Genomic DNA, 119,007 nt, shown 5'->3' on the forward strand with positions numbered 1-119,007 from the left:
CAGAAGACGGGCACAAGCTGTTGACAGCAGACACCAGGAACGAAGAGGAGTCAGTTCTGCAAAGCTGCATGGTGCTGCAGGCAGCCAGGCTACATGGAGGTGGTCTGTGAACATGCTGGCTCCTGGGGATCACTGGTTTAGGCTGCAGCACTGCTGCAAGTGCTGTCAAGGTTGGAGCTGGTACTACTGGCTTTGGCTTTACTTCAGCATCATTCATTGTCTAGCGTGCTCCTAGCAGGGAAGCAGCAACAGCAGGAAAGGGCTGCAGCGTGTCCCTGGCAGCAGAGCGGGATCTGGCAGGCTGGATGTGTGCTTCCTGTCCCAGCCCATGGTGTCCCATGGGCCTGACTCTGCTGGCGAAGGCTGGCTGGGGCAGGATGCTGCACGGTGCATGGGTGACAGCCCTGCAGAGTGGGGCAGTCCATGCACACTGTGTGGGCAGGTTACTGCCCTCCTCCATCAGTCCCCAACACACGAGCTGTGTGCTCAGTGGGTCTGCTTGCAGCCTGCCATGAGCAGGGGCTGGTGGAGACACCACACAGAGGAAGCAGCCACAGTTACACAGAGAAGGTAGCCAGCCTTATGGGAAGGCAGCTCAGCAGCACGCAGCAGAGGAGGCTTGAACCTGTCGTGCCAAGGATGAGGATGGTGTGTGTCCCACCTGGACTGAACTGACAAGTGCAGTCCTGCCTGGCTGGGGTCGCTCGCAGCAGACTTTGGCTGCTGCCCTGGTGCCATTACCCCGCAGGACTGCACGAGCCCCCCACACCACAGATGTGCCAGCAGCAGAGGAGGGCCAGGACCAGGGTGCTGTCTGCCCCCCGAGCCAGGCTGCGCTGTGTGGGCACCATGGGAGGACCTGGACCCTGAGCCAAATCTGATGTGAATAGTGCCCTGCTCAGAGTCTCCACCTGATGAGGTGTGGCACGAGGACCACCGAGCCAATGAAGCTTGTGTGAGCAGAGCTCTCTGCTAGGCAGCAGACACATGGGATGCAGAGTAAATAATACATCACCTGCCCTTACAGGCCAGCATGTTCGTTAGTGCATTGGCCTCACTGCCTCCCTCCCCTGCCAGCATCTACAGTGCAACTCTAGGCTCAGATCTCCCAGGGAGGGGAAGCCCCACATCCTTCGGATCAACCAGGGCACATGCTCTGTCCTGGCTCTGTCTCCTGAAACAGGAGACCTTTTCCATGGTGGCTTCTGTGTGCCCCTGCAGGTCTTTGTCCTGCCGCACACCCCACCAGGACCCCAGCCAGCACAAAGCACCACGTGTGCCACTGGTTCTGCTGAGCTGCAGAAGTGGCTGGTGGCTGTTCCCCACAGCTGTCAGAGGGATCAGGGCTGCTGCCAGCACCTCTGAAAGGAGAATGTCTCTTGACAGCCTGCCCCATGCTGCCCCCAGCCTGCCTTCAGCCCAGCACCGGCTGCAGCTTTAATGCTGCTGCCACTGTAATCTGCAGAGCATCTGTGCACTCAGTGACAGCCCATTGGGTTCCCTGTCCAGGCCCAGGAGCCTCCTGCACGCTGCCGCTCCCTGAGACGCGGCTGCCACATCACTTAAGGGCTCTTGTGTGCCAGCCCCTGCACAGAGCCAGCAAGAGCCCTCAGCACCGTGAGACACACACAGGCCCGTGGTGCTCACATGCTGCACGGGTGCTCCAGGGATGCTCCAGCTCGCAGGGAGCAGTCAGGGCAGTCCAAGGGCAGCTCTGGCCCTGCTGCCCACACAGCCACCAGCCACGGGGAGCGGAGAGCCCTGTCCAGACACAGCACAGTCCAGGCACAGCACAGTCCAGGCACAGCACAGTCCAGGCTTTGCTGTCCCCAGCCACCGCCTGGAGGAGCCAGGGCTTGTCCCGCTGTGCTCCCCCTCCCCGGAGGCCTTTCCGAGATGTACAGAAATCCTGCTGCTGCCATGAGCTGTCACCTCTGATTCTGCTGAATATTTAAAAACTGCCTGAATCTGAAGTGACAAATCCATCATTGACCATCTGCCACTGCACGGTCACCCTGCAGCAGTCCCTGACATTTCCAGCTCTGCCCTGACATAAGCCAGTAACTCAGAGATGAAAGGCATCAGCCTCAGCAAGCTGACAGGAGCTGCCCCTGTCAGCCCCGGACCCCTCCGCAGTCTGCGGCAGGCACAGCAGAGGGGCCCCTCCTGCCCTCCCTGGCACAGACCAGCACCGAGCACGCAGCTCCATGGGTGCCAGCTCCACTGCCAGCACCATCTGTGGGATGGAGCCTACAGACACCCCACCGAGGGCACAGCCAGCTGGAGCAGCACCCTGCCATGCCCCACTGTGGGCCAGAGCCACTGGGCTCTACTCAAAGACCAGGGGATGCCTGCTTGGCATGACAGACAACCGGCTTTGGCCCCTGCAGTGCCTGTCCTGGTCACCCCCAGCAGATCTGCACCGGCACCCTGTAGGCCCATAGCTCCCTGGGACAGTGGTAGGGGACAGGCTACTCTGAGCAGGGTCATTCCCAGGAAGAGCCAACATTAATTGCCATTGTCCCATTGCCAGCAGAACACTCACACTCTGCTTGGCTACTGCAAGGGAAGCCCACATGCAGCCGTGTGCCCCTCTGCCACCACAGGGACCGGCAGAAGGGTCCCCCCCGCTGTGAGCTGCTCCCCACACTGAGTGCCGGAGTGTTGCAACCACCAGCTTCCCAGCAGGGCTGCCACAGCTTTGGGGCTTCATGACAGAGGCAGCCTGTGGCACTGCTCATCCCCACCCAGCAGCAGTCCTGGTGCCATGGGTCAGCCCCGGAGCAGGGGCTGTGCAGGGGCTCTGCCGGGAAGTCAGCGTGGCTCTGGTGCCCAGAAGGGTCTGGCAATGCCCATGGCAGCTGTGCTGGGTGCCCATAGGGTGGCTTCTGGCAGCCCTCCCACACAGGAACTGCAACACAGTGAGCCCACGGGGCTCCTCACCACCTCTCGTGTGTCCACAGTGGCCCAGTGAGGGGGGAATTGGGGCCGGGTGCCAGGACAACCCATGACAACACCTCACAGGGGATGCTGGGGCTGTGCCCCTACACCTCCAGCTTGGCTCAGCCCCAGGCAGAGACAGCGGGAGAGCTCCCACCCTCCACTCACTCCACACTTGTAGTTGGCACAGAGCTGCAATTTACAATCAACCTGCTGTTTGAGTTAATTGTGCTGTAATTGCTGAGCTGCTTCCTCCTGCTTCCCAGAGAGTGCAGTTCTCACACTGCTCTAGGCAAGCTGGCGCATCCACCCCACGCTCAGCCCACCCACTCTAGCCCCAGCCGTGCCACGGGCAGGGGCAGTTTTCCTGTCACTCCCCCTGCCAGCAAACACCATCTCCCACACCTGGGAGCTGCTGGGGCCTCTGCAAGCCCTGCTGGAAGCAGCTGCGAAAGAGCACAGGGCACTTCTCCAAGAGATGCCTCTGCCTCCCTGGGAGACACCTGGCTAGGGTTTCATGTTCATAGAATTATCAAATCAACCAAGTTGATCTCGAAGGTCTTTTCTATGTCCAACCTTTAAAAAGCACTGCCAAGGCCATCACTAAACCATGTCACTAGGGCCCTCACCTACACAGTTTGTGAACACTTCCAGGGATGGCGACTCCACCACCGCCCTGGGATTATGACTGATAAGACAAACTTGTGCAAAGGGGGAAGCAGAGCAGAGCAGAGTGCGCCTGTGCCCAGGGGAGCGGTAGGATGGGGCCTGGGGTGCCCACTGCAGGGTGGTGAGCTGGTGAGCACCAAGGGAGGGGGTGGCAGGTTATCAGCAGTAATTAAAGGATACAGTCACTGGAGGGGCTGGTTCCCAGCAGCTCCCTGTCCCTGCCCCGTGCTGACCCCACAAACCTTGCGCTGCCTCCCTCGGCGCCGTCTCAAAATCTCTTTTAACAACTCGAAGACATCAAGGACCCGCAGGAGGGGGGGGACACACCAGGCACGGAGGGGCAGCTCAGTGCCCGGGGCTCGGTGCCCCCTCCGGGGCCGGCAGCTCCGCAGGCAGCGCGCAATCAGCGCTAATCAGCAGCTCGCTAACTGCGGGGCCTCCTGCCGGGCCGTGATGGGCTGAGTGCCCGCAGCGGGCGGGGCGCTGGCGCTGCCCATCTCCCGTCCGTTGCCGACAGCGTTGGCCCCGCGGAGCCGCTGCGCTCGCAGAGAAAAGGGGTTAAAAGCTGCTGTTTGTGATAAAACTCGTCCCTCTCCCGTGACCCAAGTGTTTCTGCACGGGCCGCGGTCCCCAGCGTCGCGGTTCCGGGCGGCAGCCGGAGTGCGGCCACATCCCGCAGCCGGGTGTCCCCCCGGAGCATCCGTGCTGCCAGGAGCATCCGCAGCCCGTCCTCCCCAGGCCTGGCTTCCCCTCACGTCTGCCTCCTCCTGACAAGCTGGCCCTATGTAAATTCCCACCATAATCACACTGAGAGCTATCAAACTATCTAATTTAATTTCTTTGTGAAAATAAATAGCTAAAGTGGCCCTAGGTACATGCATAAATACTTCAGCTTTATGTTGGGCCTGTTATTACTTCTCCCAGCTCGTGTAGTTGTAATGCACACTTAATAAGTACATATTTATTGCACGTCTTGTCCTGGTGGAATAGTGAGCAGTTTTTGCTGAGTAAGCAGAAAAATAGCTTAGTCTGTAATAAACCAGGGAGGGACTTAAAAGAAAATATGTTGGTAATTAATGATTGGGTTTTCAACAACCATAATTCTTTTATTAAGCAAGTATGCAAATATGGTGTAAGTGGCTGTGTTAGTACTCGGGTTCTCTTAAACCTTGGTGACTGATCTCTGGGAAGATGATCTCTTTTTCTTTATGCCTGTGTGCACAGAGACATGATCGTGAGCAAACGTGAGCACTGCCACGTGTCTGTGCAGGTGTGTGGGAGCATGGACAAAGGGAGCGTGCATTGCTCGCATGCAGCCCTGGCCGGCAAGTGCACGTGGTTTCGCACTGCTTCCAGGTCTGCCTTATCTTCCTCCTCACCGGCTGTCATCCACTGTCTCTGTCTTTCTGCTGCTTGCTTTGCCTCGCCTATACATTTCTTGCACGCTTCATTAATCCTGATAAATATGTGGATTAGTGCTACACGGGGCTGGGGAGACTGGGCTGGGAGAAGAAGCTCCAGGGATGCTGGAGCCTCCAGTGCCCTGCTCCTGCTGGCACCCATGGGGCTTCCCGGCCACCACCTGTGCCCCATGGCACTGCCAGTCCCTGCGGCAGCCCTGGTACAAGGCAAAGCTGGCAGCTCTGGACAGGCAGGGACAGGAATGAAGGGCCCTTGGGGTTGCTCCCAGAACTCCATCCGTCCTAGGAGCTTCAAAGCAGAGATTTCCCGTGCAGAGCTGCTCCATCCCTGACACCAGCACCACAGCCACGCAAGCTGGAATAGGCACGCAGGTGACAAAGTTACTGAGCCGTGGCAAAATGAGCCAGAACTACCACTCCTCTGCTCAGGAAAGACCACTGCACCCAGACAGCCTCTGGCACACAGTGGGGCAGTAGGAGGGGCTGACATGGGCCGCAGGAGCGTTCAGCCTGCCCCTTCTCTGTGAGGAGGGTCCCAGGGATGCAGCTGTGCTGGGGCTTCAGGAGGGGACATGCCAGCATCACAGGCATCCAGCCACCGGAACTGTTCAGGGCTCTAGGGGCTGTTGATGCTGCGGAAAGAGCCCTGCAGACCACAGGATCTGCCCACAAACAGCATAAGGAGGCTTAAAGCCCTGTGAGTTCTGCTGCTCCATGGTTGGAGCAGATGGTTCAGGGAGGCAGGTTCTGACACATCAATCTGGAGCTTATTCCCTGAGGAGCAGACCCAAAGTCCACAAGAGCAGCAAGGCAGGGAATGGCAGCAGCTAGTGAGGACAAGCAGGTTGCGAGACAGTGCCATAGCAAGCACATAGCGATGCTGGTGAGCAGCACACACAGATCTCCCCATTAGCCCTCATTAGCACGTGGCTGAAAGACAACACGAGTTTAAATTAAGAAGACATCACAATGGTCCCAACTGTGTTACCACTGTGCCAGACAGCTGCTATTTAATGTACTTCATGATCTGTCAGAGCATACGCTGGCTACACAGCGCTGTGTCTGTGCCTCAGTGCACACATGCTTCTGCATGGCTGCACACCTACCTTTGCATGCAGGCTGCATGCAGCACCTGCCGCTGCACGTGCCCACCAATGTGCAGCATGTGGGGATACGGGAGGTAGGACAGACCTGCTTCCTGGTGCTGTCTGGTGCTGCCAGCCTGGCCCAGCACACAGTGGCACAGGTCTGTGCTGGGGCAGAGGCTGTTCTTCCACCACCAGAACACCTCACACCTAGAGTGAGGCCAGTCCCTGCTCACCTCATTGCTAGGAGCTCTGCAGACCACCAGCCCCAGGGAGCATCCCACATGGCCTGGCGAATACAGCACAGAAATGAGTGTGGAGACAAAGCACCAGGCACTCCTTCATTTCAAAGATGCTAAATAGGAGAAGGAAAGGTCATCTTCCCAGGCCCCCTTACTGGAGGAGCAGAAAGCTGCAGCTCAGAGCTCAGTGCAGACCTGCTGCCTCAATTATTTATAGGTACCATGGGTAGAACATGTTTTAATGACATTTGTGCTGGAGCTCAGCAGTGCGGATCTGCACTGAGCCAAAAGGAATATGTCAGAGACTTTACAGATGGTAAAAGCAGCATGTCAGTCACAGTGGCATGCTCACCTCAGTTCCTATATCATGCTCCTTCTGCCCTGCAGAGATCCTGGCTGCAGCCCCTGTGTTGGATTGATGGGCAAACCCACAGACACACAGTCATAAGTCACCAGGCTTTTTTAAGGGTAAATCACAAGAAATAAGCTTTCCCACTAGAATTAACATGACATCCTGGAAAATTATGCTCTGGTTTTACAGCAGATGATGGAAAAGCAATGAACTTCTTAGAAGGGTGTTGGGGCTGGGTAGGCCCTCAGTACCCCACGGTGGGCAGCCTAGGGGAGTTCTGCCCTGCTGGGAACATCTGCCCATCCCACCAGCCCTCCTTAGCCTTGGGGATGCAGACCAGGAGCAGTTTTGTGGGCACGTGCTAGGGGGGTGGGAAAGGATGGGGAAACCTGGTAAATGCAAACCTGAGCAGGAGATGAAGGGGATGGGACAGATGTGGGGATCTGACTGCACCTGGGCAACATCGGCTCTGCATGGCTCAGAGGCTCATCCTGGACCACAGTGACCCCAGGGCGATGGGAAAGTGGTGCTGTGCAGAGGCAGTCCTGGGCAGGAGAGCCGGGCAGGAGAGCAGTCCTGCCTCCGGGTCCCAGTAATGCCTCTTGCTGTGGTGCTGGAAAGGGATGTATCTGCTTAACTTTGTAATCCTGCAGCCACCTTCTCTCCACAGCTGGTGGGTTGGATGCCCATAGGCCAGGGCTCTGGCAGCCAGACCTGGAAGCAGCAGGGACTTCCAGCCAAGCTGGATGGACATAACCTGCTCCAACACATCCGGCAGCTTCTTGGAGAGGAACCCGGGACACTGAGCTGTGATGCTGCAGCATTCGCAGCATACAACAGCAAGCCTTGTTCTGGGATTTAAAGTTAATTGGTCCTAGTGTCTTTTTGCATTTCTGCTTGCAAAGTGTCATTTTCTTCAGAAAATGCTCTTTTGCAATTACTGTGAATTACACATGAAAAGCAAGTGAGCACATATTGATTGGAGCCCAGGAAAAGCACGAGAGCCATTTAGAGTAGATTAACTTTTTTCTGGAAAATGGTTTCACAGTTATTTAAAGAGATTAATCAGTTCATTTCAGGTCATTTACCATTGTTTCTGTGGCTGAGCCTCCCCACAGTGCATGGACTGGAATATCCCCCTCTCCCCTAGAGAGCAGAGAGCACAGCATACTGCTCTCCTGGTCCCTGCAGGTGCTGCGCCAGGGCTGCGGGGCACACACAGGGGATGCTGACACAGGTGCAGTGTGCTTTGCACCAGAGGCAGCAAAGGAATGAGGGAGCAGCATCCCTGGGAAGCGGCCTCCATGGCAGGCCAGGGCTGGGCAGAAGCTCTGGGTGCTAGAACCTCCAAAGTCAGCCATGCCCTGATGGGGCGTGCGGGCTGAGGCCTCGCATTGCTGCCCAGCAGCCGCCGTGGAGCAGTGCCATGGGCACCAGCATCCTTCCTGCTCATGGTCGTTGCTGTGCCCTCCCTCCTCCTGCCCACCACGGGGCGTAGAGGCTGCCCAGCACCCGGCAGGTAGAGCACACTCCCTCCACCCAGTATTTCAAAGCATTTTTTTCTTTGGGAAGAAAATATTGAAGTCAAATGGCTCCTGTGGTGGAATACTTCCCAAATGTCAACACAATCTGTGCTACATTATGGCTAAATGTGATAATCTTAACGCCTGGCTTCTTAATGTCAGTGGCACTGAAGTCTGATGGATTGACAGCCAGCCAGAATGACATGCAGTCATAGCTGATAAGGGCTCTCTCCAGGGAAATCACAGCTTTTTAAAGATGCTGGCAGCTACTAGCAAGTACCTTTTTATTTAAAAGGATTACAAGCATTGATTGCACTTCCTGTTTTCTTTTTATCACATTTCTGCACCAAGTGAAGCTTGTGCTGCGAGCTGAGCCTTTTAGACAATTATTCTGGAATAATGAAGGCGTGTCATGTCGGCTGTAATGAGTGTTTTAATGCCTAATTTGCGTGCAATGTGAAGGGATTTCAACAGCTGCCTGGTTCCTGGCTAAAGGTGAGTGACTTGTGACCGCGGAGGAAGCTGCTGCGATCCGGCTCAGCCAGGCTGAGCTGGGGTGCCTGCTCTCTGTTAGCAGTGCGTGCTTCCCCTGGCAGAAGAGAGATTAAAACTTCTTCAGTTACCACGGTTAAAACACTAGCTAAGGGGATGCATTCTGCTTAGAAATGGCCGGTGTCTGCTCCCCCCGAGAGCAGCTGCACTAACTCATGCTCACCTGAGCAGCTCCTCTACAGCAGCGATGGAGACAGATGAAAAATGTATGTCCATAAAACTGCAGTGTAGCTGGACAGGGCAGTTAACACTCCCCGAGCCACAAACACTCGCTGTGGCTGGCAGCAGATGAGGGATGCCTGAACAGCCGCTGGCAACCCACTCACCGGATGCAAGTACACCAGAAGTGGTGCTGGGCAGTGTGCACCAGAGAGGCAAATGCTCCTGCTCCCATCTCCACCCTTCCTTGCTGCCCAGCATCATGACATTAAACACCCGATGCTGATTCCCCACACCTGTCTTCCAGCCTTGGGGCAGTGGCAAAGTCAGTGGGACTGAGGCCCTTTGTAAAGCTGGGGCTGTGCGAGTACTGCACAGGGGCCCTGGCTTTGCTTGGCTGCATTGGTGCAATGGCCACATATCCTGACTGCTTCCCAGTCTGCCCACCCTGCCCATGTGCTGCATCTGGCTTTGCAAAGGCCAAATCTTTCCCTAAGAATTTGAAGAGCAGTCATTAAATCCACATTCATGAGGCTGGGAACAAGCCCAGGGCTGTCTGAGCTGCTGGGAGCCCCAGCACCAGGTCCTGAGCACGGAGCAGCACTGTCAGCAGCAGTGCCCATCCCCACCACGTACCCTGGTGTGTGCACAGGGCAAGGGGCAGGTTCCAGCCCCACAGACTGACCAGCCAGGAGCAAGACTCTGAGGCCAAGCAAAATTCAATGATCTTTCTCTCTAGCTTCTCTGACTGTGGCAACACGTCGCTGTGACAGCTGCCTGGAAACTTGGTCCTGTCCCTGCCAGTGAGTGGAAGGAACACCTGCCATTGCAGACCACAGGCCTAGGTCACTTCTGGGATGCTGGAAACCCTCCTGAGATGGGCTGGGAGATAGTGAAGCCACAGCAAGGAGAGAGCACAAAGTGAAGCACGTGGCACAGCAAGAAACCCTTAACAAGTAATGGCTACTGTCTCTGCACTGAGCACAGCGACCAGAAAAGCAAATTTCAGATATGCTGCACAGTGAGAGTCTGATACCAACTCTAAAGGAAGCTCAAGGGCTTGGTAAATGAAAGGATGCAGGAAGCTGTGACATTAGCTGTGGCAGAGGTGGTTAAAGGAGTCAGATTTCTAGTGACAGATCAGCTTCCTCAGAGGATATGGGGAGAAGTGATCACCTTCCCGAGCACTATATTACTGACAGGCACAGGAGGTGGAGGCTTACACAGTCTTACTTGCACTCAGTTACCAGAGATGTATTTTTCTCCTGTGGGTGCAGATATCACTGCCCTTTTTTCATTTCCCCTTAATGATCCCAGTGGATCACATTCATCTTTTGTAAATAACTCTCTGGAGGTGGCTCGGACACTTTACCTTCTGGAGCTTGCCATGGAGCGGAGTGACAGCGTTAGAGGTGACTGCTGCAGCATCTCTGTGCTGGGTCCAGGAGTGGAGCTGCAGCATCCAGCTGCCGCCCATAGCAGAGGGGCACTCACCTTGCAGGACTCGTTCAGAGGGTGATGGTGGCAAATGCCACCATCCTCTGCCAGCAGACGGCAACAGGCTGCATCATGTGTGGCAAGGGTCCTGCCTTGGGGTGGGTGCTGAGCGGGTGACTCGTGTGGAAGGAGCCCTACGGAAGGTTGTGGAGCATTGCAGGAGCCAGGGCACCCGGGGAGCAGCTGCTTTTTGGCAACAACACTGACAGTGCAGCACTATGGGGACTGCCATGCTCTGCTCTGGCAAAGCAGCCACCTGCAGCAGACTTCCTTCAGGCAGAGGAACACCCAGAGCTGTGGGTGTCAGCACACAGGGCACAGCACAGACAGGGCACAGCATGGCCACGTTCAGCTGCTGCCATCACCTTCTGAGGATGCAGCAGTCACATCCACGCACACCTACTTTGCTCCTACCTGAGTCTGCTCTGCCTAGTGACTGCCTGTTCTGTGCATGCCCTGCCCCACTGCATGCAGACAAATTGGGGTCATTAACAAGCTGGGAGCCCTTGGCCCATGGGGCTGCACCCCTGTGCTGTCTTTGGTGTGAGAAAACTGACCTGGAAGAAGAATCTTCACGTTCACAAGCAGAGCAGCCCCTGGGTTTCCCAGCCAGCTCACATCCAGGACAGGCCTGCACTGGACACCAGTCCACAGAGCAGGACTGGCTTCCTCTCCTGCAGAAGCGAGGAGATGATCAACCTGCCCAGCAAGGAGCCAGAGGCTGCTGTGCCTCTGCTGAAGAGAGAGAAAGTGCTATAGAAAAATGTTCTCAAAAGGGGCTGTGTTGAGGGGCATGGAGCTCTTAAAGCATCTTCACAGATGCTTCTGCAATCAGAGCTCTCAATAATCCTCCTCTTTTGTAGTTAAGGGTCTGGTTCTGGCTGGCAATTTGTTGCTTTGAGCTCTCTCCATTCCCCCACTGTATCAAGCATCAAGTCTTTCTGCGTGGCCCAGGCTCATCACCTTAATGCTAGGCACTTGTTACCTCCTTTGTTAGGAGCACACTAACTGCAGGCACTTCCTCTGTCAGTGGGGAATTCCTAGGACAATCCGTTCCACCTGATCCCCCGAGTCCCAAGATAACTAAGGCTGCTTGTTTGGGTGCTTGATGATGGACAGCAGGATTCAACGAGAGCACACCTCTGTGCTGGCTGCAGTTAGAGCATTAGAGTTCTTGTTGCCAAGAACCTGAAAACCCGGGGTGCAAACCCATAGCAACCATCACCATCTCCCTGCAAACAGCAGCCCCTGAAGCATACAGCAGTGAGTGTGCTGCGGACACACTTGCTCTGTGGGGAAGTTAACAATGATGCTCTCAAAAAGGCCTCCTCCTCGCTGGCAGCTATAGAGGCGCTTGCTGCAGCTGTGCAAAGACAGTCTGTGTGCACTGGGGTCTGGCAGCTCACCTTGCCTGTCTGGAAACCCTCCAGCCTCAAGACTTCTCTCTTGTGTTGCGGCATCCCTCTAACTGCTGCTGTCGAAAGTTACCAGATGCTTCTTCCATAACATTTAGTGAATAATCATGGGAGCAGGATGGGAGTGAAGGCACAGGGATGGTGAAGGATATGGAAATGCTCAAAGACCTCAGGGATCAATAAGTCTGTTTTGTAGCAAGGACTGCAAGATGCTGCTTCAATGACTGTTGCTTTATGGAGAGGTTTAAATTCTGCCTGTGCTATCTGCTGACCTACACTGATGCCCTGCTCAGTTTACTGCAGGTCCCTCTCTGTGCTGTATGTGCCCTCCACAGCATGCTGTCCCCACTGACAGTGCCAGAGCATGGGCAGCTGCAGGCCTGGACCAGGGAGGTTGATGTACATTAGTGTGTGGATCATTCCCCAGTCCCTTGCCTTCAAGAAAACTACCAGCAATTGATTTATCTGTGGTCAGGCCAGAGTGTCATTTATTTGCATCATTTCACTATTAAAACTGAATATGAAGGAGGTTGTTTTGCTGCAGCCAGTAAGTGAACATTGCCATCATTCACACCATTACCAACAGGAGAACAGGCCATGGTAACCAAACCTGCTGACAGTGCTCAGCTGAACTGAAGCTGGGAAGAAGACGACCAGAATGAGTGCTTGTGAGCAGTCAGCTGGTGAGCTATGAGGATGTCCATGACTTCAAGACAACACCAAAGATGCACTTTTTAAAGAACATTAAGGAACTCTGTTGGCTGGGAAAGGAAGATCATGAGGATACATCATCAGACCTTGTCATTTGGTGTGCAGTTTGCCTCTTGTTCTACCTGCTGCTGTTCTGCAGGATGAAGGATGCTAACCCCCTCCCAGCTTCTGGAACTTGCTGCAGCAGACCCTGGTGCTGGGAGTAACCAGGGCAGCAGCCACCATGGCCAGCCTGCAGCACATAAGCAGCACCTTGTGCCACTCAAAGCACAACTTAACTTTATCCTTCTGAAGAGATGGAGAAAGCCAAGGGCAGTTTTTTTTCATCATTTACTTCAAATTCAGACAGGAAATCTGACCCTTCTCTTGAAGGTGCTTTTTCTGATGAGCATTTCAGTGAAAAATGGGAAGAAGCCAGAGAAACAGCATTCTGCCAGTGGGAAGGTGCTGTGGGAGCAGCCAGCCCTGTCCCTCTGGAATGGCCCTGTGGGACCACGTTGGCAGTGCAACATGAGAAAACAAAAACAAGACAAAACGAGGCAATAAGACTCAGGCTAGATGACAAGGAATAATTTATTTCCAGGTCCCACAAAGACCTTGAAAAAAATAACAAGGGTGAGGAAATCAACCTTCTAATTTGATCTGGGTAGAGAAAGAAACCTGAAGTGATTCCATCAGCTGCCCTGACAGGCACCAGCCTCTCCTGCTGCGTGCAGGGCGCAGAGAGTGCAGGGCACCGCACTCCTCCAATTCACATGTGGGAACAGAAATGAAATTGCAGGTGCACGTGCGTGGACTGCCTGGTTGGGATGGGGAGGAACCTGCTGGGAGGGTTGCTAAAACATGTACCCTGTTAGACCCCATCTCCTACGGACAGAGCCTTGCTATTGCACAACAGTTTTGCTAGAGGAAGGGCCAGCCCTGGAGGGGCTTGGGTACAGCTCTTCAGCCTGGAGGGAAAACACAAACACATTCCTGAGGAAAGAGAGGGCTTTCTCCATTCTCCTGTTCTGGGGCTGAGCAGCCAGAGCCAGTGTGAAGCAGCCTGTCGGCCCCGCTGCCTCCTCAGCATCATCACAGTGAACCAGCAACACCCAGGGCATGGGTGCCAGCAGCAGGCGCCTGCTGCCTCCTTTGAGGGCGAGCAGAGAGATCCTGAGAAGCAGCAGCTCCTGGTCCCAGCATGAAAGCCAAGCTGCAGCTCCTGTGTGGGCAGACATGGGGGCAGTGGGCAGGAGCCATGGCAAAGATGTGTCCTGCCCCTCTCTGCTGCCAGGTCTTGCGCTGCAGCCAAGGGAACAACACCAGCAGCCAGGAAACAAAACACAGTAAAAAATGAACATGCTGTACATTTACAGTTAAACCTTCTCCAAGGAGAGGAAAACACTCTCTGTGGCTAAACTAAAAGGACAAACCCAATGACAAGCCCAGGATGTGTCAGGCCTGGGAGACCTTATCAGTTACCTATCAATGATGTAATTGATTTTTTTCCCCAGTGCGAACAGATGAGGAGCTGCACTCTCCAGCACAGCCAGAGCTGCCCGAGGGGGCTGCTCAATGCACTGCTCGATTTGCCGCAGCGGGAGCCTGCAGGCTGGACCGGCGCAGGGCAGGGAGTGCTCTCCTCCAGCATCATCTGGAGGCAGAGGAGCAATGCCACATCCCACCAGCCTGCTCCTGCAATAAACTGCTTGAGGAGGCAGCCCCCGCATGGGAGCTTGTACCAGTTTCTGCAGGGCATGTGGCAGGCTGGGGACACATCAGGCACCCTATGGTGTCACAGGCCCACTGCCCAGCCTGCAGCAACCAGCTCGGCCATGCAGCAGCACCAGCAGGATCTGGCCTTGTGCACATGTCCTGGGGATGGCTTTTCTGCCACCAGTGGTGATGCTTTGCTGTCAGCTGGGTGCAAACAGGAATTACCGCTCCAAACCAGCAGCTGGGGTTCTCTTGCACCCTACAGCATGGTCTTCAAGCCCGGACACAGCTCCCCTACCACTGGGGGCCAGGGTGTCCCTACATCCTGCCTCTGCCCTGTGCAGCCTATGGCATTTGGTAGGAAGCTGGGGCCTGGCTGAGACCCCTGCAGAACCAGGCCCAGCCTACTGAGGGGCTGCAGAGCCCATGGGGAAAGTGCTGCTCTGCAACCCCTATGCCGTGGTGGTGATGGGGACGTCTCTGTTCCAGTGCCATGGAGCACAGGACCTTGCAGACAATGCCTGCTGTGCAGGGAGGGAGGGAGAGAGCCACTTCAAGTCATGAGCATCTTTGATAACCACAAGAAAGGTCTAAGAACGGAGAGGTGATGCAATCGCATTTAGAGGTGAAGTGTGTTTCGAAGTGAACTCTACTGCAGAACGTAATCTTGGAGCCCAGATTCAGGACATGCACCCCCAGCACATGCTCCCTCTGCCCTGCACCAGCAGCTGGGTGCTGCCGAGGAGCCCATGCACAGAGAGGAGGACTCCAAACAGTGAGAGAACCTGTAGGGAAAAGCTGAAGCTAAAAGCTTGTTTTCCTCTGTAAGGAAAGCTCTTAGAGAGAAGAAAGCACTTCAAATGCTGTGACTCAAGTGACAAAAACAATTTAGACAACAAAAGGCTCCCAGTTTGGTCTTCCTCTCCTGGAAAGGGCTCACTGAACAGATCAATTTAAATGATAATTTGTGGGGCAGAAACCCTCTGCAAACTCTCCTGAATTAGATTTTCTGAAATGAATGCGTAGTGCTTTAACAGAGACCAGTATTAAGGAGAAGCTGTTGCCTCAGTGGCTCCTTTGGGAACATCAGCCTCTTGTGTGGAGGTGCCATGAACAGGAGGCAGGTGCTGAGGATCCCGTCAACCATCACTGCATCCCCTCGGCAGGGTCGGTCCGGAGCACACAGAGCCCTCCTGGCACGGAGCCTGGTCCAGGAGCCGCCGGCACCTCGGGGGGGGGGGTGGGATGGCTACGAGGCATCAGCCTCCTCCTCGGCCCTGCGCCCTGCATACAGCGCTGCCAGCTGCCGGAAACGCGGCCCCCAGCCCCCCAGGTAGGAGAAGTCCTGCTCAGAGCTGCTGGACCAAGTGTTGATGGAGCTCAGCGAGGGCACGGGGGAGTCCGAGCCCTCGAAGGCATAGGTCTGGAACGAGTCGTAGGGCGGCACAGATTGGTCCTCATCCGCCTGCTCCACCTTCCTGCAGATATAGTCTCTGAACACTGAGAAGTCCAGGTCCGGGCTCTGCACCCACTGTGGGAGGGAATGGAGCTCAGAGGCTGGGTTTCCGCTCAGGCCTCCCTCTGCTGCTATCCCCCCTCCATCACCGCCTTTGATCTCACTGAAGTCGTAGAGGCTGCGCAGGGCTGACATGTCATAGGCCTCTGTGTCCTGCTCACCACCCCCTTCATCGTTGTATTTGATGACATTGTCCCGCATGTCCTCATCATCCTCAGATGTCAGGTGGCTTTTGTGGTGTCGCTTCAGTGTGAGGATCAGAAGGATCAGCACTGGGAAAGGAAAAGATGGTCAGATGGGCACAGGGGCATGTACACAGAGCTGGCAGGCACAGAGCACCGGCTCCTGCCAGCCAGGCTCATCAAGTAGCATGTGCTGTATCAATAGCTTGGAGAGGCTTGCCCTGGCTCCAGTGTGGACCAAGAGCTTCCCTTCCCATGCAGCATGATCACTGAGACAGGAGGGAGAGATGGAGGGACACACGGCTGGACAGACAAATGAATGGATTCTGCAGAAGATGAGTAGGAAAAGGGGGTGCATGAATCACAGCAGCAGCCAAATGCTGGGAGGGTGAATGTGGAGCAGATGGCACAGAGCCTGAGCAGCGAGCCGCAGCTGTGTCCTGGATCATCATCTATTCATCCCATCACCTTTAAAGCACCGATGTGCACTTTATTCGTTTGGGCAATTAGGCAGAAATTTGTTTGCACTGCGTCAGAAAATGAAACCAGTGTAAAGTGCACCCTGTGGGAAAGGGCTTTCTAAATGGAGACACAGCAGGAGGTGGGGAGCAGAGATATGCTAAAGAGAGGAGACTTCACTGAACAATGAGATGGCTTCCACAAGCCAGTGGCTGTCTGGGCAGCCCAGGAGTCAGCTGAGAGCAGCACTGGTGCCAGAGGGCTTTCAGCAGCAGTGTCCATCAGGTGCCTTATGCTAAACCTGAGGACAGCGCAACACCCCTCTCAGAGCCCCTTCCCACGTGTACACAAGCCCACACTTCCTCTGCACCCTTATGCCATCCTGTGGTGGCCCAGCACAAGCTTGTGCCATCATGTCAGTGGCAGCCAGCAGCTTTCACAGGGTGCAGGGCCCTACGTGGGCAATGCTCTGGTTTGCATGCACCTCCTGCCCTACACTCATGCACACTCTAACACTGACCCAGCCATCCAAGGCAAGAGCACAACCACGCGTCCCACATGGGCTGCCCTTGGCCACCACCCTGGGACACACACGTAGCCCATGTGCTGCGGGACGCCTGCTGTGGCACAGCAGGGCAGCCAGCCAGCAGCCCCCGGTGCCCATGGGGCAGCAGCATGCAGCTCTGCACAGTGCATGCCGGAGCTTCCCGACGGTCACCTGCTGGCAGGGCCAGGCTTCCTGTCCCCACACTGCAGCTACCAGCAAGGAGACAGCAAGCAGAGGAGCCTGCACCATGCCTGTGGCCTGCGCTCCTTCTGTGATGCTGGATGGAAAGGGGATGGACAGAACAGGAGGAGGCTGGGGGACAGGCAGGCACTCACCAACCAGGATGAGGATGCACACCAGCAGTGCAATGAGAGCTCCAGGGCTCAGTGTAGCTGACACAACATAGGCTGTGCTGTTGCAGGACTGGATGGCCCCGCTGCTGTCACAGCCACAGATGCGGATGGTCAGAGTCCCCGTGCTGCTGAGGGCGGGGGGGCCGCTGTCCACCACCAAAATAGGCAGCAAGTACACATCCTGCTCCTGGCGATTGAAGCTCACTCTCTGCGTGTGTACCGCAGCCGTGTTGTCTGCAGGGAACAAGTAAACCCACAGCCAAGTCACTCCCATAGCACAGCCAGCAAGACTCGCCAGGAGCTCCCCCATGCTCAAGACAACCAGTGGCTGTTTGTACCAACACCAGCAACCACCCCAAGAGGGAATGGGGCCTCTGTACTCTCCATCACAGGGGAGCAGGGAGCCAGCCTGAGGCTCCCCTGCACTGCAGCAACCCAAGCAGCCAGGGGCAGCCAGCTCTGCTCCAGCATATGTTCCTTGGCCAGGTCCCCAGGGCAGCCCAGCATCTCCCCAGCACATGGCGTGCCCAGCACAGGAGCAGCAGCATGTGGGTGTTTGAGCCGTGCTGACAGACAGCGCAGTAGGAGTAGAGAGAGGGAAAAACCTTCCAGAAGACCCTCAAAGAGTGGCACAGGGCAGGAGTAAGGATAAAAATCAGTTGCTGACATGGAGACCAGAGTAGACAATTCACTGCTTCCAAACCTGAGAGATGTGGGTGAAGCGTCCTGCCTCAGCCGGAGGACACTAGGATCCTCTGTCGCTTATTGAGGAGCAGGCAGAGCTCCTTCCAAGCCTCCCAGCCAAGCCAGCATCCTCCTCCCCATCTGCTCAAACCCTGCAGTTTCAGGGGCTCAGCCGGCACAGCATAACCCATTATGATCCCATTAACATGGCCACTTCATGGGACCCTCCAGGGCCCCAGTGCCAGAGATGAACCCAAGCAGCAGCTGTGCCCAGACAACCTGGAGCAGGGAGGGTAGGAACAGGGACTGAAAATCAGCTCAGCTCCCTGCTCATGTGTGCTACTTACTGCCAGCCTGAATGGGCAGGAAGGGATTGAATAGTAGTTGAACAATTGCAGCCAGAAGTAGCTGCTGACTGTCTGCAGTCTTTATCTAATAAAAGGTAGATTGGTGCACTCACAGTGAGATGCTGCTGTCTACAGACTTTCTCCTCGTTGCACCTGATTTATGCTGGACGGGCCCCTTTCTGTATCAGTCAGCTTTTCGATTGGAAAAGGCATCTATTCTAATTCTGGCTCACGGGCTGCCTGCCACCACGGAAACTGCTGTATGGATTGTGTGCTGCATGGGAGCATGCGGGCACGGCAGGGACAGGAGCAAGGCAAGAGCAGAGCAGGGAGACAGGCGCCCACCTGCAAGAGGGGCAGGTCCTCGGCGCTGGAGCTGCAGCAGAGCCCATCTGCCCCTGGCTGGGGGAAGCCTGGGCTTTGCTTCAGGGCAGCCTGGAAGAGGAGGAGCTGAGGCAATCTGTGCTCCCCCAGCGTGTGCTGCAGCCCAGCATGGGTAAGTGCAGCAAGGAGGAAGATGGGCTGTCTGTGCCCAGAGGGGAGGAAGCCGTGCACAGGCTGGTGCCTAGAACAGCACTGAGCTGTCATGGTGCTAAATACCAGTTGCTGCTTCCTATTGTCAGGTTTCTGGACTCAGCCCACCGAGTTTTGTGTTGCCAGAATATGGCTGTGTTGCAGGTGAGAGTGGAGCCTTTCAGCTGTGGGGAGCTGATTCCACCATAAGGGAGACATGGAGAAAGCCATCTCTTCCAGTTCACCTCAGAGCCCAGGTCTGCCTTGAAGAGCTCATCGTGGGAAAGGCAAGGACACTGGAGAGAAGACCACACCAGCCAACATCAGGAGGCTGCACTGAATGCCACAAGGGCGATGCTCAAAACCAGATCTTACTCATGCACACAGAACTGTGCTGCAGGTCACTAGACAAAACTCCTCATTTGGATGTAGCATCTTTTATCCACTAAAGGAATTTTCTGGGTAACCTCACTTGTCCCTGCTCACAGCAGAAGACCTCAGGCAGGCAACATCCTTAGGAGCACAGAGCACAAGACAGCATAAGGGAAATGCTTGCACGAGTCGATCTGGGGACAATTTGCCTCAGAGGGAGACACTTCACGCAACGTCAGCTTGCTGCCTGCAAGGCTGCACACTAACCCATGCTTCCAGTCAGATGTGATCTGAGTGCTGCAGTGTCCCCAGCACATGGAGGGCATCACCCCGAGTGGAGAGCACAATCTTTCTGCACCACACACATTGTCTGGCTTCTCTGTACAGGAGGCAGGGACCACTAACTCTACCTGGGCAGCCACCGTGTCCTGCAGGACATGGCCACCTTGTCTGAGATGTGGCACCAGCACAGAGGCAACTGGCATAGCTGCTGGGGAGCACCAGCAGCAGAGTCTGCTGAGAAGCTGCCTATTACCTACCAAGGATGAGAGAGGAAAATAATTATTGTTATGCTAATCCTTCGCACAAAGGTAACCAGATCTCACTGAGTGCTGCTTGATCAGGTTGCTGCAGCATAGGAGGCAGATATAAATAACATTAATGGCACCATGTTAGAAAGAGGCCCAGGACTAACTCCGAGCTTGCCCAGCTAAACATAAGCCTTGGGCATCTGGAACCAGGAGAGATAAAGCCACAGGACAAATGGCACAGAGCACCTCACCGTGTGTGAGCAACACTCTGGCCCTCAGCCCAGGGAGTTCGCCTTTGCTGGCACCACCACCGCAGCCAAGTAGCTAAGCCTGAGCTGGGGGTCAGAGGACCTCCAACACACAGCCCAGTACCTCCACGTGCTGCTCAGCCTGCGTCTGGACTGGGTGTGATAAACCACTGTGCTTGGGAGCTCCCGCAGCCGCCCAGGGAGCATCCCTCCAGCGCTGTGTAAATGCTGGTGCAGCTCCAGCTCTTCAGCTCCCTGGAAATGCAGCAGAAGGCTGGTGACTCCCCTTCTGTTCACAGCCAGCTCCAGCTCCTGTGAGGGACCTGCCACGAGGCACACCATATTTTCAGAAACAATCTCTAGGAATCAAGGGGAAATACATGTGCAAGTTGCAGAGAGGCAGCCACTAACCTCAGCTCAGCTGAGACTGCTCAGGCAGCACAGGGCACCGCTGAGCCCTCTCACCGCTGAGTAGGGGAAGAAGAAATAGTTTCACTGCTGAACGCTCAAAGTGAAAATAAAGCAGCTGGTACTTAAATATATCAGCAGCACAACAGACAGCTCTGCTCTGAGAAACCTCAGCTCAGGAGGGGCTGAGTCTTGCCCTGTAACCCCAGACTTGGTGCTAGGGAGAGAGAGAAACATTGCAACTACAAAACACTATTTCAAATACCATTTTCTCCTGAACAAGGTGAACTTCCTACAGGAGGGAGAGCCACAGGAATTTCACACCTTCACCTATGATGTTGCTTTGGCAAGGCTGGCCAGCCAGACCCCATTCCAGCTGAGACCAGTCCACTTCAGGTGCTGGGATGGCTCTAGCTACCTCCCTGCTGGCCACTGCTGTGCCCAGGCTTCCTAAGCACCTGGATAACTCTTCTCTGTCCCACAGTTACTCCCCTGTTATTCCCAAACTTCTTCTGCATTTCCTTCTGAGATAATCCAGCAAAAGCACTGCTGCTGCCATGCAGAGTACTCTATTTGACCATAGATGTAAAGAAAATTTTGCCCAGATCTGGGAAAATGCATCCAAACCTCCTATGAAACAGTGTAATTTCTCTTGGTACAGTTGCTTTTCTACATGCTGCTGACCAAAGGCGGTTGCTTCAGAATGTGTCTTGGTGCAGATTTGTTTGTATCAGCACAGCCTGAGTCGGTGTGGAAAGTCAGGCAAGCCTGGCCCTGTGGCCTCTCGCATCTCTTCCTCTGTAGCAACTTTCTCTTCAGTCCAGTTCTGGGGTCATGAGGTTGAGGAACAGCATTTGCCAGGCGGTGGTACTGACATTCGAGCAGATGTTAATCCACAGCTTTCCTGCACAGACGCATTTGAATCACCACATTTATGCTTTTCTGGCCTGTCTTTCCAAGGTTTCACTTTGTGCTACGGTCACACCACTCTAAAGGTCATGCCATGTGTTCTCTGAAGCCTCAAGCCAAATCTTTTCCTATCATTGCCATCTTGCTGCACAAACTGACATTTCCTCTGCAGGTTTCCTATGACACCCTCTTCCTGACCACCCAGTGATGTTATCTCATGTCACATCATATCACCTTGTGCGACGGACAGGAGATAACACCTCTGCCTGCTTTGAGGAGCAGACAAGCCAGAAACCAAGATGAGTCAAGAATGCAGGGACCTGTCAATACTGCTGCAAGAGGAAAGCTCAAGAATGCAACATACTCTGGTGGCACTCTAGGAGTAACACAGTAATTCTGTCTCTCAGACTCCCTCTCCAAAGAGGCTCCTGGCAGCTTCAAAGATAGAAATAATAAATCCTTCTCATAACTCAGTCTTGAACAGTGTTAGGAGACCAGAAGGGAGCAAGCTACCTCGAGTTTGGATTTTGACATCCCTGCCCTCTCCCATGCTCTGGGGCCCCAGCAGCATGTGCCGTTCCCTGCTCCAGCATCTTCTACAGCTCTGGCCCCCGGCAGGAGCAGCTGCAGGAGAAGAATCTGATTCTCTTTTGCCTCTTCCTTCTCCCAGGTTCTCTGGACCAGACCACACCACTCCTGCTCTTTGCCTTTGCTCAGCCCCACAGAGATTCGATGCTCTTTTTCAGCTCACTGTCAGACCAGTGTCTGAGCTGCTCACGCTAAGAACATCCCTGCAGGGCTGGAGAAGGCTTCCTCTATCCTGAGGCAGTCCTGGAATCCTAGCATTTTGCTTTTGATTGTTAGGATTTTCTGATCTTCTATCACCCGTTACATACTCTTAATGAGACCTGCAGAGAGTTCAGACATCTGCTTGCCTAGCCCTTGAGCTCTGGAGTCAGTAGCTCCATGTGTCACTCCATATTATCTACCACCCCCTCCAGGTTGCTGGGCTTGGATGCTTTCTACCATCCCCTCCAACACAATTAGCATTTCTTGGAGAATATGATTTCAGGCTTTAATCGCCTTTGATCCTGCTGTAATCAATTTTCTCAGGCCAGAAAGATGCAGCAAAAGGCAAGTTGGGAGGCAGAGGATAGTGAATGCCTTTGGAATTGCACCAACTGGAGCTGAGTGAGGTCAGCTTTTCCAGTTTTATCTCTTCCTTAAGGCCCTTAATTTTCTGGGCATCTTCCTTTTGGATCGTGGCTGTTGTTACCACACATGACACATTTATTCCTTGCCTGATGAATTAGGAAGTGCTTGAGCACTTCCTTGGACAGAGCAAGATCAAGGAACAAGAGATACCCACAGAAAATGGTAGTGTTGCTAAAAGCCTGACTCATGCAAAGTGGGTCTAATCCAGCTAGTGCAGTCTCCTGCAGGGTCACCTTTTGCTCCTGTACTGGATCATCAGCGGCAGCTCTGGGTGCTGCTGGGAGGTGACAAACGGCTGCAGATGTTCACTGCAGGCACCTTGCAAGGGCCACCCCTGCACTGAACTGTTCTGGCTGCAGTGGGACCTGACCCAGTAGGGTCTGGGCAAGCAGCAGCACCGTGACCATATCACAGAATCATAGAATAGTTAGGATAGGAAAGGACCTTAAGATCATTTAGTTTCAACCCCCCCCACCATGGGCAGGGACACCTGCCAGAACACATGGGGTATCAGGCTGCAGCAGACCTGCCCTGTGACCACCACATATGCCCACTTACCAGCAGGTACTCCATCCTCAAGTTCATCATCTGATGGACAGGCTGCCCCATCCATGACACTGAGCTTTCCCCAGAACTCTTGCAGGCTTCCTCCACACTTGATGAGCTCTCTAAGAGCCCAGCAGTGCTACAGCCACTGGTGCTCCCAACTGCCAGCCGTGCCACAGCCTGGGGCTCTTGCCCTGCCTGAAGAACAGTAACAGGAGTGTTCCCAAGTGGATGCTGATCTCTACCACACTGAGGACAAGTCACCCTCCTGAGATGGCTTTCTGCTGCCTTGCAAGGGCCGAGGGAAGTAGGTGCAAAGCAAAAGAGAAGACTTAAGCAAAGCTTAGAGAATCCATCTGTGCTGACATCCATCAGTGTCACTCCTTGGCTGCAAAAGCAATATTTATAAATCACGTTTCAAAACTGGCTACAAATTTGTATGAAGAAACAGATGGGCTGGTGGTAGCAGTTTGTCACCACTGATATTTATATGGAGGAGTAGAGCCAAGTGCAAGAGGGGAGAATGCACAAGAGGGAGGCAAGAGGGGGAACAAGAGAGGATGCAGCAAAGGAACTCAGGAGGGCAGGGAGCGAAGGTGAGCACACTTAGGTGCTCAATGGACTCGGGGGAAGGTATCAAAAGAAGGGAGATGGCACTAAAACACATGCATGTTAGAACTGAGGGGTGCCTCCATCTGCACAGGCAGCTGCCTCCTCTTGCTGTGGAAGACAGCGCTGCTTGGCAATTGGGAGGGTCTCCAAGCACCCTGGGAATAACCCTGCAGCAACAGCATTTGTTTTCCCAAGAGCAGAAGGCAGGAGGTGATGCCAGCTTTCACTCATTTATGCAGTGTTGCACCACATGTAGAGCTTGTGGGATCGTTTAGCACAAAGGTGCAACGAGAGCCTCATCCCACTCAAGAGAGCAGCAGCTCTGGAGGAGATGGCAGCGCACGAGCCCGTGTCCTGCGCCCTCCTGCAGTGCCTGCTCCCGGGTGGCTGCTGGGTGCCAGTGCAGCACTGGGAGCCAGGAGCCCCCACTGAGTCCAGACGGGGAGGTTGGAGCAGCAGCCACGGCTCTGGGGTCAGAACCACGGCTCAGAGCAGCGAGTGCAGCCCTGTGCTCCTCAGAGAGCTCTGGTGCGGATGGGCGGCAGGGTGGGACATGGCACGCTTAGACACGTCTGCACAAGGTCCTTTGGAGCAAGTTAATCACTGGGTGTGGGGCAAAAGCTTGCAAAGGATTTAAGCTTGCTTAGATGACAAGAAGCAAAGGTCTTGTGAGAACAGCTGTCTGCGAGTGCCAGGGAGGGACTTGGGTCAGGGACAGTGGCACTTTTTAGGGCACAAAGCATTATTGGTCCTTCTATGATTGTGTCTAAAGCTTTCTGGTGCAAATTCCATTTGACTATCCCTAATAATGCTGAAGCAAACTGAGCAAGCACACTCTTATGCCAGCAGAAGGTTCCTCTGATAAGCTCAGAACAAACTAAATCGGACTTTTGATAGATGAAACTGCAAAAACATACAAAAAAAGAGTTTAGAAAACAAAGAAGTATCTTAATGTGACTTGCTGGTTTCCATCTGGGCTGGCTCCTTCGGCAAGAAAGCACACATCTGGCTGGAGAAAATCCCAGTATCTGCAAGGGTCCCTGCTGTACTTACTGCTGCAATCAGCACCTAAATTCATCCAAAATCCCAGTCAAAAATAGGAAGCAGCCTGATAGCAACCTTTCTGGGTTGTTATCGTCCACACGCACGTAGCCTGACCCTGCAGTCCACAAGTGAGGGCTCAGCCAGATAAAACCTGTATCACAGCCTGTTGGTTACATCGGCAATTTGGGATGATGGGGAGCCCCCCAGCCCAGAGATGCAAAGAACTGGGAGCTTCCCAGAGGAACAGTACTCCTGAGCCACTACCTAACGAGGGATCCAGCTCTGCTGGCCACATCCCAGTAACACCTAACAGGGCATCTGGCTCTTCTGGTCACATCCCAGATAACCCCAACGGCTGCTGCAGGCTCCTGAGCCTGTGTCGAGGCACAGGGGCTGCCCACCCACACGGCAGACCTGGGATGCAAGGTTGGCAAGGAGCATTCTGGAGTAGCCAGAGAATACTCAGCTCCATCCGGCATAGGTGGACCATATGCCCACAGCTCTGCCTCCCTCCCCATGGCCAGCAGTGTCACCCAGCCCACAGGCAGCAGGAATGGGAAGGGTGCAGCAGGGCTTACCCTTGATATCCAGCAGAGAAAAGTGGTGATTGTTGGTGGCTTCAGGTGCCAGTGTGAAATAGAAGCGATGGCCGCTCTGAGGCTCGTCACGGTCCACAACACTTATTGTCTGGATCAGCTGTGGGGAGAAAGCAGAGGTGAGTGTCAGTGCTGCCTCCGCAGCCCCACACACGGGCCCTACTCACCAGGTCCAGCCCAGCAGAGCATCACTGCCTGCTGCCACAGCAAGGGACAAGCCTTTGCCCCACAGATGGGCTTAGCTGTAGAACACCAGAAAAGCTGTGATGGTGGTTGCATGAGAAGATGTTCAGGCAGAAGGGGAAGAATGGGCAGGCTGGCATGGTCCAGAGCACTGCAGGCACTGATGGAAACCTGAGAGAAGGGCTGGGGAATACCCACTACCTGGCCTGGCTTGGCATCCTCACACACAGCAGCTTCATATGGGGTGGCAAGCTCAGGCGGATTGTCATTCACATCCAGGATTCGAATACGGAGGGATGCTCTCGACACCTGTGAGTGATTATCTGAAACACAGAAAGAAGCAGAGCTTCAGCAGGAATTGCCATCTGCTGCTAGCAGGCAGCAAACCCTCCTCACCCCTGCCCATCCAGAGGCCATCGCAGCCACACAGCTACTGCCAGTACAGAGGGTCCCACTGTGCCCATGGCACAGACCATTCCTGTGGGCATCCGCACTCTCACCGCTCTGCTTTGCAGCAAAGAGCGAGCTGTGCTGAGTAACAAGGACTCCCAAAATACTGCTGTTGGCCTGATCTACCCCTGGAAAGGCTGAGCAAACCCAGGTGTGAGGACATCTCACCCTGACCAGATCCTGACCCTGACAGCCCAGGGGTCAGCATCAGCAGCTGAGAAGCAAGTGAGCAGAGCTGGGGTGGGAAATACCTGGGATCAACCAAGAGCACAGGGCAGTGATCAGACCTGGCATTAGCTCCTCCAGCACAGGGAAGTGACCTGGGGGTGAACGCTGCCTGTCAGGGCAGGAGGCTCCTGCCCTGGGACCTCGCACACTGACACCCGTTCTTGCATTGCCATCAGCATCTTGAACTGAGCCAGGCACCGTTTGCCAGCTGGTGCAGGGGGGGGTCATGCAGCAAGACCAAGGGCACCCCACATTCACCAGCCCAGGGGTCTGCAGCCTGACCTCCCCTCTCCTGGGGCACGGAGCTGCTGGGCCAGGGCTGTGCCCACTGGTGCTGCTCCGGGCACACAGGACAGGGATTGCACCTACAGCTCCATTCACTGCAGTGCTGCTCCACCGCAGGCACGTGCTGCAAATGTATATTGAGCCCTTGGCTGTAAGGTTATAAATCACTCTGGAGAGCTTAATGTTTTCTGAAGCACCTCATGCGCTTCCAGAAATGAGAACTCCCTCATACTCCAGCTCCTTTGTTTTACCCAGAGGTTGCAACTGTGACAGACCCGATGCCTCTCCCCTCGCTCAGGCAGGAGCTTTGCTGCCTGTTTGCCTCTGAAATTAATGCTGCCCCCCCAGATCAGATGGGGGAGAACCCAGGGGAGAGGAGATTTAGTGCTGCTCCATAATTAGCCAGGAACCTAAGCCCCCACCCCTGAGCTGCCTTCACCCTGTTCTCAAGTTATCACTCCCTCTCACCCAGACCAGCTGCTCTAGTGATTAGATTTGGGGGAGGGAGGCAGAAGTCGTGACTAAAAGCCTGGAACTATGTGTTATTTTAAAAGACATGTTGGTGCAGTGAAGTAAACTGCAATTGCTTTCAGGGAGAGAGCAAGGGGGAGGCAGTGGGGTGGGAAGGGATCTGGGGGAGGTGGAGGAGATGTGCCTGATGGCCACAGGGCCACAGAGGAGGAAGAAAAAGGGCTCAGTTGCTGCAAGGAGGACAACAGCATCTCATCACCTCCTCCCCAGCCTGCAGGTGGACAGACAGCCATCCCTGCTGCTCAGCTCTGAGCAGGCTGGCGCTGCCCTGGAGGCACTGCTGAGAGAACCGTTAGGAAAGGCAGAAAGAGCAGGGAGGACCCCATCTCTTTCCCTTCCGAAGCACAACCGGGAGGAGCAGTTCCTCCCACGATGCCCCAGAGGGCCCGAGCTGGGAGCGGGAGCCGATCCCAGTGCTGGCGAGTCTCCCCAGGACCTCTCGGCATAGCACAGCCACGGGGACTCTGTGGGGTCAAGCTGGGCTCTGAGAGAGCCTGAGCACAGCTGCTTCCCTTCAAGACCTCTCACAGCCCCATCAGGAGGGCCACTACTTCTGGAGCTGGACGTACCCATAGGCCTGGCACCATCCCCATCATCAGTGAGCAGCTGCCAGGAATGGTTTATGGCACGCACACGAGTGGGGTCATCTACGTGCCATGGCCTAGAGCCAAGAGCCCACGCACCAACCCCCTCTGCCAGAGCCATAACTAACATCCCGCTCCCCTGAGCACGGTTGTCCTGTCATAAAACCCCTCTCCCTTTGCCCTTCTGAAGCTGCTGGACCCTGAGGCTCACACTTACTCGCGGCTCAGTGACAGAGTTAAAATTTGTCATCTCCAGGAACATCAAGGTTAAAAATGCAATCTCTGCAGGGTTTTCTACTCTTTCAGTGAAGCACACGCTGGCTTCTTATTTTGGCTGGACTGTAATCTATTTGAAGGTTCCTCAAATACTTTACTTATCAACTTCCCCCTTTCCTTTGAGCCAGTACCTGGATTTATGGGTGGAAAATATAAACCATGGTTAGATGTATTTGAGAAAAGTTAACTCCAAAACATCCGAGAGGTGCTTTCTGTAACTATGTGGCATAACCTGATTTTATGATGGTCAGAAGTGCAATTCAGACTGCTGGAGTACGCCTGTGACGAAAGGCATGATGTGCAAGGCCAAAAGCTTCCTCTATGCATACACCAAGTGTGTGCACACACCTCCTCAGATGCTGCACCACACAGAAACTAATGTCCTGGGTGGACAGGGGCCAGGGATGGCACAGAAACACAGCCTGGAAGGGCTCTGCAAGCAGCACGAGGCCAGTGCGCAGTGGAGGCTGCACGGGCCGGGACAAGTGCGACGGGAGAGGAAAACCAGTCACCTTCCCTTGCAGCGCCACTGCTCCGTATCCCAGCTCAGCTGACTGACATGCAAATTAGTTTAATTATTTCTTCTTCTAAAATAAATTATATTTTGCAGTGGCTGCAATATGTTGTGTCAGGCAAAATTACATTCAATATTTTTAAACTAATTGATGTCAGCCTTGAGGAAACCTGATTGACAGCAGCGAGGAAACCAGGCTGCTACCTAAACGCTTTCCTAAATTAAAATTAAACACGCCATTTTTGTGCATTTCCTTCAGGAGCTGGAATGCTATTAATCTGAAAGAGACATGGAAAATACACAGAAAGGGAAGAAGAAAGGGGAAATGCTGGAAGCACAGCAGTGCACTATGGGAGCTTCAGGCTCAGGACTGGCAGCTGCCTTTGCCAACACAAGCTGAGTTATTTCGGAGCCACTGGAGCCTGCCGGGGCAGGGGATGGAGCTCTGCCACCCGCTGCTCCCATGCTCAGCAGTGGCACTTGCCTCAGTGCTACAGGCAGACTCAAACAGACCAACTGAACCTTCAGCCACAACCCAAAGTGGTTTTTCTTAAGTTAACTGATCCTGAGAGTAACCTGAACAGGACAATATTGTTGTCTAAAACATTCACATGCAGAGCATCAGCAGGACCAACACTGACCCGCCCCTGGAAGCTACCCTCAAATGCTGCAAGCTTTGCAGCAGAGCTCACAGTGATGGGAAGGGGTTGCCGAGATCCTTGGCCACCCCTGCCATGACAGGAAAAGAGGAGGCCTGTGGTTACTGCTGCACTGGCATCTGGTCCTTACCCCACCAGACCCTTACACAAACTCACACTAAACCACTGCATTTTTACACCCAGACCTCTGCCGTGAAGCCCCAGACTCAGCCGTTGCTGAGGCACTCATGCAGGTGCCCTCCTGCCTGCACACATGGCCATGAGTGACATCACACACAGAAAGGCACTCTGCAGCTTTCCTGGCTCTGAGGCACAGGCTGAGTAAAGCCCAGAGCACTGTGGGCTGCAGTCTGGGGCTGTAGCACCTGCGGAAACAGCTCATGGACGCTGCTGTGCGCAGCGTGAGACCTGCTCTCTTCTGTGTCGAGACCACACTGGTACAGCACTGAACTGAAGATGTTCACATTAGCAGGGAAGAAGAGGCAGGGGTGGAATTTATTTCTTGCTATCTTGACAAACTGGGAGAACAAACTGCGGAACAGAAGACTGGGATGGGCCGTTCTGCTCCCCAGCACTCACACCATGTCTGTGAAGCACAGGGTGGTTTTGGAGATGTCGGTGCAGTTGCCTGCAAAGCCCAGCTCTGATGGCAAGGACAAAGCAGGGGCATGCTAGGAGTACCACTCATCGGACATGGCAGCTACATCAGAGCTGGAGCTGAAAACGCGACTCCCAGCTGAGGGGAAGCAAAGTGGAAGCAGCAGTTAAGCCAAGTGACATATAAATGGCTCTCACCTCTCCAGAGTCCTGCCCAAACTCAGCAGCATGAGAGTCATTAAATCGCATCCAAACACAATGCTCTGATTAAAGCCAGACTCCAGCAGGAAGATTTATCATCTCAATTACCAGCAGTGGACACAGCAGTCAAAGCCTCATCATTTTACATGAGCAAAGACGAAAACAGGAAGAGAATCACTAATATTAGCCCAAGGAAGGTAAACAGCTTGCAAGGGAGATGAAGATTTATCTCTGGGAATGCTTGGCCTGGTCCCAGCCAGATTGGCTGAACAGCCCCATGCTTCCTGCTGGCTGCCACATCTTGAGGCCAAGTATGATGCTGGTCACAAGCCATTGAGGAAGCCCACGCTGGGGAGTGCCTGTTCCATGGGGGAGCTGTTCCTCATCCTGCCTGCAGCCCCCAGCCCAGCGACCTCACAGCTACAGCCAGACACCTTCTGTAGCTTCTTAGTACTGCTCCTTAGATGCACATGTGCTCTCTGGTTTTGTGTTGGTGGGGCATGCACCCGGGACACGGCCTCTGCAGCAGCAGCACCAGGTCCCAGGCAGGGCTCTCCAAGGCTGCTCAAACCTAACAGACAGGCTGCCTGCAGGCAAGCTTTCCATCAGCTGCCATTTGCTAAACGCTTCTCTAGACAGTCCTGCCAGTTGACAGGCGAGCAGCTCGAGAAGGTTGCAGGGAGCCAAAACGTTGGTGCAACACACTCCATGCCATGTGTGCCACGGGAAGTGAGCGGGCACAGCCCCACAGGTACTGAGCAGGCAGGAATGGAGTGAACCTCCCAGCTTCACTTCATTCCTTCTGCAAAGCTCACATCTCACCGAGGAAAGAGGAAGGATATTACACCACCTGCCTCTGTCGGAGCTGGTAACGCCCTGCCTGGTCTTGCAGCAGAGCCTGTGGCAGCCAGCTGCAACCCGCACGCCCATAGCAAGCATGGGCAGGGCCATGCCAGGCCCCCAGCCCCAGATACCATGTCCTAGGCACTGCCACGCTGGACACACCAAAGGACACGCCAATGCCAGTGGTTCCACCCGCCCTGTGTCCACTCCACACTGAGCCCCACTCCAAAACCCGCTCCATCACTTGGGTGGCTGTACCTTTACAACTGCCCTTTCCGCCAGACGTTTCAGACATAAATTGTACTTTAAATTCAATATCAGTCATTAATAATTCATGATTACAAAACGTTACAGATAATGTCAGTGGGAGGAACGTCTGGGCAGTTAAAATGGATGAGTCAGAGCTCACCACAGAAGTCAGAGCACTGAAGAGTCTCACTGGCTTTTGAAGCAATTCAGCATGACAGCCTTCCCTGCCTGAGGGGAGCTGCAGCATTTACTGACTTGTTCTGAAATCCCAGCCACTGTGTGCAAATATTGTCCTTCTGATTCTTGTCACCTCGTGTTTCCTCTGGATGCTGAGTTGTGCTGCAATGCTGTGGTCCCCTCCTTGCCTGCCCATTGCTGCCTAATGCCAGGCAGGGCTCATGACAGCACTAGAGCCCAACAGCGCAGGGGTCACCATGGCCAGAGGCACAAAGCATCAGCACAGAGAGCGGCTTGGGACATGCAGTCCCCTTCCTCTCCTAGGGCAGCGAGGTCTGGGCCCTTGCCCAGCCAGGGCAGATGATTACCATGGCAGGGCAGCAGGAACCAATCTGTGCTCCGAGCCAAGCCCTGACTCAGCTCCTTGGATGTGAACAGCATTTACCGGCTCAAGAACAAGCACAGAAAGAACCACCAGAACCCCTAAGGGGTCTCTTGGAGCAAAGCCTGGGGAAGGCTCCTGCCTGCAGACAGACAGGTCTTGGCACACTTTTGCAGATGTCAGAAATTGCTTTGCAGCTGTGGGGTGGCAAAGCACTGCAGGTGCCAGTGCCCTGGCCACTACTGTGTCCAAAATGGGGAGAACTTAAAAGAATACAGCAATGCCTTTCTGCTTCCCAGCACAGTGCCTCGAATGAAGCTCTTTCTCCATCTGCAGTCTTAAGGAGTAAGATGGAGCACCTCTGTGGGGTGCAAAGGGCCAGATGCACCATCACACATGGGACCTAAAGAATCCATGAGCCAAGGCACTGTGCAAACACAGTGGAGGGCAGCAGGATGCTCAGAGCAGCTTCCTACCTCCAGCAAGACCCCTGGGGGGAAGCAAAGCCTGCTCTTTGCTGCTATTATTTTATTTTCATTCCTCAAAAGGAGTCTATTCAGAGCTCCTTTGAGCAGCAGGACCCGGGTTTGTTCTTTTCTTTCTGAACTGGAGAAGAGAAGACAAACAACTTCTGCTGGAAGCATCCATGCTGGGCTCCACCACCCCATCACAGAGGGAAGATAAACTGACAAAACCTGCAGAGCCACTAAGCTGCTCCCTCCCGGCTTTCCCAGCTGGGTGGGAGTAGGTTTGGCAGTTACTGTAAACACAGGCTAAAGGATTGCACAGCCACAGGGAAGGAAGAGCCCATCACCAGGGCTCTCATGGGAGGGTCAGAGAGAAGCTAATTGCAGAAAGGACAGAAAGCTTCACCTCATCCTCTGCCTGAAGCTCTTCCTGGTGGGCTGCAGGGTGAGGCCAAGCACTGCAGCCAGAGCCACAGCAGCCTGGCAGTACCAACTCTGGCAGCATCACTGCCCCCATCCCCAGCACAGGGTGTCAGGACATTGCTCCTGCAGCCCCTTCCCACTGCTTCAGTGCCGGGACCTCCCATCCACTCCTCACTGTGCCTTCCCAAGCATGCAGCCACACAGCAGGCAGGGAGGCACCCAGGGCCACAAGCATGATGTGCAGATAGAGGCTGCAAATCCCATGTGCTGTGAGCCCCCAGCAGAAGCCATCTGTGCCACAGGGCTCCAGTTGACGGGCACCACCCCAGCACGTGGCGGACGCAGGTGACTTGAACACAGCCCCCTGGGAGCTACTTGGAGGTGAAGGCAGGGAGCAAGCTGCACGGGATGACTGGCAGAGCTGGCGCACACATAACACAGATTTGATTAGAGTTCATCAAATATACTATTCGACCACGCTCCCTTATTAGCGCTCGAGTCAGGAAGAGTATTTTTAGGTTGTCTAGGGAGATGTCAGGCTCGGTGCTGCTGCATTTATTTATTACCTCAGCATTAACTAACACTTGCATCTTGGTCACCTACACAGTGCACACACCTGCATATTCCCCTCTGCCCCACTCTGGCCCAGCACAGACTGTCCACTTCACACAGCACTCCCATCTCACCTGCTTCCATTGCCAGGACAGTGATGTTGTGCCACCCTGCTGTCTCCCGGTCCAGGACCTTTCCTGTCACAATGGCACCTGTGTTGGCATCGATGTCGAAGATCCTCTCTGCATCTGTGCTGCGGTCGATGGCATACCTGAGACCAGGCAAAAGGGGAAACTGTGAACAGTTGGAAGTGCCAAGCCCAACCTTGCCATCAGCCCCAGGAGAACAGGGATCTAACCCAAGCAGCTCTATCACCACTGTCACTTTTCCTCTGCTGCAGCATGGTGCACAAGACCCATGGTTTTACCAGGCTGCAAGCCCAGAGCCCTCAAGCAAAATTAAAGTGTGGCTTTCGGTGCATGAACTGGAACTAAGCACAGACTGTGGACAAGTGGAAAAACCTGCTCTGATGGGAACATTTTCCTCAGGATAGACAGAGCGATATAAAAATCATGGGCTGTAACTCCACTCATTACTCAGCAAAGCTTCTGAGCTACAGGTTGAGGAAAAACATCAACCCAAAACAGAGGAGGCCACCCTGGCTTGAGGAGCCCACCACACCTCCCACCCTCTCTCCTGATCCTGCCACAGCACCCACCCAAGTGAGAGACCTGGAGGACAGCACAGCAGCACACAGGTAGCCTGAGGTTGTCCTTGAGGGCCTCAGCTGGATCGGACTTCTCTTCCCATCCCCTCCCCTATGAGCACACACCTGACTGTGCACAAAAAACCACCACCACCACTGCAATCAGAATTGGAAACCCAGAAGGTCCACAAACTGCAAACGATACAGCATAATGTTATTGTGTATAGCATCTTTCACACACATTGCATCCCGGAGTGCTTTACAGAATTAGATAATACAAGACAGCAAAGAGTACAAAGGATAAATTATCAAAAGGAGGACTGTGAATAAATTAAAGCCTTCAGTCACTTGTCTAACAATAGAGGGAAGACAAAGCAAGCTGAACGCCAATGAGACAGGACAGTACTGAGAGGCCACATCAGACAAGGGGAGCAGAGCAGGCCAGTTCTAGGCTCAAAGCACATCCAGGACGGTGGAGGCATGCTGCAGGCAGCTTCCTAATGCTTGCACCTCACCTGGCACAGTCCAGCTGTGGCCTGTGTTTCCATCATCCATATGGCTTGCAGCTGAGGAACACCAACCAGCTCACCTGCATGCAAGTACCACTGCTCTACAGAGGCACTGATGACCTCAGTGCCTTTCTGTGCTCTGGGGGGAAACTAGCTGCAGATGAGACTGCCTCCCAGAGGGCACCTATCCCCACAGCCAGCCAGCTCCATCTCTGCTGGAGGCACATGCAAAGGCATTTCTACACTATTTAAAGTGTTATACAGACACAGATTACAGCACTCTCCCTTTCAGACAGGGAGGAGAAAATACAACACAGCACTTGCTTGTAGTTAAGGAATAATGTTCAAAAATCACTACGGAAATTGCATCTGGGCACATGCACAATTTCATGTGTTCTACACCTATGTGTCTGGCTTCTTCCCCCCTTCTTGCATCTCGAGGCAATAGGGATCTGCCACCCAAAAGCCGGGTACAAGCCTAAGCATCTCTGAACCAAATGCCAGGGACTTCCTAGTCATGGTGCATTTTCTGCTCCAACTCCCAGCTGGAAACTGCCTCTGCAGGCAGGCAGGCAGCTCCAGAAGGGACAGTACCTGTCTCGGCAGGTACTGCAGCCTCTCATCCACTTTTCTCACTCACTACAGAGGGAAAGGAGAGGTCTAGCCACTCTGACTTGTACATGTCAGTCCAACGTGCTGCTGGAAGGAGGAACAGAAATGGGGATGACAATACCTAATATCTTTCCAATAGCATAACTGATGCATTTGCATAACTGCTTCCATTGTTCTCCCATATCACCTGATCCATTCCGCACTGTCTTTCATTCCACTTTTTAATACTGTTAGAGTTCAGGATAGCACTTCACTCTCCGTATGCCTTCCTTGCTTCTCGGGTAAGCACATGTCTGTTTTGCTCACACTCATGTCATTGCTGCATAAACAGAAATGTCTGGAAAAAATAGCTACACACAAAAACCCAGTGATGGGAGACATCACTGAGCCTGGAAACATCTGAGAGTGGCTGCCTGCATGGCCGGGGGCAGGAGGCTGGTAGGGGAGCACTCTTGTGTCATGTCACAGGTAACCTTTTCTTATGCTTCTAATTGTTTTGCTGCTGAGATTGTCTTCTGTCACTTCCTAATTGCCTGCTGAGGACTGACTGCCCATGGTCCTGGCAGGGCACAAACCAAACCGCAGATCTGGTCCCTTTGTCACCACCAATACAGAGAGCTGTCACCTTCGCAACCCTGCGCCAGCATTGTCTGCATCTGCCATGAGAGCAGGGCTGAGCCTGCTTCTACATGCTGTGATTCTGGAGGTGGTTAGTCCAGGAGCTCCCCATTTGCACAAAGTGCTGTGGAGGCTCTGGAGCTCGAGGAGCTGGGGACTGAGGTGCGCAGGGATGTCCACCCTCCCCCCAAAGCCACAGCCATAGGCTCAGACCTGCAGAACAACTAATCCACACTGCTCTACACAGGACAGACTCCAGGGAGCTTGGGTGCTAGAGAAGACAGAGTGAGAAGCTGATGCTGCGCTCGTTTACATCACTGTGCAGTATGATCTTTACCAACTCAAGTCTGTGCTGACCATCACAAGCCTCTCCACCTCTGGTAGTCCAGCTTCATATTCACCGATCCCACTGAACTCAAACAGTGCTTCTCACCTAGGAAGAGGTAATGATTAACCCCCGGGTCCTCCAGGTACTCAGAAATAGGACATACACTTGTTCCTCCTAAAGCTGGCTGGTGCTTCGTATCTGGAGCTGCATTGCCCAGTTCTGATTGGGATGCAGACCTTGTAATCCATTTTCCTCTCTTCCTGCTGGCACTGCCTGTTGGTTTGGATGTTACAAGTGACTATTTAATTTAGACAGCTTTCTCGGTGCTCATCTTTCCTGTGAATGCATTTCTCAAGCAGTTTGTTTCACTTCTCCCCCCTGAATACAACAAGAAGCACATTTTATGCCATGTGTTTTGTTAACAGGGAGCTTTTCAAACACAGTGTGAAAAGCTTTTTGTTGTGTTTGGTTTCTTCCTCCTCTCTCTTTTGTGTTGAAGCAGGTTGTAGTTCTTGCTCTGCTGTTGGAGTCTACAAAATGCCCATGTCCAACACATGTGTCCGGATTTGGTGAATGCCAAACAAGAATATCTCCAAGAGCCTTAAATCCTAAGCATCATCTTCCAGCGCTGATAAAGCCTGGACTGCACACAATAAAAGCACAGGCTCCCACTGCAGAGAGAAAAACAAAAGGCTCCCATACAAACAGCCTCACATACACAGTCTATCATTGTATTACCTCATGCAATGGCTTAGCTGAGAAAAAATGCAGTGCACCCAGGAAATGTACAGCTAAAGACAAAAAGCCAACTGGAAGCTAAATTCCTTCTGAAAGAGACTGGTTCCAGCTTTTGTTAGGCAACAAACAAGGATGGAATAAAATAAAAAGCACTAGCCCTTTAGAAAGGCATTTCCTGCCTGTACCATGGAGGGTTTCTGTGTTCTCACAAGATGCAGCGCCTGTGCATCACTCCCTACTTCACAGCCCTGGCGCTGCAGGGAGCGAGTCCCCCTCTGAGCAGCCACAAGCTGGGGACGAACATGCCCAGAGCAATAGGGTGCTCCCTGGACACCCTGAGCCTCAGCTTTCCTCCCACCTGGGCAAGCAGCTGCCGAGCAGCTTCTCAGGGACAAGCCTGGCTTGTCTGGAAGGGGTTTGCTCTCACACAAAGCATCCTCATCCTTGTGGGACAAGCAGATCACCAGGAAGGGAGCCCCAGGCTGAAATGTGCATCCAGCAGCTCCTTCAGGCCAGGTGGTACAGCAGTAGCCCTGCTGTGGTGGCCTAGGGATGGAAACAAAGAGCCAAGGGCATCTCTTTTCCCATTTGGCTAAAAATACTTCCCAAACCTCATTATTGGCAGCCTGGTGTCAGCAGGACCTGGGAACACTGACAGAGCTGATTTCTGCTCTGTTGTCTTTGGCAATCCTCGTTCTTTCCTGACTCAAGGGGAGATTGTGTCTTGCAATGACAGAAGGTTGTGGCTCTCCCCTGTTTACAGGGCAGAGCCAACACATGCATCAGAGTCCAAGGGAGAGCAGCCACTGTGGGAACACAGCCACGTCTTTGCTCCCACCTGTGGCAGATGAGGATCAGGATGTTAAACGGATCCACTGAACTGCAGCAACTTGAAAGGGTTCATTCTAACTTCAAGAAGCCAAGGATCAAATACTGGTCATGCTGTCAGGACCGGTTGCTCTAATGTATCAGGGGTGAAGTACAAGTGCTGACTTCTTATGACTGTACTTTGGAGTAGATCACTTGAAATGTGAGGTGACTTAACTGCAGTCTCCTGCTGACGGGTTAGTGTCACATCCTGGCAGGGTGCTGCAGGATGCCTGCATCAATGTTCCTGCATCATTCTGAAGCTGTGAACAGCTGCCTACATGGCAAAATATGTTATTAAATTGCCAGGCTAGCCAGAGGGCAGGAACGCAGGAGAGATCCAACAGCATCTTCCTTCTGCACTGGTGCCATGTCAGTGTGACCGATATAAACCTGCATCTCCACTTAGTCCATGTTGAAATGGCAGAGAAGGGTCACCCACCTGCACCCAGCAAGCACAGGGGAGCACCACAAGGCACAGAGCTGCCGCTGCTCATGACAGCAGGCGGGGAGAGAGGAGATGCACGGCAAGAACAGAGTGGAGTGAAGAGGTGGACGGATAGAGACCAAGTGCCACAGGGGAGCATGTGGGATGCAGGATGAGCTACCTGCCTGGGGACAGCTGGAGGGAGGACACATGTTTAAATGTATCAGGCCTGACATGGGAAAACACATTGCAATTCCCACGCTGCAGCAGATGCCTGGGGGTCCTGCTGGCTGGGCCCTTATGCCTGAACATGAGGCATTGCCTTGTCTGTCACTAAGCACACTATAAGAGACACAATCACATAGCAAAGCTTGGGCTCTACCCCTCTTGTTCCTAAGGAGCACTTAAGTCTGCTTCTCTCTGCTCCGAGTCCCCACCACCTTCTGCACAGCAGTAGAAAGTCTCCCTCCACCGCTTTCTTTTGTTCTGTCTGCAAACAATGCAACAAGCTCCACAGGGAAGCAGCACAAAGAACAAGAGAAAACGAGAATACGAATACTTCTGTCCCCAAGGCCCCTTTCCTACAATTACAGATCAGAAAATAAAATCTATGTTCTGTAGCACTGCTAGAAATAGTCAAGTGAAAAAGCACATGCACACATATACACACAATGTGCAGAAAGACTGCACGCATCTGAAGAGCACAAGCCAACAGCCATGTGCTCTGGGAGGGCAACAAAGAAAGGAGACATGTAGCCTGAATGAAGAGGGCAGCCGCATGAGAAGGTGAGCAGAAGTACTTTGAGAACGCATCCAACAGACAGCACTGACCACTGCAAGTGCTGCAACACGCGCACGCAGTTCCTGGCATGCCAAGGCTAATTTCATTCACTTTCAACCTGAAGACAACTTGCAGCACCCAGCTTTGACACACAATACTCTCTGCAAGCTGCCAAGCATCTGTAGATGGCAGTTTGCCATGTCTAAATTCTTTTTTGAGCCTTATAAAGCATTTCAATCTTAATTTACATGAAGATCAAGAGATACCCCATACCCTACCTTGAACAAGAGCGTTATACATGGCTACACAGCACTGGAGCCTCAGCACCCCAAGCAGCTATGTGAGGACACCACTGAAGGGGATCAGTACTGTAACTGTGCCCTGCTTGGCCATGTCCTCCTCTATCCCAGTCTGCCACTGCCTGGGATGTGCTCCCTGCAGAGCTCTCAGAGGCGAAGACACTGCTGCCCTTTGAAGCGAGCCCACAGCTGTGCTGCTGGCACGAGACCACACGCTCTGGTGATGCTTTCCACACATTGAGGGCACCAGTTTTCCAGCCCAACTGCTCGTGACTCAGGCCAGTTGGCAGAGCCAGAAGCTGCTTTGTGCCTCAGGTAATAGCAGTTTAACAAGGTAACAATCTCTTTAGTCACAAATTAAATGGAAATGGGAAATGTCCTTTGCTGATAAGCTGCTACCTGGAGTATATCCCCTGCCTAAATATAAACTCCTCTGATCTTTGATCCCTGCACACACATGCACACACAAGCACACACAGCAGAGCTGTGGCTCTTCATCTCCCAAGCCTCACCTCATTTGTCACCCTCCATCACTGCCTCCTGCCACTGCTGGTTCCTCCCCTGGCTGTGTCAGGCATCCACAGCAGACATCTCACTGTCAGCAGTAAGAGCGTGCTGTCTCCCCCCTGCCACCCTCACCAACACTCCCTTGCCACTCACACACCCGTCACTGGCAGTGGTGTACCCGTCACCTGCGAGAAGGATGCTCTCGCCACGCACAGTCTGCCACTCACCTGCCAATGCCTGTCCCACAGGACACTCGCAAGCTCGGCCACGTGTGCAGCCCTTGTCACTTGTCACCCACACTGCCCCCTCCCAACATCACCTCCCTCGGCCCCCAGGCTATGTGTATCCCTGGCAGGCCACTCCATGCCCACCGGGCTTTAGGCGGCTGCTTTACCGGACAGGACGATTTGCGGTGTCTGGGTCTAGGGCAGTGACCACCCCCACGACAGAGCCAATGTGTGCATCCTCCTGGACCTCCATCAGGTCAGAGAGGGGTCGGAACTCAGGGGGCTCGTCAACGTCCAGCACTGAGACCCGCACGATGGTCTGGTCCCGAAAGGTGCCCAGGTCCAAGAAGCGTGGGTCCACGAACTTGTTGAGGGCCTCCAGCACAACGGTGTGCACCTTTTTCGACTCGTAGTCAAGAGGCTGGGACAATAGGAGGGGGTTAGCCAAACCCAGGCTGTGGGGATTCCCTTCCACCACCAGAGACACCATCAAAGCCACCCACTCCCCCAGCCCAAGCTCCTGCTGTGCCCACACCGAGGGGGCAGGAGGAAGCCTCCAGCCTGCTCCCCCCAGCACAGTGTCCAGGCTGCGGGCAGCCAGGATTCACTGGGAAGACAGCACAGTATGTGCTGCCAGGGGGTTTTGGTCATTAATCACCCTGCTATTATTTCCCCAGGGGATCCGAGCTGAAAGCAGTGGCCTTGGTGAACAATCATTCTTCCATGCCTGCATCAAGTATTTGCTTGACTGCTTTTTTGCCACCAAAACCAGAGGTAGTCAAAGTGCTGTTGGTCAGAATAGGAATTGGGTGGGCACATTTCTCCCCTCACAGATGCTATCAGTGACAACTGTCAGCACTCCTCTCTATAACCCCACAGAGAGCTTCACCTATTGCAGGGCTCCCTCTGCTACCACCCAGGGAGCCCTGGGCAGGCTCCAGCAGGCACTGCCCTGCTGCTTCTGTTCAGCCTCTCCTCCCACACACAGGTCTGCGCTTTGCAATCCAGGCAGAACAGAGGCAGGTCTCTCCCTGCATCTGCAAGCACAAAAATTCAACTGCTACTGCAGTTGAGGAGCAGAGGAGCGTTCGTTTCAACTCAAACATAGCAGCAAGAGCTCCCAAAGGAAAGGGTCCTCCTAGAGATCTGTGCCCTCCATACCCAGCCAAGCTTTCCTCAGCTCTCACCTTCTGCACTGTGATGACAGCCTCTTGGGTATTGCTGTCTGTGGTGACTTTGAACATCTCCACTGCTTCCTCATCCTTCACCTGGTAAGTCATATCCGTGTTCTCCCCGATGTCTGAGTCCTCTGCCTTCACCCTCCCAATAGCTGTGCCAACAGGGGCAGTTTCAACAACACTGAACTGATACATCTCTGGAGCAGAAAGAGATACCAGGGTCACTGATTCTGCCTTTGACTCCCCCTTGCCTCCAGACCTCTCTGGGGGCAACGTTGGACTACGAGGGCTGCCCAAACTCTACCAGTGCCTATAGTCCAGAACGCCCTACCAGGAGAAACACATACCCCAGCCAAAACCAAGGGCTGAGGGAAGACAACTGGGAGCACTGATATTTCAAGGTGCTTGGTGAAATAAGGGCTGATTTCTCCAAAAGGACAGTGCTCTGCAATTGGTGTTCTCTGATTCTTTGCAAGCTTTACTATTGCAAGATTTACCATTGGAGCTGCCCCTCCACCTCACTGCCAGGCAGGGACATATTCAGACCCAGGCAAGGAGTGTGTGCTGTGGTACCTTGGCATTGCCTGCAAGCAGCATGAGTGGCCAGGCTGGTGACCCTGCAGATATGTGCCAGGCTGTGCTGGGAGCTGAGCGCCTGCCCCACCACCCCCAGCAGGCAGGACCAGGACCAGTGCTCACCCCCACTGCTGTCAGGACTTACTCTGCGGGAAGCGTGGTGGGTTGTCATTAACATCGGTGACTACGATGGTGACTGTGGTGGAACCGGACAGGCCACCGAGCTGTCCCGCCATGTCCGTTGCACGGATCACCACCTCGTACCGGTCCTGTGTCTCACGGTCCAGGTCAGCCACGGCTGTGCGGATCACACCTAGAAACCAGCAGGACAGTGTAAGCATGGGCAGGTGGCAGAACATCTGCAGACACAGATGGGGTGAGGCTAGAAGGGGCCACTGGAGATTACCCTGTCCAAGCCCCAGCCCTGAACAGGATCAGCTGGATTTCCCAGCCTCTGCATATGCCAGATGTTCCAATACTTCACCAGTCTTTGTGGCCCTTCCCTGGACTCACTCTGGGCTGCCCATGATTCTTACATCTGGCAGCCCAGAACCAGGCACAGCACTTGGATCATCTCACCAGGGCTGAGCAGAAGGGACGAGTGACCTCTCTCCACTGCTGGTGATGCTCTTCCTAACACAGCCCTAGGTGCTGTTGCTGTCTTTGCCATAGGAGCACATTGCTGGCAGCAACAAAGAACATCTGCTGGACGCCGGTGCAAAAGGGAGCAAACCCTTTGCAGCCTTCACAGAGATCACGTAAGCAAAAGCTGACTGAAGGAAGAGAAGGGCTCTGGAGAGAAGAACAAGCCCAGGGGCTTGTCAGCCATGCAGAAACATCCTGAAAATCCCCCAGAGCCCAGGCATGGCCTCGGGTCCAACCTGACTCCAGCAGGTCTTTGCAATGGGTTCTCAGGTATGTTGCATGAAAGGTTCTGACTGCTGCTTCCATTGCAGTAGCTCTGACTGGGTTAAACTACAGCTCAGAGGAGGTTTGTTTCTCCAGGGAGGCTGGTGAAGGATTGGTGGGGTCAGGAGCATGAGAACTCACCCTAATATGGGGCTGCACTGGGGCCAGCCTCAAGGCTTGCACAAAAAGGCTGCGTAAAAGCCCAGGCTGAGTCACAAACCCCTTTGGCACAAATCTGCTGCAGCAGGAGCCAGGCTTGCTGCAGAATAGAACCTGCCCAAGCTCCATCGCATGGGCTTCTGTGGCCCAGGCACCTCGTCTGACCAGGGACACCGTGTTTCCAAAAGTCTGTCTGCGCAAAACCCCTCATTTTCACACGTCCCCTTCCGTTAAGGGGACCAGAGATGATGTTCATGCAGTGCCAGAGAATGCACTAGAGCCTGTAAAGCTGAACAAAAAATGTCTGGTATCTTTGTACTCGTTATGAAATTCAGTCTCTTAAAAAAGTGCTTGTAGGTCTCAAGTATTCATATGGGCTGGGGGGAAACCACCAGGACTGAAACGTAAAGGAATGTAAAACAAGAAACAAAGGGTAGTAAGCCCCAGAAAATGCCGTGAATGGCAAAAGTTACTACTGCCCAGGAGTGGTTCATTTACATTGAAACAAAGCAGAGAAGAAATATTTTGAGAATGAAAGAAACGGCTCTGCCCTCAGGTGGCACCAGGGGCACACATGAGTGCAGGCATGGTTATTAGCGGCACATTCCCACTCTCCTATATCAGCATCACCCCAGAACAGTAGGAATCAGCCTAAAATCCCCTCCAGCTCAGTTTCTTAACAAAGACTTATACATTGGTTTGTGTTTCTGTAATTGCTCTCTCTTCCAGGCTTTTCTGTTTAACTACCAGCTTTACCTCCTCCTGCTGCGAACCGCAGAAGCCGTCTTTGCTTTCTGTCACCAGTAATCCTGCCTGGTGCCAGGGAGGCCGCGGGAGGGGATTGGGGTGGCCTGGCTGTGCCATGTGGGTCTCCAGTGAGGGGCCTGGACGGAGGGAACACTTTGCTCCTCCCTTGCCAGGGGATCAAGGCCCCTGCTCTCAGCAACTTGTATTTGCTGAGGTGCCCCAGAGCAAGCGATGGTGGAGAAGTGCAGCTGCCCAAACCGCCTGGCTCAAGGCAGACACTGGGAGAAGCCTCCAGCACAGCCTGAGCTCAGCGGAGGGCAGAGCTGGGTGCCAGCAGGCTGCAAGGAGGCAAGAGGTGGCTGGATGCCAGCCGGCTGCCACTGCTTCCCATTCATGCGTGATGCTGTGCCCTGCTGCCCGCGGCTGCGGGTGGACGGCTCATGCCCAGGAGCCACCGGTGCTGTGTCCCAACAGCAGCCAGAAATACCACTGAGCCGGGAGGATGGAATTTCCTCCCCTTTGCATGACATTGCAGGTGCAGCAGGGTCTGGCAATATTGTTTTGGAGATATTTATCTCTCCTTGCTTCCTGAAACTAGCAATTATCCCAATGATTATCATTGTTAGGAATTATTATAGAGACATAACCACTGTTTCAGATCCTTGCAGTTCCCCCACCCAATTTCACCCAGCTTCCCTTGTCCCTCCATCATTTTAGTCTGTAATTACCTGGACTCCCACTGCCTTCCATCACATGCATGGAGGGGCTCCATCTCACCACCCACCTCTTGAGCACTTCCAGGACCTGCCTGTTCACGCATTCTCAGCCCATCTCTTGCTCAGCCTCTGGCACACAGCACAGAGCAATGCAGAAGTGCTGCAGGGAGCATCCCAACCCCTCCATAGGATGACAGCAGGTGTTCATCCGGTGATGGAGCCTAGGGTTTGCACTGGCTCCTTTATCCCAGTTCTGTTCAAGGGAAGGTGTTTGACCACAGTCCCACTCCATGTCATCCAAAGGACCAAGGAAGCACACCAAGGGAGAGATGAACATGTTTGCAGGCACAAGTCCCAGCAAGAATCTCAACCTCCCCGTCTGAGCTCAGGCAGGACTGGCCTCGCCCAAGCACCCCAGGCTGCACAAGACTGGCCTCAGCTGGTCATGCATACAGGCTTCTACTGTCACTCCACTATGAATGCAAACACATTATTTCTGGGTAAGCACTATCTCATTGAAATTTAAGCAATTCTGTTAATTAACAGGGTCTGAAGCATTTTATAATGAAAATGATTCATGTCAGCACAATACTGATGAATTGGGATGAGAGAGAAAAAGCTCATGCATTCACCAAGGCTGTAATGACTTAACTGAGCTGCTCGTAATGATATAGCTCATAATACACCATGCAAGAAGATGGGAGGAAAGCACTCAGGTGCTTCCCAGAACACCTCCAAGGTCACCTGGCCAAGCAGGAGGCAAATCCATGCCATTTGGCTTGCGCAGAGCAGGACAAACAGCTCCAGTTCTTCTACTGGCACAAGGCAGACAAAATCCTTGCCTTTGGCTGGGGTGCAGGCTGTGAGCAGAAACCACATTCTGCCAAGATGCTGATTGCCCAGTCCATCCTGGAAAAGCAGAATCTGACACGGAGGAACTGCCCCATGTCCCAGGCCTCCAAGAACCCCAGTGGCTTTGTCACCAAGAAAGCTGTTCCCCCTAAAGCTGCATGGGCCACACCAGGTACTACCCTGAGTGTTGGCTCATTTTGTCTTTTAGGCTGAGGTACCACTTATCCTTTCCTGGCGGCCCTGACAAATGAGGGTCTCCAAACGCACTCCACACCAGTTCCTTGATTATGGCACTGTGAGTGCTGCCATAAACACCCACCAGCAGCAAACTCACCTGGTTCCACCTCCTAGAGCAGCATAGCCTCTGCTCCCAAAACCTGACCCGCAAGGACTCTGCAAAGCAGCAGCAAGTGATGGTGACGGACCTGTCCTCAGGGGACAGAGACACAAGAGACAGGGACCTCCACTGCTGTACGAAGGGAAAAGCCCTTCTTATCCTCTCCCAAGATTCACCTTCTTTCTGGCCAGTACAACTGCCAAGCTTTGTCCTTCCCAGACGCTGCTGACAAAGCAAGAAAAACCTCCAGCTCAGACTCATCTCCCTAGCTCTTGTCAGCATCTGTTATAGTTGAATAATAGAGACACATGGTGGCATACCCTTTGGTACAAGGTACATGTGACTTTCTAGCATGATCCAGATTAATCAGTATAATTACTAGGCAAGCGGACACTTACAGCACTACATAAATACCATCAAATCTGCTCAAACTGCAGATACTCTTTGGGTGATAAAACCAAAGCAGGACAAAGCATTCAACAGGCAACTGACTTCCAGGAACCCCATCATTATGGGCTTTGCTCTGCTCCCAGATAATTCCAGCTCAGATGTCACCACATCTTCAGAGAACCTCTGGACAAGGCTGCTTCCCACTGAGGGCAGTCAGGAGAAACATGTTCCTGCTACAAAGCATAAACCAATAAAGTCATGGAGAGGATGTATCCTCAGGAGTCCACTGGTCCAACTACAGCTCAAAGCAGATGGTCTTCAAAGCAGATGAGATTACTCAGGACCACATCCAGTCAGGTTTTGAGTATCTCCAAGGATGGAGATGCCACCTTCATGATGACAAGCTGTATCTTCCTGCCTTTTGTGTCTTTTTACTGTGCACGCCTAAGAGTCTGGATCTGGCTTCTCCATCCCCTCCTGTTCAGCTGGATAAAACAGATTCACTCCTCCCAGCAGCCCAGTCAGTTAAAGCAAACAGATCTCTGCCTAAGCACAGGGGTGGGAAGGCACCTGCCAAACAGAGTGAAGACCCCTCACCTGTGCCCAAGCCTGCAGGGATGTAGGAATACCAATGTACCTGCATAGACACGAGCACTGCTTAAGGCAGACATCCTGGAGGAGGGCAGCTCACTGCAGGTGGGATCTTAGCCCCAGAAACCAGCACTTCATCTGCCCTGGCTGGTGGAAGGTTCAGGACTCTTCAGCAAATAAGGTACAGGGCTGAGGTCCAGAAAAGGAACATGGTTGCATCAGCATCATCAAACTAAACAGCAAAGTTAATTGGAGGGGTGTGGAACTGCACAACTGTTGTGGCTGAGGAATGCTGCAGCCTGCGGGTTTCTTAATGCAGGACCATTCATAGCAGGTGGCCAGTCCTTTTCAAACCACTGTTCCTTAGGTCCTAGGGAGTTACTGCCACTGCCCTGAGAGAAGGCATTTGTTCCTGGCTGGAATTAGCCTTGCCCATGGCAGCAGAGGCAGCACCCAGGAGAGGCCCCTGCAGAGCTCTGAGGGATGGGCCAGCACACTCACCCTTCCTTTGTCCCTTCTTTTGAGCTAAATCCTTTGCTATTTACTATTAATTCCCACTGCACATTGGTAGATACCACTTAATTTCCTCAAGATGACCAAACATACAGTTTGGCCCCAAACAAACTGAAGCTCCTTCACCAGTCTCCAAGCAGGACTGTTAACATTCAGTCTTGCTAATAAGAGCAATCCCTTTTAATAAGTGTGGTTTCTCTGCAGCCTCTCATTGCCTATCCCGTGTCCCTTTGCACTGCCCTGCTGAATGAGCTTCTGGGATGGGCACAGACCTGCATAAACCCATGAGTGCACACAAATATGCACATATAATATCTGTTTCCAGGCACCAAGGAGCATTTTTAAGAAACTGGCAGAGAAACATGTTCCGCCTCCACAAATACGACAGTTGCTCAGCCCAGTTCAGCATGCAGCATGCTCCCAGCAACAGCTCCTCTCCCAGTCTACCCCCACCACCCTGGGACAAGGGCTGTGATAAGTCTCGGAAGAGGGCAAGGCTGACAGGCAAAGATGAAGCAACTAACGACTGCAAACAAATAACCATCAGCTTCATGCCAGCAGGCCAGTACTTCTTGTCCTGCTCTGCCTGGCATAGGTGTCTCTAAGTCCTCAGCCACTGTCTCCAAATCAGGAGACAGGCTTTAGAATGCAGGCACTGTGTTAAGTACTCCTAAATGCCAAACTGCATTTCAATTAGCCTTCAGAGTCCTTCTGCCTTTTCCCTGCCTACAGGAGGATGACAGATCTTAAGAACCATTTCCTTTCAGCAAAAAAGCAAGATTCCCCTGCACTCTCCCACACTGACAAACTGGGTTTTAAGGGAAGCACCAAATATCATGAGGCCTAGGACGTTACCTGCTGCGATTGTTCTGTAACAGTCAATATCCTTGCAAAGGGATGAACAAGGTCTTCTGGGTGTGGAGTATTTCCAGGTTTGCTCCTGAGGCTGTGGGCAGGGACTACAGGCAGCAGCCAGTCTCCATGCTGGCCAGAGATGAGAAAGGGCATTACAAAGAACATGGGAACAGATATGAGCAGCACACGCAGCTACCCACCAAAGAAGAGGTCTGCACCCATAATGGTGAATAATCAGCAGAGGTACAGAGTGTGCAGGGTGATATAAAACAATATGAAAAATTGGCCTGCAAATTTAAGTTCACACTTTCTCATGTATAACTGCACAGGGAGTCACATTCTCTCTGTGCCTGTCTCAGCATCTGAAGAGTGCAACTTAGAAGGATCTTGGTGATGATGGGCTTCCTGGAGCTAGAATAGGAACGAGAACTAAACCTCCTGCCCCACATCCTGTGGGGCAGAGCTGGGGCTCCTGGCCACCCCGTGCCTGCCACAGCAGTGAGCTGCAGGGGAGACATGGCTCTGTGCAGTCACACCGCAGTGCCCACACCAGAACCAGCATCCACCACCACCAGAACTGGCTGTTTCCCAACAGAAGCAGCATAGCACACGTATATGCTGGCTGCTGTAAAAGCACATCCTCCTCCAGCAGCAACAGGACAGCCACAGGCAGTGCAATGCAGCTTTCCTGCTACAAAGAGCAAGCAAAGTTCAGCTGCCCACTACTGGCAAACTGAGAATCAGTGAGGAAGACAGCACAAAACCAAAATATGACAAATACCTGCAGGCTCTTGCAAGAAACCTAGGGGATATTCTCATAGCTGGCACAGAAAATCATGCCTCCAAAGTCTGTGCATGCAAAGCTCCCCACTCATACACCAAAAAAGCCAGTCAAGACCTTCAATCTGTGCAGGGTAAGTTCTGGGACCTGATTTGTGACACACAACATAAGCCCACAGGCTGTTTCACTGTCTCACTGTTTCACTGAAACAGTTCTCAAAGCATGAGAGAGAGTGGTTGGAGTATATGAAAAATAAAAGCTCATATGCCACAGCTGGGCTTTTTTTTTTCACCATCATTCAACACTGCAGAAACTGGAATCATCCTCCACAGCTTTGTGGACACCAGCAAATGCCATGCTACAGATCACACTATTCTAATGGTGCCGTTTAGTTGCTCATCTCCCTCCAAAAAGATGTCAGACACTATGGGAATTCAGAGCTTATTGAGTGGTAAGACCTGCCATAGCAGGGCATCCAGATGGTTTGGGTATGCCTTTGAAAGTCCCATCAAATCCAAAATTGCAGCTGAATACTACAGCTAGTAACATCCAAGAACAGGAGACAAACTAAGCAACCTACACACAAACCATATCCTGTACCACACCTGTACATGCAGCATCCATGCTATGAAGGACAGCTCAGAAAGAACTGACTGTAAAAGCACAGAAGGATGAGACAACCTGTGCTGGAAGGACTTAGGGGCTTAGGCAGTGTGCAAGGGGCACATGCATGTATGGACCTGCAAGAAAAGGCAGAAAAAGAGATCAAAACCAAAAAGGGAGAACAAATTGTTCTTCATTACCATAAATTATAAGAAATATAACATGCCAGGTTTTTATGGTTCTTTTTTATGGCTATAAGTAACAACGGTGGCTCTGAGAGCACCCATGCTGCTGCTACAGATAATTAAATCTTACACTAAGGGCAGAAGCTGGGCCACCCAGGTCAGTCCAAGCAGGATTCCCATGTGGAGCACTAAAAACCTATTCAAGAGTGGGAGCAGGATGGGATTTGCTTGGTGGATGTGCTAGCTCTGGCCAGCACCAGAGACATACAATGAAAAGTCCTCCCTGGCAGCACCAGCCCTGTCCCTGCTGTCCCCTGTGGGACACAGAGCTCACGGCAGGCACGAGGCCATGGACAGACCAGCGTGCTGCATCTGTGCAGCACAGGCGAGCAGTCTCCAAAGGTGGTATTAGCTCAGACATCACCAAAGAGTCAGCCCTGATACCTGCTTTAACAGGCAGATACTCTGGGAACAGATGTGCTCCAGAGGAGCTGAGGACTCTTCTGCAGACTTGTCAGCAGTTTTGCCTTTATGAATCACAAGCAAGTAGCACAGTAAATCAACCCCCCAGTGTATGCAACAGACAGCTTGAGAATTAAGACACAAAAAGTCAAGGAACCAAGAAGCTTGGATTCCCAGGGTGACATTAATTCTCACCACAGTCCCACAGGGCACATTTTAGTTTATGCCTTAATACAGAGCATTAATGTTGATGCAGAAAACTGAGCCTCTGCACGTCCCAGCTTGTGCATTTTGCTCCCAGTGGTCCCTTGTCATTCTAGCAGCCAGGCTTCCATTCACACAAAGCTGTCTCAGATTAACAGGATCTCACATGCACCTGAATTTTCAGTGTTTAGCAAATTGCTCATCCATCCTCCCAGCCCAAAACCAAAGCAAATCTGTGAGCAAAGAAAGCCAAGGGGCAGCAGCTTCTGGGCCAGCACTGGGTACAGCCCCAGGCTGCTTCCTGTGGGCTCTCCCCACTGCACCAGCCTGTCCACACAATGAATCTTCCCCTGTGTGCCCCAGCTTTGCTGTCAGGCATGCTTAGGAGCACCCAAATTTGAGCCTTTCACCCACTGTAGGTAGGGCTGATGGCACTGACAGGGCTGAGACTGGCTTGCCCATGCCACCTGACCAGTTTGCAGGGGGTGCGTGGCTCTACACTGATGCAGAGGCTCAGGCACACGTACCCTCCTCACACTGTCCTTACACATAAGCCTCCCAACAAGTTTCACTGTGACTTACATAAAAACATCTATTAGGCATCTATCACACAGGACAGCCTGACAGACATTTACTTAAGTCCAGGTGTTGATCTCAGTCTATGCCAATAGGGTGGGAGACACTTTGCTGTCCAGCCTTCCAACAAGACCTGCAGCTACCCAGCAGTGCTTGTCCTTTGACAATTTTTCATTAAATTGTGGGTACTTTACTACATGCTTTGTGCCTTAAATACCTCTTATTAGCATTTGAGTGCCTTCCCTCAGAAAGCTTGCAAGGCTCCCATTAAGGGTAATGAGAGTCACACTCCTGGGAGGCAAGGAGAATATATACCCCAGCATCTCCTGGTTATGGCCTACTCTAACCAGTATGTCAGAGCATCATCTGCCACAGATTTATTACAGAGGCATTTTACAACAGGCTCTATTATAAGTTATTAAGGAATGGAGCAGCTTCTACTGTTCTTTCATTAAATATTAATAGAACATTTATAAACTGATCCTTAATTGAAAGTGTTACCTTTAATCAAGGCCCTGGGGATAGTGATGCGGCCTTTGGTAAGGCCCCTCTGGTAGTATTAAAACCTTTCACATGGAGATTTGATGTGCTTGTGGGTGCAGTCCTGCTCTGGGCACAGCAGCTCTGGCCAGTGCAGGCACAGTCAGAGCAGGGGGCTGGCAGCCTCAGGTCTTGCTGCACAGTGCTGCCTGCTGCAGGCTCTGCACCCAGCAAGGCAACAGCCTGTGGGGTGATGTAGCTTGCTCTTAGCACCCAGTAATGCCTGTGCCATGAGTACCCCAGCACCAGCGGTTCTCACATTGCCATGCACATCACATGCAAGGCACGTGGCTGCAGTCTGGTGCTCTGAGCTGGGTGCTGCTGCTCACCTGTTTTACTGTCCACAGTAAAGTGCTGCTCACCCTCCAACACACTGTAGACTACCCGGGCACTGCTCCCGTATGTGGGGTCATCAGCATCAGATGCCATCACCTGCATCACGGAGGTGCCTGCAGCAGGGACAAGGAGGAAAACAGTGTCAGGGAGGAGGGGAGAAATGTAACACGAACCTCCAGGCCAGGGGCTGGCAGAATGGCTGAGCAGGAGCCAGCACTGATCACTCACACATGCTGATGGAAATGACCAGCTGAGTGCAAACGCAGCATTGCTTCCCTGCAATTGCCCCAGAGCCAGGCCTCCAGACACTGCTGCAAATGCCCCTTTTGTCCTGCAGAATGGCAGGAGGGAGCAGGGGCTGCTGTATAAGCAGGACTTGCTCTCAAGGAGATCACTGGTCTGAACAGCCAGCAGCTTTTCTCGTAGCAGACTTCTGCTGGACCATCTAGGAAGGAGCTGGGGATGAGATGTTACCACCACAGCTGCCCCTTTCCTGCCAACACTGAGTGACACTGTCACCTCCAGCCCATAGGGCCTGATCCACACCGAAGCACCACATATCTGCAGCAGATGCATCACAAAGGGACAACATCCATGGGAAAGGAAAGACTTTCACTTGCCCAGAGCCAGACACAGCACCACGTCCTCATGCTCTACACGTAGCAGGGCAGGAGGACTACAAATTGGATAAAAGTCCATTGAATGTCTGCAATTAAGTTATTGATTTTCAATGCTGCCTCATTAAACTGGGTGCTTCACTCCAACTGTCCCTGTGATGGCTTTAATTTGACATCATGCTCAATCTGGCAAACGCAGGACCCAGGACATGGGAACAGGGCCAAGAGCAAAGGGGCTAAGATCTACAGAGACAGCAGAAGCAAGGAAGGAGGGGAAGCCTTATCCTACCTACACACACCTCTGAGAAAAGAGATTGTGTGACCAAAGACCTGTGACAGGCTACCCAGTTCAGCCTCTAGCACCAGCCTCAGAGCATCCCCACCCTACAGGTCAAGTGCTGGCACTGGTTACCTCCCTGCTGGGATGACGTACAGGATGGGAAGAGCCCGGAGCTGCTCCTAGGAAAGATGAAACCAACTGGGAATCTCCCTGCTGCAAGATACTGCCAGGACCAGGAGCTGACAAGGCCAGCAAGGAAGCTGGTAATTTGTAATGGACAAGATCTGACAGCAGTGATTATAGTCACAAGGAAGGTTTTGCTTCAGAGATGCCTCCAGGACACAAGACCAGCCCAGACTGAAGGGGCCAGGAGAGAGCACTTCACAGCTCACACTGCTTCATCCAGCAGCTCTGCCTCACACACCTCCTAAGGCTGATGTGCAACCAGCTGAGGATCGGAGGTACCACACTGTGGACCAGAAAACCACCTGTTCTTCAGTGCATCCATCCATATGCTGCAACGACAATCTCACAGGCTGATCTTGGCTAGACCTGTGACATGAATAACCCAGAGCAAGGCATACTACTAGTTGTCAGGGTCTGCGTCTAGACCCATTACATCCCCAAACACCAGAGGTACACACAAAGTCAGGAGTGGTCACGTCTCTGTGGGCAAAAATGGAGCTGGAACCATGCAAATGGAGGATGAGGAGCCCTATTCCTGACCCTTTGTCTTCCCCTGTCAGGAGCCCACAAGTTCAGGGCTTGCAGGCAGCCTGGGTGCTTCTGCAGCAGCCCAGCCTGCTACTCAGGCAGAAGACAAGCCAGTGGAGATAGCGGTGCAGATGCAAGCAGCTGGGATGTACATGCTGCCCCCAGCCCATTTGCTTCTGATCTCCTGGAAAGGATGCTCACTGAAGGAAACAAGCAGTTACCATGGTTGCTTTACACTCTTCCTGGCCTCTCTCTCATCTTCTCAGAGCTGCAGCTCTGCTGATAACATGAGAATCCCCCTCATCGGTCTTCAGCAACAAGCTAGTTTGAATCAACTTATTTATGCTTTGCTGTCTCCAGTGAAGTTACAGTGCATCCCTGCCAGGCACATCCAGATTACACCACAGCTACACTAGCTCCCTGTCTTGCCAACAACTGTTAAAGAAATTCTTTTGCTGCATTTCCTCAAAAGGGTCTGTCCTGCCTCCTCCTCTCCTGCCTGCCATCATATAACTCCTTCAGCAAGCATGAGCCAAGGCAAATCATCCCACACCAGCAACTCCACTGCACAGCCCCTCATGGTATGTTTCTTCGGAAAGCTTTTGATCAGGAAGTGGAGAAGGAAGTGATCAGCAGGGTCTTGGAGCAACCCTCTCCCTGCTGTAGCGAAGCCCTGCTGGGGACAATGGGGGTGCCAAAGTCTGAGAATCACAAAAAGCACCATCTGCCCCTGGCAACAGGGAGGGCTCCTGCTGTGCCCAGCCTGGCAGCAACCAGCTGGAGTCCCTGCCCAGTGCCCACAGCAGCTCCTGCACCCATTGTCACCACAGGCAGAACCTTGCACAAACACCCCATGCCCCAAGGACCACTTCTTCTTGCCTGGGCACCTCAGAGGCAAGAGTCAGGAGATCCAGACTCACCCACAAGTACATGAGCCCATCAGAGTTCTTCACCTGTACACAGAATAACCTGCATCAGGACTTGTGCATGCAGACAAGAGCAGGTGCTCCAAGGACTATGCCACAGACATCTTTTCCAGCCATCTCAGTGCTGTCACCCCACAGGTACCAGCCCAATGATCATTAAGGAGGGGATCATTAAAAGTTTACAGCAGGCTCTGCATCTCATGCTGCTTCTCCCCAGATGAATTCACTCAATTGCATAATTCCCCTACCAAACAGCTCAAACAGCTGTCCTCCTTGTGTTCCAGTAACTCCCTGAACACTGCAAACTACAGCAGTGCAGAATCTAATGGGAGACAGGATCCCTGCCCACCCAGAAGTGAGGTTTAGTTGTTTTAAGCCATGCCCTTGACAAACCAGGTAGGTCCTGATCTCAGTTTTCCACAGAAGGCTGGGGACCAATGGGGTTACCTGGGGCTGCTGGGTACTCCCAAGCACTGGAGCAACAGGGCTGCGGGGCAGCAGATTCAGGCTCCAGGTATGAGCTGCAGGTCAGAGGCCAGTGCTTTCCACTCTAGTGCAAGGGGAAACCATGCAGCATGAAGAGCATGCAGCAAGGCATCCTCAACTGGAGGCAGCAGGATCACAGCAAAATGCCATTTGGCTGAAGCCAGCAGCCCTGAAGGTGATGAAAGGTCTGCCCATCCCCACCTCCTCTCACAGCATCTCATTAGCAGATGAGTGACAACAGCAGGTAGTTACCATTAACCCCACCTTGTGCCTTAACTTCTAGTCTGTGAAGATGCAATGCAGCCTGCTGAATGACACCTATAATGCGTCAGGAATCTAGGAGTCCAACTTTCCAGCATCCTCTCTTAACCCACATTTATACCTTTGCCACCCCTTCCTCCCTCCCCTTCCCTTTCAATGTGAAGAACAAAGGTCTTGAATTCCAGTTTATTCTGATCACCTCCTTCCTGTGGAGACAAGCCCAGGAATACTGGCTCCTACCCTGCTCTAAGCATAGCACTGCCCACAGCAAGTACAGCATGTACAACTTTTATTTAGTTCTCTGGTGTGTATCTTAGCCATAAAAGATATGACAAATAAAACCTAAACATCCATCGTGTACTGCATAACCCACCTCCCATAACCAGAAATCCTGAACTCATATCCAGAGAGATATTAGACATGTAAAATGAGACAGACCTCAGCTCATCCCACAGAACCAGGGGAAACCATACATTTTGCATAAAGATTAACAAGTCAGAGACCATCTCTCACTCTGCTGCTGCAAAAGGTGAGATCTGACACAACAGATCAAACTGGTTTCTCCCAGAGGAAAAGGGGGGCAAGACCCTCACTTCCAGAGCAAGCCTCCCTCTCAGCCCTGGGGCTGCAGAGTGGTGGGTGCCTGCCAGGCTGGGTGCTGGAGGTGACACCGGCCCTGGCCACCGGCAGCGCAGCAGGGAGCTGGTGGCAGGGCAGAGGCGCTCAGCAGCCAGCTCCAGAGGTGCCCGGCACTGCCCCGGGAGATGCCAGGATCGAGGAGCCTTTTGCCACAGCACAGTCCCAGGTCAGCCCTGCAGGCAGTGGCTCAGCACCAAGTGCCTTGGCTTGGATGTACGGGCGCAGAGCCCCTTTGAAACACTAATGTGTGCAGGACCCAGAGCCTTTGCAGCAGTTTCAGCCATTCACCTGCACACAGGAGGCTGATGGCTCCAAACCACTTACTGTGTCACTTGCTCCAAGCACATTTAGCTAAATGCTGATAGATGGCATATCCTATAAAGAGGCCCTGCACTGAATCCACAAGCAAGCGTACAGAATCTGTCTCTTCCCCAGGGACAGAAGCACTCCAAGACTACAAAGAAACAAGCAGGTAGCAGGAAAAACCAACACTTGCTAAATTCGACCACCCCTCCTCAGCAAAGAGGAGTGAAGGGTGAAAAAAGGGTGAAGCCCCTTCCCTGGCGCAGGCAGGATCCTCCAGTTGCTCCGCAGAAAGCTGCAGGGCTACAGCCTGCACCTCCAGCTCAGACACAGCCCAAAGGACAACTCTACCCATGCTTAGAGAACCCCTTTCCACGCAGATCCAGCTAGCTCCAGGACAGCACATGGTCATTTCAGCCCTGCAAAATAAAAAGCACCCTGAGAGGAGTGCTTTGTCATACAAAGCCACACATGCTGGACTGATGCCCGAGTGCAGCAATCGGGTCTCAGGAAACCTGGTTGCTGTAGGGGCTGGAGGCAGCTGAGATTTTATAAACAATGCACCGTACGGCTTCTGTCTTGCCCCAGGACAGGCAGTGGCTGACGCACCCCAGAAACGAGCCAACAGGATATCAGGGAACAAAACAAACCAGGGCAGCTTAGAAATTACTGGAGCAGAAGTGAGTTTCTTGCAGTCTCAGGAACATCCTGACTTGGTAAAAAGCCAAATCAGACCCAGAGGAGATTCTGCAGAGCCCTCAAGCCCCACAGGAGAAGCTTGAGGGAGCTAACCTGGCTGTGGTGGAATTGCTAAAACATAGAACTATGGAAATACCCTTTGGGGTGTCTGGCCAGAGAAACCCATTGCTCAATGGACCCCCTGGCACCAAGCAGGTAAACGCGGCATCTTGGGGAGCAAACCCATGACCAAGTGCACTGCAGGAGAGGACACGGAGGACCCAAAGGCAGAGCAAGCCCCAGCTCCAGCTTCCTCCTGCTCCAGCAGCTCCCAGATGCACACAAGAGTTCCAAGCACTATCAAGAAAAGAAAAAAGCTCAGGTGCCTGCAAGCATCCTGGCTGCGGTGTGGAGATTAAACAATTTCTCTTCACAATAATCACTTCTGCATTCAGCCAGCTTTGTGCCAGAGCCAGGGCTTGACCCCAAGTTTCTGCCTGTACAGCCAAATTGTCTCTAATCTGGACTTGGTGCTACACAAAGAAATAAGGAGAGCAAAATGGCCCAAGGGAGGAATGATGTTCTGGTGAAAGGATGCACATTTCCTAGCACGTGCCTCACTCTGGGTTCTCCACGCACCCAAAACAGCCCAGAAGTGAGCTCTGGGCTACAACAGCACTCTGTGCAACCACCAGTGACATCTTGCAGGAGGCACTGTGTGCTGGATTTGGGCTCATTCCTGTGTGGCTCCAGTGCTTTGTGTGGGAGGCTGAGCACAGAGAGCCTGCTGCCCTGCTGCAGCTCCAGCTGCCTCGCTGCAGCCGCAGGTCAAACCTGCCTCCTATGCACCCTAAGAGCAGCATCCGATGCCTTTTCCTTGCTCTTTGCAGAGGTTTACAGTGAGTCTGGATGGGCTCATGGAAGACAAACACTGAAGCCAGCTAAACCCATGGAAACCACCCACAGCTGAAGAAATACCATAGCTGAAACTGATTGCTGGCTGGAAGAGTATTAAGAGGAGCATCACAGATGCTGTGTGTTGTTCGTCCTCCTCTGTAAGCATCCATTTTGGCCACTGTCAAGACAAGATCTTGGTACAAAGAGGCCTTTAGTCTGCCCTGACTTACTTTAATAGTCTCAAGCAGCACGTATGCTGTCCCTGCCAGACATGCTGCCCTGGCCCCAGGGCAGAGCAAGGGGCAGGTGTGTTGCAAAGCACTCCCAGCTTGTATCTGTACTGTATGGTTCTCTCACCCTATTATTCCCTCTTAGACACCAGGAAATCAGTTGACTTTCCCTCCCAATTAGTACTCCTTCATTATGCAAATAATGTCCTTTGATCTGCTCCTGCTGTCACAGAGCGGATCTGACCGTGTTTGTTTTATTTCTCTTTATGCCCCAGGAAGGCACTAGCTCTGGGAGCTGGCACTATGCTTTTGGCAGGGAATGGAGAGCTGTGGCTGATAGCTGCCATGGGTTAGAAGGAAAACCACCCACTTGGGCAACCCAAAGCACAAATCCCGTGCGGTATGGGATGGCAGGAGCACAGGAGGAAGAAGGAAGAGGCCACTCGTCACTTTTCAGACCTGGCCACCAAGCAAAGGCTGTCAGAGCAGCAGATATAGGGAACAAACAGCTCCCTGCAAACAAATTCCAAGCTAGAGAGTAGCCCCAGCCACTGGGGCGGGCCTGTCCTGGCCACTTCCCCAGCAAAGATCAGGAAAACATCTGTACTCAAATGGAGCAGAGAATAGGCATATTCACCAGCATGTCCACAGGCTTTGACCTTGATGTTAATGCATTAATAACCAATCCAAGCTCTGCCCGAGCTGCCCAGCCTTTCTTGGCCAGAGAAGATCACCTCCATCCACAGTCAGCAAGCCGTGCTCCCTGTTCACTCTTCCCAAGCTTCCTTATTTATGCTTTTGCAGGATGCCTCCATTCTGTCATTTGTGCTACCTGTTCCTGGGCAAATCACTGCTAAGCCAAGGGAGAACTGAGAGGAAGCTGGGGACTTGCAGCAGCAGCATGTGGGTACCCTCCAGGCTCTGTATTCATACTGCAGGGGACCACACAGCAGCATCATGCAATGATGCATGAAGCTCTCCCTGTGCTGTTGGATGGGCCATCTCCAGGGCTGAGCTGCTAGAGGAGCCCTTATGCTCCCTGGGGTGGCCAAGCTTGCCACAGGCAAACAGACATCAGCCTGGAAAGCAGAACAGGCTCATGGCTCCAGCTCCCCTGTCTGCGCATGCCGCTTGGTAGCACAGCCCACGCTGCTCACAGCACTTCTCTTTACTTTTAACTTCCAAGTATTTTAATTTGCAGGAATCACCTCCTTTCATGTTGTGAAACCGTGTTTCTCTTTCCCTCTGATCTCCAATTTTGCATAGAAACTGTCTCCTTTGATACGTCTTGTTCACATCAGTCTGATCAGGCAGCTCCATAATTGTTCGTGATTTTCAAAGAACCGGAATCCTTGTCTAATACTTAGAGTTGAGAATTCCTTCCTTTTTAAATGTTGTTCAAGCAAAATAGATTAATTTAATTTCTTTCTTCCCTCTGGGAACAGGATGCCTCCTGCTTTGCTGCCCACAAGCTGTCTTTCATTTCTCCAGGAGCACATGGCTGTAGTTCAAGAGGTCACTCTGACTTGGGAAAGGATTATGCAGGTAAACGGAACAGGAAGGAATGCTTGGGATACCTCAGGAGAGATTGTTCTCCATCTGTCCACTGAAAGCCAGGCAGTGGAAGCTCATCTGCTGTGGGCAATTTCTGCACGTCTGTAACCTGCTGGAGGCCATGCACCAGTCTTACAATATGCTGCATATCAACCATGGAGAGGCAGAGCTCCATCTTGAAGCAGCATAGACTGAGCATCCCCTGCTCTCTGCTCTCAGGATGCCTCCTCAGCTAGACCTGCCTGCCCAAGCACAGCAGGACTTAGCAGATTCACCTGACATCAGAGCCCCTCATGCAGCTCAGGCAGGCTGCCCCAGCCCCACCAGGGTGCTCCCCCGCCCCAGCTCCCAGGCACTGCCACGGTCCCCTCGCTGACTCATCCCTCGCTGACAGTGCTGGGGACCTGCCTTATCTTTGATGTCAGTCAGCCTTTCGCAAGCTGTCTCCTACCTCCATGCAGCCTTTGGAGAACAGTGATTTATAGTTCCCTGCCTGCAGCAAATGCTGACACATGCTCCAGCCAGTCAATGGGGGATAACTGATTGTCTGATGTGGATGGGAAATGGTGTGACATTCTTGGCAGCTCAGCAAGCCGGCCAGTCTCCGTCCACTTGAGCTGTGCTCAGCAGCACAGGAACCCAGCACCAGGCCAGCACAGAGAGCAAGGGCAGCAATGCTGCAGGTCATACATCACCCTGTACCCTTCCTGACACTGAGGTGAGTGCAGAGCTCACTGCCCTGCTCTGCCATGCATGGGGAAATGGACTTGTACAGCCGCATGGCACATGTCCCAGCCCAGCCCCTAAGCGGTTCAGCAAGGCTAATCACCAGTGGACTTAAAGATGCTGGTGGCAAGAGGATAGAGAAACACCACTCCAGCTGATCTGCACCACAGGCATGCAAGGGCTCAGCTGGTCTCTGTCCCCTCCCCTCCCGTGTCTGGAAGCGAGGGGGCTGTGCAAAACCAGGGTAAATGCCCAGTGGGCAGCTGGCTCTGCCATGGCCCATCCCCAGGGCACAGCTTAGGGCTGAGACTGAGCGCTCAGCCTCAGGCTGGCAATCAGCTCAGAGGATTTATTCACTTGTTTTCCCTAAGCCACCTTATTTATTTTTCCCTCTTGGTTTCCTAGCTCTGGTCTCATCTGGAATCCCTGGGATTTGGAGGCGGTTTTGCAGGGTGCAGCAGGCTTCAGGTTTGACAGGAGCGGCACACAGGTTCTCCAGCCCCCCTCCTCCCAGCCAGGAGACCTACCGATGGGGGAGAGCTCAGCCACGCTGCCGATGTAGGGCCCCTCCAGGAAGCGCGGCTCGCTGTCGTTGATGTCCTGCACCTTGATGATGAACTCTGACTCAGGCTCCAGTAACTGGTCCGTCTGCCGGTCGCGGGCCTGAGCCCGCAGCGTGTAGAAGGTTTTCTGCTCCCGGTCCAGGCGCTCAGTGGCATGGATGTCGCCTGTGATCTCATCGATGAGGAAGATAGTCCCTGCGCCCTCCCCGGAGATAGTGTACTTGATGGAGCCGTCCCCCTCATCCGAGTCTGAGTGGATCTGTCAGGGAAAGAGGGAGAGGGTAGGAGCAAGCTGGGGCCATGCTTGTACCCCTGTGGCCAAGACTGCATGATGTGGAGCCCATGGTGCCTGTGTGATGTCTGTCACCAGGGAGAGGCACAGAGCACCACCAACTCATGCCTGGGCATGGAAAAAGGCTCAATAAATTGGAACTTCAGTCCTACCTATGCCACCCATACACCTGGCAGATCACAAATCCTGCCAGTACCCACCCATACCACAAACCAAGGGACTAACCCACCACTGTGAGGTTCAGAGATAATGGAAGAGGTAAAGACAACTCAACAGCACCCCCAAAAAGGAAGCTTCCCTGTGGGCAAGGACTCCAGACCCCAGTGTGGGATCATCTCTCCCAGGCTGCACAAAGCAGATCAAGGTATAGAGGCAGCTCTCCACCAGCATCTGTTCTTACCTTCCAGCTCTGCCCCACCACAGCAGCTCTCTGCCTTGGGAGCAGTTGGTGGTGACAAGTCTCCCTGCTTGAGAGCTCAGGTACTCGCTGAACATCTGTATTGGGTTTATGTGGTAAGGCAACAGGGGAGTCAACCCATGATAACATCACACCCACAGCCCCCAACCCAAGCAAAGACTGCAGGAGAATGTGGCAAATCAGGCCCATGTTCAGGATGAAAAACAGGCCCTGTGGAAGATGCTTTTGTAGCCAATCTCCACTTCATTTTCTAATTAAAACAGTGTTTGAAATCAGGGAAAGAAAGGGTAAACAGCTCCTCACAGACCAGAAGCTGAGTGAAATCCAGGCCAGACATCCAGAGATAATTTTATTGGTGGCATTAAACTGAGTTATGAGGTTGTTACAATCCAGCCACTTATGAGAAATCTATTAACAGTAACTGGACAGGCAGAATGCATCATGACAAGAGAGCAGCATAGGCATTAATTGGGACAATCCGTAACAGGACAGGATCCTGGAAAGACTTCATCAATTGCTTTCATTTGCTTCCTAAAATTTCTGCTTAAAATGAGCAGTCGTGTGTGTGTGTGTGTGTGTCCCAAAAAAACCTGTCCATTAATCGGCTAATGAAATATGAAAATGTTTATGGGCCCTTCAATCTTCAAAACTGCAGTTCTATAATCCACCTTTCAGACATACAGCTCTACCAGCAAGAATTTATACCAGAGCTGCCTCTTTTTTACGATGCCTTCATTATATTTGTCTTGTTAGATACAGTTTATACATTTATTTCATGAGGGGCCCACACGTTAGACAATTCACTGCATTTTGCAGAACATTCACGTATTACTGCCCATGTTGAAACATCTGCCTGGAAAGGAGATCTTCACTTGGGTAGCTCACGGGGCTGAGCTCAGCACTCCTCCCTGGCTGCTGGAGTGCCTGCTGCCCCTCCACTTTATCATCCTCTCCTTAGTGTTCATTACTGTGCCAGGGATCAGTACGAAACCATGCGCCTGGTCTGCACAGCACAGGTAACAGAAACCTGCATTTTCCTACTGAACACCAGGCTCATGATTAATAATTAGGCCAGACATAAACCACCCAGCACCTCTTCCTAGAACCACACTGAGCTCTCAGCACATCCTCTTTACATGTTTGCTCATCACTAACTGCTTGGAGCAGACACCGGATCCCTGCAAACTGGAATGCTAGGAAGAAAAATGGATCCCAGGCTCAAGGGGCTGTAGAGATTGATTTACAAGGGAAGATTAAAAGAGCTAAATCTGTGCTGCTTGGCTGAACAACAACTAATGGGGGAGGGCTGGGTAACAGACTGCAGGCATCTGAGGGGAGATGCCACAGGCACAGACCACCACATCCAGGGCTGCTCTTGCCGCTACATCAGGCGGGTAAGGGAGCAGCATGCTCCCATGTAGGCCTGGAGACCCCATTTGCACCAGGCAGACCGTCTGCACCTTCCCCTAGCTGTACCCTGGTGTGCTGCGCCCAAGAATGAAGGGAATTCCCTGTCTGCAGCTCAGCTCCTCCGGACAAGAACAAGCATCCGCAGCAGCCAGGCTTGTCCAGAAGGTGGACAAAATGCTGATCTGTTCAGTTTGCTAAACAGGAAAAGAGCTTCCTTGTCCTAGAAGGCTTCAAGGGGGAATTTTACAAAGCCATTAATTACATACTAATAATTAAATCAAAATTAAACGTGAGCAGAGGTGCACATTCCTTATTAAAAACAATTAAACAGAAAGCACAGATACACAAATTAAAAATTACTCTGAGGCTGGAAGAGAAAGAAAATCAAATAAAAACTAGCCTGTAATAAAGGCACACTCTGTTTGCTCCAACTCCTAAAGCCTGAGTTCATCAATTTTCTTTAAATATTAGCAACTTAATTAAATCTGCTTTTTTCCCTTTAATCCTCTCCTCTATCTAAAATAGATCTGTCCACATGCAGAAGTTTGTAACTAGTGCTGACCCCATAATTCTATTTAAAAAACCCAAAGAAATCCACATTAAACTGACAGCAGCCTCGGGGGAAATTACGGTTCAGAGGATTAGCTGGAACCCAGATTTTACAGAAATGGTATCGGCCCTTCAAAAAGCACATGGAAGTGTGCAGGAGGTGTTGAGGGAGGGCGAGCCCCAGCTACACCACAGGGAGACCGGGGTCCCCGGTGCAGGAAGGCTCCGGAGCCCAGTGGCTGTGCCATGAGGGCTGGCAGCACCAGGCAGCTGCCCCACCTTCTCCAGAGAAAAGCCTGACCCAGGAGCTGCCCCTGGGAGCAACTCACAGGGTGTGGATTCTGGCAAAGGCTGGCCATTGATCCCAAGCAGGGTGGGTGATGCAGTGAACCATGTGGAAGGGGGCTGTAAAATGGGTTAGTTGTAGGTGCCTGGGTTCATTTTGGAGCCGAGGTGGTTGCTAGGCTACCTCTGGAGTTTGACAGGGCCTGATGCTTCCAGTCGCTTCCCAGGGGAGCTGTGAATTAGCTGTAACTGCATCAAGTGTGATGGCAGAGGAGCGCAGCTCTCAAGCGTCTGCTGAAATGGACACAAATCACCACTGAAATCCCAGCTGGCCCCTAGCCAAAAAGCCCATTTTCAAGCCTCCTCCAGACTGATGACCAGACAGCAAAGGCTGTCAGACATCCCTACTGCATGAGCTCTTGAGCATTTCCTTTGGGGCAAGCCCATGTGCATCCCGAAGCAGCTCTAGCTGGCTTGCAGCGTGCTCCTCTGGTCCCAACAGCCAGCACTACCTTCACTGGTGTACAAATAACATCATCCCAACATGTGGGAGCCACAGAACAGCTTTTCCACAGCTCTGAGAAAGGGCCAAAGCTCTGGAACCCTGAAGCAAAATGCTCCTTCAGGCTCAGGACATTGGGAGCAGAGGCCCATGGCCAGCCTCCCCTTGGCCCCGGTCACACATCAGGGAAGCAGTGAGTTCAGACCCAGTCCTGCCCAGAAGGCACTGCTACCTGCCAGCAGCCCCAGGTTTGCAAGCATCTTCTCTGCAGGACACACAAGCAACAGCAAGAGCCAGGACAGCACCAACAGCAACCCACTTGCAGAGAAGGGAGACAACCAGGGGGAGATTGGGACTGCTCCAGCACAGGGAAGACCAGGGTGCTCCAGCAACTGCATCACACCTTCTCACAGCAGAGCAGGATGCACTGGTTACCACAAGCCCAAAACCTCCCACTGCTTCTCCCTGGATGTTTGTGGATGCAAATGCCTGTGCAAAGCCCAGCAAGGACGTGGTCCTGGGAGCAGCAGAGTAACGCAGTGCAGCTCCTGGCCAGCACCCACAGTCCAGGACTGATGGGCAGAGCTACTGCAAAACCTAAGAAAGTTCTATCAAGTGCTGACCCTCAGGATTCCTCCAAGCCCTGCACCCCCACACCAAGCACCTTCTACACCACACTGTGCAGGCCAGCCAGAGATACATAAATCCTATAACAATCTTGCTCTAGCCACAGATAAGACCAGGATTTCCATGCCTTAAAGAGAGAGGACATCTCCTTTACCAGCCCCAGCTTGCAGAGAGAACTAGCAAGGAAACAGCCGCTGTATCTTGCATGTCCAATACAGCACAGTCCTTCCAAGACCAGGAGGGAGCCACACGGCGGGGCCACCCAACAAAACCCAGCAGCACATTATCCATATGTTGAAAGGACTAGGGCAAGGGATGGATCATCTTCAGGAAGTCAGGGCTGCACTTAAGCCAGCAACTACTGTACCAGGAAAGCTCTTGGTGCTACAACTGTACTGGCTCCCAAGACATGGCAGGGACTAGTGTGCCAGCCTGGTCTGAACATCTGCTCCAGCCCAACAGATCTTCCCAGAGATGTGGCTGAGCCTTCCACACTGCACCCCCACAACACCAGAGCTGCACCCCTTTCTTGCACCCACCCCAAACACCATGGGACAGCACATGACCACAAGAACATAGATGTGAATTTTGGTGTGCTCCTGCCCTAAAGTCTCTGGGGGCATAACAGCCTCACCCCAGAATGGACCAGGCTCCTGCCATCCCAGTCCAGAAAGTACTTCTCTAACTGCACCCCCACAAGCAACCTTCTGCAGACCCTGTCTCGACCCCACTTGACCGTGCTGTTGGCACACTGTGCTGCTGCTGGCTTGGTCAGCCCCATGGAGACACGGGGTTATCTTACCTTCCCTACATAGAGCGGCTCCGTGCCCGTGTACTCCTCCACCACAAAGAACTGATTCCAGACCCAGCCACGCTTCACTCTCCCACTGGCCAGCAGTGCGGGGTCTTCCTGCTGCCCGAGGCCAGGGCCCTCAACAGAAGTGTGCTTGGCCCAGGCTCCCAGCTCCTGGATGGCACAGAACAGCAGCAGCATGGTCCACAAGAAGCCCTGCAGACCGCTCGCCATTGCACTTTAGGAGGCTGTGTGACCAGTAGCTTTTGCACAGGCAACTGGCATCCTTTAGGGAAGAGGAGGAAAGTCCACACTAGCAGCAGAAGGCTCACTGGTCAATGCAGAATATTCCCATCCTTGTTGCATGCCATGTTCTGCAGCTGGAACACTTCTGTCCCAGCAGGCTGGAGTCACTTCTGTGACAATACACGTCCCAGACCGCCTGCTGCTAGCACAGGAGCAGTCAGTGCTGGTGCCTCGCCAGCTGCTCCTGGGCCTCCAGAGATGAGCCTGGCAGCTGGCATTTGTCCCCAGGGACAGAGTAGTGTGGCTCCGTACCTGGCTGGGGAACAGGGTCACGCGCTGCTGGCTGCCCACCCTGCCAGCAAGCAGTGAGGTCTGCAGCAGTGAGCAGGATACAGGTACCCGCAGCAGGCATCCACAGGAAGGGACAGGAAGAGAAGCTTCTCCATGCACGATTTCACAGAGGAGTTACCAGGATGAGCTGCTGTGGCCAGCGTCTGCCTGGTCTTTGGTGGCTCTGGGCTGCTGTGCAAGGGTTCTGGCAGCAGAGGTGCCTATGTCACACATGCAGTTCACAAGCCCATTTGTAACTCCCATCTTTTGAGAGATGATATTCCAGCACCTTGCGAAGGGTCTTTTGCCCAGCTGATGCCGGTCACTTCCATCATCTGCTGGCTCACACAGGGAGGTGCAGGGTAGCCGGCAGCATCCCTAGGAGCCTGGAAAAGACCAAGGTGTCAGTGGTGGTGTGAGAGTGGGTCCCCATGCCCCACCGTGCTGCTGCCTGCAGCCCTGGTCACTATGTCCCACCCTGCCCTGCCCCAGGTGCCCCACCACAGAGCCCAGCCCCCATTAGAGCAGATACCCCAAAAGAGAGGGCAGAACTGCATAGAACTGCAGCAGGTTCTGAAGCACTATGGATGTCTGCTTGCTCCAGCAAGAGCTCCAAGACCAAGGAGCCCTTGTCACAGGTACCTCCTTACCATGCTGCCCTGGTTGAGGATGGGAGCGGAGTCTGCTGCCAGAGAAGGTCACTATTGCTCGCACTGGTGGGAGATGTGTGGGCAGGACCCTGGCATGGCAGAGCTGCTGCTGCCTGCGCAGGATCTGACCACACCAGTCCCTCATGCTGGGGATGGCAGCACCTGACAGCGGGAAATGCTGGCTCACCAGCTGGCTGACTTTAGCAGTGTAAGAAAGGGCTGTGAAGTAAGCTACCCACAAGGCACTAAGGATAAGGACATAAGACCTGTGGCCAAGGGTAGGTTGCATTCAGTGAGCACCTGGGGAGAAGAGGCCCAACCAAGACATGGGGATGGGTATGCAGCATCCATCCCTCCCTGAACCAACACCTTGAGCTTCCACCAGAGCTCAGCGACAGTCACAGCCAGAACTACTCAAGAAACATCTTCAGTGGTTTGCAGAGCTGATCTCCTCAACTTTTGTTACTCTAAATAGGGTGGGGAAGAGGATGAGTGGAAAGGCAGATGTTCCTGGAGTGGATATCTATCTGCTCCGCATAGAAGGGGAACTGGATTCTATTGCGCACAGCCTTCTGCATAATTCTGAACAACCTTAGCAGTTTAGAGGAGGGACAGCTTGCAAGTATTTCCCCAGCTCTTCCTTGCACTTGCCATTCCCCTGGTGTGACTGCAGGACAATTTCCCAAAGCATCCAGTGAGCTACACTGACATCCCTGCATCTGCCTGTCTGAATAAACGCTGAGAAACATGAGGCATTAATGCCAGGCATCATTCCACACTGCCTTTTCGTAAGGAGTGTGTCACGCAGTGTGTACAAATCATGCACAAGGCTCACACTCATGTTCTACTCCATGCACAACTAATAGCACTCACACACATTGGCACTCTTACATTTTGTGCCTTACGTAGGTGTACATATGTCCTCCAGGTACACATGCTAATTCCACACACATGCGTGCATCAGCTGCAGCATGTGCAATCCCTGTGCACTTCATGCTCCAATGAGCACAGGGTCTCCAAGTATATTTTTATCTTGGTACCCACAGTACGGAAGCACCAACATTCCTCCCCACCTCTCTTCCCTCCCAGACTGTTTACTATTAAGACATCTCTACACCAGCCATAGGAGGTTGTTGGCAACGGCATGACTCCCTCTTGCAGTAAGGCCTCCCCATGCAGAAGCCATTCCTGCCACTGCTCCTGAAGGGTCAGTCTTGCCAACCTGGTGAGAATGCCCATCATCAGGCATTTCCCATTGGAGACTATACCTAAGGGAGCAAGGTGGCCTGTTGATGAGTGATGGACCGAGTCTTTCCATCCTGCTGTTAGAAGTCTCACAGGGTAAAGCAGCTGCAGCCTTCATCAATCAAACATAGATATGAAGGTCCCTGCCCTAGAGCAATGGAGCCGAGGCTGCTCACCCACAGCTGGCTTCAGAGCAAGAGATACTAACAACAAGAGGACATATACAAACCTATTTATGAGGATTACATGGATATATAGAAATACATATAACAAGATTCAGTTGATACACTGGAGGGAAGGAATGCCATCCAGAGGGACCTTGACACGCTTGTGAGGTGGGCTGATGCCAACCTCATGAAGTTTAACTATGGCAAGTGCAAGGTCCTACACTTGGGTCAGAGCAATCCCAGGCACAGCTACAGGTTGGGCAGAGAAGAGATTCAGAGCAGCCCTGAGAAGAAGGACTTGGAGGTGTTGGTCAATGAGAAAATGAACATGAGCTGGCTTCAGTGTGCACTTGCAGCCCAGAAAGCAACCGTGTTCTGGGCTGCATCAAAAGGAGCGTGACCAGCAGGTCAAAGGAGGTGATCCTGCCCCTGTGCTCTGCTCTTGTGAGACCTCACTTGGAGTATTGTGTGCAGTGCTGGTGTCCTCAGCATAAAAAGGACATGGAACTGTTGGAACAAGTCCAGAGGAGGCCACGAGGATGATCAGGGACTGGAGCACCTCCTGTATGGAGACAGGCTGAGAAAGTTGGGGCTGTTAAGCCTGGAGAAGAGCAGGCTGCGTGGAGACCTCAGAGCAGCCTTCCAGTATCTGAAGGGGAGCTATAGGGATGCTGGGGTGGGACTCTTTGTTAGGGACTGTAGCGATAAGACAAGGGGTAATGGGGCTAAAACATAAACAGGGGAAGTTTAGATTGGATATAACGTAGCAGTTTTTTACTGTGAGGGTTGTGAGGCACTGGAATGGGTTGCCCAAGGAAGCTGTGGATGCTCCATCCCTGGCAGTGTTCAAGACCAGGTTGGACAGGGCCTGGGATGATATGGTTTAGTGGGAGGTGTCCTTTCCCATGGCAGGGGGGTTGGAACTAGATGATCTTAAGGTCCTTTCCAACCCTAAACTATGATTCTAAGATACAGCATACCATTGCCGCAAACAGCATCTCTCCCATTTCCCACATCTAGGAAATTTGTAGCTATTTTGGAGAAAGTCCCCCAGACAGTGAGAGATGTCAATAAGCCAAACAGCACAAGTCAAGCTAGAGCAAAACCTTCAGACCAGCACCCAGGGCAAAGACTAATTGTGGCAAGAACACCATATCCAGCATCTCTGCCTTTGCTACTCAGCAGCACTTTCTCAGACAATGTCCACAGATGTGCCTGAAGTCAGAGTACAACTGAGTTGTACTTGGTAAATGCAGCCACCAGAAAGAGAACTTAAATAGTCCATTTGCACATGTTCTCAATGACTACTGTGTAGGCAGAGCCTTGGGGAGAGGCAGTCACCAGTTGCGGAGTCCTGTCACTCTGACATCCTCTCCTTGCCATCCAGGCTACTCCAGGCTGGTTCATAAAGCCCTCCCAGAAGCCTGACAAGGCAGCAGGGTTACTGCCAGAGAGCAGTTCTGCAGCCACTGAACACCTCCTGAATACACAGGGAGACCAAAAGCAAGTCAGCCCAATGGTGCAAATCCAGGCACCACACCAACAGCATCAGCATCCAAGAGCCCTGACTGGGCTGGCAAGAACACAGCACTTTGCCCTGCCAGTCTCAGTGCAGTGCTCAGGGCACAGAGCCTGCAGACAGCACCAGTACCGGCTCATGAGTGCAGTCAGAGCCACCCTCATTGCACCATTCCACACCTGAGTGGCAGCTGCAAGCCACTGATGCCCGCCATTACTCGACTACCCCAGCCACACACTGGATTGGCACCCTAGTCATTCACTCTGCCTTTTCCTGCAGCCTTGCTGGAGTTAACTTACTACTTGCATATAAAAGCAAGTAGCTAAGTCCTAAACAGTATCAATAAAGCAAAAGTAACAATTCACATACACACACTAACGCCAGGAGGAGAACAGGAAGCCAGAGCAAAAGATGAGGCAGTGGGAGAGCACAGTGGCAGCAGAGCTGCTCCTGGCTGGGCACAGCCTGGCCCACAGTTCCCAAGGCAACTTGCTCAGCCCTGCTGCATCCGAGCACTCCACGGAGCAGCCACTGCCATGGGAGGAGGGTCCTGCTGAGCACACACGGGCTGGGCTGCGTTGCTGTGGGAACCACAACCTTGTTGTTTATTACATTTAGCACATTTCTCATCTTGCTCCTGCGTCTGAACTAACATGGTTTGCTGGTGGCTGTCTCGTGAGTCCAAAGCTACTCTCAAGCTCTTTTCATGCTCTTCCTACGGGCAGCAATGTGGGTGGCATACCCAGTTTGCTTCTGAGACAGTCAGGTACCAGACTGCACAGCCCATTGCACAACCTACTGCAAGCTCCAGCATACTCAGAGTGCACTCTCTTTGTGCCTAGAGCTACCTAGAAACAATGACCCAGGGACACATCTGTGGCAAGGCTCCGACACAAACCAAATTCTTCTCCACCCATAAATTCTCAGCCTGCTTGTCTTCTGTCACAGCTTCGGGCCAGAGCAAGGGTCAGTGTCATGTCTCTTCTCAGGGTGCACATCTTTCTTTCTGGCTGTCACATGACAGAACTCTTCCAGGCACAGAAGACCCAAGAGCCTCAAGTCCTGCTTGTGTCTTTGCAGCAACAGGATTCAAAGTAGCCCAGGGCTGCACAGAGCCACAGAAATCCCACGCACAGGAGTCAAGACTCACACAACATTTATTTCCCTGTGTTATTGAAGACCTTTCACCAGCAGCTGGAAATGCCGATTCTACCTGCTACATGTGAGCAGCGGAGCCATAAATAACTATTGGGAGCTGCAGCTGCATTCAGAGCCACAGCACAACATCTGAAGCAGGCAGCAGCATGCATCTGCAGGCACACAGGCACACCATGGCAGCAAGCCCAGCACTCACAGTGCCAGGCAATGGAGCACCAGCCCCACACCACCCATGTTCAGCCCAACACTGCTTCTCCGCTGTCATCCCACTTCCCAATTATCAGCACAACTCCCCCCTTTCCTCCCCACAAGAGCTTGTGCAGTTTGTCGGTGTGTATTTGGCACAGCCACACTGTACATCATGTTGACAGTGGAAATTACATCCTGAGCTTATGTTTTACACTGTGCTCTGTCAGAACTCACTGCAGCCCAGTGATCAGGACAAATTGAATAGCATCCCATCCGTGTCAATATTTATTTCGTTTTACAAATGCAAGCTGATGCAGGGAGAAGCAGGCAAGAGGGAAGAGGAAGACACAGGCAGCAACAGCACACAAAACACTGCCCAATACATCACAGTCCCACGCCTCCAAACCACACTATTGCCCAAGAGAGCTATAGTTCCAGAGCCAGGGCAGCAGCAGCCCTAGTGCCCAAGGAAGGTTGATCCCAGCAGGAGGCAGTGCTCCCTGTGCCTCAAGCTCTACCAGAGAGAATGCCACAGCAGTACTGTTCCTGTGAGATAAGCAATAGAACAAACAGAGCTCCCCATCAGCTACAAAAAATACAAGAGTAAGAGAGCCCTCCCTCCTCTACCCCAGCTTGCTACCTGGGCTAGCACAGGCCTGGACGAACAGCCTTGGCCCCTCACAACCTCCAGAGTTGCATGAACTGCTTGCAGCAGCCTTGGGACTGCTCCATGTGGTCAGAATGGCCACAAGGATGCTACAATAGCTGCTGAGGAGGAAAACACTGCTTGTGCCATCCTTGGGAAGGCAAAGCTACAGCATAAACACCAAATACAGCTACTACACATAGAAGGTGGAGAGATGAGTACAGGAAGATGCAAGAGGCAGGTTGGAGATGTATATAAGAGCACAGACACAGCCTTGTCAGTGGCTTGCAGTGCTGTTTCAAACAGGCAGGACTACAGCATCTTTGGAGACAACCCAAGACAGGAGTTTGAGGGACAACAGCTCCGCTAGATCCCCCCAGCCAGCAGCCAAACCTCATTGATGGAGTGGCAGGAGTAGCACAGCTTCCTACCAGCTCCTTCCCCAGACAGGTAAGTCCATCTGGAGACTCTTCAAACAGCAAGGCAGACCTCCAGCACCAACCAGGCCCTCCATTCTCTGCCCAGCACCTCCTGACCCCAATGTGCTTTCACCCAAGAACCAGAGGGTGAGCACCAGGCCCAGCACTGTCCGCATGTGCCAGCTTGTGTCAGCCGCACAGGATCAGACAAAGCCACAACAAGCACAACAGCAGCTCTGGGGCCACACAACACCAGCTCAGTCTGCATCACAATGAGCCACCTCCCTTGCAGCCGACAGCCCAGCCTTAGGCAGACCTGGCTGGGAGGCAGGGCAACAAAAAGCCTGCAATTACTTCAACAGCAATTCTCTCATGCTGCTGACAGTGCAGCATGTGGTGTGTAACCACATCTCCTCCTGTTAAACAGAATTAAAATCCACTTAATGCTTCTCTTCCTGGGAAAAGGAACAGGCTGTCTAAAGCATACTTCTAGTATATGTTGTATGGAGGTAATACAAGCATGGCAAGGCTGCTGCAAAGCTTTAAGACGGTTCATAATCTCCAGTCCTAAGGCTAAGACATGAACTCAGGCTCTCTGGAGCTCACTTTCTCTACTGGATATTGTAAGGCAAGATGAGACAAAGATACTTTTTTCTTTTATGAACTTTTTCCCAAAATCCAAAGATGAGGGAGGAGACAATCTTGCCAGACATAAGATGCTATCAACTCCAGACACCCGGCAAGTATATTGCATGCAAGCATCCAACAAGCCCACATGCTTGTCAACACACCTCAGTACCACATGAACCCTGGACCATTGCACCATGACCAAGCACCCACCTATACCCCCCTGGCTTTCCACAGTTCCTTCGTAGCATCCAAGAGGCATTTTACAATTACCCCTTTGGGCTGGACAATGCAGTAGTCAGGGCATTCAGCCTTCAGCCCTGCAGGGAGGGATGTGCAGATTTAAATCACTAGGGGCCAACACCACAACCTGGCTGCTGCTCCAATTGCCTCTGCACCACTGCAGTACCCACATCCACAAGTGTCTTTGGTGGGAATACATTAACATGCATTGCTGGTTCTATAAAGGACATCAGCACTGGTGAGAGCAAAGGTGTGGGATGTGACACCCACCCACATCAAGAGAGATTATAGTCATAGCCACTGCACTACAAGTTCCCATTCCCATTAGCAGATCCCATTGGTGATGTAGCATTTAAGGTCCAACATTCAGATAAAACAAAGCTGGACAATGTGTCAGAACACTGTGGTGCCACAGAAAGCAGCTGCAAGCTAGACATGGTTTCACCAGTGCACACTCCGGAATTGCCAGAGCATCAATCTGCTGAAATACACTCTCTAGAAGAACACTCTAGTTCAGTGTCCCTTCCACAATCTCAGCATATTTCCACAACCTCTCACAATCACATGAGAGATGGCTACAGATCTGGATAGCGCACAGAACCTTAGAATGGTTACTGTTGGAAAGGACCTTAAGACCATCCAGTTCTGACACAGCACCAGAATGTATAAACGTTGGAGATAAGTGGCCAAGGGATTCAGAACTTAAAGGCTTTTGACAGAGGATATTTAAATTACTTTTATTTTTACTTATGCAGTGAAAGGTTTGTGTTACTGGATGAACATACCCCAAGTGGAGGTCCAGGTTGTGCAAAAAAAATCTGATAGCAGTCTGCCTTTCAGCAAGTCTTCAGCCCTGATACAGAGCAGACAGGCAGATAATGATAAAGTCAAGTTTTCTCACTAATGTCACCCTAGCCTCAGTATTGACAACAGGGCAGAAAACCCATTATACTTAGTAAAAGTTCAGTCATGCTTTTTCTTGAAGTAAATCTCTGGGTTTCCTCTTTCTGTTTCATTGGAATTCTCCTAGCAGGGGCCTTCTTCCTTCGCTTTTTTTTCCCCCAGATCACTTGCACATCATCCAAGTAAGTCAGTTTTTTCAGAGGAATTTCTACTTACAAAATGCTCAAGACTGAATGACTAAACATCCATTTTCTCCCTTCTTTTTAAGTTATTTTAAATTTAATGTCATCAGCTCTTGAGACCCCACCCCACAGTCCCGCATCCAGCTCTGGGGCCCCAACATAAAGCTGTTGGAAAGAGTCCAGACGAGGCCATGGAGCTGCTGCGAGGGCTGGAGCAGCTCTGCTCTGGAGCCAGGCTGAGAGAGCTGGGCTGGGGCAGCCTGGACAAGAGAAGGGGAGACCTGAGAGCAGCTCCAGTGCCTTTGGGCAGGGCTTTGGCCAAGGCCCTGTAGGGACAGGTCAAGGGGAATGGCTTGAACCTGCCCGAGGGGAGACTGAGCTGAGCTCTGAGGCAGAAGTTGTTCCCTGGGAGGGTGCTGAGGCGCTGGCACAGGGTGCCCAGAGAAGCTGTGGCTGCCCCATCCCTGGCAGTGCTCAAGGCCAGGTTGGACACAGGGGCTTGGAGCAAGCTGCTCTAGGGGAAGCCTGAGCTGGATGAGCTTTCAGGTCCCTTCCAACCCCAACCAGGCTGGGATTCTAATTATTGTCCTCTTTGATGCTGCCATGAGAAATTCTAAGAGAGTGCAGCAACTGTTAGAGGAGGAGCTATTTGTAACCTTTTGATTTCTCATGTTCAGTCACTTGCTGCTATCAGACACACTGGGAGGAACAGTATTTGTTAAAGCTCTCACACAAACATTGTTTGCAAAAGAGTATTTTAAAAGTTCAGGAGATTTTTTTCCTTCAAATCATATTTGGCCCAAGTTTCAAAGAAATTTTAATTGCAAAGAAAATCTCAGAGTCTGCCTTAGGGAAGAAGGTTTTACAGCCATAACGGTCTCGCTCTGCAGCAATTCTTTTCCAAATATGGAATTTTCATGCCTTGTCTACGTGAATACAATACTTTTAATTTGCCTTTAGAAACAATCTCGGGGAGGGGGTGGAAGCAAAGGATCTTCCTGTGGCCCTGAATACACACATGATTCCCTCTACGCAGGCCTGGGAGAAACCACCTCCAAGGCAAGAAGAACAGAAAGCACAAAGCTGCTCTGCACTCATGTGCAAGCTGGAGCGCAGCTTCCCCCATGGGGCAGGGAAGTTGCACCAGCAAAGCCAGCACATCTGCACCAATGTCCACACAAGGAGCTGGTTGTCCACAGCTCCCGGGAGGTTCTGAGTAATCAGGCAGCCTCCAGGACAAGCTCCTGCCCCAGTTCAGCATGTGAAAGCTGCATGCCAAGGAAGCAAGTCAGACTGATGGGAGAAGCCACAGCCCCAGAGAGGATTGTTGCCCAGAACCAGAGCCTAGGAACTACCTGACGGACCCCAGAAAACAGCAGCCACTGCCCTGCTGTGCTCTTTGTGCTTTTACCTTTCCAAAAGCCACCCTCCAGGTCCCTGAGCACACCAGGTCTCTTCCTGCTACTCAGCACAGGGACTGCAAGCGCCTGCATGGCCCATCCCTTACACACCAGTTCTGGTAGTCCCACGCCAGTCACTCCTACACTTTGGACATTCCCGTTGCTCCCCTCCGGATCCTGTTTGCTGCAGTTATGCATGCAACACCCAGCACAGTTTCAGAGGAGCAGTAGCAGAAGGTGCTTCCCTCCTGCTCCGCAGACGGGAAGTCTCCCTAGCCTTATGGATCCCCAGTCAGCTCCAGAGGTAGAACCCTGACACCTGAGCAACAGCACATCACCAGCAGGCACCAGCCTCCTCACCCTCTGTGCTGACCCCTGCAGTGCTAAAGCCTGGGAATCTGGCAGTGCAGGGAACAGCCGCCAGCACAGCTGGATACAGACAGTGGCACGCAGAGAACACCCTAGCACAAACTCCTGCTGCCACCTCACCGAGCCCCGCACATCAGGAGTGCTGGCTCTGACCCAACGGGAAAGGGAAAGCTGATCCCAAGGGATGATTCAAGGGATTGCAGGTGAGTCACTCTTCCCTGGGAACCTGGCAAACCGCCTTAAGTGCCAGCAAAAAAAGGAAAACAAAGCACTTGAGCACTCAGATTTGATGTGGCCTGGCTAGGCTCTCCTTTGCATAGCACAGCTGTATGGTGCTAAGCACTGTACCTGCTGGGTCCCACCAATTACTTCAGCAGAGAAAGGAAACACAAAAGATCTGCCTGGCTCCTCAAAGGCTTGTGAACAGAACTGTTAACAGAGCCAGAAGATTCACAGCTCTCAACAGCTGAAGGGAGACAAAAGTCAAGAGGGGAGACAAAAAAGCCACCCCAAACAAATAATAAAGAGAAGCCCAATTGTCACAAGTCCAAATCTGATACAAAAACTGGAAGGTGTAAAACCAAGCAATTAGTTCAGTCATGCCCTGGCAGAAAATGACAAGGGACCCCATGTAGGAAGCAAATCCAGAAATGACAGATTATCACCTTAGTCAAGGCTATTGCAAGAAACTTCTGAAGATCAGGACTGAGCCAGAGGACTGGCCAAACAGAACTGGCAGTCGGTGCCCAATTGGCATTAACACCCAGGTGAAAAAGAGAAAGCTCATGAGGGTCATCTTATCTCTAGCTGGGCAGGGTGACAAGGTGACATTGCTGCTCCTCCGGTGCCTGCCTGCTGCAATGGACAGGGACTTAGCTCTTCCTGCATAACCTTGCCCTTGGTGCCCATACCCTTGGTGGCTTGGCACCACTGGCAGAGAGCATCAGAGATCCTTTGCCCCCAAGGGTGAGTGGTGATGGTTATGTGGGAGACACCTGCAGCCATCAAGCATCTCTTTCACAACTGCCCGGCTGGACAGAGCTCCTTCCTGCTGTGGAGAGAAAGCTCCAGAGCTCAGAGCAAGTCTTTAATTTTAGGATCTGGATAGATGCTGCATGTGAAAGTCATCCCCTTACAAACACTCTGTACAGAGTCAGGAATTGCATTCCCAACAATCTCACATCTTTTATGTCCCACTACTCATGAGGGGTCATAAGTGGCCCTATAACAGCAGGACAGAGTCTAGTGGAAAGTGTCCTGGCCTATGGCAGGGGGTTGGAACTGGGTGAGCTTTAAGGTCTCTTCTGACATAAACCAGTCCGGGATTCTGTGATTTCACCTCTACCTCTCCAGGCACACAGCTGAGGGCAGAGGTGCCCTGGTATCAGCTGTGTAAGCAAAACCCAAGAAACAGAGAAGAGGGCAGAAACTCCTTTGCCCAGGGGGACTGGTCCCTTGGGAAAGGTGCTGAGTCAGGATGGGAAGACTCAGAGACAGGAAGGCTGTCACCCCTGGGGCCATGCATGGCTGAACAGCTGCAATACAGACAAAACTTCACTTAAATGCAAAACCAGGAGCTTTTAGCATCCTGTCTGGTCAAATCAGATTTTTATATCCTTCCATACCCAGTAAATTCTCTTCACAAAGAGCAAGAAAAAAGTAAAAGCCCTAATAAATGCTAGAAGAGCAGGGAGCTCGCACCAACTCCCAGCCCAGCGTAGCTCCTGGATAATCTAGGCAATAGTTTATTTTTGTCTCCAGTATCATTTTCCCAGCTTGATCTCTACTGTCACAGTATGATGGTTTCACCCCATTAGCCTTGCTTAAAAAAGTGATCCCAGGACTGTGAGTGTTATTGCCCACATAAATCAGGAGGCTTTGAATACGGAGCACCCTTAAATAAACAGCTGATGGAAGTGAAGTTCCGGGATCATTATTAATAGCTTTTCATTTCTGTGTCCGCTGTGCTGTGACATTCCCAGCAGAAAGCCTCCGCTTCCTATCCCCAGTACATCTGATCCCATGAGTCTTCCAGTCAGAGTGAATGACTGTACCTTTGTGTTAATTGCACAGCCTGTTCCACAAACGGAATACTAATACTGACCAGCAAGAGAAGAGCCTGCAGACCAGGAGCAACAGGACAGGTTAAAGGGAGCACACCAGCCCCACCATCTTCTTCCCTGCACACAGAGGTGGGGAGAGCTGGTCCTCTCGCCTCCCTTTAAGGAGGGGCAGAACTTGGCTCTTCCAACACACACCAGTAAATGCTACAACAGGTAACAAGGCCCTGCTCCATTGCTGTTCTGTCTTCCTAGACACACATAGGCTTTTCCTACTCTGCCAACCCCATCACACTTCTCACATACCCCCACAAGCAGAACGATGCCTTTCAGTCTCTGCTTTGCAAACAACTGGCTGAGCCCAAAGGGACACAGAGCGCTGGAGAGGCAGCCACCACAGAGCAGTCCTAGCAGAACTTATAGGTGCTGTTCAAAGACTTCACCTGGCCAGATCCAGTTTATTTTTCACTAGCATGCCTTGTCCAGGTGGAATTCTTCTCTACCTTCAGGTATTAGGGTCTCTCCCAGAGCTGCAGGCAGGGGCACAGCAGCCATGGGCACCTGGGGTACCATGGACAGATCTAAGGGCAGCAACAGCTAACACTGGGAGAGACAAACCACCCATTCGCATCTCCCAGGGTGATGAGCCTGGGATGGGACTCATCAAAAGAGAGCTTGGGCACCTGCTCTGGAAGTTCCTCCTCTCTTGTCTGCTGTGAGCACGGACATACAGGTGCTCCCAGTCTGGACTCCCAAAATCCTCATGCCTAGAACACAAGCAGAGTTGCCAGTGCTGCTGTGTCAGCAACTCCACCATCCCCCAGGTCTGCGGCTCAGAAGAAAGACCAAGCTTCTCCTTGGAAAGGGTGTTCAGGCTCTCTGAGCCACTTTGCCTGAAGAAAGGAGGAGATGGTTCTGCTGGCGGTCAGTCCCACTACAGCTACAACATAAGGGCAAGCAAAAAGGCTCTACACAGGCCAGCAGTGCCCAGGAAGAGGCTGGCATGGGCTTTATGGCCTCCCTGCACTTTCTGCCCTTTACTGCAGGGAGACAAGAACTGAGGGTCCTGCTGCTACAACCCACCTCCAGTCCCTTTTTACTGTTCTTGAATAATGACACCACAATCAGGTCATGCTGCTCAGAGACAATACACAGAATAAGTAAATATGCCAAAATGGCCTGTTGCTTTGGTGACCTTTGCTGTGTATAAATCCAAAGGGCTGCAGACAGCAGGAAATGCCAGGAACAGGTCATGGCTTCTGGTGTTACTGCCTGCTGCTTGCTCTTTCCCAAAGCCAGTTCTCAGCAAGGAGATTCAGGACACAAGCACCAACACAGGCATGACAAAAGGCATGTCTCACCTATAGGAGAGACAAAGTGGAAGCAAGCATCAGAAAACTGTTGCGTGTGGTTGAAACAAAGCTGAAAGAGACCACCACAAACAGGATGCACGTTTTTTGGAGGACTTTAAGAGAAAAAAAAATTAAATTGTTACATCTGTATCCTGATTTCAGAGTCTTTCCCTAGCTCGAGTCTGAGTCACTGATACCACGACAGACTGGTGCAGCAGTGCCACAGCCTTACAACAAAGCAACACTTGTGGGTCTGGTGGGGTTTTTTTTGTTTGTTTTTATTTGGGTTTTTTGTTGGTTTTTTTTAACCAGAAGCTAAAACTTGGTTTTTGGAAAATTTGAAATAAACTGATTTCTCCTCCACACCCTCCAATGTTGTATCTGCAGACTATGGGCCTGCTTCTAGCAGCCACATAGGACCTTTAAGCAAAGGAAATGTAGCTGGCACCACACATACAAAACAAAACAGCCTCAGCGTGTCACCAGAAACACTGCTTTCCAACCAGACTTCAGCATCCCATTGAAGCATCAGCTCTCAGCAGAGGCCAAATGTGCAAATTGCAGTTGAAAAGGAGAACATTTCCGAAAGCCTGAAGCACGTGAACACAGCAGACTAGAACAGAATCCTCAAGTAGCTTCATTTTAATGTCACTACCAAACCAACTGCACAATGAGGAAGGGACAGACTGGGAGCTCTGGGAACAAGCACTCTGCTCAGCACAGGTGACAAAGAGAGATTAATTGGCCAATTCCTCAATAAGGCATAAAGGTCCAGGGCTTTGGTGTAAAATTTCATTAAACAAGATGGACATCTTCACTTCTGAAATTCCAGGATGGACTCAGTGCAGGGTTTTGTAGAGGTCTTATTTTACAATTAAGCCCTTTGCCTCCACCAGGACTAGCAATAGTGAGACTGTGAGAACCTTTTCTCTCCAGCATGCAGGCTTTGAAGGGTCTTCCTGATATATCTGCACAAAGCAGGGACCTTCGGGCCTTGTATGTAGGTTCTAATGTTATTATTATCAAAAAGAATAAAGAGGAACATTCTGAAGTAAGAGGCGGCAAAGCAGCCCGGGGAACAAAGGGAGAAGGAGAGAGAGATTACAGTAGCAACAGGGAGGACAGAAAAGCAAATGGACAAAGTGCATGTGAAAGAATAGAGCCAAGGAGAGGTATGCATACACGTGAGCAAGCAGGATCGTGCTGGAACACGTGAGAGTGTGTGCACACAAGAGAGGGCCTGGAAACCCACCCAAGCAGGCTCAGGCACTTGCAGCTTCAAGCCCTTCAGATCTACTGCACGTTTGCAGCCTTTCGGGGATTCAGCAAGGGGCTGAATCCAGCACTCGTGCAGGACTCCTGTGACCCACTTCCTCCAGCTCACAGCCCAACAGCCACATGGTACATGGTGGTGACACTGAAAACCTTTCACCAAAACCATGGCTATGGGTGCCTTCACCAGGAGCACCCACCCTTTCCTCAGAGCAGTTCCGTGCCTGAGAGCGGGAGAACTGGCAGCACACATATACACAGACAAGACTCCCACTTTTCCACAAGCAAACATGGCTTTCTCTGGCTTTGTTATGCTTACACACCTTGTCCATCCACATCCTGCTCTTATCAATACACTGCAGACCTTTGCTCTGTCTCCCCTTATTCCCTGGACTGTTTCATTTCCTTCTCCTTCTCCACACTCCTAGTTTGTTTGATGACAATCAGATTAGAACTCATACATGTAGCCCCAAAGTCCCTAGTGTGTGCCCAAGCAGGCTCATCCAGAGCCCACAACCAACAACCCAAGCAGGCAAATGCAAAAGTGTTTGGGCATCCAAAGCCAAGTGGTGTCCAGCCAAAAAGCCATTCTTGCCTATGCTGGACTCAGCTGTACACATCTCTTGCCACTCACCTCTGCCATCAGACTTCACGGTGAATTGACACCAAACATCACACCTGAACATGTAGTCACAGCAATTCAAAATCAGAATAAAAAGACACAGCTGCCTTGAGCAGGGCTGATGACAGACTTCTGAGAAGTCATGAGCCAGACAAAAGCACTGCATCTGTGCAGTCCTCAGCCCTCCATGGTGGGGTGCACCAAAGGCATTAGCTCATGAGACAGCTTTCCTCATCTTGGCGCACAGAGGCATAGATAGACCTCACACACAAGACCATATAAAACATACAAACTTATCAAACACTTCATGCACTGGCTACAAAAGAAGAAAAACTGTCATTGCTATTTCTAAATATACTTGGGAAGCACCAGGTAGTGATGGACTAGATATAAAAAAGACAGAGATGAGTCTCAATGCCAGCCTTTGATTGCTCACAAGGGAAGCACACATGCTGCCTTGTAGAAGCCAGGACCAGACATTGCGTCCTACCTCTGCCTAAGCCCAGTTCAGTGATGGTTTAAAAAAAAGGCTTTCCAGCACAGTGCTTCATGGTCACTCTGTCTCATCTCTATTCCACAGCAGCTTTTCACAACCAGGACAGTGCTTGGAACAAGTAACACAGCTGCAGGATTTTCTGGTTCTCGGACAGCCTTAAGGAAGGATTAGAGGACATCTCCCCAGAAGCACCAAACCTGACTGGAGCCCACACCCAGCAACTTAAGGGAGATACTCAGCAATGGCTACAGCTGCAGAGTGTCACAGGTCAGATTCTGTCCTGCCATCTCCATTACTATGACAAACTGAGGCTAATTTACAGCAGGTACTGAGCTCACTGCACACATGCAGTCCTGTTCCATGAGGCTTGCTTTCTGACACTGAGCTGTCTCCTTAGCTTCTCATAACAAAAACACATATCTAGCAGCATCATTGGCAATGCCATTCCTCTGCCCAGGACAGCTGGAGTGTGCCTTTGCCATCAGATCCACAGGACAGACCCCATCTATCCTTGCACTGCCCAAGTCTAGCAGAGGCGCTTTTGCAAAGGGCACGAAACACCTCCCTGCAGAGCAGAGGCTGCAACGGGGCACTCAGCAGGAGGTGTTTAAGAGTCCCTGTACCGGGTCTGGCTGAGATGGTATTAACTGGCTTCATAGCAGCTTGCATGGTGCTGTGTTTTAGACTACAACCAAAACACCGCTGACAACACACTGATGTTTTAGCTACTGCTGAACATCTTTGCATAGTATCAAGGCCTTCTCTGTTTCTCAATATACCCTCTCAGTAAATAGACAGGTGCACACATGAGGCTGGGAGGAGACACAACCAGGCAGATGACCCAAAATAATCAGAGATAGCACGTCCTATAACATCATGCTCAGTAAGAAAATGGGGGAGGAGGGAGCTCAGGGGAGTTAGCCACCTTTTGTTCAGGAACAGGCTGGGCATCAACCAGGCATGTGTTTGCCTTTGTATCCCTTGTTTTGTTTTCTTTCTCCCTTCTTCCGCTTCTCCTCCACTTAGCAAACCATTTTTATCTCAACCCATAAATTTTCCTTCTTTTACTCTTACTTTCCTCTTCCCCTGCTCCACTTGGGAGTGGGCAAGCAGCTGTGTGGTGCTTAGCTGCTGATGGGGTTAACCCACAGCACTCCCAAAACACATGGCGGCACCACCCCCAGAGCAGGAGCAGGCACCTGACCCCTGCAGTAGCAGCCCTGGCACAGTGAGGAGGCTGCTGTTCTCCTTGTGGAACACTGAGCCTTTCACTCTGGTGGTGTGAGCTCACATCTCCCATCTTGTAACAGCCCAGCAGCACCAGTTCACCTGCCACCACCACCTAGTGAAGCATCCCCACACCCGATCTCCAATTCACCAATGCATGTCAGCACTCTAGGTACAAAACTGATTCAAGCCTCAACTGATGGTTTCAGCGTTGTTCCCAGCCAGACATGAGTCTCCCACCACACAAAAATGTAAACAGCTTTTTCAGATAAAATCCAGACATGCTCATCTATGGTTGCTACTCCAGCTGGAGAAGGTTCAATGCTTGGACTTCACTTCATGCCTCAGCTGCTTTTGTGGTACTGAGGAAGGCAGCAGCAGCATATGTGAGCACAACAGTGAGTTCTCTAGGCAGGACTAATGAGGATCCCATCTCCAGCTCAGAATCCGACTGCCTCTGCTAATCAATTGCCAAGTCCAAAGCAAAGCAAGCCCCATCTACATGTGCAGGGTCATCCACAGACCCTGGTCACTAAATTCCACGGTCCATGGAGGCTCACACTGCAGCCCTGGTCCGTTGCACGGCTGTGACTTGCCCACTGCCCACACCCCCAGCTGACCAAGGCGCTGGCATCAGCCTCCGCCATGCTTGCCACAGAGGCTGCTCGTGTCTGGCACGGCCACCAGAAGCTGGGCCAGGTCGAGCCCACTCAAGGGTTTGCCGGGGAGAGAAAGGTGGGCGGCAAAGCAGAGGAGGCATTTGTCGGTGCGCGGCCCCAGCGCCAGCGGCTCAGCCACCGCCCAGGGCAGGCGCCCGGCTCTCATCTCCCCTTGCACATCAGCGGCTGTTTCCCATCGCAGGCCGGGCTGCGCACATGAACCGAGGACGCGGCTCCCTCTGCCGGCACGGGCCCGAGGAGCCCCCTGCTTCCCAAAGCGTGGGACAAGCCAGGCCCTGCGCCAAGCACCCCGCGTTCCCCGTCCCGGCTGCGGGAGCTCGGGGGCACCGGGGGAACAGCCCCGAGCGCTGCTGCAGAGGCAGGCTCCCAGCCAGCTTCCCAAAAACCTTCAAGGGATGTAATTCCTTAAGGACTCTGCTGATGCTCAGCTATGCCTACCTGCCATCAAAATGCTCCACTGCATTTCATAAGCGGGAAGGCAGACAAGCTCAGGAAAGTCCAGGAACCTGTACATCCTCAGCCTTCTAGACACCAGTGACTGGGGAAACAATTCCCTGTCCCACACATGCACAAGACTGTCACCAACAGCCATATGTCTTGTCAGGGTCACTAACAACCGGGGAGAAAAATGTGCTTTCACACTGTTAAAAATTAAATAGTGAAAATCCAGAAAGATCCCAGGCCAAGGGTAACTCTGGAGTCTAAGGGGGAAGGAAGGAGGGGGGATGACGATGGCACAGACAATGTCCTGTCCCAGGTTAACAATCTCATTTGCTCACTTTTAATACATGCCCACCTCAAACTGCTCCGCATTAGAGAGTGAGAGGGTGCTGGTTGTGGAGAGGGGGAGGAGCTCTGAGCTTAGGAGCCACTTTTAATGACAAGGATTACCGGAGAAACAGCATTCTAGGGATTTTGAATTCTGGGAAGCAGCTGCAGTAGGAGCAGAGGGAGATAATCCCAGCGTGACAGAAATGCAAGAAAGCAGGACTGGAGAAGTGAGTGCAGCACCCCCAGGCACACACAGATACTACTGTCTTGCACAGGGCATCCTGCACAGAAGAACTGAGAGGCTGCCGGAACAAGGGCCTCACCCAGGGCTCCCAGCATGAGGGTGGCCAGACCACGAGGGTTTCTAAGGCTCTGGAGCAGCCAAACCTTTCTCTGCCCTTCCTGACTCCAGCCCAGAGTGGAGACTCAGACCCAGAGAAGCAATCTGCCCCACAGCCCAGAATAAGGAAGCCCAGACTCTCCAGCCATCTTGCAGCCCCCAAGTAACCTGTGGGTAAAAAGCCAGCAAGAGGAATCTGGGCTCTACCAGGGAAGGCAGCAGTGGAACACTGAGGGGAGCAGATGCAGTACAGGGCACCCAAGTCCAATGCCCCAGGACAGGCATGGTGTTTCAGATCCTCCATAAGCTACAGTCTGCCTGCACACAGCTCCCAAGTGCCAAACCATAGTGAAGGGCAGCAGTGGTCAAGAAAGAGGATGTGAAAAAGATGGATGCCACCACAAAGGCTGTACTGGGTTCCCAGGTGCTGCTGTGCACAGCAGTGGGGGACAAGGCTTCCCTACCAGCAGGGCACAGGAAGGGCTGTGTGCCGTAAAGTGCTGGACACAGCTCATCCATGAGAATTAGCTCCCTCCTGCCACACCACTGTCAGGGCTATATCACACAGTCCTACTCTGAGTCAGTTTTGCAATCAAAACCTCAGGGAAAAGGTAACTTAAAACCTCAGGGAAATGCTAACTTACCAAAGCCGTGTTTAAATCCCGTGCTTGCTCCTGTAGCCATTGTTTCCAAATGTCTCACATCTTTGCTCCGATGGGTGTACACACCTTTTCCCATCCATATGCACATCCGCACCACCACCTGCCTGTACCCACACTCATGCAGCCTTCTGCTGAAAGGGCTTCAAAACTTTGGAGGATCCATTTATTGCCCAATATGTTTCTATGGCGACCCCATTCACAGCCCATCATTGGTTATTGGAAGCTTCTGGCCATCAATGGCTTCAGGTGAGCTGGAGGCCTCAAGCTTGAAGTGACCTGTAGTTTTTAATGTCACCAGCTACACTGAATTAGGAAGAGATTAAGAAAAACTCACCTGAAGTGGCAATGGTGAATGAGACAATATCAGCAAGTAAAGAGGAATGATCCTGAGTCTTTCCCCCTGGTGTTCTCTGTAGCAGGGACTTGGGGTATCTGCAAAATAGTGCTGGACAAACAGCTCTGCTTTCATGATTTCCTGGAAGGACTTCCCAATCAGCAAGGCTCACACAGCTGCTGTAGCCAGAGCACAGGACCACTTCACCTTGTGCAATGGCTGCCCCTGACACTGCTCTCTAAGCCAGAGCCAGGATGCTTGGTGAGCAGTTGGCTAAGTGCTTCTACAGGGAAGCCTTGGATCCACAGCTGCTGCTAACAAACACTAGGTCCAGCATCACCACAGCTTCCATCATCAGCCAGGCAGGGCCAAATTCAGCACTGATAGCAGAGTTAATAGGCACTTTGCTCAGAGCCTCAGTCCTGCAGTGTGTGAGCTAAGGCACAGCTCTCACAGTGGACTGAAATTAGGAAGTGTAGCACTGAGCAGAGTCAAAACTCAATGAGCTCCGTTGGGTGTATTTTTCCAGGCTCCGTGATGGCACTGAAAGAGTCAGAGGCAAGGAAATGGGTAAAAGCAGGGCAGCAGAATGAAGCACAGAAGGAAGGTAAGTGCAGATTTCCCACAAACAAGAGGAGGGGGCAGACAAAAGAAGAGGGCAGGACTGGGAATCCAGAAAAGTGCTGAAAAATGTCATTAGGTTGCAGTATTAGAACCTTCCCTTGTGTTTAGTGAGCTATTCTGAGACAGGGCACCTAGTAGAAGGGAGAACTTTCTGAAAAGCACCTTGATTCTCAGCACTGCTTGTAGGTTTAGCAGCAGTGAACCATCCAGTTCAAACCTGGCCCTTGGGCTGGAGCCCAGATGAACTGGCTTTGAGGTGCTGCCTTTCCTACACCCAAGGGAACAGTTACCCTCACCCTCAAGAAGAACAATGCAGGGGCCTCACCTTAGCAGGGTCTGTCCTCCACTTTTTGGTCAAAAGGCCATATAGCACCTTCAAAACCGCTCTGCAGTGGTATCAGCAGGAACAGGGAGCCTTTCCACTGACCCCTCCACAGCTCTCTGATGCAGAAACTAACTCACAAACAGATGCAACTGCAGATACAGGTGCCCCACAGGGCTGAACAGGTAGTGGGCACCTAACCCATGTGAGGTGAATGGGAGACTCCCAGTCCAAACCCTGAAATGAGCTCCCCATACACCAGGTCAGCATGGGAGCAGGGAAGGCTGACAGGCAGCTATTTGTTGCCCAAACCCAGGCATAAAAACACAGCTTTTCTGCTGGGGTGGAGCAGGGACTGTGCTTCACAAGCAACATGGACTTGCAGGCATGAGCTAGAGCAGCCAAATCCAAGGAGTAGAGCCCTGTACCCTCACCTGCAGCCCAGGGCACAGCCACACACAGACATCAACAGACAATGTGGAATGGGGAGAGCTGGAGGGCAAAAAGCTGGCAGGTGCCAAACGTGCAGGGCAGGATGCTCTCAGGGCCGCAAATTGTCCAAGGCAAAGCTGGTTACATCTCTCTGTCAGCCACCCTTCCCTGCAATGTCATGAATAAACTGCTGGTAGAGACAAAAGAGATGCAGTGAACAGCAAGATGCTGTACACCATGTCCACCTACCTCAGGCTTGTTGGAACTCACACCCACCTCATCCTTACACATAATTTTTCAAAACACCAGATCACTCAAAATAGCCTGTCCCTCAGGATATGGACGAACTTACCTGCAGAGAGTGTCATTGCTTGTAAACCCAAACAGTTGCATAATCACATGGTTAAAAGATAATGACACACATTCATTCGTGGTTGTATTCCTATGTACAAATACTGTTCAGTGACATGGTGTTGAAAGAACACAAATATAACCACACTGTTTCTTCTTCAATCTGTTTTTCTTTTCAAACCTGGGCTTTCAAAATATAAAAAGAACTATTTGAAAAATATGTAATTATGCGTTAAAGGAATAACAACAGATCAAATCCCACCAAATCCAGTTTTGTTTTAAAACTTCCATCAGCAATCTAATCCTTCTAATGAAGTATAGTCCATGGGTAGAAAATCAGGTTTCAAACAAACAGGCATTACCCGCCCAGTATTTGCAACCAGATTTTACTACTATGGGCTAGTGATTAGGAGCACAAAGGCGAAATTTGCTCAGAGAGAAGCCTGCTAGTTTAATATTTCCAAAGTGCAAAAAACCCAAAAGGCTGTTCAGACAATATCCACAACAAACAGTAAATTATGACCCTATTCTGAGAATCCTTACACACCAGCAAGGAACTATGGATTTTTCAAATATAATATTGCATTTTAAATCATGAAAATATCACATTATCAGACACAGAGCCAGGAAGACTAGGATTTTAACAGTTCAACTATTACTTTTATGCCACCAACAGCCTTTTCTCTTTTTTTTTTTTTCCTGGAGACATGCTGGCTTCTTTTGAAAAGAGTTTTCAAATCGACCTTGTTTCAGTGGCCACTTCTCTGCCCCAGGTATGAAATCATCGTATCACATTATAAACTGTCAATGCACCAAAAAGCAAAGGGCATTTTTTCCCAGGCAGTAACAGAGCTGTCTCTTCTGCCTGCGAAACAGCACACACTTTTTCTTTCATAAGCCCCTTCAATTTCACCATTACTATTCAGCAGTCAGCATTTCATACAGAGACCAAGCCTCACTTGCTCTGACCCCCACCTTACTGAGGCAGAGATGTACGTGATACAAAAGTCAGTACAGAATTGGGCCAGCTTATTCAGATTTCAGTTGGCAATACCCTGTGCTGCGCTCAGGGTCCTGTCAACATTGTAATGGATTTCATCAATGAGCATCAGAACCACCCTTTGGCCTTGTACACAAACACAGCATCAGTATAGGAAAATGGTTTCAGATTCTTGTTTCCATTTCTCCCTGCTATGTGATACCCATACCCAGAGAAGCAATTTATTTTCAGCATCCAAAAACTGATGTACCAGTATCAAGATCTCTAACCCTGATAATTACCTGCTGCAAATACTCCTTACCCCATGCTCATGAGAGAGGTAGAGAGCATTCCCCTTAGGACACTAGTCGCATAAGAGGAAACCTGGCAAAGCCTGGGCTCTGTCCAAGCTGTCTGAGCAGGGCACAAGATCTACAAGCACAGAGACTGCAGGCTTCAGCCATTCTGTGAACATTAGGTGCTCTGAAGAGAGAAACAGGTCCCAAAGAAACTGTCATCATGTGAGATTATCTTGGTGGTATGCAAGACTATGGTATTGCCTGTCGCAATGCATGTTATTTTAACAGCATAATACCAGCCTAGTAGCAGGGACAGAGAAGTACATCCCCATTTATTTTCTCAGGCAATGCAAGCAAGCTTTGAAGAACCAGAGATCTGGTGGAGCCATCCTTCTTATCCCTCTCAGGTCCAGAAGTTCCCCCGAGTTGCACTGCACTGTCTTACAAAGTTATGCCTGAACTCTCAAGCCTGCCTCTCCTTGCCGTTATCTACACCATCATCATCGTTGTTGTTCATACATAAAATGAGGTTAGAAGACAACACAGATCTCCAAAGATCATAGGGGATGTTACAAGTGTCAGAAATCAGACAAATAGAGAGAACAAGGGCATCTACTGCATCCCTCCTTCCCGTGCTGGCACTGCGAGACCACAGGAGCCTGGCTGCCACAGGATGTGCTCCCAGGATGTTCAGCAAGTGGCACTTGGCACAGCAGCCCGGACCTGGACAAGCTGCTGTAGCTGGGCACACCAGAGCAGCAGAAGTGGCTGCAGCGCTTGCTCCCAGCAGGCCAGGGCACAGCCACTTAGGAACCACATTTTAAATTAGTAAAGTGCTAGTTTTAGCACAGTTATTTTTAGTTTGTTGTTAGAAAAACGATGCTCTCTAAAGAAATATGTTACTAAAAGGACTCGAGCAGGACTCCTCAGGCATTTCGGCTGCACGCTCACACACATCCTTAAGAAGCAAAGCCTCTGTGGTAACCAGCATGAAGGGCTCCGGCTTCAGTAAGAGAAATGGGGAGCTAGCTCTTGGGTAGGAAGGCACCCAAGAAGGATGTTTCAAGATACCACCGGTTTAAAAAAGAGCTACAGCTCTTTAAGCACCCGAGCGCTTCAACTGAAGGGTATAAAACCCTGCTGCTGACAGAGCCAGCGCTGGAGCCCTGGCACCCTGGTAGCGACGCCTAAAAGGGCATAAACCCTCCGGCTTCGCCCGCCCGCCTACACCGGAGCGATCCGGAGCTCCCACCTCGGCGCAAACCGCGAGGCTGCGCCGCCGGAGCCGCGTTCCTGGGGCGGCGGGGTCGGGGCCGAACCCGCCCTCAGCCGCGGGGAGCGGAGCCGCAGCAAAGTTTGCGGCGCGGGGACGGACGGCGAAGTTGGGCTCCGGCGGTGCCCGCCCGCGCCGGTTCTTACCTGGGGCGGCGGCAGCGGCTCCCCCCCCGCGAGGGGCGCTCGGCCTCCCGCGGCATCCTGCCCGGCGCCGAGCAGAGCGGAGCCCGCAGCGGTGCCCGGCACGGAGCGGACGCAGCCTCAGCCCCGCAGCGCAGCCCTCGCCGGCGGCGGGGAGCGGAGCCGGCTGCTGGCACCGGGCGGGCACGGCGCGAGGCGGGGCGCGGGCGATGCATGTGCGGCGAGAGCCGCCTTCCTCCCCCTCGCTTCCTCCGCTCCTTGCCCGCAGCCCAGCCCAGCCTCTGCTGGAGACTCTGAGAATGCAGCGCGGCTCCCCACCCGGGACCGGCCCCGAGCCCCCGGCCCTTGGCACCTCCCTAGGGACCGGCCGTGGGGACCCGCTCAAAGCTGGTGAGGCTGCGATATCATTTTGGGATAGATAAATCCGGTCATGCAAGTCAGGGTTTAGTCACAGCTCAGGCGAACAGCTCCAGCAGGACATTCTCCAGTCTCCTTTTCCAGGGTTGCACATGTCACCTGGAGAAAACGCTTTCCTGCTTCCACAAAAACCTCTGGTACTGGGCCTTAGAGTTTGGCCCTAGAAGGAACAAAAGGGATCACCATGTGTTGCTCCATGTGTGCAGCACCTTGCACGAAGCAAACAAAGGCTCTGCTTGGCCAATACAGACCAAGAAACAGTTGCTGCCCAGCAGCAGGTTATTCACAAGCTGCCTGGCTCTAATGCTTCTTGCACAGGTCAGGAAGAGGTGGATGGAATGCAAGACAGTGGTTCATAACCACAGCAGGAATTCAGGATGAGTGACTCCTTTTAGGAACCAAGAGACAAGCAGGGCACAGATCCAGCACAGGCTCAGGCAGTTGTCCTCCCCACCTTTGTACCAGCTGGCACAACTCCTACTACTGCATGATTTCCACCCTCAAAAGTCAATGGGGCTCTGAATAAGACCTAGGGAATGCTCCATTTTAGCCCCTTCAAACATGGAAGCATCTACAAATGTGTTTGGTCCCAGTGTGAAAGCGAGAAATCTCCCAGCTGCAAGCATTGCTGCTAACGTAGTTCCCACTTGTGGCTGATGCTCTTGTAGAGAAAGAAGCAAAGCCTGGAGCACAGCTGCTCTATCGCTGACAGTCTGCAAACAGAGACCTTGCTCAATGCCAATCTAGCCAGCCCCAGGGCAGCTGCTAGGCTCCTGTGCCAACACTGACACTGGCAACACCCAGATCCTTTCCCTGGGAGAGCCAAGGGGCTGCCTTGCACATGGCAGAAAGTATCCAGTGATGTGGTGTGATCCCAGGTGGAGATGGTTCCAGCTTTGTCTGTACATGTGGTGCTCTTTTTCAGTGTTTTTGCTAAGACCCCCTTACCCTGGAGCCAGGGAAGGTCTTGTGCCTTCTGCTGTCACTCCTCCCCTGTGTCATAGCTGCTCCATGCCTGATCTAGTTGATGTCCCTGCTCATTGCAGGGAAAGGTTGGATTAGATGATCTCAAAAGGTCCTTTTCAACACAAACTATTCTGTGACTACAATTCTATCTCTCTTGCTACTGCCCTGCAAGGTGCTGGTAAAGCCAGCCAGGCCTGTCCCAGCCCAGTTCTCACATGAGCCCTAGAGAGCACTGTAATAAGGCATTTTACGATGGTCCTTCCATGAGACCTGAAATCATCAATGCTTCAGTGTATGCCCAGGTCACACAGTAGCACAGGCCACAAGCCTCCCTATGCAGCATGAGAAAGAGGTGATGGAGGATGCAAAGCAGAACAAGACTCACCCATTATATGGTCACTCCCTTTGTGACCATGGCTGCCCCACACTTGAACACTGAACACAGTCTCCACAGCTCCATCCCACAGCCTCTCTAAAGGTGACATGTCACTTTCATGTCATGCCTTCTATTTTCAGTGACAGAAGGATGGATGTGTTATTCTTTGACTTCACTGCCATCCCTTTTTTCTCCATGGGAATTTAGTTCTGTTGTGGCTTCTCCTTTCCTCTCATTCCCATTTGTGCTTTATCCCTGCATTAAAATAGCTCTTTTGTATTTCTTAGCCCTCCTCTACCTGCAGCACTCTTCCCTCACTCTGATATACTCTCCCCATCTCATTGAGCTCTGGGCTCCATTGCTTTGTTCTCTCCCTATCTCTTCCTTTCTTTCTGCTAGTGTGTCGTTCCTTTTCTTGTTGTGATTTGTCTTCTTTGCTCTGTCCCCTTCACTCATCTATTCTCCTTATCTCTTTTTGCTCCTTCCTCTTCCTTTTCCCATTCTTTGCACACACCCCACCTTCCTCTGTGCGCCTTTGTCTGTAAGGAGTTGAAAGTTAAAAGCTTTTCCAACTTGATCCTGAGCAGCTTTCCCTCATGCTTTCATCTCCACAACCCATTTGTAAAACTGCTCAGACTGAAGAGCCATGACATGAACAGCTAAAGAAATATCAGACAGAAACAGAACTCCCAACATGGGATGGAAATTTGCCTTCTGCAGGAAAATCTCCCTGGTTCACTAGCACTGAGGTTCTCTCTCCACAATTCCTGTAAACACAACATAAAACCTGATGACCAAGACTTCCTCTTCTTGGCCTCAGCCTCTTCCCTGGTGCATTCAGTGCTGGGAGGGGTAGACACAGGGATGCACAAAAGCTCCCCATCTCCTTCTGCCAAAACCTAGCTTGACCAACCTACTCTCCCTCCCCTCCCACTAGCAGCTTCCCCCAGGTCTGTCATTGCTGCTTTATCACAAACTGCTAGCCAGAGGGAAGAGCTGAGCACCAGGAAAGGTGGTCTGGCTCTTGTCCAGTGCTGCTCCCAGCTCTTCCTTGATGCAAAGATCCTTGATGCAAAGATCCTTGATGCAGAGACCTGCCAAACTCTCCCAGCTGATGTGTCACCAACCTCTCAAAAGGAGCTCTTACTGCTTTCTCATGTTTTGTGCTGGGCCCAGTGTTGCTTGGGGCAGAGTAGCTGCAGACAGGGACTTCAGGACAATTCAGAGAAGCAGAGCTCTCAAGCCACTGCTTTCTTGGTGTTTCACCACAGCCTGTGCTCTGCAGGTCTCGTGTATGAGCACAAAAGTATGGTCAATCTTACCTGTGATCAGTGGCAGGGGATTACAGAGTCACCAGTACAGACCTGTGCTGTGTTACATGGAGCTAATCAAAGTGCTGTCTGCTTACTTGGAAATCTGTTGCTGAGAATCCCATGAATTCTGGCTATTCTCACAACTCTATGAAAGATTAATCTTGCTAAATCCTCCTACTTCTTCCCTATCCAAGAAACAGATTCAACACAGGACAAGCTCTGTGACTCACCTTTCTTGGCAGAACCAGCTCCCATTAATCTAAGTCCCTGCCTAATGTCCAGATTTGGCTGGCAGGCAATTCATCTACAGTCCAGCTCTCTGTCCAGGATCCCGCTCCCCTATCAGTCAAAGCCCACCTAATGCTGTGTGCCCTGCAGGGACAGGGTGTAGTCTGCAGCCCACTGCCCAGGATGACAGCAGGGGACAGAATTTGGGATGGATGGGTATTTGCTAGGCAAAGCAGTATCAGTCTTCAGTGGCAACTGAGCTCAGCATCTGCCCATTCGTTCTCTGTTTTCATTCTCTGACCTTACCCCACCTTATCTAAGCAGAAAAACAGGAGATTCACATAGCTCAGTCCCACCAGTCTCGCTTTTAATGGGGTCCAGGATTTAGCCTGCTGCTCTCAAAGTTCACCCTAAAGGGAGCTGAACATTGAGTGGTAGGACTGGCAGAGAGGTTTTTGCTCCCTGAGCTGCAGTAAAGGATGCCATGAGGGTTGCATGGAGCAAGTCCCCTTTCCAAACTCCCTACAGAGGGTCCCTGGGTGGTCACATTTGCTCCTGCTGTGCTTAACAACCACCTCTGGCAAGCTGCATGTCCTCGCCTCACACTGCTTGTCTCTGGGGGATGCAATGTAGGATGATGCCACATTACATGCTCAGATTGCCTCCTGCCTTTTCCTGTATGCTGCTCTGGCACAGCTCTAGTCCCACAGGACCCCACAGGCTAGGGAGACAGGCTGTCCCCACCTGGCTTTCTTCATATCCCACAGCTAGGGAGAGGCCTCTGCACCCCCTTAAAAGGCCCAGCACTGTGATTCCTGTTGACAGTAGGGACAAGAGCTGAAGGCAGCAATTCTGGGCTTACACAGGTTCTGCAGAGTTGGGGACATTCCTCAACACACTGCAGACTGTGCATACACAAAGCCAGAGCTGACACAGCATGGTTGGAGGGGCACAGCCCAGTACTCCCCTAAGTTTGCTGGACACACATGGGCCAAAAATCCCAACCTATTGCCCAGAACCATTTCTCACATTCCACCCCATTTACACCTGCCAGCCAAACAGCCCTGTTGAGGCTCTTTGGTGATGCCTTGAATATTTCCTGGGAGTATTCCCACTGTCCCACACATTTTGTCACTGCCTATCACCAAAGCTGCCTGGCAGCTCCCTCAAGCAATCTTTATTCTCCCCAAGTACCGTGTCATTTGCAGACTCCACGGTGTCAGCCTTGTGATTAGATTCCAATGCCTTTATGAATAATTTGTTGTGCAATTATAAGGCAAATATTTAATTGAACTTTATGTAAAATTGCTTCTGCCTCTGAGCACTAAACTACTGGTTTGGGATAGGATGTCATGTGACCATGTCAGGCTGCAGGAGCCCCACAGAAAGGCAGCAGCAAACCATCAGACCCTGTGCCCAGCACACAAGGTGCTGGCCTTGGCTCCTCTGGCTGCACTCACAGAGGGCACTGCTTGGATGGTTCCACACCGGCCCCAGGGGCTGCCACGGATGCACCCGCTGTGGGACTGCACTGCAGCTCCCTTCTCCTGGGATGTGTCCTCAGGCACCAGCAGGCCACGTGTCCTCCTCAGCTGAGCAGCAGAACAAAGCAGCAGAACAAACCAGTGCTACCCTGGAAGAGCCCAGCATGAAGTATGTCACTGGAGAAAACACCTTTGCAACAAGTTGTTGGCACACTGGCTTTCCTTCTTTCCAGTCCTTTTCCTTCCAGGACAAGACTGGAGTATGCAGATGGGCAACCTGCACAACTGACTTTCATGGAGGAATACCTTAAAATGAGCAAATGCCTTTGCTCACTGGACATGTCTTAACAATACAGGGACCAGCCTGAACCGATAAGGGCTTTGGTGACAGGGTGCCCATCCTGGGAGAGGCTGCTCAGCACACACTAGGGCTGGTGGTCTGTGCAGAAATACTGTGAGCTGCAGGCTCAGCCGGAATAGCTTAAATGGAGGGGGTCTGGACACACCTCAGAATGGCCATGGCATCATCTCTGTAGGGAAAAACATCTATATCAGCAAACCCAACAGAACTGGGAGAAATCCCAATTTAGCATGGTCTGTAAAAGAGGCTGAAGTGCCTATTTCCAGTGAGGTGAATTTGAAATTGAAAGAGGAGAAAAAATGCATTGAAGAGATCAGAAGCTCCTTTCCAAGTGCGTATCTGGTGCAGGTAATTGCTAACTGACCTGGAGGAGCTCTTGAAATCGACCTAATGCAGCAGATTCTGCTGCTCAGAGTGGCTCCAGGGCTGGGGACAGGCATCCACATGCAGTACCCCCAGCTGAGGCGGGCATGGGAGGACAGGCTGCTGTGCAAGAGAAATGCTGCTCACCCCCTTTAACTATCCTAAGCCTAGCCAGAGTCTGAACAGCTGGAAGAAAGGGCCTCGCTAGCTGTTGGAACCTGGAAACTTACCCTTGTATGGGGCAGGCCTATTTGCATCGATGGGAGAAGGCAGGCTTAGAGCCCAGCCTGGAGAGTCTGTGCCCACACACTGAGAAGCAATGGATGGGAAATCTGCTTAGGTGAGCTCCATAGCTGAGTCACTGGATCTGGACCATGGGGTGGGAGGTGGAGTCCCTGCTCCAGGGCTGAAGGGTGCAGAAATGTCATGTACCCTGCTGACAGGAGTGCCTCATTAGACACAGACCATAGTAAAGAACAGCAGTTTCCTGTGGGTGCCTGGGGATATTCCCTTCCCCAGTAGCACTTTCTTGCCTCTCAGCTCAGCTTGGGCAGTCCCTTCACTCAGTTCTTGCTTTTATGGCTACAGATGAAGCAGCGCAACTTACCCTTTGGCTCCCAGCCACATGCTCCCTGCTGCCAGCTCACCCCAGGACCAGGTCCATTAGCTGTTGCCTCTGGCGGCTCCCCCTGCTTTCCAGCCCTTATTGCTTTTCACTCACAGGCGTTAAAGGTTCCTTTCAAGATGCACCTTTCTGCTTCCCCTGCAATCCAGGCATTTCTTTAATAAATAGCATTCGTACTGGCTCTGTGATGTCTATTTGGCTTCAAGCTTTCATCTCCACTGCTGGTTGTGCCCAGCATGAAATGCTGCCACTCAGCCTGTAAAAATTAATGGTTGGGGCAGTTATTTGTAGCAGTTGTTCAGCATTTGCCTTGCTGGTCCAGTCCCAGACTATAGCCTGAAGACAGCACAATGGCAAGTGTTTGTTTCTGCTTGTGGGCAGGAAGACAGTGTGACTGAGAGGTGAGCCAGGGAGAATGACCTTCTGCTGTGGGACATGTTCCCCAAATGCCTGTTGGTGGCACAGGCACTCATTCCAAGTTGTTTGCTCCCAAGACCTACAGCTAGATGCACTTCTCATCACCCAGGCATGCAAGAGAGTGGATAACTGAAACTATGCCCTAGGTATGCAATATAACAAACTAGAGCAAAGAAAATGGAGAAAAGGCAGAGGTCTGGGATACATGCAAGGGGCTCAGCTAGATGGTAAGCTTAGGATACAGTTAACTGATAGAAGGAGCATGATACAGCTCCCTTTGTCATTCTCTCTAGTAAACACGCATTCACGCTCACACACACATACAGTATCTCTTCTGTGGCCCTGAGATCAGCCAAGAGCAGAGAGAAACAGATCTAAAAGCAATTGTAATCTTCTTATAACAATAACAGGAGAAGTGTGGTGCAGTGCAAAACACAGTCTGGCTGAAAAAGGCTATGGAGAATATGTAAGATAGAAAACAGCTGTTTCTGGCACTAGGATGGTCTTTGGACTCGCATTCCAGAAAGACAGAGTGATCTGACTACCTCTGGAATACACTAGCACTGACACCAGCACTCTGAAGGGTATGTGATCTGGACTGAGAAGACCACCATAACATGGTTGGAAAGGATCAGCAAAGTCCTCCTACATGGAAGGAAGAGGAAGCCCTGTCCAGAAGCCTACAACTGAAAGGTGCAGCATTACACTCAGCTCTGCTTATCTTTCATCATGCCCAGTCCCCTCTGACTCACATCTTACTCAGCCACCACCGCTATTTGACCCACTGCTTTTAACAAACGTGCATATCCAGTCAATCCCCCAGCTTTCTTCACCCCCTGGCAGCTCCTGTTGTACTGAATTATCTTTAAAGTTATGCTTTCCTTGTGCCATTTATTGTTCTGCTGTTGTCAGTAGCTGGCTTCTCCACGTACATGATAAGCTTCTACATCTTTTCCAAAGTGTAACTGCAGGAATCTGAACCTCCCAAAAGACATGTAAGTGAATCGTGTTGAGCTTCTCTGCTCATTGTTACCAGGATCCAGAGCATGATCCTAACTCTCTCAAAATCAGTATTTCCAAGCAGTGCAGTTGTGTTCTCCCTACTGTTTTTCAAGTGGTCCAGTATATAATACTTTTAGAACAGATTCATAGTCCATCACACCCTTTATGCACAGTAACTAAGTATTCATTTGTTTAACCGTTGTACACCTACCTTTCCTTCTTCCAGGGATTCCATCCTACTAACCTACCTTGGAATTGTCTTTGCAGGTTTTTACAAGGATATGATTTAGGGCCATGTTTGTTGTAACTCGAAGCTTTTGGGGAAATATTACTTTCTGTAGGTGCACCCACCTTATCAATTGCCAGTGATGGTTTTTCCTCTCCAGTGGGTGCTCCTCTGAGTGGGCAGAGGAGTCCTCTTGCCCAGCAGACTTCTGTTATTGCAGCTTCTGGCCCTTGAGCATCCACTTGCCTTTCCTTTTATGCTGTATACAGAATTCCACAGATTAGTATGTTCTCACAGATCCTCAGCTCCAGGAGTTTTAATGCAGGTCTTTAATTCTGTCACATATTGATCGACTGTTTATGCTTGCATGAAAAGGATTGGAAATGTTAATATGATTCATTGTTTTGTGGGATACACAGCCGCATTTTGTCATGTTTACATTTTCTCTTACACATTCCTTTCCTCCCCCCACCCAAAGCAGAGACTGGCGCTTTTGCGTTAATGCTTCTTTCATCTGCACTAATTGCTAAGTGGATCTCAAATTGCCTGACAGTTTCCGTTCTCTACTGCACCCCAGCAGGGAAGGATTTAATGCTGGACCCTGTGATATGCTTGTTAGCTCTTCCAAGAGCTCCTGGAAACCACTAAAGTTCATGCTTAATTTTTGTCAGAGCCACCTTGGAAAGAGAAGTATATGTAAGAGGAACAGATTGCCTCCATTGGGGCTGCTACTGCACCAGCACTGACAAAAGTAACTCAGCTGTCTGAAAAACAAATTGCAGGGGGTTCAAAGCAATTTCCCAGAGCATCTTTCTGCACCCCCTGTCTTGAGAACTAGCAACACCTGACATTGTGCAAGCACAGACCACAGAGACCACTGATGGTAGCACAACCCCCAAGGACATGGGGAGGGCAATCTCATCTGCTCCAGACTGTGTAGTCCAATGCACCCTGAAGAGTAAAGCAGTGGTGTTTTCTGCACTCAGCAAAGATGAGCAAGCCAGCCGAAAGCTCTGCATTGCCATTGCTCAGCACACTGCAACTCCTTCCTTCCCTCACCAGTATGTGGAGACAATCGGCTGGTGACCCAAGAAGCACCTCCCTTTGCCAGGCAGCAGCTGGGCTCTAAATCAGCTCTGAAGCAAGTTGTGTTTGGCCACTGCCTTCTTCACTATGCTTCAGAGCTGCCAAGACAGGCATGCTCGAGCAGGTTTGGCATTTACCCCTTCCAGGCCCTGGGCCAGCACATAAAGCCTTGTACAGGCAGGATGGTGCTGCAGTTTGGTCTATGGCACATGCAGCCGTCAGGGCTGGTGCTGGGAGCTGCCTCACTGCAGAGTCACAGCCTGGAAGAGCAGCTGGGCAAAAATGGGCCCATTGCCCCTCTGGTGCCTGGGAGCGTTGGCCTCCAGGCTGCCAGGGTACAGGAGCCTGTGCCCAAGGAGGGCTTGCAATGTGCAGTGTGTCTCCTTAGGGAATCCTGGAGACTGCCTTTGGAGAAACAGCAGCTATGTGCGTTGTGGCTCTGGGGCAGCGATGAGGAGCAGGCTGCACATGCCACTTCCTTCTCTTAAACTTCAAACGCACCATCAGACCTAAATTATTCACTTGTATTCCCCAGAGCCGGCAGCAGCTCAGAGAGGCTCCAGCTCAGGTGATAAGAAGGTAAAAAACCTACCAAACCCATTAAATTTAAAAAATTCTCTGAGAGTTATAAAATGTGAAAGCTTATTCGGGACAGGAGCCAGGCCAGGCTGGGGAACTGGGTGCAAGCAGGGGTTACACTGGCAGCTTGCCGACCATCAGGAGGGTACCATGGAAAATAAGGGAACCTGAGGCTGAGAAGGCTGGTGGGTCTTAGTGATGCTTAGGTGCTCAGCTCTGTTATAACCTATTCTTAACTCTTCACAGTCCTTTGTCCTCTCTCTGTGGTATAGATGGAGTAAGAAAAGAGAAGGAAACATACAGAGAGGGAGTGGAGCTGTGCTAGGATTGCCCAATGCAGGGTGAGAGCTGAGCCCTGCTCTCCAGGGAGACAGTCAGGGGACTTCCCTCCTCTCCCTGTCTGCAGCCACATCCCAGGCTGTCTCCCAGGGGAAGGTGCTGCAGATCCCCAAAGCCAAAGTGCGGAGCAGCTGTGTTACAGTGCCAGCAGCTCCCAGGGATACAACCAAGATGCCCAGAACTGCCTTGGCTCCTGCAACATGTTTGGAAAGCTCTTGTTTACTGGGACCTAATGCAGTAACAAAGCTAACTGAAAACAGAGGGCAGCTTCTGGCAAGGCACTGGCTGCAGAGAGCAGGAATGAAAAGCATTTAAAATGTCTTGCTTCACCAGCCTGGCTGCGCCTGTGCCCATCAACTTCAGCCTGCTCCTGCAGTGAGTGCTCCATCACCTCTGAAACAAACTGCATGGATCAGGGAGAAACCCTCCCATCTCAGGCCTGGACACATGTGGCAGCCCAGGTCCCCAGGAGCCAGCACCCCTCCACATCTGCCAGTGGCAGAGCAAGAGGCAGACACCTAAGGAGACTGCTGCTCTGCTCGGGGCCATGCAGAAGCATCTGCAGCTGGTGACACAGCTCAGCCCTTCCCAGAAGCTCTGGGAATAGCTTTAGGAAACACAGGAGAGCTGACAGTCTCCTGGCTCAGCCTTGGTGGCCCTGCAGTCACAGAGCTCAACAACACCCTGGGAAAGGTCTTCAGCAGGCTCTATCCAGGCAGGGGGGAGCTCTCCCTTCACCTTCACCTGCTGCCAGCAGCACGTTTCAAACGGCTGTGGGGAGGACAGGGAGAGAGCAGCAGTGCAGACACTGACCATGTCTGCAGGAGATCCCTGGTCCCAGCTGCCTGGTGCCCTGCCAGGCCTCCGTAGGGCAGAAGGAGGGCTCACAGAGGACTTGCCTCACAGCAGCTGGGGGAAGTGGTGGCTTTAGAGTCTCAAGGACCTTGTTCACTCTCCTGTTGCAGCCCACTGGCTCTCCCTCCCTCTCTGGACCCAGAGCCAGGATGACCTTTGTGTTCCCAGCCTCTTGCAACACTGCTGGAGCTGCCTGAGCTGACTCATATTGCAGAGCTCCACATCAGCTCCCATCTGTGCATCTGAGATGAGAAAAGGGGCTGCAGGCACCGCCAGGGCTGTACTAACTCTGCTTGGAGAGCGCAGGCTGAGGCCAATCCTCACCAAGCCTCCTGCCCTGGCTGCGCATCCCAGAGAAGGCTGCCGGCACCTGCAGGGGGCACGGATCACTCCTCGGCAGAGCTCCCAGGTGGGAAAGGTCTGTGTGAGCCCGGTAACAGTGGTGGCCTGGCTGCTCGCCCTGGCAGGCCTGCATGTGGCACACAAGGGCCAGTGTCTGAGGCTCCAGGAGAAGCCGTGGATGAGGGGGGCAGGAGATGGGACATGTCCTGAGGCCAGGCTGGCATCTCCATCCTTGAAAACCCTGAACACAGCTCCTCAGTGTAGAGTGAATGCTCACCCCCCTGGCGTAAGAGTAGGTGGGCAGTGTGTACCCTGCTGTGGTTGGACACTTTGCAAATGTTGAGACAGGCTTCTCATGCCTATGGCCAGCACAGAACTGGTGCTGTGGTGCAGAGCGAGAAGTCAGCACCTCTTCCCTCAAGGGAACTTGTCTGTCCCCACTTTTCTGCACAACAATCAATAACCACATCATTGCGTCAAATGAGATGGAAGTTGGCACCTTCACCCAACACATACTGATTCCAATTCATTCACCCTCCACCAAGGCATCTCAACAAGCAAAGCAGCTCTCTGCTTCTTCAGCTGCTGAACCAACACCGCACCAGAGCAAGGCCAGGGTGCTGAGAAGGCTGAGACAAGTCAGCAAGGATGGAGAGTGTTTCCTGGGTGGGGAAGCGAGAGGAAGGGCAGGGAAAGGTCTCCTGATGCCCGGAGACCACAGAAGCCACAAGCAACAGAACAAACAGGAAGGTCACTAGTTCAGCAAAAGCTTGTGCATCCTTCTGCATCGGACCTTGCCTCAGTCCTGGCAGTCTTGGAATTTAGGTGGAGGATAGATGTGATGGCAAAGAAAAAAGCACCTGTGGGATGGGCTTGACTTGTTAGGTAGGTGAAGGGCAGGTGAAGAGACCACAATAATTGTACAGGGGCAGGAGGTAGAAAACAAGGCAGAGAAAGTAAAGATTGTGATCAGTCACAAAACAATCAAAACAAAAACTAAAGCCCAGGGTCCAGCAGCTGGCTTTTTCTCATGAAAACCTCTCTTCACCCTTGTTATCAGCAAACCTGGAATCAGCCTCCATCCCTTGCATGTAAGGAAGGAGGTGAGAGGAATGAGGAAGGCATCACAAAATTGGTTCTACTTTTACATGCATAGGAGGTCTCTGCAGAAACAAGGGACTGCCCATTACCTCTATTTCCACCTGACAAAGGCATTAGCATTTCCCGGGCCAGCAGTGCCCAGACTCTTGGGAGGTACCCTCCTTGGCCATGAAGGCCAGTGGCTCGGTTCTGCAGCAGCCTTGTGCTGACATCAGACCAGCAGAGCTGCAAATAGCCTCTCCAACTGGAGCTGCACCCCACTGAGCCCACCCTTTGCCAGTTCTCTGTGGCCCAGGGGTGTGCAGATCCTAGCACCCCCTTGCACCCCAGCTCTTGCTGCCACAGAATGGAGCAAAGAGCACAGCAGGAGCAAAGCCCTTTCCCAGCAGGGTGGGTTGCCCTGCAGAAGCTCTGTGCACAAGCCCTTTGATCAGCAGTTTGTGTCTTCATGCCACAGGTTTCCTGGAGCTTGGCGTTTCCGCCCCATGCCCTGCCTGGGTCCCAGGAGCCAGGGAGGAAGGTGATGAATTAGCCACAGGGACAAATGCTCTGAGAGGAACCAGCACCAAAAGGAGAGGACAGAGTGTGATGTCTATTACATTTGAAGCAAAGCAAACATGTGGCCTACTTATGTATCTAGAGAGAATTAATTGGGGAGCTCCACAAAGCAGCAGATTATAAATTAGAATAATTTTCACCAGCCTCAGTCCATTCATCTTATTTCACACCAAGCCTGTTAGCTCAGCCTGACATGGCCATGGGCAGCCACAGACCCACAGGCTGCTGTCTGGTGGAACAGGCAGACTGTCATCAGCAAGCCCCATGGGCATGGCAAATCTAAACCCACAGGAAGCCTGTGGGGACAAACCAAGGCACACACCTCGAATGGAAAGCAAACCCAGAGCCTTTAGGGTGGCTTCAGAGGTGCTGAGTGCCACCAGCTGTCCTTTGCAGGGGGATCCAGAATGCTCTGCTCCAGGGACTGGCCCCAGAGACAGCAGCAAGGCCTGGTGTCTGCCCCATGCCCCTCTACCCCCTTCCCTTGCTGGCAGCCAGCAGAGCGATGAGGGCCAACAGGGCTATGCAGGCACCTCCTTACCCACCCCCTGGCTGGGATCTGTGTTGGGGACCAGCCTTTGTTGATGTGACCTACAAGGCAACGGGCAGGTGGAGGCTCCATTGGGGAGATAGCCCAAGATGTGGAGGTGCCCACTTGGAGCTGCTGGGAGTGTAATCCTCTGCATGCCCAATGCACTGGGGCCCTTGTACTCACACGTCATGGAAGGTCAGCCCATTTGCAGACAAATTCCTGTGCCAGAAGCAGTGGTGGTCAGAAACTGGCCAAGCAGCTTGTGCCTGTGGCACCCTACCCTCAACAGCCCTGGAGGTGCTTGAGAGAGGCACTGCAAGAAATGCCCCTGTGGCATTCCAGAAGTTCTGGCCTGGAGCCATAGGTCCCTGCGCAGCCTCTGCCTCCTGGATGGTGGGACCTTGCCAGCACCTCTCAAAGCAGAAGGTTAGAATAATTCAGATTTGGGCTATAGTTATAGATCCCAAGGGGACAGCATGTAAAACACCATCTGATGTGGGGATTACTTCTCTCCAAAAGGTTACCTGCTGTGTTGCTGGAAAGACTGTTAAAAGAGCCAGTGGAGATAGCTGGGCATCACCTGAAAGGGAGGATCTATTAATGAATCACAGAATCATAGAATAGTTAGGGTTGGAAAGGACCTTAAGATCATCCAGTTCCAATCCCCTATCATGGGAAGGGACACCTCCCACTAAACCATATCACCCAAGGCTCTGTCCAACCTGGTCTTGAACACTGCCAGGGATGGAGCATTCACAATCCCCCTGGGCCTCACCACCCTTACAGTAAAGAATTTCTTCCTTATATCCAATCTAAGCTTCCCCTGTTTATGTTTTAGCCCCATTACCCGTTGTCCTATCGCTACAGTCCCTAACAAAGAGTCCCACCCCAGCATCCCTATAGCTCCCCTTCAGATACTGGAAGGCTGCTCTGAGGTCTCCACGCAGCCTGCTCTTCTCCAGGCTGAACAGTCCCAACTTTCTCAGCCTGTCTCCATACAGGAGGTGCTCCAGTCCCCTGATCATCCTTGTGGCCTCCTCTGGACTTGTTCCAACAGTTCCATGTCCTTTTTATGCTGAGGACACCAGCACTGCACACAATACTGCAAGTGAGGTCTCACAAGAGCAGAGCACAGGGGCAGGATCATCTCCTTCGACCTGCTGGTCACACTTCTTTTGATGCAGCCCAGAACACGGTTGGCTTTCTGGGCTATAAGCGCACACTGAAGTCGGCTCATGTTCATCTTCTCATCAACCAACACCCCCAGGTCCTTCTCCACAGTACTGCCATGAATTCCCTTTTTGCCCAACCTGCAGCTGTGCCTGGGATTGCTCTGACCCAGGTGTAGGACCTTGCACTTGGCATGGTTAAACTTCATGAGGTTGGCATCAGCCCACCTCACAAGCGTGTCAAGGTCCCTCTGGATGGCATTCCTTCCCTCCAGCGTATCAACAGAACCACACAGCTTGGTGTCATCGGCAAACTTGCTGAGGGTGCACTCAATCCCACTGTCCATGTCACCGACAAAGATGTTGAACAAGACCGGTCCCGACACTGATCCCTGAGGGACACCACTTGTTACTGGTCTCCAGCCAGACACTGAGCTGTTGACCACAACTCTTTGTGTGTGGCCATCCAGCCAGTTCTTTACCCACCATGATCTCAGCTCTCCTGCCACACACAGTGATCAGAGGTGGACAGAACCAGAGGTGGGATCAGAGCTTCACAGCACCACCAGCAGACCAGAGCCGCCCCTCTCTCCCCCAGGAAGATGTCTACAAGGCTCCAGACACAGTCAAAATGGTTTCCATGGGGAGCAGCAAAAGTCTGGCCCAAGTGTCCTCCTTGCCCATGTTGTGTCGCCAGAGTGGCCAGGAGCAACTGCCTGGAGCAGAAGTGACTGGAGCAGGGCAAACAAGTGTGATGCTATTCCTGACACTCTCCCAGTCTCCAACAATTTTCAGCTGAGACATGCACCAATTTGTACTTGATCTTTTCTGCAGAACTACCCAGAAGCAGGATGCCTCAGAAGCCAGAGTGCTGCCAAGGGCCTCAGAGGTGCACATAACTGCCTTGCCGCAGCTGATGTGGCCAGGAAAGTTTCATCCCATGGCAGGGACTCCTGTCAACCTGCTTTTGTGACCTGCACTGACACATGAGCAGTGATTCAGTGAGCCCAGCAGAGTCCACGCTGGCACGTGTGTGACCAGGGCAAAGCACACCAGACACCCCAGCCCAGATGTGGTGTGCCACACACACTAGATCCCATCCAGCTGCTGCTTTGTCCTGCCTGTCTCTGACTGTGCAATACTGAGCACTGGGAAGGGATGTACAGCCCAGTGCCATGCTGGAGCAGCTCTGCTGTGCCAGAGCCGCTCAGTGTGTGCCAGCTGCAGCCCTGCTCCGCAGCTGGCAGGCTGATAACTTGTGTCATAAAGACAGTTTGTTCAAATGCTATTACTACTTAGTATAGAAATACTATTAGCATCATTAATGCATTTCAAATAGTTCTGCATGTTGGCACTATGTGAAAGCAGCACTGAGGCAGAGACCAAAGTGGCAAAAGGCCCAGCAAAGGGCCCAGCCTGAGGCCAGCTCAGTTCTGCAAACGCCAAACAGTGAAACACCATCATCTCTACCCCAGCACTGCTCTCCCTGGCATGGCAACCAGCAAAAGCTGGACTGGGACTGATTTGGGTCTGTGTGTATGTACAAGCACACACATGGGTGCAGCAGGAAATCATGATAACAGGAAGTACCTGGCATGAGAATTTCAGGACAAGAAGGGGAAACTGGTAGAAAGAAACCAATGTAGGGACATGGGGTGGGGGGAGGCAGTAAAACTGAATGTAAAGTAGATGAATTATTTACTGCAAGAAGCAGTTGTGAAGTCACTTACTCTGGTTCTGTACACCCTAAATGGGGTGAACAGCCACCCTTACATCTTCTCAGTGTGCTGAGTGACTTTTTTACAATTGGATGCAGGAGGCTGGGGTAATCTTGTAAGAGGCTCCAGAAAATCAGTTTAGTATTGATCAGTTGCTGAATTTAAAGGCTTTCCACATCCATCCACTGCTGCTACTCGGGTGGTGGCACAGGTGGGACCCGAGGGCTCACGGGGAACCTGCACCCCAGAGCTGCAGCCTGTGGCTGGGGTGATGCACAGCAGCACAGGGCAGCCAAGGCATCACACTGGAGCTCAGGTTATGAGCCAGCAGAGTCACATGGCTGCTCCCCACTGAGCCTTGTGATGAAGTACCCCACTGGATCAGTCAGCTGTGCTCCTCTCATCACTGGGAACAGAGGCTTGTGAACTCTAGTGGATAATATGCTCATCTCATCGGGGCAGCAACTGCCAGACACCAACAGAGAAAGTGTGATAGAGCACAGACAGCAGTTTACACAGATCAGCACCTAATGCCAGCACTCAATGCCAGCACCGAGTACCATCCCCAAGGAGGTGCCAGCTGCCACTGCAGGGCAGCCATAGCAGCTAGACATGGTCAGAACTGCTGCTTGCCAGCTCTCACATGGGTGCTGCCAGGAGCCACTGACTCCTGCATGGGGCAAAGACTTGGCCTTGGGCATGGAGGATGAGGCTCTGAGCACCTGGTGCTTCTCTGGATGCTGCAGTCAGGGTTATAAACTGAACCACTCTCCCTGAGCAGGTAAAGGCTCCTCATCTGTCAGGCTGTGACTGGAGTTCAGGTGAAGTACAAAGGGCCCCATCACAGGCAGGCCAAGCCAGCAAGACCTCCAACCCTCATGACACGGGGCAACTTGAAAAGGCATGCAGAGAGACAAAGTGCAGAGAGGAATACACATGGAGCACGACCCCCGCCCACATCTTGAAAGAAGTGTTTCCTAGTGTTTGCCTTGTACTCTGCAGGTCTTTGAGGCACAGGACTGCAAAGGGTGAGCCTGACTCCAGAGGCAATGGCCAGGCAGCAGGAGAGTTTCTGTGACATGCCCACAAACATGATGGGAAAAGGGAATTCAGGCATTATGGGACTGTTAAATGTATTGTATCTTGATGAGGTTTTAGCTTTTTCTGTTAATAATATGCATGTTGTAAGTTGTTATGAAGTCACGAAAGCTGTGAGCAACGCTGTCCAAAAGGCAACCTGCTTTACGATACTAAAATATAAACTTAGTGGGTTTTGCAAAACAATGAGTTAAGTGTATGAAAAATCTACTGATTTACCAAAACAGGAGATGTGCAGGGTAGAAAAGACTCCTATTTACTTAACAAAAGACCTATATTTAGATAGCTTTTGGAGTAGGTCACTGGCATTCTCACAGAAGGCATCTAAAAGTAAGGCTACAACACAGAGGCCCTCTTAATCAGCAGAAATTGTATGGACATGCCTTAAAACATCAGGGCTTCTTCAAAATCCCCAGGCAAAAATGAGTCCAACAATGCATGTTGCAAAGCTGTGAGCTGCAGCAGAGCAAGGCTGAGCTGTTGCACTGCTGCTCACAGAGGAAGAAGTACTGCAAGGCAGCTCTGTCCAGTGAGAACCGGTGCACTACACCTGCTGAGTGCTTAGATGCAAATCTTAAATCCAGACACTGATTCTTAACTCCATCCATTTCTTTTGCCGTTGTTGATGCTGCTGTTGCTGCAGTTGCTTTGCTTTCAATAGCTGCAGCTAAACATTTAACCTTTACACTGATGGAATGACCTAAACATGTTCTTCCAAGCTTGTTGCAGCAAGGTTGTCTCACAGCAAGCATAGAAATGTCTTTTCTTTCAGCCTAGCAAATCAATACACTGTGTGGCTGGCAGACTTGCAGGTGTCCCCTGTTCAGAGCACATGGAAGGGGCTCTGAGGTAGGATACAAGCTTTTCTCCAGATTGCCAGATCTAACATAAAGGTGACCATGAACCTCCATCTTCTTGGCAAGCAGAAGAGCAGCTGACAATTTGGAAACCATGTAGTTATTCTAGCTGGGAGGCTGGCTCTGGTTGTTGCTGTCCCAAGCCTGCGGCTCAGCCAGCCGCTGAGCCAGTTACCCAACATCCCAGGATTTCAGATGGCACAGGAAGAGGTACAGAAAGGAGCAGCAGAGTAAGCACATTTTTTATGTCCAAATGTTTCAGAGTATTAGTATCTCTCAGATTATTAGTATCAATATTAATATTGAGTAGTCTCAGAGTATTAGTATCAATATAGGCTGTAACAAAGGCCAGAAGTGCCACCTCCCAATAAGATGAAACCTATGTAGCCTGTGGACCGAGGAAAGCTGCAAGATTTATAAAGGTGTCCATAAAATTAACATTTGGATGAGCATGTGGGAGAACAGAGACCACGAACTGCAGCAGCAGGCTGGCAAGTACCTGCTGCTCCTGTATTTAGAGCCCAGCAGCCACTGTTGACTGGGTGCATCCTCCTGCATCAATGCCTGCCTGACCAGGGCCTGGGAGCTGTTCTTTTGCCAGGAAGGGGCTGCCAGCAAGGTTCTTGGATGGCAGATGATGGCATTTTGGTAGTGCAATGAGGAAAGACAAGGGCAGGAATAGGCAGGCCACATCCCAGATCTTGGGGGATCACTCCCTGCCCATACTGGTCCCTTCCAACCCAAATAATTCCCTAGTTCTATGAAACCATCGACCTGCTGGATAGCTTTGTGCTCAGGGCCACACACCCATCTAGACTGTCAGATCCTGTATTGCACAGCACACACCTCTACATGCAGCCACCACAGCATGTCACAAAACTATGTGTGCACTCAGCCGCGTGCCATGCATAGTGCATCAGGCTCACACAGCTGGCATTGCCTCAACACCCACTGCAAATGGAGCCATTACCGCTGCTGCCTGCACCACGGCTGCTTTGCAATTAAAGGAATGAAATGCTTGTACAGGAATAAATCTGTTTAATGAGGTGCATCCTCCTCCTGCCCTGCCCGGCTCTAAACCAAGGCTAGGACCTTGGGGGAAAGGAGAAGGTTCAAATATGTGCTCCTCCCAGCCAGCAGCTAGGCCTGGCAAGGGAAGTGGAGAGGGAAAGGGAGCAGACTTGGGTGGCTGGCTGGTTCCATGCAGGAGTCACAAGTTCTTTGATTTCTTCATCTGGTTCTCCCACATGCAGTCACCAGGAAAGATGAGACCATTATCAGTCTTGCTCAGGCAGAGTTTGAGCTGTTTCCTTCCCTGGGAAGGGGACTGCACTTGGTTCAAAGATTCAGGAAGAGCACAAGCAATTTGGATAGCCACGGTGCCACAGAGTACAAATTCACTGCTTTGGGCCCTTCCACCTCAACAGCCTGTCCAAAAATGTCCTTTGCTGAAACTATCCTCTGCTCCTCAGAAACACTGCGCTAATCCCTGTTGTCTGCCTACATGGGAAGCCACAGAGACACAGAATCCAATTAGCCTGAAATCCTGCTCTGTCTCCCACACAGCATCTCCCTCTGACAGAGCTGTGAAGCTGCAGAGGTAATGGTGCATTAGGATTCCAGTGGGGTCTGGCAGGCATGGATGGCTTTGAAACTGCAGCACCAGCCCACAGAATGAGAAAGCACCAGTGCATCTTTCTCAAGACTCTCTGTCCCCTTCTGCCTCATACCAAGTCTTTCTTCTTGCTTGTCCTGCAGCACCATTCCCTCAGCTGGCCCTGGCTGCACAAGGTGAAAGTTGAGAACTGGGGCTGGAGGCAGCAGGTTTCCATGCTGGTCCTTCACAGGGCCTTCACTCCTCGCAGTGGGAGGAAAACCTCTCGGTGCTGAATAGCATCGAAGTCTCTTGGCTGCTGGGGGTGGCCATGGTGGCGTGAAGCACAGTGCCAGGGCCCATCTCCTCACCACTGCAACCCCCCAGGGCACCTCCATACAGGTAAGTCCCTTCAGCACCAGCCTGATGCATGTCACCACAGCTCCCTTATCCCTCCTCCAGCAGGGACTGGCCCTGCATCGCTGGCTCTCTGGAATGATCTAGGGGAACAAAGCAGCTCCCAACTCCACAGAGACAGCAGGGAAAGGGGCTGAAACAGGTAATCCTCCCCTGGACAAGCTCAGCACAGCCTGCAGCCACAGTCAAGCAGGGTACAAAGGCTAATTTTTGCTTACTCTGTGCTATACCCTGGCTGTGCGTGATGCCATGCCTGCTGTACTCACACTCTGCCTTGCACTCACAGTAAATTACCTGCTTTGCATTTTGCAGCAGAAACTTAACAGTATTAATTCACTGAGTTCTGTCTTTAACAAACACCATTATCATATCACCAGCCAGGATTATGCAAATCCTGAAAAAGGAATTATTTCTCTCCCCAAAGTCACCTTGGTTTATCAGTTTTAGCCCTAAATGGAAAAGAAGTTGCTTTGGATAAACTGCTAAACACATGACCACACCAGGGGGCTGTGGTGGCCCCATAGGGCAAAATACATATCCAGGCAGGCACTGCTGCGGCCAGCTGGGTGACTTCATGTCCAAAGGTGACACAGGGACAGCTCTGCACCAAGACTACTCCTGTGCCAGAGTGCAGGTGGACCTGGACACTAAAGAGCTGGGCCTGGACTAAGAGCTGTGGAAACAACCCCTTGCAAGACAGACCTGGGATAAGTCCATAGCTCCATTCCCCAGGCACAGGACCATGGGCAGATCTGAGGTTGTGCAGAAGCGTGCAGGGATGAAACAAAGAAACTTCCCAAAACTGCATTAAGGATGGCTCTGTGGCTGTTACTGCTCTGCCCCCATCCCTGTCTCCACTTTCCACATCACCATGTCAGGCTGAGCCTGCATCACACATAACAAACCACTGTGTCTTCCCATGCAAGTGTGGATGCTGCTAGGGATCAATGAGCAAATCTGCATCCCACCACAGGAATTAGCTCTTTAACAGGTTCCTCAAATAACACAATGCCTTTGTCCCTTATTTCCTTTGAAGCAGAAATCAAGGCTCCCTGCTCCTCTGATGTGGCTAGACCCAGCTGCAGCTACCCCTCAGCATGTAAGGAAGCACTTGGATAACTAAAGGTAACCTCCTCCCCATGATTTGTCAGCAATTTGAGTCAGTCTTTCTGCAGCAGAGGGCAAGAACAGCACTCTAATCAGAAGGGAGGACTTCCACTCTTGCAGGACAAACGTCTCTGCACAGCATGCTCTTGCCAGAGGAATCAGGCCCTTGGCTGGGACTTTGCCCTGACGGCCAGCAACTACTTTATGTGTTCTGGCTCAGTGCAGAGGGGCTATTCCGAAAGAGAGCTCTGCTTCAGCTTCCATTAACCATGAATGGAAGCTCAGAAAGAGCAGAAAAAAAAAATCTCAATCCTGAATATTTTTTAATTTTCAAACTCAGTGTTTGTTCAAACTGGCAGAGGAAGAATCAAAAGCAGCAACTGTGCACTGGAGCAGCACCACAACTGCAGGTTGGTACTGAAAAGCCACAAGTGTAAACTCAGCATCTCTTGTGCTTATTGCTCACACCTAGCTACCACAAAAGGGAAATCCCTCCAAAAAGCAATACTGTGACAGAGTCAAGGACAAAATCAGGCACTGGCAACCCATGGTAAAATACAGCTCAGTAAAATAGAATTATCCACAAATCAAACCCTGGAAACAAAAACCTTAAAAGAAATCCCTGGCACTATACCTCGGCACTCACAGACAGCTTGGACATCCCTGTGGTTCAAACCATGCGCACAAACTGTGAGGAGGACATGAAAGAATCACCTTGGCCATCCTAGGACAGAGCCTGAGCACTGATGGGAGAGAGGTGCCTCCACCTGGCACAGCAAGGACCCAGGGTTCAGGCTGCTCCCAGTCTCACAGAGAGTCATTCTCATTCCTGCTCTGATGTGTTTAACCTGGTCTCTCCTTGGTCTGTTCCAGCTACTCCCTCTTCCCCTCTGCATCCCACTGCCTTACTCATCACCATCAGCTTCTTATCACCAGTTCTCATTTCCAGTTGTGCATGGTGTTTTCTGATTATATCACACCCTCACTCATGCCATCTTAAACCAGGCTTTGCAGACCACCACTGTCCCCACAATGTCAGAAGGAAGCTTAGAAAGAGGGGCTACATCCTCCTAGCCTTGAGGATCCAAAGGATAGACCTTCCCAGATGTAGCCAGTCCTGCTCACCTTTCAGCTAGAACAGTCCCTCTCCGCAGACACGCATCCCACTGGACGCAGTCCCTGCTCTACTGAGGATGGCAACAAGGGAAGCCAGAGTCTGGGAAGGCACGTGCAAAGCTAGAGCACAGGAGGAAGGTAATGGCAGAGAAAGAAACAGGGAAGGCAATTCAATTTTCAGAGGCTGTCCCACCAATTCAGCTCAGAGAGACGATAAGAAACCCATTTTCAGCGATAGGCACCTTAATCCCCAGCCATCCTACATTTCCATTTCTGAGAAGCACTGTTTCCAACAGGGAGGCCTTATCCCTAGGTGTGCAACAAGGGACAGCAGTGGATTAAATACAGTTTTCCCCAGCACTGTTTAACTCTTCCTGTGCCTACTCCTGCCACTTATACAAGTGCTAGAGATATATGACAGCAGAATGGCTGCTGCACTGCGCCCCAGAGTAGGAGAACAGAACCCTAGGCCTTTCACTGGCTTTCACCAATGGTCTGCAGCCTGAAAAAACAGGGAAGAGGGGAAAACTGAAATGCATCAGCAGCGCAGGCAGAGCAGCTTAGATCTGGAATTTATTATTGTTCAAGGCAGGACTCTGAAACTCAACTGTGGGACATGAGTCATGCAGCGATGCTTGCATTCAGTGTTAAACCCATTAGACAGGTCCAAAGAGCTGCAAGACTGACTAGAACTACATTTGCAAGAACACAGGCACACAGAGGAAGAAGGAAGTGAACCATGCAGTGATGGCCATACTTTCTATATGCCCATTATGATGATGCCCCACATCAACACAGGTTAAGCACTGTGGTACACATGCAGCCTTTGCTTCCAGGTTACTGGGGAGAAAAAAAAACCTCAAAGCTGCACAGACACAGCAGAGTCCGCTGGATGAAGAGGGACTGACTCGCACAGAAGCACATCCAGCTCAGTGTCGTAAATAATCTCACTGTCTTCAGGAGGGCCATTCTCAGCACTGGGAAACAGCAGCTACCTCAAACATGCTGTGTCTTCCCCCATGGCTGTATACTGCAGTTGCTTACAGCCAGCCTCCCCAGGCATGGCTGCTGTCTGTTCCCAGCAGTCCTGGACCTCACTATTAGGAACAGCTATCTTACAAGAGCCACCTAACTTGCAGCATCAAGCAGAACTTTTCCTGCCACTGGGAAACCACTAAACTACAGCATTCCTTGGATGCAAGCACCAGCGGTCTTTCCCCAGCTGCCTGTGGACTTGCACCACCTATCCATGCCCCCTTCCTCATTCCACGGTCCTCACTTGGTACTGAGGATCTCCATCTATCCCTTCTTCCTCATGTTAGGGCTCCTACCCACTTTCTGCATCAGTTTTTCAGGCAGCTGAAGGTCCTGAGAATCCCAGCTCTGCTTCTGTAGCACAACGGATTGCCCTGGCATCCTCCTCAGTGCTTCTCTCTCCCAGACATCAAAGTCTCCCCACAGCACAGGAGTAAAGCCCAAATGTTCTGACTTAGCCCCTCCAAACCTGTCCCTTGACCCCTGTTATGAACTGAACCAGGGAGTTCTTTTGGAAAGGGGAGCCCCAGACAACTGCTTCCTCATAAACTGACAAGGCCCTAGTGCAAAGCTTGCAGGTGGGAGCACTACTTGCTCTGTAGTCAGAGCTCTCACACTCTCCGCATGGCTCCAGCACTAACAACTGTCTATTCATCACCCAATAAACAAATGGGAATTTAAGGGCTCATGGCTCTAAATCACAGAAAACAATTCCCCATGCATTTTAACCATGCTGCAACTTACTGGATCAGATATTATGAATGGCAGCAAAAGGAGGCTGGGCCCAGCACATAGGGGAGTGCTGATACAGTGGAAATCAAAGAGCTAAGGAGAGAGTCTGGGAAAGCTCCTGGGACTGTTGCATGGTGCTGAGGGAGCTCCACCATCTACAAAGACCATTCCTGCCTACACTTTGCTACCCCACTATTCAATGTAGGCTTTATAGTAGAGGCTGCTGTTAAGAAGTGTGAAGAACAGAGTTGAGCACCAGGCCACCTATGCCTGTTCCCTGGGCTCCCAAGAGGCACACCATGCAGCCCTTGCTGATGGTTTTGCAGATTCAATGCATAAGCAAGACATACAAAAGCTGCTTCATCCTTTAGGGAAGAGGAGCACCAGGTGGGAAGGCAGAGAGAAAATACAAACGCTACTGCTCCTCCCCCCATCATCTCCCAGCTCTGGAGTTTGAGCTGCATTCAGCAGGAATTGAAACCAGGCTCTTTAACAAAGGTGCCAATTACTTTCAGCTAATGCATAGAGCCTTGCTAGATAAAAGCAATTACCCAGCTCTGCCAGGCTGGAAAGCATAAACTGAGGTGGTAGGGCTACTTCTGCTAGTGTGGGTCAGCAAACCCTCTAACTGTGCTGGACAGAGCAAGCTCTTGCACTCATGCTCTCAAGCTGCACACCCTTCAATGAGCTATGAGTCAAAGCTAACATAAGGCAGCAATGTGTCCTTGTCACAGAGAAGGCTAATGATATCCTGGGGTGCATTAGGTAAAGTATTGCCAGTAGGTCAGGGGACACGATCCTTCCTCTTTACTGAGCACTGCTCAGGCCACAACTGGAGTACAAAAGACATGGACATACTGAAGAGAGTCCAGAAAAAAGACACAAACAGTATAAAGAGACTGGAGGACCTCAAGTACGAGGAAATGCTGTGAGAGCCACGACTCTTCAGCCTGGAAAAGACATGAGGAGAATCTTATCCATGTATATATAAACAACTGAAGTGTTAGTGAAAAGAGGACAAAGCCAGGCTCTTTTCAGTGGTGCCCTGTGACTGGACCAGAAGCAATGGGCACAAACTGGAAATGCTCTTTCACTGTAAGGGCGACTGAGTGCTGGCACAGGTTGCCCTGACAGTCTCCATTCTCAGAGATACTCAAAAGCCATCATCTGGACATGGTCCTGGCCAACCAGCCTTACGTGGCTCTGCTTGATCAGGGTATTGGGACCAGATGACCTCCAGTGGTTACTTCCAACCTCGGCCATTCTGTGATTCCAATCTCTAACCATCCACATTCCTCATTTTGTGTTTCTCCACCCTTCTTAGCCAGCTGCCTTCCCCCACTTCTCTGCTCAAAGCCTCCCTTTGTTTGCCTTTCAGGGAGTGATGTGATAGTATGAAAGGTGGCTGATATACTTCTCATAAAAAAAATGCTGCTCCTTGGCCTTTTACCCTGCAATAACTGCTGACCTGTAGGGACAGTACCTTGGGATAACCTCAGTGCATGATGACAAGAGGGATGACCTACTTGGACTAGCATCAGGTAGAGGGGAAATGAGTCTTCCATGGGACCACATCAGTCCTTTCTGCTCTACACAGAACACCCTTTGCCTCCTGCACACGCTCAGTAGGGGATACACTGGTAGCAAGCTTAGACACATGGACAGGAAGCAACAAGTGGGAGCAGGCTGGCAAGGTTCCCCTTGCATGGCACTGAGTCAGACATGGTGCCCACATCTCTAAAAGGATTTGGAAAAAAATGGAGGATGTGCAGAATAATTACAAACGTGATTTGAAGGCTGGAGAAAACATTTGCCAGGGACAGAATAAAAGAGTTCAGTCTGTTATCTTACCAAAAAGGGAGCTTGAGAGGTGATTTGATTATGAGCTCTTCCCACAGAAAAAAACCACTTGGTGTGAAAGAGCTCATTAACTTTGTTAATAGAAGAGGCTGGAGCATGTAGTCAAGCAAAGTGTAAATAGGAAACATGGCACTAGACCATGCTACCTGAGAAGTGCCATCTGCTTTGCCTCCTCGCATCCTCCACCCTGTCATGGAAGATTTATCAGCTGAGACACTGGGTCCATTACAGCAAAACAGAATAAAGGTATTTCTTACTTTGAGTTACACAGGGACACTACATAAATGAATGCTTACTTCAGGCCTTAAAAATATTTTAAACTGCAGTCAGAAGGTACAGAAAGCACTGTGTACAGATGCATCCTTGATATCTGAAGGAAAAAGGGAGCTTCTCTGCAGCAGGAACAACCCCAGGAATCTCAAGTCTACAAGCAGCCACTGGTCTTACCTGGCAACTGGGACAGATCCAGGAACATCACTGCTTCCCATCTTCAGCCTGCCTCTGCCCAAACCCACAACAGGCAGAATTACTACATGGAATGGCTGCTAGCTTGGCCAGGGTAACCCTGGCTGTAGCAATGCTTCCCTTCCCTGTGAGGCTCATGTAAGGAGAGATATCAACATTATTCCTTCAAGCCCTCTCCCCACAGGTGCTCTTTTCCCCTCATGTTGTCCCTCCTGCCCACACTGAGATTCACCAGACTGCCAGTGCCTGATGTCCTCCCTTGGCCACACTGCTTGGGGGGAGTGCAGTAAAAGCCTCTAATCAAAGTACGACTTGGACAATAAGGCTGCTGAATCCAAGAGACGGATATGACTACCAGAGCTGCAAGGCAAATCCAACCCCAACCTGCAGATGTGGGGTCAGATGCTGTGACCACTGAGGGAGGCACTAGCAGGTCTGGGACAAGTGCCTGGGAAGACACAGAGCATCTGGGAGGAATTTAACAGCATCAGAATGAAGCCAAAGGTCTGTGTCCCAGGGCAGAAGCTATCCTGGGTTTGCAGGATTCATTCTCTCACAGAGAGTGCTGGGCAAGAGCAGCATCAATCTCCATAGGATATGCATAGGCCAAGAGGAGGTTCAGCACCTGCTGTACGTAACCCGGCACAGTGACAGAGCAGTGCACTGTGTGCTCTTGCTGTCCTCCTGCTTCAGTCCTGGCTCCAGTTGCCAGCCCTAACTTAACAAAAATACAAGTCAGATCCTCCAAAACTGCATGAAGTTTCTAAAACCATGCCTGTTTTTCTTTCCTCCCTACGAGGATCAGAGCCTTGGGATCTCCAGTCCCTGTTTTTCCCCACAACCTGGTTTCTAGAGCCCAGGATCTTCATTCCTGACCTACCTCAAAGATGAAATTCTCCATGAATACCAAACTCCAGCACTTGGGGCTTGGACGGTACTACTAAAGATTCACCGGCAGAATGCAGCTCCTTCCTCTGGGGGAAACATCCCTGCAATGTCCATGCCAAGTCAGCAAAAGGAAGTGCATACTGAGGCACCCTAGGGCTCTGCCCTAGTGCTTCCAGTGTCATCCTTGGCTCTCCCACTCTTCATCTGGAAAGCACCAAGGTTGTTAGACAACACACTGAACATCGTCTGCACTGGCAGGAAAGGCAGCTAGCAGCACCCTACACTGTATTAGAGGAACACAACCAGAGAACCAAGGGAAATGACTGTCCCTTTATACGAGTACTTGTTAGTTCACATGAATACTGCATGCAGAAAAGACAGAGACAAATTAGTGTGAGTTCAGTAAAGGACCACCAAGGTACTCAAGGCTTGAAGCACTTGTCCTGTAAAGAAAGGCAGAAGTCTTATTCAGCCTGAGAGAAGAAATGGTGCCAGGGGGACCTCATAGCAATCCAGCAGTACCTACAAGGAAATTATTTGAGAAGACAGAGCCAGGCACTTATCAGTGGTGCTCAGTGGGAGAATGAGAGACAACAGGCCTAACTATAAAGACATGCTCAGACTAGATAAGGAAAAACCTCTTCCTCTTCAATCAAGCATTGAAGCAGGGGTCCAGAGAGGCTACGCAGTCTCCCACCTTGCAGGCTTTTAAGACCTGCCTGGATGAAGTCCTGAGCCCTGCTCTCAAAGCTGACCCTGCCTGCACAGAGAACTGCTGAGGTCTCTTCCCACCTGAATTATGCTGTGATCTAAGTCAACATAGAAGGAGAAAGAGTCTCTTAGCTCCACACTCACAAGACAGGATGAGGCAATATGTCAGCTGCCTATGCCAGCCCCATGGTCCTCTCCCAACACACAATTTGCTACACCCCAGACCCTGTCATTGAGGACTGCTGAATACTTGTTTCCCATACTTCCAGAGCCCAGGAAGCTCCTGCTTTGCCAAAGCTGACCCTTCTCATGTTCAGATGGAGGGAGAGTTCAAGGCTGCAAGCTAAGTGCTGTGCAGCACAGAGTCTCCAGTACGTGGTATCAGCTCCACCTCATTCTCTCTGGGAAATTCCACTGCACTCCTTCACCACCTAGAAATAAAGCAGCAGCTCCACAGGACATAACACCCTTTATACCACAAATTACATCTATATGGGAGGGGGGTCTGCCTTGTGCAGGGTGGTGGAGGAAGTGCTGAAACATGAGGTTAGAAGAATTACTAGGCTGAGCCCAGGAGAGCAGCTCTTAGCACACTCCTGACAATGGTTCCAATTAGTGCAATTACAATTGGCTGCAGCTTCCTCTTGTGATTGCCATTAACAATCACATGGCCAATTCTGCTGCTTTTCACTGGGCAAGCAGCCAGAAGCTGGCAGCAGCCTCTTCTCCTGGCAAGGGCCAGGGGAAGGCCAGGCTGGCAACAAAGACCCAACCAGGCATTCAGACCTCTGTGCTCCTGTCGACAACACCACCATCTGGGAGGAAGGAGGCCAGTAGCACAGCTACCTGTGCTGTTAGAAGAGCACACTCCCCACAGGAGGCTTAACTGCGCTTCGCATAGCTGGTCCCTCAGCTCAAATACCATCACAAACACCACCACTCTCAAGTCCCAGACACAGGTCAGTTTTTGCTGCATCACCTTTCCTAACACGAAGCAAGACAAAAAGTTCACCGCCAAAATACAACTCCCCAAGCAACTGTAGGACACAGAACCTCTCAGGTTAGCATGACATCAGAAAAGTGAGCCATTTCCAAGTACAGGGTGAAGATTAGGAGCAAAGGTTCTTTCACAGCTTCCTTGGACTGCAGAGGCCCAAAGCTGCAAACATCAAAATCTGCAGGAGGTGACTAAAAGAAAAGACTCTATGTAGAAACAGAGGGATAGAGTGAGGGGCAGCTATTTGGCACTGCAAAGATCACAGATTAATGTGAGCCCTTTATAGCCCCAGGCTGGGTAGTAACCTGCCTTCCAGATGTCTGCTCCCCAAGCTCCCCTTTCCCCACCTCACTGGGCATCAACCACAAACCAACTAATAGAAACTACAGATCATAGAGTCATAGAAGAGTTAGGGTTCGAAAGGACCTTGAGCTCAACCAGTTCCAACCCCCTTGCCATGGGAAGGGACGTCTCTCACTAAGCCATGTCACTCAAGGCTCTGTCCAACCTGGTCTTGAACACTGCCAGGGATGGAGCATTCACAGCTTCCTCGGGTAACCCATTCAAGTGCCTCACCACCCTTACAGTAAAGAACTTCCTCCTTACATCCAGTCTAAACTTCCCCTCTTTAAGTTTGAACCTATTATCCCTTGTCCTGTCACTACAGTCCCTAACAAAGAGTCCCTCCCCAGCATCCTTATAGCTCCCCTTCAGAT

General features: G+C 51.8%; 1 protein-coding gene and 1 long non-coding RNA gene across 6 annotated transcripts; one reads left to right on the forward strand and one right to left on the reverse strand.

Annotated features, from left to right (window-relative positions):
- Positions 1-13,121: 13,121 nt before the first annotated feature.
- On the reverse strand, positions 13,122-99,413 carry CDH22 (cadherin 22). 5 transcript variants are annotated; one of them, XR_004550061.1, is made up of 13 exons: positions 89,361-89,476; positions 64,835-65,787; positions 59,914-60,208; positions 51,069-51,188; positions 41,465-41,632; positions 40,753-40,940; positions 39,733-39,986; positions 33,081-33,217; positions 25,730-25,851; positions 25,328-25,445; positions 20,140-20,338; positions 17,304-17,555; positions 15,916-16,052 (listed from the first exon to the last, which is right to left on the reverse strand). XR_004550061.1 is itself a non-coding variant. In XM_034066843.1 (12 exons), the coding sequence occupies exons 2-12, from the start codon at positions 65,057-65,059 to the stop codon at positions 15,514-15,516; spliced, it is 2,418 nt and encodes an 805-aa protein (XP_033922734.1). In that variant the 5' UTR covers positions 65,060-65,787; positions 97,261-99,413; the 3' UTR covers positions 13,122-15,513. The 5 variants fall into 5 exon arrangements, 4 of the variants coding, with proteins under 4 accessions (XP_033922734.1, XP_033922733.1, XP_033922735.1 ...); XM_034066843.1 differs by lacking the exons at positions 20,140-20,338; positions 89,361-89,476 and adding an exon at positions 97,261-99,413 and having other exon boundaries at positions 13,122-16,052; XM_034066842.1 differs by lacking the exon at positions 20,140-20,338 and having other exon boundaries at positions 13,122-16,052.
- Positions 40,595-61,390, forward strand: LOC115947474 (uncharacterized). The gene is made up of 3 exons (XR_004081400.2): positions 40,595-40,836; positions 58,552-58,651; positions 59,792-61,390. It is a non-coding gene; the product is annotated as an uncharacterized lncRNA (long non-coding RNA).
- Positions 99,414-119,007: the final 19,594 nt, after the last annotated feature.

The sequence above is a fragment of the Melopsittacus undulatus genome, chromosome 10, assembly GCF_012275295.1.
Source record: "Melopsittacus undulatus isolate bMelUnd1 chromosome 10, bMelUnd1.mat.Z, whole genome shotgun sequence".
In the NCBI taxonomy this organism is placed as follows: Eukaryota; Metazoa; Chordata; class Aves; order Psittaciformes; family Psittaculidae; genus Melopsittacus; species Melopsittacus undulatus.

What these genes read in the sequence shown, in the direction of transcription:
- CDH22 (XM_034066843.1), bottom strand. Translation starts at nt 65,059, where the DNA reads ATGGCGAGCGGTCTGCAGGGCTTCTTGTGGACCATGCTGCTGCTGTTC. An exon ending in AGCCGCTCTATGTAGGGAAG is followed by an intron (nt 60,209 to 64,834) that starts GTAAGATAACCC and finishes TTTCCCTGACAG; the next exon opens with ATCCACTCAGACTCGGATGA. An exon ending in TTCTCTGCTGGATATCAAGG is followed by an intron (nt 17,556 to 25,327) that starts GTAAGCCCTGCT and finishes TGTTCCCTGCAG; the next exon opens with ACAACACGGCTGCGGTACAC.